This window comes from Lathyrus oleraceus, chromosome 6 (assembly GCF_024323335.1).
Source record: "Lathyrus oleraceus cultivar Zhongwan6 chromosome 6, CAAS_Psat_ZW6_1.0, whole genome shotgun sequence".
In the NCBI taxonomy this organism is placed as follows: Eukaryota; Viridiplantae; Streptophyta; class Magnoliopsida; order Fabales; family Fabaceae; genus Lathyrus; species Lathyrus oleraceus.
Window position 1 is genome coordinate 368,776,103 of NC_066584.1, and position 144,179 is coordinate 368,920,281.

General features: G+C 37.7%; 4 protein-coding genes, 1 long non-coding RNA gene, 1 other non-coding gene and 1 pseudogene across 14 annotated transcripts in view; 3 read left to right on the plus strand and 4 right to left on the minus strand.

Moving 5' to 3' along the window:
* Nucleotides 1-6,826: 6,826 nt before the first annotated feature.
* On the minus strand, nucleotides 6,827-10,764 carry LOC127091120 (tubby-like F-box protein 3). Of its 2 annotated transcripts, none has more exons than XM_051029676.1 (6): nucleotides 10,010-10,764; nucleotides 8,495-8,582; nucleotides 8,180-8,309; nucleotides 7,911-8,090; nucleotides 7,216-7,706; nucleotides 6,827-7,092 (listed from the first exon to the last, which is right to left on the minus strand). In XM_051029676.1, exons 1-5 carry the CDS (start codon nucleotides 10,340-10,342, stop codon nucleotides 7,232-7,234), a joined length of 1,206 nt encoding a protein of 401 aa, XP_050885633.1. In that variant the 5' UTR covers nucleotides 10,343-10,764; the 3' UTR covers nucleotides 6,827-7,092; nucleotides 7,216-7,231. The 2 variants fall into 2 exon arrangements, with proteins under 2 accessions (XP_050885633.1, XP_050885632.1); XM_051029675.1 differs by having other exon boundaries at nucleotides 6,827-7,099; nucleotides 7,223-7,706; nucleotides 10,010-10,763.
* Nucleotides 10,765-38,132: 27,368 nt separating this feature from the next.
* LOC127097241 (uncharacterized) lies at nucleotides 38,133-89,138 on the plus strand. Of its 5 annotated transcripts, XR_007792963.1 has the most exons (5): nucleotides 38,133-38,514; nucleotides 39,342-39,593; nucleotides 39,662-39,826; nucleotides 40,634-40,711; nucleotides 41,115-41,427. It is a non-coding gene; the product is annotated as an uncharacterized LOC127097241 (long non-coding RNA). The 5 variants fall into 5 exon arrangements; XR_007792965.1 differs by lacking the exon at nucleotides 41,115-41,427 and adding an exon at nucleotides 88,837-89,138 and having other exon boundaries at nucleotides 39,342-39,826; XR_007792964.1 differs by lacking the exons at nucleotides 40,634-40,711; nucleotides 41,115-41,427 and adding exons at nucleotides 88,356-88,433; nucleotides 88,837-89,138 and having other exon boundaries at nucleotides 39,342-39,826.
* LOC127099082 (uncharacterized) lies at nucleotides 58,767-58,866 on the minus strand (annotated as a pseudogene).
* Nucleotides 89,139-99,659: 10,521 nt separating the features above from the next.
* LOC127093222 (protein NETWORKED 3A) lies at nucleotides 99,660-102,288 on the plus strand. The gene is made up of 3 exons (XM_051032127.1): nucleotides 99,660-99,947; nucleotides 100,452-100,587; nucleotides 101,012-102,288. Exons 2-3 carry the CDS (start codon nucleotides 100,482-100,484, stop codon nucleotides 102,211-102,213), a joined length of 1,308 nt encoding a protein of 435 aa, XP_050888084.1. The 5' UTR covers nucleotides 99,660-99,947; nucleotides 100,452-100,481; the 3' UTR covers nucleotides 102,214-102,288.
* Nucleotides 102,289-102,604: 316 nt separating this feature from the next.
* On the minus strand, nucleotides 102,605-103,411 carry LOC127093223 (classical arabinogalactan protein 26). The gene has a single exon (XM_051032128.1). It carries the CDS (start codon nucleotides 103,156-103,158, stop codon nucleotides 102,757-102,759), a length of 402 nt encoding a protein of 133 aa, XP_050888085.1. The 5' UTR covers nucleotides 103,159-103,411; the 3' UTR covers nucleotides 102,605-102,756.
* A 682-nt stretch (nucleotides 103,412-104,093) lies between these two features.
* On the plus strand, nucleotides 104,094-104,174 carry TRNAL-AAG (transfer RNA leucine (anticodon AAG)). Its single transcript has one exon. It is a non-coding gene; the product is annotated as a tRNA-Leu (tRNA).
* Nucleotides 104,175-136,893: 32,719 nt separating this feature from the next.
* The window catches only part of LOC127091947 (protease Do-like 2, chloroplastic), an 8,395-nt gene continuing 1,109 nt past the window's right edge, over nucleotides 136,894-144,179 (minus strand). For 2 of the 4 annotated variants that reach the window (XM_051030696.1, XM_051030694.1), the window contains exons 3-21: nucleotides 143,598-143,648; nucleotides 143,032-143,105; nucleotides 142,887-142,950; nucleotides 142,397-142,441; nucleotides 141,412-141,519; nucleotides 140,693-140,770; nucleotides 140,520-140,586; nucleotides 140,272-140,330; nucleotides 139,920-140,019; nucleotides 139,386-139,465; nucleotides 139,027-139,083; nucleotides 138,837-138,940; nucleotides 138,385-138,472; nucleotides 138,205-138,290; nucleotides 138,075-138,099; nucleotides 137,905-137,976; nucleotides 137,767-137,817; nucleotides 137,619-137,679; nucleotides 136,894-137,531 (exon numbers count right to left, since the gene is read on the minus strand). In XM_051030696.1, the coding sequence (XP_050886653.1) occupies nucleotides 137,281-137,531; nucleotides 137,619-137,679; nucleotides 137,767-137,817; nucleotides 137,905-137,976; nucleotides 138,075-138,099; nucleotides 138,205-138,290; nucleotides 138,385-138,472; nucleotides 138,837-138,940; nucleotides 139,027-139,083; nucleotides 139,386-139,465; nucleotides 139,920-140,019; nucleotides 140,272-140,330; nucleotides 140,520-140,586; nucleotides 140,693-140,770; nucleotides 141,412-141,519; nucleotides 142,397-142,441; nucleotides 142,887-142,950; nucleotides 143,032-143,105; nucleotides 143,598-143,648 (1,521 nt within the window). In that variant the 3' untranslated portion in view covers nucleotides 136,894-137,280. Of the gene's footprint in view, nucleotides 137,532-137,618; nucleotides 137,680-137,766; nucleotides 137,818-137,904; nucleotides 137,977-138,074; nucleotides 138,100-138,204; nucleotides 138,291-138,384; nucleotides 138,473-138,836; nucleotides 138,941-139,026; nucleotides 139,084-139,385; nucleotides 139,466-139,919; nucleotides 140,020-140,271; nucleotides 140,331-140,519; nucleotides 140,587-140,692; nucleotides 140,771-141,411; nucleotides 141,520-142,396; nucleotides 142,442-142,886; nucleotides 142,951-143,031; nucleotides 143,106-143,597; nucleotides 143,655-144,179 lie in introns of all 4 variants that reach the window. The other 2 variants (XM_051030695.1, XM_051030693.1) reach the window with 1 other exon arrangement.

A 144,179-nucleotide genomic window follows, 5' to 3' on the forward strand; every position in this document is an offset into this window, starting at 1 on the left:
CTCAAGTTAGGCTTGATACCAGACCAACATTCTTCTGGTGTGATTCCTTCTAGCTTCTTCATCAGACATTTGTTCAGGATATATGTCGCAGTCGACACAGCTTCTCCCCATAATTCTTTGGGTAAATGCTTTCCTTTCAACATACATCTAACCATATTCATAATGGTTCTATTCTTCCTTTCTGCGACTCCATTCTGCTGTGGAGTGTAGGGTGGCACCACCTCATGCACAATCCCTTATTTCACACATAATGCATTGAAGTCTTTCGACACATATTCTCCACCACCATCAGTTCTCAAAATCTTGATCTTTCAACCGCTCTGTCTTTCGACCATAGATTTAAACTTGGAAAATACCTCGATCACTTCACTTTTCTTCTAGATCAGGTAAGACCACAGTTTTCGACTGAAATCATCTATGAATGTAACAAAGTATTTGTTACTTCCAATCGAATCCACCTGGAGAGGACCACATACATCAGAGTATATGACTTCAAGAATTGCCTTCGACCTACTTCCTGCATCCTTACTGAAGTTGTTCTTATGTTGCTTTGCCTGCACACATTCTTCACACACTTCGTTTGGAATGTCGATTTCTGGTAATCCTGAAAGCATATTTCTTCTCTTCAAATCTCTGATGTCTTTGAAATTGAGATGTCCAAGTCTGTAATGCCATATCCATTCATCTTTGTTGGTTACTGTTGCAAGGCACTTATGCTCCATCACATTTAGTTCAATCTTGAAGGTTCTATAATGAGACATTGGAGCCTTCAAGATCAACCTTCCATTTGAGTCGAGAACTCTCATCATCTTGTCTTCGATCGACACCTTGTAGTTCTTTTCGACTAACTGCCCTATGTTGAGCAAATTACTCTTCATGCTTGGTATGTACAACACATTTGAAATTACTGACCTCTTGCCATCTTTCCTCATAATCAGAACATCACCAACACCTTCAGCTGCTAGAGTGTTGTCATTTGGAAATTTCACCATGTTCTTCATTGAGGGCTTTATGTTGATAAACCAATCTTTTCTTCCAGACATGTGTGATGAGCATCCTGAGACCAAGTACCATTGATCCTTGAATCTCTCTTCTTCTCTTGTTGTAACCATCAGCAACGTCTCTTCTTCTTCGTGTTTCTCCAGCTTTGCATAAGTTTCTTGATTCTTCTGCTTTTCTGGACAATAACTAGAATAGTGACCATACCTTTGACAATTGTAACACTGAATGTGACTCTTGTCTGGCTTTTGACCACAACCTCTTCCTCTACCTGCAACACCACCTCTTTGGTTTCCTTGGTTCCGAGGTTTTCTCTTATTCGACCAGTTTCCTTTTTGCTGATTTCGACCAGTCGAATTGTTGTAACCTCCTCTACCTTTGTTGTCACTCCAGATTCCTTTACCTTTTCTTTCTTTCGTTGATTGAGCCTGCAAAGCCATATCACTCTTCGACTTTCCTACAGCTCTTTCATCCATTCTTTGTTCATGAGATTCAAACGTCCCTTGAAGCTCTTCCTTTGTCAGTTTTTACAAATCTTTCGACTCTTCTATGGCTACTACCACGTGGTCAAACTTTGGAGCCAACGACCTCAAGATCTTTCCAACAACAAATCTTTATGTCAACACTTATCCACATACCTTGATTTGATTCACCAGTTTCGTAACCTTGGTGAAGAAATCAGTTATGCTTTCGTTGTCTTCCATCTGAAGCAATTCATACGTTCTTTTGTGAGTTTGTAACCTCGCCTCTTTCACCTTCTCCGCGCCTCCAAACGATTTCTCCAAAATTTCTCATACTTCTTTCGCTGACTCTGCATCACTAACCTTTTCAAAGTTACCTGCATCAACACATTGATGGATTATAAAGAGAGCTTTATAATCTTTCTTCTTCAATTCTTTATGTGCAACCTTTTCTTGACTTGTCGCGGCTTCTGCAAGCGTTGTTACTCCTTCCTTCACAAGATCCCAAAGATCTTGATAACAGAACACAACCTTTATCTGTTTGCACCAATTCTCATAATTGTTGTTCTTGAGAATCGGAAGATTTGCTGGAAAATGCTCGCTTGGATGATTCGTTGTCATGGTGATTTTCTTCCCACAAATCGATTAAACCGGAGCTCTTGATAACCAGATGTTGGAAATCCTCCAAAACCTATGGAGAATTTCAATCAATCTTGATGAACAAGATTGTAACTACCCACACAATAATAACAAAAAGAGAAGAACAATGGAGAAAGAAAGAGTGTATAGAACGATGAAGGAGAAGAGTAATATAATTCTGTAGAGTTTCTCTCTGCCCACAAACTGTGGAAAACTTGTTGTTCACTTTGCAACTGCAAAATATTGTGAATACAATGTGTTATGAATACTTTATTCACCTCTGTTACAAAATAAGGGTTACTCCCTCTATTTATAGATTTAGGTTAAATTGGACCTCAAGCCAAAACCCAAAACTATAAAAGCCCAAAATTATAAAAGCCGAAAATAACTAACACTACTCAACACACTAGGTGGTTCGACACTTCCTTGCTCTGTCGAGCAACCTGATTCGACACAAGGAATTACAATTCAGCAGCTCTTACTGTAATCATGAAGAATGTGCCAAAAAATGGTGTCATACACAAACATTAGTATGGCATGTAACTTTAATCTCAGAAAAGAAAATCCAAACATTGACATTGTTTTCGATTTTGTTGTAAATGAGAAAGGACATGATTGGGGGATTTCTTTGAAAACTATGAGTGCGAAGCATTTCACATTAGATTTGTTTTCGGAAAATGTTCAAAGACGTGAAGTTGTCAGTGGATAGAGTATAATGACTTTTGAGTTGCTGCTACAATGAATCGAATGTGCTATAGGCACGCTCTTTGACGGCTTTGGCCTTCACGACATTTCTTTCCTCGTTTTTAGGGTTAACAGTGAACCGAATCAATTCGAAAATAATTTGGAATTCGATTCGACAATGATATTGTTGAATTAGATTCATGAACTAAATTAGCTGAATATGAGCGAAAAACTAAGTTCGTTAACTAAATGAGTTGAACTTGAACTATACATAGTTCAATTCGTTAAATTCATGAATAAACACAATTCTATATGAGAATTATTATATTATCTTTAAGAGTAGACTTAAAGTTTTACTTCAAATCTTAATCTTATATTGTCCCTTCAGTAATAGTTATGACAGTAAAGCTAACAATTACATTTATAGTCATCCTTGTTAGAGGTATTATAGCATTTGCTAAAATAACATGTGTAATGAATGTTATAAATGGTGTAATCATTATGTGATGGAAATGTGTCAATTTCTAGTAATTTTATGTCTATTATTTCATTAAATTTGTAAGGTTCATAAGTATTTAGATGAAGTTGTGGATTTTTTAGACTAATTTAGACTCCAATTGAGTAGTTTTTGAATTAGACTTTCAAATATATTTCTTAAAAGTTGTGTAATTTTTAAATTAGTCGATTTTTGAAAAAAAAAAAATTTCAATATAATAAATTTTATTTTATTTCAGTATTTTTTTAAACAAATATTAAATTAAAATGTCAAATATATAAAAAAAAATAGACTTAGAAAATGACTTTTAAGTCCGTGAAGCAAGTAAGTTGAACCTAACGAGTTGAACCAAAATATTCGCAAACTTATAACGAGTCAAGTTTAAGCTTAAAATAAAGCTCATGTCGAACTCGAACCGAGATTTGAGTTGAACCAATTCTTAACGAGTCAAACCGAGCTGAGGCGGGTTCGACTCGACTCGACTCATTTTCAGCCCTACTCGCCTTTGATGTAACATTCAACATGTGCCATGATTTCGTTCATGAAGGAAGCGAGCTATTGGGCAAGTGATTCGTTGAAATGCCCCTTTCTCAAATTGTTCTTGAATGCTCCCACAAACATGTCCTTGTTTTGTTGAATTACCTTGATGGTCGCCTCATTAAAACATACTAGGTATTCTCCCTCAATGACTCTGAATGCCCTGGTGGACATTGAACGTGTTAGTGGTGGACACCTTCCAATGTTTGCTTGCTGAGAATTAGTGGATCAGTTTTCTTGAGAGATCCTAGTAATTACTCACTAAGAGGTGGAAGAGGTTCATGAACCACCTCATGGTCGCCTTCTTGAAAGTGTTGGACATGAACTTACACTTTAAAGATTTGAATGCGCCAATGATCTTCATTTGAGTGTTGATGACAGCGGTGTGTTCTTAAGGGTCGCTCTTCTCATCAAACTTCACCAACGATGGCGTCTTTAAGTTCTCTAATACTGTAGTGTCCCATATCTCATCTGAGAGAGACTAAGGTTCCAGGAAACTGGTACATGGAGTCCTACATAAGGGTATCTTCCAGTACCTCTCATTCGGCAATGACACCCTTAAGTATGGGAATGATATGCACGCATTTATGTAACACATCAACTACACGGTCTGCCTCAATTTATGCCTCATCAAGCACCTCCTGATGAGTTGGCCTTTAGGGTTATCCCTCTGGCACAGACATCAAGTACAATTGTGACACTCTTATCAACAATAATAATTGTCAACGAAGTATATGAAAAAAGTCTTGATGGCACAAATTCGATGATATTCTTTGCGCTTAATATCGTCGTGATAAAAAATAGAGAATGTTAAATTACGGGGTGTACAATTCCTTCTGCCATTTAAACATTTCATGACATCCTCATGTTTGATGAATTTTTTCCCAACCTCCTTGGGGTCAACTCCCAACTCATCAACTAACAAGTATACTACCTCAAACCTATGGATCAGAGTATAGTCCAATAGTCACCGTCTACTAAGAAAATGGAATGGACATGACATGTCGTCAAGGTGAGGGTTATCTCACCAGTAAGTAGATGAAATGAAATGACGATGTCTCGGAGTGAGATCCCTCGACAAACGATGACAACAATATGTGGTCTATATAAGTATATATAATGGCAACATAGGAAACATGTTTCCGACCAATCATGCTTGTGTATCCTAAATTCATGCCTCATCAAGTTGCATCAATGCAGATATCTTTCGGTCATATTTATCACACTATAGTGTGTCATGGAACTGCAAAGAAGAAGTTACATAATAATCAAATCAAATGTTATTTATAATCATATAATTGATACATAAAATTTTAAATTAAATATTATGGGAGTCAGTACATGAGGTTCAATTTAAGGTTAAAACCAAAAACGGATCTACCCTAAAACTAAGAATTATGCATGCGATTGAGATTGATCTGAGTTTGTAATGGAAAAGGCAACATATCTACATGAGTATGAGACAATTGCCCCGAGTCATATTAAGAACCCTGAGACTAAGACGAATAGTTTGGGTCAATCTAAGATACATGTGACTTCTCTCTACAAATATTGGTATGGTGAGTTATCCTACATGTCATAGAAGTTATTACCTATCCCCCATTTTAAAATAATTTTGAATGAAAAATGAGAAACCAAAAAAATACGAGTTATCCTACATGTCATAGAAATTATAACCTATCCCCCATTTTTAAGTAATTTTGAATGAAAAATGAGAAACCAAAAGCATACGAGTTATCCTACGTGTCATAGAAGTTATTACCTATCCCCCATTTTTAAGTAATTTTGAATGAAAAATGAGAAACCCCAAGCAGACGAGTTATCCTACATGTCATAGAAGTTATTACCTATCCCCCATTTTTAAGTAATTTTGAATGAAAAATGAGAAACCCCAATTTTTAAGTAATTTTGAATGAAAAATGAGAAACCCCAAGCAGACGAGTTATCCTATATGTCATAGAAGTTATTACCTATCCCCCATTTTTAAGTAATTTTGAATGAAAAATGAGAAACCCCAAACAAACGAGTTATCCTACATGTCATAGAAATTATTAACTATCCCCCATTTTTAAGTAATTTTGAATGAAAAATGAGAAACCAAAAGCATACGAGTTATCCTACGTGTCATAGAAGTTATTACCTATCCCCCATTTCCCATTTTTAAGTAATTTTGAATGAAAAATGAGAAACCATAAATAGACGAAAGTTTTCCTAAACACATTTAAAACATAGCTAAATTGTGTAATGTCATTCTGGAATGATCCTAATGGAGAGCCTTGATCATGGATCCAAAAGCATCATTACAATGGTAATGAAAATATATTTCAAGATGACCCTTCAGAAATCACTCCAATTGACATAAATCCATGACAATGAACCTAAAACTACGAAAATGGCATAGATGATTATAAATAAATTGCAGTAAAATCTAAAATTAATATCAAGCCGTTCGAAAGGATTATTCCGAGAGAAAAAAAACATCTCAGTAAGGGGTTCCTTCTTCATTCAAGAAAAGAGCAATATTGACATTTCGGAGGGTCTCTAACCCATAATTAAAAGGAATAGTAAATAAGGCTATAAATTTTGGGTCTAGTTGACAGCTCTAGTAAGGAGTTTCCTTCATTCTGTACTTCGAATTCAAATCATATGATTAAGCTATCCAGTAGTAAGAAAATACTATACCTCTTTTGATTCCTTATAGAATGACTTAAGGACCCTTGTTAGTATTTTAACTTTTAAAATTGATGATAGAATTGAATAGCATTTGGTGATGATGACAGTATTATTGTCATGAGAGGGGACAACATTTTATGTCCACCATGTTGTACACGACAGGCAGTGTTGTTGCCGTGTCCGTGAAGTTGTTACTTTGATCTCAGAAAAGAAAATCCAAACATTGAAATTGTTTTGGATTTTGTTGTAAATGAGAAAGGACAGGATTATGAGACTTCTCTGAAAACTATGTAGCAACAAAAGCAGGCAGGTAAGTACATTCTCAAAACCAAAGCCATCAAACAGAAACAACTCGATAGTTGCGTCTAAAAGATCCTCGTCTACAAACTCATGGCCAAAAAAGATAAGTCAGTTTACAAACTAACACAAAAAATACAACATAAATTACATGTTTGTTAAATACAACGCATACAAGTCACAACAACAAACAACCATATATACAATACAAGAGAGAAGGGGGAGAGAGACTTTATAGCAGAGAAGAGAATATATTGCTTATATCAGACCTGCAATATTGTGTAGCCAATTCCAACCAGCTAACACCTGCCAAGTAAAATCAGCAACTTCGTAAGCCTTCGATAACCAATGTTATTGAACTTTCTTTAAAAAAATAATATTTATTCAGATGCTAAGTGATATTATTCTATCAGCAGTAAGAATATGTGCCTGTTAGTTGCAGCAATCATTCGCAAGCAATCTTGGTGTCGAAGCTGCTAAGGCATATTGCAAATGCTTCAAATGCAGAGATTGGATACTGGTAATCCATGGTAAATACATCCTTTCCAACTTTTCCAAACTGTAGAATAACATTTTCTTGGGCCTGCTCAGAAACTCCGTTTTTAGGAGAAGCAACCAACTGGAAATTTTTAACTGAAGCAACTGTCACACGTCCGTTGAAGTTCAAACACCAGCATTGGAGTTGTTCATGCCACCTAGGAGCCTTGTTTCTTAACACCAGCATTCCCTCATCTTGACTAGTCAAAGGTACAATGGATTGGAGATTCTCTGCGCGGGTTGATTTTGATCGGAAGAATGGAATCGATGGAGAAGTATCATTTCTGCTGTGAAGAAATCGAGTCTGTGTCGGGGCCTCGCCTCCAGGTTCAACAGCGGCGGCAGGGATGGCATCCATAACACATTGCATTATCCTAGGTCCCCTGTTAACATTTTTTTAACTAACTTGTAGTTATTCTACAAAAATATCATAAGTGATAGTAACAGAAAAATAGGGCCAACTCTTGAAAGCAAACTGGGAAACAATCGATAACATAGAAAAAGCCAACAACAATTTTTATCTGATGATTTTGTAAGCACGGTATACTCTTTACCTAAAGAGAGAGACATGATAGTAAAAATATTACCTAGAGCCCAAAACATTCAGATCATATGAGACATGCACGATGGGATAGTTGCCTGCAGGAACTCTTGGAGACACTTGTTTGAGACTAACTAGCTTGGTGGAACGAGACTTCGCAACTTTGGCTCCATAAATTGGAGGGTGTGCATCATACACAGTAAATTTGGTGCCCAGAAAGTTTGATCTGTTACCATTTAACAAAAAAAATATTTTAGACCTAGAAGATGATAAATTCACAATTAACAAGTCATGTTATAATGTCAACTAAAATACCTCAATTTCCCAACATAGGTGCTACTCCCTCTTGATACATCATCGAGGTTTAGAGAAATGATATAATCAGTGTGGGTTGCACGCCGACACTTGCGTGCAGCAAGAAGGAACTTGCCGTCATCAGTTGAGGCTGCAAAATGAAATCAACATTACAAATGCATGAAAGACCGCATAGAAAAAGAGATTGGGAATATTTTCTTAATATTGTACTAAGCTGAAAGCTAAAATATATGACTTCTAGTCCAACCCATGTGTCACAAAGTTTAGAAAGCATTATATCAAGCATATTAAATTTGAATCTCTGGTAGCACTCACCTTGGTTTAAACAGAGAAAAAGATAATATGTTTGACAGTTACGATTTCGTTTGATATAGCACTGAATGAGAGAGTCCCTTGGACCAGGCTGCATGATGACAATAATAAGTCAATTATGGCTTGGGAATGAAAAGAGGACAGTTAATACAATTAATGGCCATAGCAATAAATTAAGAACTTTGTAGCATCACACACCGATAAAAAAATTCAGAAATAGTGGATGAGAAGAATAGTTTTAGTCAAGTACAAGCAAAGCAACTTCCACACCTTCAACAACTACAGTGGTATGTTGTACAAAGTTGTTCTACTAATATTACAGAATATAGCCAATCCTTATAAAGTTTGACGATTTGATGTAGATACAATTGTGTTTCCTTTGTGTGATAAGAAAGAAACTAAAATTAGTTGCATGCTTAAACTCAAAAGTTATATTGGAGAATGTTTCCCCAGTTCAACAAAAGTTGATAAAGATGAAATACAAGTATAGACAGCACTACACACATTAGATAAATAATTGCATCTTGGTAGAAAAAATTCTATCGAAATTCAACGCTTACTTTAAGTTACAAGCTATACATGTCATCTTGTTTAGTACTAAACATGGTTTCAATTGCGGCTTGAGAAAAATACCAATTTGTTCAAATTCTCTTAAGCTACACTGCTATGGCTACTATTTGACAACACATTGTCCTAAATAGTGTATCGCAGAACAAACGGTTTGTTCAAATCCTGCTACGCTATAGCACCAATAGAGCCAGACTTTGACAACACTGATGTCAAAAGTTTATTTATAGTCACCATGAACATACTAGACCATGTTCACACATGAGCAATGTTATTTGCATGCCACTTTTGCATGTTACTTTATCACCAACATCACATTCAGTATTGTTGACATATCTCACTTAGAAGATAACATGAAGAGTCATTAAACAAGCAACACAGCGACGGTGTAGATACTACCAATGCCACTAATCACAAGGAAGAAAATTGAAGAAAGCAGCTTCCATTTTTCATAAATTTATAACTTTAATATTGAACAATTTCATTTACAAAAGTACTCCAAAGCCAACAATCATTCTCGTTCTCTCACAAACTCAGTGTCTTCGAGTAAGGGGTATCCACTCCCCACCCACCACCAGACATACACAACCCATAGTAAACAACCCATCTCTCAACCATATACCGGATCAACAAATATGGGTTTTATGGGTTGTAATTTCATCAATGTAAGAGCAGCATCATACAGTAAACTAACAACATTTGTAAAACATCAAAACTAATCAACCTTTCTCAGGTAAAGTATAGTCATCAAAATCACGCATACCATTGAAGAATATAATGATACTTCTGTCAAGAAAACAAAACCACTTCAGCTCAAAAGGATGTCTATTGTCTAGTCAATCACAAAGCACTCTGAGCTTAATTCAAGAGACAATAAATCCCAACAAAAGAACAATAGCAAGTTTGCAGCTGAAAATAAAAAAGACACATCGAGATGATAACAAATGCTACCTGCTTCAAGGATATAGGGAATGTCAACTTGCTGGATGCTTGAGGAGGTTTAACAATTTCCCTCATGAGTTCTCTCCAACTCCGACAAACACCGGCGCATGCAACAACATTTTTCCGGGCAGGCCAAGCATCATCCGAGGTTTCGATTCTCATTAGCACATCCCTCAAAAGCTCAGGAGGCATATTAGCCCAACAACTCTGCTTCAATCCATCAACCACCAAAGAACTATCGGTAACATTAACATCACAGTGTGACTGTGACTTTGATCTCATACTATACCCAAATTTCATCTCAAATCCCTTCCTATCCATAATCATACTCCTAAACGACATCGTTAACCTCAACCCAACCCAAATTATAAACTCTACTAAATTACCCAATTCATCTAAACCATGATCTGATACCTAAAGATTAATTTTTCAGCAGAAAATTCTCCTTTTGTCCGAGAACTAGGAGTAACCAGAATTGCATGTTGAAAATATAAGTTACATCAGTGAGAATTTAGCAAATTAAAAGTAAGCAATATAAATAAAAAATCAAGTAATCAAACCGAGGAATTGGAAGAAAAACGAATGGATTTGTTTGGCTTCTTCCATGAGAGTGATGTGTAGATGAAGAATTGATTTGGGAGTTGAAGCAGAGAGATGGCAAAGTAAAGTGAGTATGTGACGAGGGAAATGAAGGTGTGTGGGCTTGTTGGGTCGAAACTTATCCAATGGGTTTGGTTTGGTGCCAATCAAATCTCTAGAGAATTTTATGTGTCACCCCTTAGTTATGCGGAACAATGTCCAAATTTTCCTAATATCTAAAATATCTCTCATTTTTTTTAATAAAGTATTGGAAAAATTTCTCTCTTAATAGATTAATCAATTCCCTTTTCTTTTTTCCTTCAGAGAGATACCCCTCTTTTATTCATTATGAGACAAAAAGAAAAGTAAAAAAAAACCTACAACAGTTGGCCACGCGTGTCCTTTACTATTTGCTGGCATCCCTCCTTTTAACTTTCATCACTATTAAACACTTGATGAGTAATACTAGGGTTTTTTTAAAATAATTTTTACACATACCAATAATATCATTTGTAGATATTTTTAGTGAGAAATGACATAAAACTAATTACAACTAATAAAATTCACACAATTTAAAATAATTAGAATAAAATCAAAATGAGATTACAACTAATCCTATTTAATTAATTCAAACATTCTAACGAAAAAACAATAATAAAAGACTCAAAATTGAATAAAAATATAGTGCAAAAGTACTCGAAAAATTAAATAGAATGCACCAAAATGATCAGCGCAAAATAAACTTCTCAAAAACATACAGCTTTTGATCAAATTTTGAAATAAAAAAATGATCGGTTAAAAGGCTCAAGTTGATTAAAATGTGACAAAAAATGAGCTAAAAATAAAACGAGTACGTCATCATAAACTACGTGAACCGTAGATTAATAAAACTAACGTTTACAAAGTCGATCTTTAGATTTTATTTGCATGCTAATTTTACATACACTAAAAATCAGTTTGACCGGTCTGTTTGTAGATCCAAAAAATTATTCGGGTTGACATTTTAGGTATTATGTAAGATAAAATGCATGTTATACTATGTAAATGATGCATAAGTCATTATGGATGCATTGATTTATTGAATGACAGGCAAAATTGGGGTATGAAAGTAGAAAATAAAGTTCGTCTAAGTTGGAAGTTCATCTAAGTTTTAGGTTTGTCGCATCGCGCGAAAAACCGGCGGGAAAACAAGAACAACAGAGCCGCCACCGTGCGTTATTTATCCCAAAAGAGGGAAAGGAAACGCTCAGAGTAAACCTGGGAAAGAACATGGTCTCGCGACCAAAGAGAATGGGTTCGGGAGTCGGTTATGCGAAGGGAAGGTATTAGCACCCCTACGCATCCGTAGTACTCTACGGGATCCACGCACAAAAGGAAGGAAAATTGGTTGCTATAACACTGCTCAAATACTCACACACACTGGCTGAAAGAAACGCAAGAGACTGACTGAAACTGACTCGGCAGGATGTCGCATCCTGGGCCTACTTAGTCTATCAAGCATAGACATCAGAGTCGAAGTAGTTCGGACTGGGGAAACGACACATGCTCGCTAGGATATCGCATCCTATGCATACGTATCTTCTCGGACGAGAGAAGAATCAGAGCATTCGTAGCTCGGCTGACACGCACACAAACAAACACAGGCAAAGGCAAACGTGGAGCCTGAATGCCAATCACTGGACTTGCATCAGCATCCGAACCAAACACACGCACACTGGAACCTAACTGCCACTCGATGGACTTACATCAGCTTCCAAGCACACAACAACACAACAAGTTAATAGGGAGTCGGGGACTCGAGCCTATAACTGTCAAGCACACACTCAAACAAACAAACAACAAATTGCTAAGGAGTCAGGCACTCGAGCCTAGCAACGGTCAAACAACTCACACAAAAAGAAAAAGGGCGCCCGGAGAGATCAGCTCAATCTCCTGCCTACATACTTCATCTGGTATGAAGATCAGGGCGATGTAGTTCCCCTACAGAGGGATAAAGGACTAGCCTAACCAGATAACAGAGGGAGACACAACTCTAGGGAGACTACGACTCGAGCCTAGATGTTGTCATGCAAAATCAACCCTAAGTTATGGTTTCTAGCTAATTGGCACAAGGGCCAACCTATCCTAAGCATGGCTCACACAGGAAGCAAGCCACACACACTTAACTTGCACAGGAAGCAAGCCAAGCAAAACCTAACTTGCACAGGAAGCAAGTCTAAACTAATCCTAACTTGCACAGGAAGCAAGTCAAACAATCCTAACTTGCACAGGAAGCAAGTCAAACAAACCTAACTTGCACAGGAAGCAAGTCAAAAAATCCTAACTTGCACAGGAAGCAAGTCAAACAATCCTACAAGCACAGGTAGCACACACTATACACAAACAAGTGGCTCAAACAAGGGTTAGGTTTTAGTCTAGGGGTCATATCAACCTCAACAAACAAACCTCTGGAACGGGGTGAATGTGCTCTTAACCTTGCCATTGAGGGGCTAAGGTGAAGCAGATGAAAGGTGAGTGAAGATAAGACTTCACAGCTCTTATCCCTGGCCTGGGAGAGCTCAAGACAAGAATGTGTGGGTTCAGAAAGTGGGAACCCTTCTACACATTTGATACTGACTCAACTGTACAATTGTACAAGATCTTGGGCTTGTATCTGCAATGCATCAACACAGTGGTGTGAGCAAAGCAGATGACACACTGAATAGTGGGGGATAGATTGCATATCCCTACCTTCCACCAATTGCCTCTTCACTTAGGAGGACTTTGACTCTATGCAAGGACAAAATTAAACATCCACAAACATTGCCTCTTAAGGAGGACTTCAGACAGTTGCCTGGCCAAGTAACAGGCCAGGTCTTCCAGACTACATGAAGACAAAGAGACATACCTCAATGCAAATTGCTTATACAAGCAAAGAAAAGCAAAAAGTTCACAAGGAACTAAGCAACTAAAGCACCTGAAACAGTCAAGCAGATGTTAGTATGCAACTTCAAACAAAGCAAAAAGAAACAGACACCAACAGTTAATTGGAGGCACATGGATGTGCAAGGCACAAGGCTTAGGGCATGTGAGCCAAGCCACCTACAAAACACAAGTTAGTCATGGTATTTGAGGCAAGCTCAATCAAAAGAATTGGTCTCAATTGGCCATTTGATGGTCAACCTGAAAACACAAGCTCAAAGGTGAGTAACAGGACCACTAGGGCAAGCCTAGGGTCAAAAATGAATGAGAAAGTCAAAACAGCAAGGGGCAAGCATCCAAAATCATGTTCCAACAATTAGGAAACACAACCAGCTGGGTTCACATCCATATCAATCACTATCATCATTTCATGAACCATTTAGGTCAAAACATGGCAAACAGAAGCTCATAGAAGTCATCAGCAAGACTTGCATCAAAAGCAAACTTAGACATTTTCAAAAATCACCAAATAAATCATGATCAAACCTAACACATAGCATGGTAAGCATGTCAAATTTCATCCCATTTGGACTAGTGGAAGGCAGTCAATGAAAATCAGAAAGTCAAAGCCAATTTGAACATGCTCAATGAAGTCAACCAAACATGCATCAACTTAGAAAAATCATAAGTCAAGAATGGTGTATGATAAATGAATGGGATCAAAACCATGGTAAAGATGAGGATGTCTAGTTATCTCATGTAAAATTTCATGTCCATTTAATGAAGTATGAGAATTTCACAAATGAAATGGGAACAAGTGTCACACAAGGTCAACATTTGACTAGGCAGGGAAGAAAAATCTCAAACAAATGGAAAATAGTTCAATTAAATCCAAGAAAATTCACAAGTCAACTAGACATACAAGAGTAGGTTCATGCAAAATTTGGGGTCATTTGGATGTAAGGAAGCATGGTAATGAAAATCATGAATTTGGTCATCAATGGTGTGACACAAATTGTCACACCCTAATTCAAAAAATCATAACTCACAAACCACAAATGATAAATTCACAAACTCTACACCAAAATCACCATGAATGTGTCTAGTTTAAGCACAAAAAATTTGGGAGCCACTGGATGCATTCTCATCATTTCACAATTGATTTGGCAAAGTGTACAAAATTTGGTCACATGTCACAAACCCTAGCACCATTTAAAAACCACTCATCCAAAAATTCTGGAAAAATAATGATAAAAAAGTAGAGATCATGGTGAATACAACACAAAAATCCCATTGAATTTGGATCAAAAATGAGCAAGTTATGATTTTTGGAAGATTGGTTATAAAATGTGAAATTAAAATGAAATAAATGGAGCAAGAATGGCAAAGTTGTAATATCATGATTCACTTAACCAAACACAGTCGTTTTGGGCTTTAAAGGAAATGTTTTGATTGGACGAGGGAGTCAAGCCATGTATGCACGAAAATGGGGAAAGTCTGGGCAAATTGGGATTAGGGTTTTACTGTTCATCCCTCTCAAAAATCATGATTTCACAAACTTGCCCAAAAATCAAAATTGAATATATGGAAATGATCAGCATGGCAAGGTCAACATGAATCCACCATTGATTTCCATTAAAACCACACACAAGTCAAGAATCGAGCAAAAAACATTTTAACACCAAACTTGTTTTCCAAATAACTTCATGCCCACACAGCCATTTTTAAAAATAAGAGCATCATGGTACTCAGCATAGAAAGACCTTTTAAAAACATGTACCAATTTGACAAAAGAGGGAGGTCGAATCCATACCTATTTTTGAAGGACAGTTGTGTTCTTGATGTTGTTTGATGTTATTGAAGTGAAACAGTTGTCCTAGAGCTTTGCCTTGATGTATGATGCAGATGCCTTGGCTTGTGGATGCTTGGAATGACTTCAAATGAACTCTGCCATGGCTAATGCTTCTTTGAAACCAGTGTTAGGAAGGGAGTTTACAGGTGGGAAAATGTGATGAAATCAAGCTCACAAGGTTGCTTGGACATTGTTTTAGGCCAGGCAAAGTTTGTTCTTTGGAAGTGTCTTGACTGTTTTGGTGAAAAAGGCAAAAATGTGTTTTTTGAGAGAGAGGGCACCAAGGCTTTTTTGTTATGTGGCTGTTAGCAGGATTTGGCAATGATGAATGAATGGTCAAAATGCAAGGCTAGGTTCTTTTGGTATTTTGGACAGGGTTTTAGAAATGGCCAAAAGTGGTCTTTTGAGAGAATGAAAAGCAAAGGTTTCTTGTTGTGTGTTTTGTGGCTGCTGCTTATTCATTTTGATGAGTGGATGAAGCCAAAGCCAAGGCCATTTTGAGTATCATAGTGAAAATAGCAATGCAAGGTTCAGTCTTTTGTGTTTGGACTGTTTAGAACAAATGCAAGTGAGAGGGATTTTTAGAGAGTGAGGGAACCAATGCTTCTTCTGCTGTCTTGTGGCTGCAATTAGCAACTGCTACTGGTTTCTCATCATGACATCTGCTGTTGCAAGGCCAGGCTTGGTAACTTTGGAAGTTCTTGACAGAAGATGATCTTGGCCAAGAATGAAGTGTTTGAGAGAATGGGAAGTTGGTTGGTCTTTTTGCTGCAGTTGGAGGTGGTTAGTTGTTGCTATTGGTTTTTAACATGACAGACAGACAGAAAAAAAATGATCCAAAACCCTGCTGTTTTGTGGTGCTGGTGGCTTTTGTACAGCACTTGCAATCTTGACAAAATGCCAAGCAAATCAGTCTTCTGCATCAGTTGAAATTGGTTGGTCTGTTGCTAGCAGCTTTTTCATGACAGAAAAATGATTATATCATCTACTGTTTCTTTGTATTGTTTGCAATGGCCAAAGTGGTTTTTTGAGCATGAGTGAATTTGGTTTGTGTGATGGCTGTAAGTAGTGACTGCTCATGACAGAAAATGATGCCTTTACCCTGCTGTCTTGTGGTGCTGAATCAAAGCCAAGAAAATGTGGATGTAATTGGTGAAAATTGTACTTGCATTTCCTCATTTCAAGCCACTAGGGCATGGCCTCTTTTTTGTTGGTTAGGCTGCTAATCAGGCTTCAAAATGACAGAAAATGATGGTTTAGATTTCTGTTTTTAAAAGTACAAGGCAAGGCATGGTGGATGGTATGGACAAGTATGGTGAAATTGTACTTTTCTTACAATTCAAGCAATCAAGCCATGGCCTCATGTACTGCATAAAATGAGCTTGCAAACACATTTAAAATGATATTTCTGAGCTGTTCCAATTGGCCAAATGTTAGAAAAGTGTTTATATCAAAAAGTCAACTCTTGGTCAAACTTGCATTTAAATGAGAAAAGTCAAAATATGCCATTTTGATTGGTGAAGTTTTGGCTCATGAAATTTATATTTTTGGAAAGAGGGGATCAAATGTGACTTGTAGGAAAAAACCCCACCAAAATTGGCCAAATGGTTTGAGAGATATGGCCCTTTGAAGTTCAAGAATTTCTGAAATCGATTCGATCATAACTTGCCAACCACACATGGGAATTGAGAGTTCTAGGACTTTTTGGAAATGGGAGAACAAGATCTTCAACTTTCATGTTGGGCAAAAATTCATTTGAGGCTTGTATCATGATGTAAGTTTGAGGATCAAGACTTTCCATTTTTGGTAAGTTTCAGTTACAGGCCCAGTTTCCATTTTTGGAAATTTTTGATCTGGCTTCAAATTCCTCCATGATGGTGTTTGGCATGATATATGATGACTATTTGACCATGAATGAGCTCTCACAAACCAATTCCAATCATCAAATCACTGATTAAATGGACAGTTGACCAACAGTTGACTTTTAGGGTTTCTGACTGATTGTGCACTGACTGATGACTTCCAAACCCTAATTCCTTGAGACCTTGACTTCAAATGATGTCCCAAGACATATGAACTCTTGATTAATGAGCATGGTGCCCAAATTCCACAAGAATGGCCACCATCCACTGCTTTGACTGACTGTTGACTTTCTTTGACTTTTGACTGTCTGTGTATGAACTGATGACCTCTGAGCCTTCAACCCTTGACTTGAACACTTCAAATGGACCTCCAAGTCATGTGAACTTGTTGGACAAACCCTAGGGCCTTGGCTCCTTGGGAAATGCACTTGCTTGCTTGGTTGACTGATCTCCTGATCAGTTTGACCTAATTCCTTGATTGGCTTGCACTTGAGGCAAAAGAGGCAATGCAATGCTATGCAATGGACCATGATATGCTATGACCTAATATGAAAATGTATGTACAATGATAGGTGCAAATTTGAGGTGCTACAGCTGCCCCTATTCAATCAGCTGGGAACCCGAATGGATGAGAGCAACGGCTGTCAGACTTTCAGGGTAAACAGGGATTGAATACCAAGAACCGTAGAATTTGCACAATACAGGGATCCACCAATGGAAACGTCCACTGGGATTTGATATTTATTACTGGGTATATATTTTTTTGTTTTGTTTTCAAAGGGTACGGCCACATCCAGACATCGCAACGACGATGAATGGGAAAAGAAAATCACAACTAGATGCCAACGGACAACTAGGAAAAACTCAACGTTTACCAAGACCAACGGAGAGGTAACCGGACATTAATGAATGACCGGAAGGGATACAACCATACGTCAACGGACGAAATGGGAAAAACTCAACGTTTACCAAGACCAACGGAGAGGTAACCAAACATTAATGAATGAATGGAAGGGATACAACCATACGTCAACGGACGAAATGGGAAAAACTCAACGTTTACCAAGACCAACGGAGAGGTAAATCCACGTGGGGACAGGTACAACTAGACGTCATAGGACGAATAGGAAAAACTCGACGTTTATCGACACCAACGGAGAGGAGGAATACTTCACTAGGGAAGAAGGACACAACCAAATCATCAACGGATGATCGGGAAAAACTCGACGTTTATCGACACCAACGGAGAGGAGGATACTTCACTTGGGAAGGAGGACACAACCAAATCATCAACGGATGATCGGGAAAAACTCGACGTTTATCGACACCAACGGAGAGGAGAATACTTCACTTGGGAAGGAGGACACAACCAAATCATCAACGGATGATCGGGAAAAACTCGACGTTTATCGACACCAACGGAGAGGAGGAATACTTCACTTGGGAAGGAGGACACAACCAAATCATCAATGGATGATCGGGAAAAACTCGACGTTTATCGACACCAACGGAGAGGAGAATACTTCTCTTGGGAAGGAGGACACAATCAAATCATCAACGGATGATCGGGAAAAACTCGACGTTTATCGACACCAACGGAGAGGAGAATACTTCTTCGGTCTGAATACCGGAAAATTGGCCTTGTGCCATGAGTACATCGACCTGATCGTCGGAAACTCCTTCGGTCTGAATACCGGAAAATTGGCCTTGTGCCATGAGTACATCGACCTGATCGTCGGAAACTCCTTCGGTCTGAATACCGGAAAATTGGCCTTGTGCCATGAGTACATCGACCTGATCGTCGGAAACTCCTTCGGTCTGAATACCGGAAAATTGGCCTTGTGCCATGAGTACATCGACCTGATCGTCGGAAACTCCTTCGGTCTGAATACCGGAAAATTGGCCTTGTGCCATGAGTACATCGACCTGATCGTCGGAAACTCCTTCGGTCTGAATACCGGGAAATCATAAGTACATATTATCTATAGCCGTCAAAACGTAGATAATACGCTCGCATGGAAGACTATCCATAACCGGGTTGTAGGTTGTGAGATGGATAAACGACCGAACAGAAAGGCATCGGGGGACCAGACTAGGTATGCAAAAGATGACCAATCAAAAGAGGATAAAGTTGCTAACTTGGAGCAAGTATCCAAAAAGAAAGTGAAGACCCAATGGGGACAATACTGCTTGATCAAAGCAAGTATCCAAAGGGGACAAGACCATTAATACCACAAAGAGGGGATTACATCTATCGGTTTGTAGGCAGAAAACCACGGAAAAGTAACCAGTCATCATCGGGACGAGCACAAAGGGTTAATTCCAACAAGGGGAGGAAAGTGGGATTTTACAACTACCAGCTAGTGGGTAGAAAACCACAAAGATAGGACTTACAGCTACCGGTTTGGTGGTAGAGGCCAATGGAAAAGTAACCGGTCATCATCGGGATGAGCACAAAGGGTTAACTCCACCAAGGGGAGAATGTGGGATTTTACAACTACCAGCTAGTGGGTAGAAAACCACAAAGATAGGACTTACAACTACCGGCTTGTAGGTAGATGCCCACAAATTCCGCTGAGGATGAAATGAATGAGTGCCGGTTAGTGAGCGACTATTCATTTATGCCCCAGGGCAGCACAAGAGATAGTCAACAAGAAGCTAATTTAGGATCGATCCAAAAAGGCAGACTGAATCAAGACTCATCCTAATGAGGAAAGAACTCAATAGGGAAAACCCATCCCATTAGGGAGGGAACGAAAGCAACCGTCATCCACGAGGATGTATCTCAGTGGGGAAATGGCAGGAAAAGATTGACACTTTCTGCTTAAGGGGTAGACTCTACATGGAGAGATCAGACACACCCATATCTTCTTAAGGAAAAAGACCCAAGCTGGCAAGACGCTAACAATTGGGGAGTAACACTGCTGGGGATACCCGCTCGACTGAGGAATCACTTGTTAGGAAAACACCAACCTCTCGACCATGTTGATGAACCCAATTCTGAAGCCGATCCAATGGCGCGATGCTAAACTCTTTCCAACAACCCAATCTCGGCTGGCCGCCACGGCCTAGGGCTAATGGATATGCTTGCAATGTTGATGCATGAGTTTTTTTCTTGCTTTACACAATGCCCCATGATTATGGAAATGCTATGCACTAATGATGCGATATGCTATGCTTATCTAAATGATGAATGCATAAACACACGTCTTCTTCAGAGACAACACCGGGGAACTCCAGGAACTGTGTTGGGGATCCTATAACCATGTCAACTTCCATTCTGCTGGGGAAAGACAAACCTTGCTGGGGAAAAACCATCAACACAACTTCTGCTGGGAAGACAGCTTCAGACTTGGAAAACAGTCACAACTCCGCTGGGGATACAGATATCAGTCTACTACAGAAACCCGTCCAATCCACTGGTAGGATGAACTCTGCTGGAGAAATAAATACTACTCCACTAGGGACGACCCAACCAATCCATATGTAGGAGAATCACTGCTGGAGATGTATTTCATGAGACCCGCTCCACTCGGGGATCTATCTGAGGGAATGTCGGATTACGGGGATGTCGATCCACCAGGTACTGAATCTTCAAAGAAAAACACCCACGTTGGGGGAGAGCGGAAGACTACTCTGCTGGAGAGGCGAAAGTTGCAGTCTTCAATAAACACTCTGCTAGGGGAGCTGCCCCACAATAATGTCCGAAACAGCAAACTTGCTGGGGATGCCCCACGATAGGGCTCAAACAACACTCTACTGGGGATGCCCCACAATAAGTGCTAACGGGGAGTTGGAGGAAGAATCTGTACTGCCGGGAACATGAAGATGAACAACTTCAAACAACACTGCGTCGTGCAAATTCACTGAGGAGAGACCATACGAGGTTCTGCAGGACAAAGATACAGTCATGCTCGAGGTACGAACAATTGTCTTACCTGTTGGTAATCATACCACCCCCGGGAGAGCACTGTGGGTCTCCTAAGTATCCTTCCATCATTGTGAACGTTCACTTTGTTTAAGAACAATTTTTTTTTGAAAAATTTGTTTACTTTGAAAACAATGATACTTTATCAATTAAAAACATGCAAAACATTTGTTGAGTTGAAACAAATAAGAATGCAAATAATTGGATAAAAGCTCAAATTGATGTGATGGAATGGTAGTCTGCAAAGGGCGAGACTCCATGGATCTGTACAAGTTTGAAATCGGTGATATATATTGGAGAGGGCTACATTGAACATAATGACCTTTCCTCTACCATTCTGAATTTTCGATGTATTCAGAGCTTCAGTCGACGACGAATCGAGAATTCCTGACGGATGACAGATATAGAGCACAGTCTTGTCAAGGTGCAGTTACTTGCCAAATCCCTAATTTTTGCCTAGATTGCCCCAGTGTGAGGTGTTCAATCTAGCGGGATGCAAATTCTTTTTTTTTTTCAATGTCTCTAACTTTTTGCCTGGATCGCCCTTTCGGGTTTTTCAATCCACCGAGACGCTCCTTTTTGCCTAAGTCGCCCTTTGGGGTGTTCAACTTAGCGAGCTGTTTGATTTTTTTTCTTTTTGTTTAGGCGAAGTATTTCTTGACTGCACCAGGATTCACAGGACGAGTGAACTTCTTCATCCATTGTAGTAAGTGTCAGAACACTGCCTGAAGAGGCTCTCTTGACAACGTTCGGACGTTTGTAGCTTGTGAAGTCCACTTGCCCCTGGAATCGGGTGCGAAAGACAAGACTTTCCTGAGCACGAGGTCACCTTCTCGGAACACACGAGGCTTGACCTTCTTGTCGAATGCTTTTTCACTCTCTGCTGATATGACTGACCATGACACATGGCAGTTGATCTCTTCTTTTCGATCGAATTCAGCATCAGCCAACTTGGGACTTTGAGGGTGCTATTTTTTGTTTCTTTCTTTCTTTTTCTTTCTTTTGATCTGGATTTCTTTTGATTTTTTTTTTTTTTGATTTTGCACCCTCCTCTTTCTTTTTCTTTTTTTCTTTTTCTCTCTTTTTTTTTGATGCCCCAGTTGGCTGTTCTGCTGATTCTCGAGATGCAGCTGAGTGATCTTCTTTTCTTGCTCAAGAAGTCGGGAAATCTCGTCAGGAATCCCTTCAACATCATCTTCTTCTGCTTCGAATACAGGGAATTCAAAATTGGGAGATGACGTCCGATCACTATGTTCAATGGGTTTGAGAAACAACCTGCATAATGATTTGATACGAAAAGCTCTTTGAAAATCAAACAAGACAATCGTTATGCAGATGAAAAGACTGCTTTTATTCTTGTTTTTAGGGTTTTTTGTGATCACCAATTTCATGCAAAAAGCAAAAAGGGAAAATAAATGGAAAAACAAATGTTTAACATGAATTATTTGAATGAAAATATCATTGCACAAAATGTTGCCAACAATGCCATCACTTCTCCTTTTGGCATGGGAGAAGGGTTTTTAAACAAAGTGATTGTTACTCTGACTTAATGAACAACTGTAGGAAAGCCCACAGTGACCCAATTGTGATAGATCCCACCGAGGATGACAACTGTCAGTATCCTTTGCATTAGCAGCTTCTGTTTTCTGAACAACCCTTCTGAAGAAAAAGTCAGCGCCAGCCCAGGACTTGTTATCTTCAAGCTTGATTATCACGGGGACCCAAGTCTCCACAGTTCGGAATACCTGACTTCACGAGGTCTTGAACCTTCATCTTCAGCTGGAAACAACTATCCACATCATGACCAAGAGCACCCGAATGATACACACAATGTCGTTCAGGCCTATACCAACACCGAGGGTTGACGGGTATGGGTGGCGGGTCTCTGGGAGTAATCAAGTTCTGCTCTATCAACGAGGGACAGAGCTCGGCGTAGGACATGGGGATTGGATCAAAATGATCTTCTTCCTCTCATTACTCGTACTGGCTTGATTACCATTGTGAGGCTGGGAAGCCTGCTGCTGAGGACGATGTTGTTGATGCCGATATTGCTGAGTTGACCTTCTCTGCTGTTGTTGAGGTTGAGTTGCTGGAATAGTCACACCAACAGCCTGACGATACTGTCCTCTGTTCACACTCCTCCGTCGGTGCACAACATTTGTTTCAATCTCTCCCCTTTTGGGTGCCCCAGAGTATGTCTTCTTAGAACCGGAAGAACTTGAAGAGCCAGGATGGCGAACCGGAGCACGGGTTGCTCTGACATTAACAGTCTCTGCAGCAAGAGGCTGTTCACTGATTCTGATCCCCCTCAATTCATCACCCACGACATGATCATTGACGAGAATAGTGACAACAGCATTCTCATGAACGGGTACATCCACTGGTGAAGCACGATGGACTAGTGGAATCACGGCTTCCAGTCTCTGGGCTAAGGCACGCAACTCCTCTTGCCCCTGAACAACTCCTTGCATCTTTGTCATGAACTGGGCCATGTTTGCCCTCATCTCAGCCAACTCTGTCTGAACCTGATCCATAATCTTCTGATGATTGAGTCTGGTTGAGTAGCGGTGCGGACGACGGTCGGCAATCCTGTCTCAGTCAGGAACCAGGGTGAGAAGTCTCTCCCAAACATGTCTGCAATGCAAGGATGATATGTGCATGATATGCATGATGCGGATGCTATTTTAATATGAATGATCCTGATAAAGGATATGCGTATGCGAGTTAACTTTTTTTCTTTTTTTTCATGCATTATTATTTTTTTTGAAAATAAACATGCTATGATGCAAATGATGCAACATGACTGGTCAAGCTGTGCGTCTCAAGGCACAGGGTCAAAGCTTCGGCTTGAACTCGGAGTCACAATTCATCTGAAACCCAAAGTCAATCTGATCAACTGGCATCTGAAACCAATCTGAGGAACCAAGTCACCATAAATCCGACTTGGGGAGTTCCGAAATAAACGAAACTGGAGATTACATCACTATCATCACAGGAACATCCACTGAACGGATGACAGCCAGCTCCTCTGAACAGGTACTCTCAAATTCAACCCGGGGATCCGAAATAAACGGAACCCGCTGATAAACCACGGACAGAACTCCGGCGTCCCAGAAATAAATATCCATAATTCACAGTCACCATCTGTACCTGGAGTCACCAACTGTACCTGTAATAATGATCAACCCTTCCCCACTCACAGGTGTAGTCTAGGCCAGAGTAAGGTCGAGAGAAACGCAGCATAAATAACCTTTCGCAGAATATCATCCTGTGCACACCCGATGTATGCACCGATAATATCCCACCAGGGTCTGAACTGCTCGTGATATCAATGTTCCGCTAAGTGGCGCCATACCACCCGCTTCCCATAAATCACTCTATTCCTAGGTTTCCTAGATTTCACTCATAGCCTGGGTATTGGGCCTTTTACCTCGAGTAACTCCCACCCCCAAACAGAGAAACACAGCCAGATGAACAGACGAATATGAATGAATGCAAACATTAATGCAAATAATAAATGCAAACAGTAAATGCAAATATATACAAAGAATGCAATAAAGCAGTGCAAAGCAACCAAAGCCCTAACCTAGAGAGCGCTATGAGAGACTCGCTCAGGGAAGATGGACCAGCATAGGTCAACTTCTCTATATCCCCAGCAGAGTCGCCAGCTGTCGCATCGCGCGAAAAACCGGCGGGAAAACAAGAACAACAGAGCCGCCACCGTGCGTTATTTATCCCAAAAGAGGGAAAGGAAACGCTCAGAGTAAACCTGGGAAAGAACATGGTCTCGCGACCAAAGAGAATGGGTTCGGGAGTCGGTTATGCGAAGGGAAGGTATTAGCACCCCTACGCATCCGTAGTACTCTACGGGATCCACGCACAAAAGGAAGGAAAATTGGTTGCTATAACACTGCTCAAATACTCACACACACTGGCTGAAAGAAACGCAAGAGACTGACTGAAACTGACTCGGCAGGATGTCGCATCCTGGGCCTACTTAGTCTATCAAGCATAGACATCAGAGTCGAAGTAGTTCGGACTGGGGAAACGACACATGCTCGCTAGGATATCGCATCCTATGCATACGTATCTTCTCGGACGAGAGAAGAATCAGAGCATTCGTAGCTCGGCTGACACGCACACAAACAAACACAGGCAAAGGCAAACGTGGAGCCTGAATGCCAATCACTGGACTTGCATCAGCATCCGAACCAAACACACGCACACTGGAACCTAACTGCCACTCGATGGACTTACATCAGCTTCCAAGCACACAACAACACAACAAGTTAATAGGGAGTCGGGGACTCGAGCCTATAACTGTCAAGCACACACTCAAACAAACAAACAACAAATTGCTAAGGAGTCAGGCACTCGAGCCTAGCAACGGTCAAACAACTCACACAAAAAGAAAAGGGCGCCCGGAGAGATCAGCTCAATCTCCTGCCTACATACTTCATCTGGTATGAAGATCAGGGCGATGTAGTTCCCCTACAGAGGGATAAAGGACTAGCCTAACCAGATAACAGAGGGAGACACAACTCTAGGGAGACTACGACTCGAGCCTAGATGTTGTCATGCAAAATCAACCCTAAGTTATGGTTTCTAGCTAATTGGCACAAGGGCCAACCTATCCTAAGCATGGCTCACACAGGAAGCAAGCCACACACACTTAACTTGCACAGGAAGCAAGCCAAGCAAAACCTAACTTGCACAGGAAGCAAGTCTAAACTAATCCTAACTTGCACAGGAAGCAAGTCAAACAATCCTAACTTGCACAGGAAGCAAGTCAAACAAACCTAACTTGCACAGGAAGCAAGTCAAAAAATCCTAACTTGCACAGGAAGCAAGTCAAACAATCCTACAAGCACAGGTAGCACACACTATACACAAACAAGTGGCTCAAACAAGGGTTAGGTTTTAGTCGAGGGGTCATATCAACCTCAACAAACAAACCTCTGGAACGGGGTGAATGTGCTCTTAACCTTGCCATTGAGGGGCTAAGGTGAAGCAGATGAAAGGTGAGTGAAGATAAGACTTCACAGCTCTTATCCCTGGCCTGGGAGAGCTCAAGACAAGAATGTGTGGGTTCAGAAAGTGGGAACCCTTCTACACATTTGATACTGACTCAACTGTACAATTGTACAAGATCTTGGGCTTGTATCTGCAATGCATCAACACAGTGGTGTGAGCAAAGCAGATGACACACTGAATAGTGGGGGATAGATTGCATATCCCTACCTTCCACCAATTGCCTCTTCACTTAGGAGGACTTTGACTCTATGCAAGGACAAATTAAACATCCACAAACATTGCCTCTTAAGGAGGACTTCAGACAGTTGCCTGGCCAAGTAACAGGCCAGGTCTTCCAGACTACATGAAGACAAAGAGACATACCTCAATGCAAATTGCTTATACAAGCAAAGAAAAGCAAAAAGTTCACAAGGAACTAAGCAACTAAAGCACCTGAAACAGTCAAGCAGATGTTAGTATGCAACTTCAAACAAAGCAAAAAGAAACAGACACCAACAGTTAATTGGAGGCACATGGATGTGCAAGGCACAAGGCTTAGGGCATGTGAGCCAAGCCACCTACAAAACACAAGTTAGTCATGGTATTTGAGGCAAGCTCAATCAAAAGAATTGGTCTCAATTGGCCATTTGATGGTCAACCTGAAAACACAAGCTCAAAGGTGAGTAACAGGACCACTAGGGCAAGCCTAGGGTCAAAAATGAATGAGAAAGTCAAAACAGCAAGGGGCAAGCATCCAAAATCATGTTCCAACAATTAGGAAACACAACCAGCTGGGTTCACATCCATATCAATCACTATCATCATTTCATGAACCATTTAGGTCAAAACATGGCAAACAGAAGCTCATAGAAGTCATCAGCAAGACTTGCATCAAAAGCAAACTTAGACATTTTCAAAAATCACCAAATAAATCATGATCAAACCTAACACATAGCATGGTAAGCATGTCAAATTTCATCCCATTTGGACTAGTGGAAGGCAGTCAATGAAAATCAGAAAGTCAAAGCCAATTTGAACATGCTCAATGAAGTCAACCAAACATGCATCAACTTAGAAAAATCATAAGTCAAGAATGGTGTATGATAAATGAATGGGATCAAAACCATGGTAAAGATGAGGATGTCTAGTTATCTCATGTAAATTTCATGTCCATTTAATGAAGTATGAGAATTTCACAAATGAAATGGGAACAAGTGTCACACAAGGTCAACATTTGACTAGGCAGGGAAGAAAAATCTCAAACAAATGGAAAATAGTTCAATTAAATCCAAGAAAATTCACAAGTCAACTAGACATACAAGAGTAGGTTCATGCAAAATTTGGGGTCATTTGGATGTAAGGAAGCATGGTAATGAAAATCATGAATTTGGTCATCAATGGTGTGACACAAATTGTCACACCCTAATTCAAAAAATCATAACTCACAAACCACAAATGATAAATTCACAAACTCTACACCAAAATCACCATGAATGTGTCTAGTTTAAGCACAAAAAATTTGGGAGCCACTGGATGCATTCTCATCATTTCACAATTGATTTGGCAAAGTGTACAAAATTTGGTCACATGTCACAAACCCTAGCACCATTTAAAAACCACTCATCCAAAAATTCTGGAAAAATAATGATAAAAAAGTAGAGATCATGGTGAATACAACACAAAAAATCCCATTGAATTTGGATCAAAAATGAGCAAGTTATGATTTTTGGAAGATTGGTTATAAAATGTGAAATTAAAATGAAATAAATGGAGCAAGAATGGCAAAGTTGTAATATCATGATTCACTTAACCAAACACAGTCGTTTTGGGCTTTAAAGGAAATGTTTTGATTGGACGAGGGAGTCAAGCCATGTATGCACGAAAATGGGGAAAGTCTGGGCAAATTGGGATTAGGGTTTTACTGTTCATCCCTCTCAAAAATCATGATTTCACAAACTTGCCCAAAAATCAAAATTGAATATATGGAAATGATCAGCATGGCAAGGTCAACATGAATCCACCATTGATTTCCATTAAAACCACACACAAGTCAAGAATCGAGCAAAAACACATTTTAACACCAAACTTGTTTTCCAAATAACTTCATGCCCACACAGCCATTTTTTAAAAATAAGAGCATCATGGTACTCAGCATAGAAAGACCTTTTAAAAACATGTACCAATTTGACAAAAGAGGGAGGTCGAATCCATACCTATTTTTGAAGGACAGTTGTGTTCTTGATGTTGTTTGATGTTATTGAAGTGAAACAGTTGTCCTAGAGCTTTGCCTTGATGTATGATGCAGATGCCTTGGCTTGTGGATGCTTGGAATGACTTCAAATGAACTCTGCCATGGCTAATGCTTCTTTGAAACCAGTGTTAGGAAGGGAGTTTACAGGTGGGAAAATGTGATGAAATCAAGCTCACAAGGTTGCTTGGACATTGTTTTAGGCCAGGCAAAGTTTGTTCTTTGGAAGTGTCTTGACTGTTTTGGTGAAAAAGGCAAAAATGTGTTTTTGAGAGAGAGGGCACCAAGGCTTTTTTGTTATGTGGCTGTTAGCAGGATTTGGCAATGATGAATGAATGGTCAAAATGCAAGGCTAGGTTCTTTTGGTATTTTGGACAGGGTTTTAGAAATGGCCAAAAGTGGTCTTTTGAGAGAATGAAAAGCAAAGGTTTCTTGTTGTGTGTTTTGTGGCTGCTGCTTATTCATTTTGATGAGTGGATGAAGCCAAAGCCAAGGCCATTTTGAGTATCATAGTGAAAATAGCAATGCAAGGTTCAGTCTTTTGTGTTTGGACTGTTTAGAACAAATGCAAGTGAGAGGGATTTTTAGAGAGTGAGGGAACCAATGCTTCTTCTGCTGTCTTGTGGCTGCAATTAGCAACTGCTACTGGTTTCTCATCATGACATCTGCTGTTGCAAGGCCAGGCTTGGTAACTTTGGAAGTTCTTGACAGAAGATGATCTTGGCCAAGAATGAAGTGTTTGAGAGAATGGGAAGTTGGTTGGTCTTTTTGCTGCAGTTGGAGGTGGTTAGTTGTTGCTATTGGTTTTTAACATGACAGACAGACAGAAAAAAAATGATCCAAAACCCTGCTGTTTTGTGGTGCTGGTGGCTTTTGTACAGCACTTGCAATCTTGACAAAATGCCAAGCAAATCAGTCTTCTGCATCAGTTGAAATTGGTTGGTCTGTTGCTAGCAGCTTTTTCATGACAGAAAAATGATTATATCATCTACTGTTTCTTTGTATTGTTTGCAATGGCCAAAGTGGTTTTTTGAGCATGAGTGAATTTGGTTTGTGTGATGGCTGTAAGTAGTGACTGCTCATGACAGAAAATGATGCCTTTACCCTGCTGTCTTGTGGTGCTGAATCAAAGCCAAGAAAATGTGGATGTAATTGGTGAAAATTGTACTTGCATTTCCTCATTTCAAGCCACTAGGGCATGGCCTCTTTTTTGTTGGTTAGGCTGCTAATCAGGCTTCAAAATGACAGAAAATGATGGTTTAGATTTCTGTTTTTAAAAGTACAAGGCAAGGCATGGTGGATGGTATGGACAAGTATGGTGAAATTGTACTTTTCTTACAATTCAAGCAATCAAGCCATGGCCTCATGTACTGCATAAAATGAGCTTGCAAACACATTTAAAATGATATTTCTGAGCTGTTCCAATTGGCCAAATGTTAGAAAAGTGTTTATATCAAAAAGTCAACTCTTGGTCAAACTTGCATTTAAATGAGAAAAGTCAAAATATGCCATTTTGATTGGTGAAGTTTTGGCTCATGAAATTTATATTTTTGGAAAGAGGGGATCAAATGTGACTTGTAGGAAAAAACCCACCAAAATTGGCCAAATGGTTTGAGAGATATGGCCCTTTGAAGTTCAAGAATTTCTGAAATCGATTCGATCATAACTTGCCAACCACACATGGGAATTGAGAGTTCTAGGACTTTTTGGAAATGGGAGAACAAGATCTTCAACTTTCATGTTGGGCAAAAATTCATTTGAGGCTTGTATCATGATGTAAGTTTGAGGATCAAGACTTTCCATTTTTGGTAAGTTTCAGTTACAGGCCCAGTTTCCATTTTTGGAAATTTTTGATCTGGCTTCAAATTCCTCCATGATGGTGTTTGGCATGATATATGATGACTATTTGACCATGAATGAGCTCTCACAAACCAATTCCAATCATCAAATCACTGATTAAATGGACAGTTGACCAACAGTTGACTTTTAGGGTTTCTGACTGATTGTGCACTGACTGATGACTTCCAAACCCTAATTCCTTGAGACCTTGACTTCAAATGATGTCCCAAGACATATGAACTCTTGATTAATGAGCATGGTGCCCAAATTCCACAAGAATGGCCACCATCCACTGCTTTGACTGACTGTTGACTTTCTTTGACTTTTGACTGTCTGTGTATGAACTGATGACCTCTGAGCCTTCAACCCTTGACTTGAACACTTCAAATGGACCTCCAAGTCATGTGAACTTGTTGGACAAACCCTAGGGCCTTGGCTCCTTGGGAAATGCACTTGCTTGCTTGGTTGACTGATCTCCTGATCAGTTTGACCTAATTCCTTGATTGGCTTGCACTTGAGGCAAAAGAGGCAATGCAATGCTATGCAATGGACCATGATATGCTATGACCTAATATGAAAATGTATGTACAATGATAGGTGCAAATTTGAGGTGCTACAAGGTTTAACGCGGATCACTAATGGCAGTGTCTTGATCGTTGATAGTCACTAAATGGATAACAAAGATTTGTTTAAGGCCGGTGAATAAACTCAATAAATACGCGTATATTTTCCCATGATCCTGGGTGACTTTTCACCGTGGTTTGAAGTTCCTACCATGATAAAAAAAAATGGCTTAAAAATAAATATAAATAAAAATGTAGGTGCTAAGATTCAAACTTATGACCATACGTCACTTTTCACCATAATTGGAAGTTTCACCCATGGTAAAAATTGGCTTAAAATAAAATAAAAAGATAAAATTGTAGGTTATAGTATTTGAGCTCATGACCATGCACTACTTTTTACCACAGTTATAAGTTCCAACCGTGGTAAAAATGGCTTAAAATAAATAAACAAATAAAATTCTAGGTGTTAAGATTCGAACTCATGATCAGACGTCACTTTTCACCATGGTTGGAAGTTCCAACTGTGGTGAAAAGTGGCTTAAAAATGAGAATAAAAGGAAGGGGCCAAAGTGAATTGATTCTACCACATTGGATATTTTGGCCGAGATGAAATGGCGTTACGAAAGGTACTTTTTATAGTGGTGTAACCTCATAGTTCTTAGTGACAGTTCTGAGTTCATGGATGCTTCTATTGAAAGTGGTAGTGGACCCGTGAATCTCCATTTTAGTGGACTTTCAGATAACTCTATAAAAGCAGTTAGATGGTTAAAATTGGATCTTCCCATTATCGAAGAAGTCGGTCATGTTCCCTTTCTTATATGTTGTTTGTAGTAGATCTTGGGCCTCTTGAAGCGTATTGGGGTAAGTTGAAGACTCGCTCTTACATTAGGGATTTTAGCTCTTTTCATGGTCATGAACCCATTGATAAGGAAGTTAGGGAGCATCTTAATTTCTGAGGTCATTCCAAAACTTATGCCAAACATTTTATGTGTGTTAATAGTGGAGCAAAGATGGTTCAAAAGGACCAACAAGGCTTTGACTTTTTTGCCGACGTTGCTCATTATTTTTTGGTGGATGTGGAATCAATGGTTTATGTAAGACCATAAATTTGACCCTAAGATCCCTCATGATATCTCATCATCTGCATTGGTTTTGGGATCACACCTTGGCATCCTCCTTATCCCTCATTCATTGGGTTTGCATTGGGAGAGATCATCAAGCACATTTTATTGTATCATACTTTATTTTCTTTTGTTTACTAACCAAAACACCAAAAATATGTCTATGTATAACTTTGTTTCATTTGTAGGTATTATGTGTATCCACCTATGCCCTATCAAGCTCACAACTAGGGTTTGAGACCCTCATAGCAAGAAATCAACCGGGGAATGGTTCACCTTTGGTTATAAACATCATATATGAATCCCCATATTCTTCATTTATCATTTTGATCACAAGTTCATCAAGCGTTTGAAGCTTGTTTTCCTTGGAAACCCTAATTCATTTAGGTGTCTTATGTGACTTCCTCAGCAAGTTTCTTTAATAATTGGTAAAGTATATCTAGGTATACTTCATTATATATGATCCTCCATGAGCCCCAAAGATCAAGAGAATTTCAAGTTTGCAAGTTGGTTCAAAGAGGTTGATAAGAGAAAGTGAACTGGTCAAAACTGGGGTTCCCTAGACCCTGTCTCCTACAATTTTTGTCATATGAAAATGATTCCAAGATCAAATTTACTCTTTATAACATTACAAACAACTTTCATGTTGGCATAAAGATCTAGTTTTGCTTGGAAAGTTATTTTTTATGGTGAAATATTATAGGTCATTTTATATGTGCCCTAGTTAGGAGGTCAACTTCCAAGGACCATACCTTTCTCAATTTATATGATATGAAGGTCATCTAAGTTTCATGATAAATTTCAAGATGTTTTATCTAACTTTTATTCTTTGAGAAATGTCAAATTCAACTTGCAAGGGCATGTTCCAAGAGGAAACATTATAGGTCACTTTGGGCCATCACCATTGAACAAGTAATTTTCCTCAACTTTAAAATGCATAACTCCCTCATGCCAAATCCAAATGATGTCAAATTTGTGACCAAATTTAATAGGAATGAAAGATATATAACTTTTGTGAAGAAACCATTTTTATTGGAGCTCATAGAAAAAAGTTATTCAAGGTGGAAGAAGTGGTCATTTGACTTTGTACTTAGAAAATTTTCAACTATGTTTGATTCCTCCAACTTCCACCTTAAAATTCATCATGATACAAGCTCCAGATGGAAAAGTGTTCAACATAAAAGTTGTTCCTCTTGATGTCACCTTTCCAAAAAAATCCAAGACCATGGCATTTGGAGCATTTTACAAGGACTTGCGCATGGTTACTATTCATGGTTCCATTTGGATGATTTTCATGACCAATCTTCAATTATAATTGCATGGCCTCATGTTAAGCTTTCAGAATCATTCATGCACAATTGTGGACTTTTTTCAATCATTTCATGGGCCTATCACACACAAATGCAAGCATGCACTAACATTTCTATTTTTAACCAATTTTGGAAAGTGTGTGAAAAGCAATGCAAAACCCTATAAATACATTGCCCTTGTGATCAGAATGGAGACCCTTGGCCCAAGCTTTGAACTGCAATCACCCTGATCGGTCACCATTTTCACTATCTTTTCGTTGCTTATCCGATAAGAAACCAAGGAATTTGAGACACTGTGTACGCATTAGGGTACCTTTAAAGTTAATTTTCATTCCCATAAGTTATTTAAGAAATTTTATTAATTGCCAGTTTTATTTTGTGTTTTCGTGATTTTACGCTTTGGTTGTGAATATATGTTGTGGAATGCAAATATAGAAATGTGAATTGTTGCACGTGCTTGCTAATGAATTAATGAGATGAGTAGTTCGGAGTGAGAACTATTGGTGATGCATTGAATGCATGATTGTTTACAACCAGTAGTAAGGTTGTATTCATTGTTATGTTGTTGTTATTACATGTTTGTTTGTAGTCAGATGTGGAGTTGTATTCATTATTATGTTTTTGTCATTGCATTGTCATATATCATGCATCATATGTTATTGTTGTGAAAGAGGTGAGTCATGAGTTCAAATGTTGGGACTAGTGACTTGTCCAAAGCTTAGATGTTAGGGCTTAGAGCTCAATGTTGGGGCTTGTGGTTCAGATGTTGGGACCTGGTTCATATGAAGAACCATTTATTGAGTCAGTACTACATACATGAGTTGAGTCGATGTTGCATTACATTACATAAATGTTGTGTATATGAGATGCTTGAGCATTATTAAATAATCTTGTATGGATTTATGTGATTTTGAATGTGATGAATAACATTGTGATTGACGATTGATTATGATGTGGATGAAATATGAGTATATGATATTGTGGTACATGTTTGATATGTATATAATTGTGACGTGTGAATCTACCTTGATTGTTTCATGCACCGATTACTATTTGAATATATTCTTACCCTCTTTTGTGTTATTGTGGTTGTGCTTCTCTAGAGTACATACAATCAGGTACCTCGTTAGGAGTTTGATGTTGAGGATGGTATTGTGCCTATTTAGTTGCTTGTCGATCGAGTCTTATAGTTGGAGTCACTCTGATATATAACTAGAGGAGAACAAAATGTTCTTTGATTCTGATCATGTTGCATATATTTTCATTTATTTTGATGTTGAACCACTTTTTAAACTAATAATATTGATTTAGGCTTTTAATGCCAAGTAATTTATAATTTTGCTGCTTATCAAATGATTTAATTTTTAATTATGTGGTTCATGTATGTTTTGTTGATGATTGAGTAGAATCCTACTTGTTGGATTTATTTATTATACATGTTTTATTTAATTATTTGTCGAGTCAGGAAGTAGGGTGTTACATAGTAGTATTAGAGCAGGTCGGTCTTGAAGCTAGCGGAAATATACCCGAATGTATCTCATGCTCGAACATATAACAGAGTCGCCATCAAACTTTATTTATTCCCAAAGGAAAGGGAAAACATCTATAAAACCTGGGGAAAGAAATATGTTGGATAAGGAAGTCGGTTATGCAAGGAGAAGGTATTAGCACCCCAAACATCCATGGTACACCACGAGAACCGTTTTGATTGTTCTCGCTCGAATGGGTGTGATATCTAAAGATTACTCACAAAAGAATGGGGGAAGGAAAGGAAATAGATAAAGTGCTCGGTGAGGATTAGGGCCCTCATGCCTACGTATCCTCATAGTGCAATGAGGAATTCAAAGCTCCGTAGTTCAAAGAACTAAAGGTGATAGGTGAAAATAAGTTGTGATCAAAGTATGGTTTAAACCAAAGGATTATGTTTTGAGCTCCAACAAGGGTGAAAACATGAACCCAAGAGTAAGGTGGCTCTTACCAGTATGTGGGCTAGCATGGCTGCCACTATAGGGTAATGTCGAAAAGACGAAGAAATAGGTGTTTGGGCACAATCCCAAACATATCTTGGTTCACAGGGGGACGCAAGAAGGAGTACCAAAAGGTAGTGTATTTGGCTTAAAAATAAATGGTATATCACATGGAGTGAATGAAGGTAGAATATGGATAGTGAAAGATATGAATGGTGCCCTAAGGCGGGAGGAGGAATAAATTAGAAGTATGCTCGTTAAGGATTTGCATCCTCGTGGCTACATATTCTCATTATGCGATGAGAAAATTAGAGCAATCATAGTTCGTGGAACCCCGAGAATAGAGATAGAGATAAGAGCGATGAAAAGTATAACTTGTACCAATATAATGGTATTAAAAGGTATTTGTCCAAGCAAAGGGGACTCACAAGACAAAACCAATTTCAGAGGTTAACTGCCATGAAACAAGGGGAGAGATATTTGTCGAAGCAACAAGGACTCATAAGGCAAACACCACTTCAAGGAATGATTGCAGTATTGTATAGTAAAAGGAATAATGTATCACTTATTGGGGAACAAACAATTCAAGATCAAAGAAGGACAATATCTTGGATCCAAGAAGAGTTAGACTTTGAATCTAAGAGTAAGGTATGCGTTTACCAGTATGTGGGCTAGCATGGCTTCCGCTATAGGGTAAAGCCGAAAACAAAGACCGAATTAAATATTTGGGTGCCAACAAAACAACACTCGATTGATGAGGTGGATTGCCGCTAAATTGTCCTAAAAGGATGTACGAGGAGTCCAAGGAGAAATATAGTTGATCTCAAAAAGATGGTATGATTGAATGAATGGGGAATGATTGATTGATAAATAGGTTAGCTCGCGAAGAAACTGCGTTCTCCTGCCTATGTATCCTTATAGTGCAATAAGGAAATCAAAGTTTTCGTAGTTCAGCCTACTAAGGCTGAAAACAAGATGATGGAGGTAAAATAAGTAGAATTGATTGGTTGAAAGAGGGAATGGAATAAGCTTGATATTTACTTAATAAGAATCACACTAAAGTCTATGAGTAAATAAGGATACGATAAGCAATGGGCTAAACGTCCCGCACCCAAAGATATCTAGAATGATTGTAAGAAAGCTCCAGTCTCATTCCTTATTCACTACTTAAGGCTCGTGACATGTAATTCTCATATTAACTTTCAAGTTGAGAGAAGAGTCCTTGTTGTTGTTTATGATGATGATGAAGACCTTATCAATCGTTTGGTTCAAACTATACTAAAGTCTATGAATGAAGGTGAATGCAATGAGCAACTAGGTCATTTGTCTTGTACCCAAGGATATTCATAATGGGGGTAGGAATTCTCCAGTCCCATTCCTTCTCCATTGCTTAAGGGTTATGTCGTATAACTTGAATCATGATTGATAAGTTGTTGATGTAGTCCTTGCTTATTGCTCTGCTTTATTGAGAGAGAAACTCGTCAATCGTATGCTTAGAATTGTGCTAAAGTCTATGAATAGAGGTGAATACAATGAGCGTTGGGTCATTCGTAACATACCCAAAGATATTCAGAATGGGGGTAGGAATTCTCTAGTCTCATTCCTTCTCAATTACTTAAGGCTCATGTCGTGCAATTTGCATCATAATCGATGAATGTTGAAGTTGGATTTCCTTGCAGCTTCCCATGATGAAGGTTGCCTCTGAATGATGAAGAGGCTTGTCAATCAAGTTAAATCAAGTTATGTTAAAGCCTATGAATAGAGATGAATACATTGGGCAATTGGGTCATTCATCCTGTACCCAAAGATATTCAGAATGAAGGTAGGAATTCTCTAGCCCCATTCCTTCTCTATTACTTAAGAGTCATGACACACAACTTGCCTCATGATCAACAAATGTTGAATTTGACGTTTGTAGTGCTTGAATAATAATCATGTCTTGTACTGATTTGAATAGCTTGAACTCTTGATCTTGATACTTGAATCTTGATTGAAGTTGGAGATCCAGTATCCAGCACAACTTGATCACAAAGACTTGCTTTATCAAGTGATCAAGGGTCTTTTGATCACTTGACTAAGCTTGGGGAAATAAGCATAATCAAAGGATTTAATCGATCAAAGCGTACTTTGATCAACTTAATCAGTGGGAAATTTTAATTGAAAGAGAATACAACTACCTAAAGGGTTAATATTTATTTGAAATTATTTTCACAATGCCTAAAACTATGAAAACATGCAAAGTTGAACTATTTCTAAGCCTATGGGCAAAACAGTCATTTCATAATCATGAATATTATTAATTAAATTTCTACTCATGCAAATCCTAATTTCTCAATTAAATTCTAAACTAGATCTATTCATTCTAGAATCTTAATTTGGTTAATTCTAATATCCCTAATTAATCCTAATTAACTAATCTAGTCTTAATATTTCTAAAAATCTATTTAAAGTAATCAAAACATTATTCTAAATTTAATTCTAATGTTTTCTAACTATCTATTTTCTAATCAAATTTTTAAGAAAGAACATGAGAGAACTAATCAATTCCAAATTTATAATTTCCTAATTAAATCTAATTGAGAATTAAGAACCTAATAAACCTAATCAACTTCTAATAATCCTAATTGAATTCCAATTTAACTAACTAAAAACTAGCAGAACAATTTTAAAAAACTGCAAATGGGCCTGATCAATAGGGGTGTAGGCCCGGTTAATGTGTGATGGATAGAAGTTGGGGGTGCAGGCCCGAATTCGGAGGGCACAGAGAGGAATCCACTTGGGCCTTAGAAAAGGCCCAACACTGGTCTAAGCCACGGAGCCAGGGGTGTGGATTTCCAGGTAGTGTGCATGAAGTAAGAAGCTTGGGCCAAAGGCCCAAATCCCAACAAACTGGAAATGAGGATGTGAGTCACCCAAGGTCACGTGCGCAAGAATGGTGAACACGTTAATCACGTTAGTAAAACATTTCAGATCAATTCAAATTTCCCTCCCTGAACTCAAGCCTCCACCGTCGCCCCGGAATCCGTTGCCGGCGGTGGCGGAGCCTGAACTACCAAATCCAGATACCAAACTTCTCATACGTACGCCCTGAATTCGAATCCTTGCTCAAATTCCCCATACTCATCATTAATTAATCGAATCAGAGCAACTTCTCCATGAACCATAGGCAGTAAGACTTAAATTAAAGTCTCCTTACCTAGAATCGAAGCCCTAGGGATTGGGGCTCTGATTCCAATCACCTCCAGCTATGTTACAGTAACCAGTTCAATATGAAACAATGAATAAACCAACCTACTCGCCGGAGACGACGAAGAGAGAAGCAATCCCGGTGAGTTCTTGCTCTGACTCTTTTCTTTCTTATGGATGCAAATAATTCTTCTTCTTCTCCTTCTGTAGTCTGTAGGTCGCGCTGAGGTGGTTTGTATGAGCAAAGAGTGAGGTGATGGAGGTTGAAGCTCAACTGATTAGAGCTTCTGATGCTGAAGCTCTAATAGTTATGGTGATGAGCGTGTGGTGATGTTGGAGAGGACACTGTAAAGGCTCAGTGTGAATCGGGTAGCCAAAAAATCAATCCCTCTGGATGAGGGTGAGGGGTAAATTATATAGAGACTAGGTTTGGAGTAGAGAGAGCTTAGAGATCAACTTTGGAGTTGGTTATTCTGGTTAGGAGTTAGGCTAGGGTGGGATGACTAGGATCAGAGTTAGTTAGTTTCCACTCACTGAGTTGAATCCCTAACTCAGTTAGTTAGTAACAACTGAACCAGTTAGTTGAACCATGATGAAATCCAATGGTTGTGAAGTGTAAGTTAGGTTACTCAACTTTGTGAAAGTTTGTTTTATTTTCTATATTATTGAAAGGATTAGTTAAAGGGAATTGTTAGTTATTGCTTGATTTGGCCAGGGTAAAGTTATTAGTTGTTAAATGATGAGTTGGAATGAGAAAAGAAATTCGAGTGAAAATGTGATTGAGATGGAAATGTGAACTATTGCCATTCAATTATTAGTTTGGTTAGGGTGGTTTTTCACTTGGAGGTTTTTGGAACTCAGTTCTTATGCCTGTTATGAGAGCTTGGTTTCGTTGTGAATTCATGTTATTCCCATTAAGTTCTAAGTTTATTGGTGATGTTAGGTGTGTTGTTGGACTTTCCTTTATAGATCCATTATCAATTTCATGAGCTGAAGATGGATTCACTGACGGCTTCGACGGTGAAGTGTGCTTCTGCAATATTGAAGACAAAACAGCTGGACTTCTTGGTGGTGATGATGCAAGGCAAAATGGTAACAGTGCCACTACTTGCAAGTCTGTCATGGTGCATGGTCTATCCATGATGCTGCCGTGTATTTTGAGGCCTACAGGGCAATGATGTGTAGTTTTTTGTACTGAAGAAAATGCTATCCATAATGAAGGTATATGTTGCTGCTACATGATGATGAACTGAGCACATACCAACCATTTCCCTGTTGCTGTTTTGTAGGTCTGCTGCAGAATTTTGGACAGACATGTGGCATTGTATCATGATGATATGTTGCAGACAGTATCATGGATGGTACAATGTTGTATGTAGACTGATGTAACCTTCAATTGGCATTATGAGATGTTGTTGCAAGGCAAGGTTGGAGTAGAGATTACTCATATTATGGTGAGTTCAAAGCCAAAGTTTAGGTGCATTGTTTTTGTCGAGTTGGCTATGCATTATTTGTGGAATGTAATGTCTAGCTAGCTTGTTGGGGTATTGTGTTCGTGTCATGAATGTTGTGTGATTTATTGGTTTATTATTTGCCTTGATCATGTTTGGATGGCCTGCTTGATGACTTGTTATGATTAGTGTCGTGATACCCTGAATAGAGCAGCATTGCATTGCTCACTTGTTGCTTGGATTACTGTTATGGTTTATGGAGTGCATCTTGTTTGCAAGGTTAATGTTAGCTTTAGATTCCAACAGGTAATGAATTGATTATTAGCATTAGTGGCCAATGTCTCGTGCACTTAGCAGGTTATAATTTTAATGATATGTGCATAACAATGCAATTGTTATGCTAATGTGAAGGTTCATCTGGAGTAGTGGATGTTGCAGACTGTGGTAGATGAAAGGCTTTGGATTGATTAGCAAGTTCAGGTCTACAGATTCTGTTTGGAAATTATAGGTAGCTTGCCAGACCGGTTTTGGTTAGTAAATGGCTTGTTGAGCATGGCCATGGTTAGGATTAGTAACTCTGAGTTTGGTAGGCTTGAATTGGTGATTGTTATGGGAGATGTTCAATTCAGTTTAGTTACTCAATTTTTGTTAGATTGGAAAGTTAATTAGTTAAATGATGAGGTTAACTATGGTGAATTGTTAAAATGGGTGTTGCTATGCTAGTTAATGCTTTGCTTGATCTCATACTTGAATGAACCATGGCTTGATTTTGGTATGCTAAGTCTTCTGATTTGGTTGGTGTTATGATAGATGGTACAAGGGGTGTTGATGCAGAGATGTATTGGATGTGATGCAGAATCTTGAATGACCTGCTACACCAGGCCTGAGGTATGCATTGGTCTATGATTTCTTCCATGATTGCTTGCATGTTATCATGGATTGTTGTTCTGATGCATTGTGTTATGATATGTCCATGCTTGATTTATTAATCGATGCATATTGGTGCTACTGTTATGAACATGGTTGTTTATGAATGCTACATTTGGCGTGGATGTGATGAATGATGTCGCTGTAATAAGCACTAGACCACAAGCTGCTGGAATTGTATTGGGTGATTTTTGATGTTATGGTTGTCTTGGAATAACTTGTATGGTTTTGGCAATGGTAAATGTGTTTGATGTCATGCTTTAAATGTGGCCATTTGAATGCTTGAAATTGTTTTGAAATGCTATGAATGGTCATGTGGTCATGTATGATTCATGTTAATATGTTGTAATGGTTACTTATGAAGCCAAGGCAACGCAAGGCATGGCAAAGTTTTAAAGCATAACCGTAAAACCGACTTTGGCACAAAATGAAGTTTCTTACATATGAAGCAAGTTAATGATGGAACCACATGTAATAATGGAGATGCAATGTACATTAGGGTTTTAGGGGATAAAAAGTAGGCTAGTTGACTTTGGTCAACTGGTTGACCAAAAAGTCAACACTTGGCCAAAAGTCAACTTATGCAAATATGTAATTTTCTTTGTAATTTTTCCAATGGAAACATGTATGGACAATGTAATCAATGAATTTTATGAATGAAATGCCTCGGTGAAAAACGTTCTGAATGAAACAATGAATTTTATTTGAATTTAAATGGTCATTTTTTTCCAAGTTCAATGTGAAATCAACTTGAAACAAATGCTTTCAATGCACTCTAGAACATGTTTGAATGAATGAATGAAATGGAATTAATGGGTCATGGAATGATTTGATCAAATGGACAATTAACTTGTATCAATGAGACTATAAATCAAAGCATGAACGAATCTTGACATTTTAATAGAACCTCGAAAGTAATGGATGAAGTGGGAATGAAATAAGACTCTGATCAAATGGATCATGAGACCATGAGGTCAATGAAACATGAATGCAAACATGACTTGAATCAATCACATAACACCATGCATTAGGATTTACTAGGTCAAAGTTCAAAGTTATGTATTAACCAAGAATCTTGAGCCAGGTGAAAAGCCAACTCAATTGGTGTATTAATGCTATGAACTAGGGTTTCCACTACCTCAATGTAAACCATATGGTTCATAAACCTTAAAGCCAGGGACTAGGGTTTTGATGAATCGTATATTAGAAAGCCAAACCAGCAAATCACCTGAATACCAACTATCCCTGATTTGAGTGTCAAACAAAGCCCAAAGCTCCACAGGCAACACCTCAAACCATGGACCCACAATTAGGGTTCAGAAGTCAGGTTAATTACACAGAAGGTCAAACACAAGGTTCCATAGGAGCAAAGTCAAGAATTAGGGTTGGGATGTACAAATGAATATCAAGATGTAGGCCACTAGAGTCAAGGTCCCAAAGAATCCAGAAATTAGGGTTTCTCTCCACATGATGAGCAATACTATAATCCTCAAGCCAAAATCCTGATTTTCATTAGCCATAAGCCCTGAATCTATGATGCATGTTAGAAAGTGTTAATCATGAATGAACGATGCACATGAATGAAATATGAATGAGTCTCAAGCCATAAGTCATATGAAAAGCAAAAAGGGAGGGAAAATTTTGGGGTACAACAAGTCCATCTGGCCAGGTTTGTCATGTCGTTTGTTCCCTTGTATGTGACATATGTATGAACAATGTATATGCATGTTCCTTATAATAGTTGTAGGGTCAAAAAAATCAGGCAGAGTAATGGTAGGAAGAAATGATCGTGCAATTTCTGATGCTTTGGAGGCGATGACTCAGGCGCTGTAGGGTCAGCAGAATCAGGAAGGCGATGCATTTTATGGATTGAGAAGTTTCATGAAACAACCTGCCGACCTTCAAGGGTATATATGATCCAGAGGGTGCTCAGGCATGGCTCAGAGAAATTGAGAAGATTTTTTGAATGATGGCTTGCCCTGAAGTTTATAAAGTGCAACTCAATACTCATATGTTGTCAGAGGAAGCCAAAGAATGGTGGGGTAATGCGCGACAAAGTCTGGAGGTTGTAGGTAATGATATTAATTGGGTTGTTTTCAGAGTTCATTTTCTACAAAAGTAATTTCCTGAGGATGTGTGCATCAACAAAGAGATCGAGTTCTTTGAGCTGAAACAAGGAAATTCGACAATTGCAGAGTATGCTGCTAAGTTTGAAGAACTAGTGAAGTTTTGTCCATATTATAATAGTGCAACTGCTGAGGAATCAAAGTGTATCAGCTCGAGAGAGAATTGCATCCCGAGATCAAGCAAGGTATTGGTTATCAAGAGATATGCCAGTTTTCTGTGCTGATAAATAAGTGAAAATATATAATAAGGACAACAGGGCCCGATTGCTCACTATAAGAGTCCTAGTGGGAAGAAATGGAAGGATCAAAGTCACGGGAAACCATATAATGCTCCAGCTGACAAAGGGATATATGAGGTTGATCATAAGGCTATAGGTGGGAAAAAGTGAAGTGGGGGAGGGACTCCTACTTCGATAAGATGTTTCGAATGTGGTGAGTTTGGACATTGTATTTCTGAGTGTAAGAGCACGATTGTGAATTGCTTCAAGTGTGGGAAACCAGGTCATCGAGTTGCTGAATGTAGGAGTAAGGTCACATTAGTACTCAGTGTGAGAAACCAAAGAAGGCTCAGTCTGGAGGGAAAGTTTTTGCGTTGTCTAAAGCATAGACTATTGCATATGATAACTTGATTCAAGGTGCATGCTTTATTAATGGTATTCCTTTGATTACTATTATTGATACAAGTGCAATGTATTCGTTTATATATGTTGAGTGTGTGTCAAGATTGAATCTGGAAGTGTTTGCTATGAGTTGTAGCATGGTCATTAATACCCTAGCTAATAATCAGTGACTACTTTGTTGGTGTGTTTTAATTGTTCGTTGACAATTTTTGGTAGAGATTTTGGGATTGACTTGATTTGTTTGCCTTTAAGCCAACTTGACGTTATTTTGGGAATGAATTGGTTGGAGTTCAACCATGTGTTTATCAATTGTTTTGATAAATTAGTGAAGTTTCTTAAATCCGAAGAGAGTATGGAGTAGAGTTTCATGATCGCGAGACAAGTAAGGATGTCCTTGAGAGAGAGAGAGAGAGAGTGCTTAAGTGTTTATTGTGTTCGTGTCCTCGAGAGGGGGAAGTGAGAGAATGAATATGGATCTACCCATTGTATGTGAGTTTCCTGAAGTGTTCCCAGATGACATTAGTGATTTACCGTCGAAGCGTGAAGTTGAGTTTGTTATAGACTTAGTACCTGATACTAGTCTTGTGTCGATGACTCGATATAAGATGTATGCTTCAGAGCTGAGTGAGATGAAGAAATAATTAGAGGATTTGTGATGACTTCTCAGCAAGTGTGTCGATAATGTCGCAATAATAAAATAAGACCGAATCCACAAGGATTTCTATTTAACAAGACAAATTTATGCAATATGTGTAAAATAGTATATTGGGGGAGTTTCGAGTTTGAATTCAAAAAGAAAATAAAGTTGTTTGAAAATAAGAAGAAAACATTCAGGTTGTGTGTCATACGGTGAACTGACTTTGTGTGTTTTTGCTTTGGAAAGCAAATGTCGCGGATAGCAAGAGTCGCCACCGACTTTTCTTTTATCCAAGAAGGAAAGGTGGAAAAGAACAGGAAAGACCTTAATTAGATTTTGGGTTCGGGAGGTACATTATACAAAGGGAAGGTGTTAGCACCCTTTGTATCCATGGTTATCCATGGGCTCTTAATTTCTTGATCACTTATGTTATTTTTCTTGTCCGAAAAAGTGTTTGTGAACTGTTTAGAAAATGTTTTAAAAAAAAAGAGTTTAACTTTGTAATGATTCTTGTACGAATGTATACAAAGTGTTTATCTCGTTTAATTTTGAAAGCGGTTTAGAAAAATATAACTTGGCAATGATTCTAGTACGAATGTATACCAAGTGGTGATTTTCTAATAGATGTTTTGAAAAGTGTGAGGTGTGAAAAGTATTTTAAAATTGTGAGTCAGCATTTAAGAGTTATACCTACCCAACGTCTTTATGGGATTTTCCTATCCTTATGAGGGTAAAACTGTCCTTACTATTGAGAAGCAAGTAGTTTTATCCTTTGGATGTAAAAGGGACATCGTAGGCTCATCGATTGGTCATTGAAGGCAACATTTGTAAGGATACCTTAGCATTCGAAGGGACGATCATCATTTAACCGTAGACTACAACGAAGGGTCATCGAGGGACAAAATCGTATATTCGCAGGCAACAGCTGAGGGACTATGATTTATCTTATAGGGACATGATGATTTAACCGAAGGGTCTTTGCTAAGTGTATCCCCACATTCGCGGGACATGACCGTAATACCGTAATACCGTAATACTGTAAGGCAACAAAGAGAGGTCCAAGATCACATATTCAAAGGCAATATGTTACAATCAATTAGGTAATTAGGATGAATCTCCACATTATAATCAATTAGATAATTAGGATGAATCTCCACATTAAAATCAATTAAGTAATTAGGATGAATCTCCACAAGGGTATCCCACAAATAAAGTGGAATACCTAGCAAGCTACCTTTTCCGGGAGTATGTGAACCCTTACAAAATTCAGCAAACAGGTCAGAATACCAAATCAGGGTGCAATCGAGAATCGCACCAAACAAAAGGAATCACAACAGTAATAATGTCAGGTAAACAATGCATGGTGATAATAAAACATGTCAGATGAGCAAAGATCGGAACAGGAAAATCAGCGACTGTCATGTTCGCTGCTGCCTCGCCTAGCAAAGGCCTAGCGAACGCTCGCTACATGTTCGCTTAGCGATGTGCTAGCGAACGGCTGCGGGTTTTGAATTTTAGAACAGTACGATTTCAGCAAGCTCCAAACCCTATGGCATCCGTTACAGAAATTACATGGTTAAACGTTCAAGATATCCAGGCATACTTAAGTCCACATGCAAAACCTCAAATATATTTATGAATTCAATTATGATATCACATGTGAATTAGGAACATAAAGCAGTAATAGTAATGCAAACCGGTTTGCAATTGAATTGCAACCTTGAATTGGCAGATCGCTCTTAGGGTTGATGTCAGATTGAGTTGGGCGGAGGTAACCTTTGTGCAAATGAGTTTCCTTCAGGGTTTCCTTTAGGGTTGCTCTGAATTCTCTGGGTTAGCCTCCAGGGTTTGCTGTCTGTGGGTGTTTTTGTTTCTCCCCTTTCCTCCTTCGTCCCCTCTTTCTGACTGAAGTTCTGGTATTTATAATGCTTTTTGTGTGACCTAATGGGCTCAGAATGAAGCCCAAAATTTCTGGTATCCGCAAGCTTCGCTAGGCGAGTGGTGTAGCGAAGGGTTCGCTAGGCGAAGGATTTTGCTCGCCTAGCGAACAAGCCATTTTAAGCCATTTTCTGGATTTGGGCCACCTGTGTGCTGGGTCTTTGTTCCTGTAAGACCAATGTCTTGAAAAATGAATTGGAGTGCCTTGAAAAATGTCTTGCAAGATTAACGGGAAAATTTTGGGGTATGACAGCTGCCCCTGTTCAATGTTCTTGAACCGAGAGAGTTAGAATGGTATGTACGCCATTCGTGGTCTGGAGGTGGAAGATTATTGAACACTTAGAATGCCCCAAAAATTTGCACTTGTTAATTAGTCTTGACGGAGATGGGCTTAAAGATGCCATCCAGGAAGTTTGATGATGAGAGCTTCAGAGGGCGTCGTACATCATACCTATTCGAAGACATGGGTGCCACACCAGGTCGTACGCTAGACCGTATGGTGAGCCATACATTAGGTGATATTAGGGTAAGCTGAACCTGATGAGATAAGGATCCGAATGGATCATACCCTGCTGGAGATAAAGGATCAGAATGGACCATTCGCTAGCTCGTATCTGAATAGCAGAATGAGTTGTCCATTAGGCGGGTGACTTCACTGGGGATGAAAGATCAGAATGGATCATACGCTAGATCGTATCTGAGTTGCAGAATAAGCCGTCCGTTAGGCCGTATCTGACGAAATAAGAATCGGACTGGATCGTACGCTAGACCGTATCCGAGTTGCAGAATTAGCCGTACGTTAGGCTGTATCTGACGAAGTAAGAATCAGAATGGATCGTACGCTAGATCGTATCTGAGTTGCAGAATGAGCCGTACGTTAGGCTGTATCTGACGAAGAAAGTAGTCGTGCGCTAGACTACACCTCGGAATGTACCGTACGCTAGGTAGTATTTGAGGATTTGAAGATCAGAATGGATCGTATGTTAGATCGTATCTGAGTTGCAGAATGAGCCGTACGTTAGGCTGTATCTGAAAAAGAAAGTAGTTGTACGCTAGACTACACCTCGGAATGTACCGTACGCTAGGTAGTATCTGAGGATTTGAAGATCCAAATGGGTCGTACGCTAGACCGTATTGGAGTTGCAGAATGAGCCGTACGTTAGGCTGTATCTGAAGAAGAAAGTAGTCGTACGCTAGACTACACCTCGGAATGTACCGTACGCTAGGTAGTATTTGAGGATTTGAAGATCCAACTGGGTCGTACGCTAGACCGTATTGGAATAATTGAAGGAATCATATGTTGAGCTGAATCAGAATGAACCGTACGTTAGGCTATATCTGATAACATTTGTATATGTTGTATTTGCAATAAATGTCTGGGATGGGCTTAAAGATGCCATCATTAGGAGGATATCAGAATGCTTGCCAGAATGAATATTCACATGGATTATATCTGAAAGATGTATCTGAATCTCGAATGTAACCGCTGAGGGTGTCTGTCTGAATGAACCTTTATTAACCTGAAAAATAAAGTTAGCTTTATGCCATGTCATGATGCATGAGATGTTTTATGCTTTCGAAAATAACTGCGAACATTGTATGCATGCATATGATGTGAAATGATGTAATGAATGAATTATGCGTCTGAAAATTTTGCCAGGGGAAAATAAACCCCAATATTCTGGTTGGAGATATTTGTATTGATGGCCCTTTCTTAGCTGGGGATACTTGATTTCGGTCTGATGATAGAAATATTCAACAGAGCCTGGCTCGGGATAGAAGAGATGACCAGTCTGTCTAGTGATGCCCATTTCTTCTGGGGAATAACTGGTTTTTGCTGGGGAGAGGATTTGTAACCGGACTCGTTGGAAAGCATGGTTAGACCTTATCCTCGACCCTAAATTCTTTTAGTGATTGTTGTTGCTATTTTATGCATGTATTTTCGGTAAACATCAATCATGTTCAAATGCATATATTAATTCAAACTAAATCAATGGACGTTTACGCAAACAAAACAGAGGAAGTAAAACAAAAGCATTTCTTTGGAAGTAAAATTGTATCGATTTTGAAATAGGGCCTATAAACAGGCAATTTGTGTACAGGGAGGCAGAAATCCTAGTAAGAGGAAATTGTCAAGAAAACAAAGAGAAAGCTATGCAGAAAAAGTCCCATCGATTTTAATTCCACTACTGTCATTATGTCTTCAAGCCTCTCATCTCCTGCTGTCGGATAGAAGTGATTGGCTTGTTCAGTCCCTTGAACTTGGGTGAAGCTGACTGCGAACGGGACATAGTCGTACGCTTTAATCCCTATTTTTTGCCTGGACCGCCTTTTCAGGTTTTCAGTCCACCAGGATACCCTTTTTTGCCCAAGCCGCCTTTTCAGGTTTTCGACTTGCCGGGTGTACATTTTTATATGTTTATCCCTAATTTTTGCCCGAACCCTTTTGGTTCGCCGGGATGCCCTTACTTTTTCCTAGATACGTCGACCTAGCGGGTCTCTTTTATGCGTAGTATTTTTTAACTACGTCCGCGTTCACGGGATGTGGGAAGTCTTCGCCATCCATTGTAGCAAGTATCATGGCTCCACCAGAGAATACCTTCTTAACTACAAATGGCCCTTCGTATGTGGGAGTCTATTTGCCTCTGGGATCACCTTGTGGTAGAATGATACGCTTGATCACCAAGTCGCCAATTTGATACACCTGTCTCTTGACCTTTTTGTTAAATGCCTGGGTCATGCGCTTCTGATATATCTGCCCATGACAGACAGCCGCAAGTCTCTTTTCATCAATCAAATTTATCTGATCGAGTCGAGTCTGAATCCATTCATCCTCGTCTAAATCTGCCTCTTTCATGATTCTTAGAGAGGGAATCTAAACTTCCACTGGTAAGACGGCTTCCATTCCGTAGACTAAAGAGAAAGGCGTTGCCCCTGTCGAAGTGCGCACTGAAGTGCGATAACCGTGAAGAGCAAATGGTAACATCTCATGCCAGTTTTTGTACGTTATTGTCATCTTTTGTATGATCTTTTTGATATTCTTATTAGCAGCCTCCACGGCGTCGTTCATCTTTGGCCGGTACGGAGAAGAGTTATGGTGTTTTATTTTGAACTGCGTGCAGAGTCCAGTAATCATCTTGTTGTTCAAATTGGTGCCATTGTCCGCGATAACTCTTTCAGGGATGCCATATCGACAAATAAGACTATTCTTGATGAACCGTGCCACCACATTCTTGGTGACAGAAGCAAATGAGGCTGCCTCTACCCACTTTGTAAAATAATCAATAGCAACAAGGATGAAACGATGTCCATTAGAAGCAGTAGGTTTAATCTCTCCGATCATATCAATGCCCCACATTGCAAAGGGCCAAGGAGCTGTCAACACGTTTAATGGAGCAGGAGGCACATGTACTTTATCCGCATAGATCTGGCACTTGTGACAAGTTCTGGAATGATGGTGGCAATCAGCTTCCATGGTAGACCAATAATACCCTGATCTCAGAATCTTCTTGGCCATTGTATGTCCACTAGAATGAGTCCCAAAAATACCGTCATGCATGTCTTCTATAATCTTTTCTGCTTCCTTTTTATCCATACAGCGAAGCAAAGTCGAATCATGATTACGTTTGTATAATACCTCATTACTCAAAAAGAATTTAGCGGAGAACTTCCTCAGAAATTTTCTGTCGTTGATGGATGCTCCTTCAGGGTATTCCTGAGTTTCTAAATATCTTTTTACTTCGTGAAACCAAGGTTTCTCTTCTACTTCATCAGCATTAAGTTCATAACAATATGCTGGTTCATCTAATCGTTCAATGGTGATCATGGGAGCTTCATCGTCCCATCTGACTCTGAACATAGATGACATGGTAGCCAATGCGTCTGCCAACTGATTCTCTTCTCGTGGAATATGTTCGAACGTAATCTCTTCAAAGTATGGGATTAATGTCATCATCCGCTCTCGATAAGGGATGAGATTCGGATGTTTAGTGTCCCATTCTCCTTTGATCTGACTGATTACTAATGCTGAGTCTCCGTACACACTCAAAAACTTGATTCTCAGGTCTATAGCAGCCTTGAGTCCCAAAATACATGCTTCATACTCAGCCATATTATTGGTACAATCAAAACATAGTCTAGAAGTGAAAGGCGTATGGCAACCCTTGGGGGAAATGATTACAACACCAACACCATTGCCCAATGCATTAGAAGATCCATCAAAAACCATAGTCCATCGGGATCCCAGTTCGGGTCCTTCATCCGGTCCAGGTTCTTCATAATCAGTAACAAGCATGACATACTCATCTGGGAACTCAAAATTCATAGATTGGTAATCATCAACTGCTTGATGAGCCAAATGATCGGCTAACACGCTTCCTTTGATTGCTTTCTGAGTAGTGTATTGGATATCATACTCTGTTAAAATCATCTGCCATCTTGCTATTCTTCCGGAGAGGGCAGGTTTCTCAAATATATATTTGATAGGATCCATCTTAGAAATCAATAAAATGGTATGATTCAACATATACTGTCTTAGTCGGCGAGCAGCCCAAGCCAAAGCACAGCAAGTTTTCTCGAGCAATGAGTATCTTGTTTCACAGTCAGTAAACTTTTTGCTAAGGTAGTATATGGCATGCTCTTTTCGACCAGACTCGTCATGTTGCCCCAACACGCACCCCATTGAATTTTCCAACACGGTCAAATACATGATTAGAGGTCTTCCTTCAACTGGTGGTATCAGAATTGGAGGTTCCTGGAGATACTTCTTGATTTTGTCAAAAGCTTCTTGACATTCATCATTCCATATCCTCTCTTGATTTTTCCTCAGTAATTTGAAGATGGGTTTGCAGGTAGCAGTCAAATGGGAGATAAATCGGGCAATATAATTCAGGCGTCCCAAGAAACCTCTGACTTCTTTATCTGTACGGGGAACTGACATTTCTTGAATAACTCTCACCTTAGCCGGGTCAACCTCAATTCCTTTACTACTGACAATAAAGCCCAAGAGTTTACCGGATCTTACTCCAAAGGTGCATTTGTTCGGGTTCAATCTTAGCTTGTATTTCTTCAACCTCTCAAACAGTTTGTATAAATGATCGAGATGTTCTTCTTCAATATGAGATCTGGCTATCATGTCATCCACATATACTTCTATTTCATGATGAATCATATCATGGAACAAAACCACCATAGCACGCTGGTATGTTGCCCCGACGTTCTTTAAACCGAATGACATTACTTTGTAACAGAAAGTGCCCCATTGCGTCACAAACGTAGTTTTCTCCATGTCTTCAGGTGCCATCTTAATCTGGTTATAACCCGAGAATCCATCCATGAAGGAGAATACCTTGTGTTGAGCGGTGTTGTCTACCAGAACATCAATGTGCGGGAGTGGAAAGTCATCTTTGGGACTCGCTTTATTCAGATCTCTGTAATCGACGCACATTCGCACTTTACCATCCTTCTTCGGTACCGGTACCACATTAGCAACCCATTGAGGATAAGAAGTAACGGCTAGGAAACCGGCGTTAAATTGTTTCATAACTTCGGCTTTGATTTTCTCGGACATTTCAGGACGCATGCGACGAACCTTTTGCTTAACAGGACGACAATCTTCCTTCATCGGCAAACGATGCACTACTATATCAGTATCCAGTCCTGGCATGTCTTCATAAGACCAAGCAAAAATCTCTACATAGTCATGTAACATCTGAATCAATCTTTCTTTGACACTGTTTTCCAAGCCTGCTCCTATTTTAACTTCTTTCTTGTCCACTTCGGTACCCAGATTTACAGTTTCAACTGACTCCTCGTGCGGCTGTATAGTCCTTTCTTCTTGCAGTAACAGTCTGGCAAGTTCTCCAGGTACTTCACAATCTTCCTCACTTCCATCCTTGGCTTGGTAGATCGGATTTTCAAAGTCATAATGAACAGTAGTGGAACTATTATCAACAAGATCCAGAGTGGGTATAGATCTGCAATTTGTTACGTGAGTGTGTGTAAGAAACATAGCTTGTTTGGAAGATGACAGGAAAGATAAAGAGCGCAATATTTGAATGCAAAAAGTCCATTGATTTATTGAATGTGAATATGCTTATGAAAATGACAAAACCCTTAACAAATTAGCTATTGTGCCCCGGGCATAGACACAACGCTTTAAGAAGTTCAATTGTAAAAATTAAAAAAATTGCAACCCTAAAATAGACAATAACAATTACTCCTGACTAAAGGAAATCGGGATAGTGTCTTCAGCCTTCCAATTATTGAGTCCGTCACCAATTGTTGGGAAAATCCAGCTATCCAAGTCACAATCGCTATCAGCATCTTCTACAACATTAATTTGATCTTTGACTATCTTCTCAGAGTTAAACCCCAGGCCAGACCTATCAGACTTGTACGGTACATCGATCAGGTGACCCCAGCCAGTACTACCACCATCTTCAACCACGGCTTGAGCATCTTTCAGAGAAATCATAGCAGGAGGAGCACGAATAACCTTGGGCACACGGGAAGTTGGCTTAAGGACATGACTAGTCGGAGGAACCACTTCAAATGACTGAGAAGGAGTCTCAACGAATTCACCATCCATCTCGACGTATCTGAAGGTATGCACACTACTGACCATATACTCTTCTTCTCCACACACAGTGACAATCTTGCCCTCTATTCGATACCTCAGCTTTTGATGGAGAGACGAAGCTACAGCACTTGCCCCATGAATCCAAGGGCGTCCCAGCAAGCAGGAATAGGCAGGACGAATGTTCATTACGTGAAAGGTAGTGTTGAAGACTTGAGGTCCTATCTTGATAGGGAGGACTACTTCACCATGGACAACACTCTTCGCACCATCGTAAGCATGCACCACAGCGTCAATAGTGTCGCATTACGCGAAAAACCGGCGGGAAAAGAAGAAACAACAGAGCCGCCACCGTGCGTTATTTATCCCAAAAGAGGGAAAGGAAACGCTCAGAGTAAACCTGGGAAAGACATGGTCTCGCGACCAAAGAGGATGGGTTCGGGAGTCGGTTATGCGAAGGGAAGGTATTAGCACCCCTACGCATCCGTAGTACTCTACGGGATCCACGCACAATAGGAAGGAAAAATGGTTGCTAAACACTGCTCAAACTCACACACACTGGCTGAAAAGAGACAAAAGAAACTGACTGAAACTGACTCGGCAGGATATCGTATCCTGGGCCTACTTAGTCTATCAGGCATAGACATCAGAGTCGAAGTAGTTCGGACTGGGGAAACGACACATGCTCGCTAGGATATCGCATCCTATGCATACGTATCTCCTTGGACGAAGGAGAATCAGAGCATTCGTAGCTCGGCTGACACGCACGCAAACAAACACAGGCAAAGGCAAACATGGAGCCTGAATGCCAATTGCTGGACTTACATCAGCATCCGAACCAAACAAACCCATACTGGAACCCGAATGCCACTCGATGGTCTTACATCATCTTCCAAGCACACAACAACACAACAAGTTAATAGGGAGTCGGGGACTCGAGCCTATAACTGTCAAGCACACACTCAAACAAACAGACAACAAATTGCTAAGGAGTCAGGCACTCGAGCCTAGCAACTGTCAAACAACACACACAAAAGAGAAAAAGGGCGCCCGGAGAGATCAGCTCAATCTCCTGCCTACATACTTCATCTGGTATGAAGATCAGGGCGATGTAGTTCCTCTACGCAGGGAAAAAGGACTAGCCTAACCAGATAACAGAGGGAGACACAACACTAGGGAGACTACGACTCGAGCCTAGATGTTGTCATGCAAAGTCAACCCTAAGTTAAGGTTTCTAGCTAACTGGCACAAGGGCCAACCTATCCTAGACATGACTTGCACAGGAAGCAAGCCACACACACACCTAACTTGCACAGGAAGCAAGGAGGGTCTCGATTGCAACTAGGGCAAGAGAAAGGGGAGATCTCAATCACAACGAGGGTGAGAGAAAAGAATTAGTGTTAGTTGTTAGTCAAACTCGACAAGACATCGCATCTCGTGCCTACGTATCTCATCTGGACATGAGAATCAGAGTTGCCGTAGTTCGGCTAAACTATCCTTGTTGGTTTGTGTTTTTTAAGTGGACAACGTCACTGCACAATCTACCTGATGCTCGACCTTTGGAGACTTACTCACCTGAAGTAGAAGGAGTTGACGTATCCTTAAGAGGGGGTGGTGTTTGTTTGTGTTTTATGAAAGCTCAAGCAAAAAAGGAAGTCCTATACGAAGGAACCGTGCTACCTTAATTGACATGCAAACGAGACTACGCGGAGTCTAACAAACCTAGGGGATACAATCACACCACACAAACACATACAGCATGAAATAAACACACCAACAAGGGGGCTCAAACATGGGTTAGGTTTTAGTCGAGGGGTCACATCAACCTCAACAAACAAACCTCTGGAATTGGGTAGATGTTGCTCTTAACCTTGCCATTGAGGGGCTAAGGTGAAGCAGATGAAAGGAGATGAGGGGTGTGCCTCATTGCTCTTATCCCTGGCCAGGGAGAGCATTTGACAAGAATGTGTGGGTTCAGAAAGTGGGAACCCTTCTACACATTTGATACTGACTCAACTGTACAATTGTACAAGATCTTGGGTTTGTATCTGCAATGCATCAACACAGTGGTGTGAGCAAAGCAGAAGACACACAGAATAGCAGGGGATAGGTTGCTTATCCCTTGGTTCTGCCAATTGCCTCTTCACTTAGGAGGTCTTTGACTATGTACAAGGACAAATTAAACATACACAAACATTGCCTCTTAAGGAGGACTTCAGACAGTTGCCTGGCCAAGTAACAGGCCAGGTCTTCCAGACTACATGAAGATAGAAAGGTATACCTCAATGCAAATTGCTTAATAAGCAAAGCAAAGCAAAAGTTCACAAGGAACTGAGCAACTAAAAGCACCTGAAATAGTCAAGCAGACATTAGTATACAACTTCAAACAAAGCAAAAAGAAACAGACATCAATCAGTTAATCAGAAGCAAATGGATGTGCAAAGCACAAGGCTCAAAGCATGTGAGCCAAGCCACCTACAAAACAAACAAGTTAACAATGATATTCAAGCAAGCTCAATCAAAAAGAATTGGTCTCATTGGTCATTTGTTGGTCAACCTGAAAACATGAACTCAAAGGTGAGTAACAGGACCACTAGGGCAAGCCTAGGGTCAAAAAGGAATGAAAAAGTCAAAACAGCAAAGGGCAAGCATCCAAAATCATGTTCAAACAATCAAGAATCAATGCCAATTGGGTTCACATTCATATCAATCACTATCATCATTTCATGAACAATTCATGCCAAAGAATAGCAAACAGAAGCTCATAGGAGTCAACAGCAAGACTTGCATCAAAAGCAAACTAAAACATTTCCAAAAATCACCAAATAAATTATGATCAATCACAACACAAAGCATGGTAAGCATGTCAAATTTCATCTCATTTGGACAAGTGGAAGGCAGTCAATGAAAATCAGAAAGGGAAAGCAATTTTGAACATGCTCAAAGAAGTCAACCAAACATGCATCAACTTGAAAAAATCATAAATCATAGATGGCATATGATAAATGAATGGGACTAAAACCATGGCAAAGCTTAGGATGTCTAGTTATCTCATGTAAAATTATGTGTCCATATAATAAAGTATGAGCATTTCACAAAACAAATGGGCACATGCATCACATAAGGTCAACATTTTGGTCAAACAGGGGAGAAAATCTCAAACAAATGGAAAATGGCACAAATAATTCCAAGAAAAATCACAAGTAAACTAGACATATAAGAGTAGGTTCATGAAAAAATTCAGCTCAATTGGAGGTCAGGAAGCATGGCATCAAAAATCAGCAATTTGCACATCCATGGTGTGACACAAGTTGTCACACCCTACTTCAAAAATTCACAACTCTCAAACCACATAAGATAAATTCATGATCTTTACATAAAAATAAACATGAGTGAGTCTAGTTTGAGCACAAAACATTTCAGGGCCATTGAATAATGCATCGCAATTTCACAAAGGATTTGGCAAAGGGTACAAAATAATGACACATGAACAAAACCCTAATACCATTCAAAATTCGACCATGCAAAAATTCTGGAAAAATCATGATAAAATACTAGACATCAAGCAGAGCACAATGGAAAAATTTTCATGAATTTTGGATTTAATATGAAGATGTTATGATTTTTGTAAGATTGTGAATCAAAATGAAACAAATAATGAACAAATAATATGATTTAATGGATTTAATATGAACCGATGGCATTGATAACACAAAATTATATCATATTTTAGGACTTAATTCCATTAAATTCTATGACTATTTATTTCGGTTTACTGCATTTTATGAGATATTACGTGGTATTTTCTTCCTATTTGTCTCAGGTAGTCTATTTTGAAGAACAAGTGAAAATGGAAGAAAAGGAGGTGCAAAAAGGAGAGAAAAGGAACCAAATGCCAAAGCCCAGCCCAAAGCGCACAAGTCACCAATGCTGTGCCTGTGACGGACGTCACAGGGTGCGTGACGAGCGTCATGCAAAGCAGCCTTGTGACGGACGTCACACATGGTGTGACGAGCGTCACACCGTTCCACTATTTTTTTGGCGCAAGTAACGCCCTCAGAAGACTTGAAGAAGAGACGTTGAGGAGTTTGTGTCCTACATCCACGCCGTGCATTTAGCCACGTTGAAGAACTTGAGAAACGGAAAGCAGTTACCAGCACCAATATAAATAGCTATCTCTAAAACCTAAAAGGGGTTCCTCGGTTTTTCCACGCTCGTTTGCCGAAGCTTTGCCAATTTTCTTTTCACGCTTTTGCTTAATTTTTCTTTTCCAGCAACTTAACATTGTTTTTTATTTATTTCTTTTGCAAGTTCTACATTCTTTTTCCCTTGCAATTTACCTTTCCCTTTTTAGCATTTAGATATTTTTCGCATAATAGTTTCTACACCGGAAACTATTGTGCAACTTTTTACCGGATCTAACCTTACGTTAGATTCCAGTTTTATTTCCTTGGTTTAATTTATTGTTTAATTGAAGAATCGAAGAACAAATCCTACCGGCTTGTGGTGGAGTGTTCAAGACTATTGTATTACGCATTCAGGTTCTTTAATCATTATTTAATATTTTGTTTATTATTTATCTACATTATCTGCCTGGAATGAGTCTGTTTATGCATGATATGTATTCTTGTTTATTTAGCATGTCTGGCTAATTCGCCTAGATATCGGTATGTAAAATAAGCAGAATAAGGGATCAAGACTGAGTCGGTCTATTTAAACTTAAAATTGAAATCAATCTTTTTACGGTCTCAACTTACAGGTTTAATAACAAGATTTTTTACAAAAGTAAAGGACATAAAGAAGTTAAAATCAATAGAGCGAGAGTTTGAGGTTTTAACTGGACAGTGTAAGTTAGGCATTAATTCTAGATCAGGGCGAGAGCAAGTTTTAGAGTTAATTAAATTCTGACCTTTTCCAAAAAGTATTTTTAAAGATTGAATGTGAGGACGAGAGTTAAGCATTTGGATTTAATTGTATAACCTAAGTCAACAGAGCGAGAGTTTGAGATAAGGGTGTTTAAAACGGTCAGTGTTTTCTTAAAAAGAGTTTCTGCAACTTTATTGCTTTCAAAATATGGTTTTTGACTTAATTATAAGTGACAGCTACATTAATATAAAATCATGGTTTATTCAACAGAGCGAGAGTTTGAGATAAAACCTTTAACCAATAAAGTTAACTGAAACGATTTACTTTAAAACCAAGAAACCGACAAAGACTTGATTCCCTAGTACTGACGAACTACATACCGATATCCGTTTTATTACTATTTAATCTAGATCTTAGTTTAGCCTTTAGTTTTTCCCCAAACAATCAAACATTTTCACCTTAGATTTACGTAGTAACCTTAGATAACGGTACATCGATTCATAAGTCCCTGTGGGATCGATATCTTTTAAAACTACGCGATAGAACCGTGCACTTGCAGTTTGTATCCCATTCTCGACTCACACAGTCGAGCGATCAAGTTTTTGGCGCCGTTGCCGGGGACTTTTATTTAATCGATATCGTAACTCTTCCGTTACGCTGTAGAGACTAAGGTTTCTTTTTCTTCTATTCTTTCTTTCGTTGATTTGTATGCCACGCACTCGCTCACAAGGCGAACCGCTCTATCTACGAATCAACGATATCGAACTATATCTCCGAGTCTTACGACGAATTCGGGAATATCGTGCTGAAAACAATCTCCCTCCTATAGACTTTCCTGATCTCAAAGATCTTCCTTCTTTAACCGAGATGGCAGAACCAGCTCGTGCTCTTAGAGATTACGCCGCTCCATCGCAAGATGAACCGCATTCAAGTATTGCTCCGCCCGCAATCGAAGCAAACAACTTCGAACTCAAACCTTCGCTATTGCAGGCTGTGCAACAAAACCAATTCTCTGGAAATCTTACCGAAGATCCAAACCTTCATTTATCCGTATTTGTTCAATACGCTGATACTGTTAAAGCTAATGGTGTCACTTCAGAGGCAATTCGACTTCGTCTTTTTCCTTTCTCCTTAAGAGATAGCGCTAGAAGATGGCTTCAATCTCTTCCTTCCAACTCAATCACCACATGGAACGAGTTGAAGAAAGTTTTTCTTGCCCGATATTTTCCGCCAAGCAAAACAGCTATGTTAAGAGCCCAGATAAACGGATTTAAACAGAAAGACAACGAGTCTCTTTTCGAAGCATGGGAAAGATACAAAGACATGATGAGACTTTGCCCACACCATGGTTTGGAAGACTGGTTAGTAATTCACACATTTTATAATGGTCTCTTATACAACACAAGGTTAACAATAGACGCCGCTGCAGGTGGTGCACTAATGAACAAACCTTATGCTGATGCTTACCAGCTTATCGAGAGCATGGCCCAAAACCACTATCAGTGGGGAACCGAACGAACAACGGTGGAAAAACCTCAACCAAAAACTGGCATGTACGAGATAAGTAACCTTGATCACGTCAATGCAAAAGTGGATGCTTTGGTCCAGAAAATTGAAAGTTTAAACGTATCACCTCCAGCCGCCGTGGTTGCTATAACTCAGAATTGCGAGGTCTGTGGAATCCAAGGCCACACTCCTGCGGAATGTCAACTCTTGACTGGAATCCAAGCAGAGCAAGTAAACTATGCTCAAGGAAGCCCCTATTCGAATACCTATAACCCAAATTGGAAGAACCATCCAAACTTTTCATATAAGAGTAATAATGCTTTATACGCACCTGGACAGTCTCCAAATCAAGCCCCATCTATACCACCGGGATATCAGAAACCGAATCCATCCATGCCTAACAATAATACCCCTAGAAAATCCAACTTGGAAATCATGATGGAAAACTTTATAGCTTCCCAACAACAAACCAATAAAGATTTCTTAAACCAGAACATACATACTGGCGAACAACTTAAACAACTAGCAAGCAAAGTAGATGCCTTGGCTACCCATAACAAAATGCTGGAAACACAAATATCTCAAGTAGCTCAACAACAAGCACCTACTGCTGCACCAACTGGTACATTCCCTGGACAGCCCCAACCTAATCCGAGAAGCCAAGCTCATGCAATTATATTAAGAAGCGGAACGGAAGTGGAAGGACCGTCTGATCCAAGGATAGAAAACCAAAACCCTAAGAAATCAACTGAGGAAAGTGAACCTAAGGAAAAGGAAGAGAGTAATAAGGAAACCCTAGAAAAGAAGGAACCTTATGTACCTCCACCACCTTACAAACCACCTATACCTTACCCTCAAAGGCTTGTTAAAACCAAAGATGCGGGCCAATTTAGAAAATTTGTTGATCTCCTTAAACAATTAAACGTTACAATTCCGTTTACCGAAGCTATTACGCAGATGCCCTCATATGCTAAATTCTTAAAAGAAATTCTTTCTAATAAGAGGAAACTTGAGGATAGCGAAACCGTTACACTCCCTGCCGAATGTAGCGCTATAATCCAAAACATGCCTCCTAAACTCAAGGATCCGGGTAGTTTCTCTATACCCTGTCACATAGGAAAATTTGTCATCGACAAAGCCTTATGCGATTTAGGAGCCGGAATTAGCGTTATGCCTTTATCCATATGTAAGAAACTGGAAATGGGAGAATTAAGACCAACCAAAATGTCCGTGCAACTAGCAGATCATTCCATCAAATATCCTGTAGGAATCCTTGAAAACGTTCCCGTACGCATAGGTCAGTTTTACATTCCCACTGACTTCACAATTATGGACATTAGAGAAGATGATACTACACCTATTATACTAGGAAGACCGTTCTTAGCAACTGCCGGTGCAATCATAGACGTAAAACGAGGACGACTCACCTTCGAAGTAGGTGAAGAGAAAATTGAATTCATTCTTTCCCAATTCTTGAAAGCACCTGCAATAGAAGATACATGTTACTTCATGGATATCATCGATGAATGCATAAAAGAAGCAGAGTTAGGAGAAGACAAATCATCAGACTATCTTTTAGAGGACAAATCTAACCAATGCTTAGCAATAACACCGGACCCTACGCAATGTCTTAACAAACCAACCCCTGATTTGAAAACACTTCCCAAAAATCTGAGATATGAATTCCTAGACTTAGAACTTGAACGACCTGTGATAGTTAATGCAGATCTAGGAAGACTCGAAACAGAAAAACTCTTACATATCTTAAGGAAATATCCAACCGCACTAGGATACCACATCACCGATCTTAAAGGAATAAGCCCTTCTATTTGTATGCACCGCATCATGTTAGAAGAAGACTGTAAAACCTCTAGGGAACACCAGAGAAGACTAAATCCGATCCTAAGTGAGGTAGTAAAGAAAGAAATAACCAAGTTATTGGAAGCAGGTATCATATATCCTATATCTGATAGCAAATGGGTTAGCCCCGTACACGTTGTACCAAAGAAAGGAGGCATAACCGTTATTGAAAACGAAAAAGGAGAAACTATAACTAAACGAATCGAATCGGGATGGAGAATGTGCATTGATTATAGGAAACTAAACAAAGCAACCCGAAAAGATCATTTCCCTTTACCATTCATTGACCAAATGTTAGAACGATTAGCAAAACATTCACATTTCTGTTATTTAGACGGTTATTCAGGCTTCTTTCAAATACCAATTCACCCTGATGACCAAGAAAAGACAACGTTCACATGCCCTTTTGGTACCTTCGCTTATAGACGAATGCCGTTTGGTTTGTGTAATGCCCCTGCGACCTTTCAAAGATGCATGATGGCAATTTTCGCCGACTTTCTCGAAAACATCATGGAAGTATTTATGGATGACTTTTCTGTATACGGACAAAGTTTCGAAGAATGCCTTGAAAACCTGGAAAGAGTTCTTGAGCGATGTGTAAAAGTAAACTTAGTACTTAATTGGGAAAAGTGCCACTTTATGGTACAAGAAGGAATTGTTTTAGGACACATCATCTCGAACAGAGGAATTGAAGTAGACAAAGCCAAAATAGAGGTAATCGAAAATCTTCAACCCCCAAGAACCGTGAGAGAAGTACGAAGCTTTTTAGGACACGCCGGTTTTTACCGACGATTCATCAAAGACTTCTCTAAGATAACTAAACCTCTAACCAGACTATTGATGAAAGATGCCGAATTCATATTCGACGATAACTGTTTAAAAGCATTTCAAACTCTTAAACAAGCATTGATCTCAGCACCCATAATGCAGACACCAGACTGGAATGAACCATTCGAAATAATGTGCGATGCCAGTGATTATGCTGTAGGTGCTGTTTTAGGACAAAGAAAGGATAAAAAGCTTCACGTTATATATTACGCTAGCAGAACCCTGGATGAAGCGCAAATGAATTACGCCACTACCGAGAAAGAACTCCTAGCAGTGGTATTTGCGCTAGATAAATTTCGTTCTTACTTGGTAGGAGCCAAAATAATAGTCTACACTGATCACGCTGCTATCAGGTACCTTCTAACAAAAAAAGACGCAAAACCTAGACTCCTAAGATGGATCTTGTTGCTACAAGAATTCGACTTAGAAATCAAGGACAAGAAAGGAACTGAAAACGTAGTAGCAGACCACCTCTCTAGACTTGAGAACCTTGAACCGGAAAGAACATCAATTAATGATGATTTCTCGTATGACAAACTTATAGCTACTTTGGAAGAGAACAACTCCGACATGCAAGTAGAAACCACCTTAGCTATAGCTGTCACACCATGGTACGCTGATCTAGTCAATTATTTAGCTGCCGGAATAGTTCCACCTACTTTATCTTACCAGCAGAAGAAACGATTCTTCCACGACATAAAACACTATTACTGGGATGATCCCTTACTTTTCAAAAGAGGCCCCGATGGTATTTTCCGTCGATGTATACCCGAAGAAGAGGTAGAAAATATAATCCAACACTGTCACTCCGCTCCTTATGGTGGACACACAAGTACATCCAAGACTTGCTCTAAAATCCTACAAGCTGGCTTTTATTGGCCAACTATATGGAAGGACGTACATGCGACTATTAAGGAGTGTGACAGATGTCAACGCACGGGAAACATATCTAGACGTGACGAGATGCCGCAAAAAGGTATTTTGGAAGTGGAGATTTTTGACGTGTGGGGGATAGACTTCATGGGACCTTTCCCATCCTCTTTCGGTAACAAATATATACTCGTGGCAGTCGACTACGTATCAAAGTGGATCGAAGCTGTAGCTTCCCCAACAAACGACACCCGAGTAGTAACTAGACTCTTTAAGAATATAATATTTCCGAGATTTGGCATCCCAAGAATAGTAGTCAGTGATGGTGGATCGCACTTTATATCCAAGGTACTCGAAAAACTACTACTTAAATATGGAGTGAGACATAGGATAGCGACACCTTACCACCCTCAAACCAGTGGACAAGTGGAAGTATCTAACAGAGAAATCAAGCAAATACTAGAAAAAACGGTAGCCACTTCAAGGAAAGATTGGTCATTGAAATTACCAGAAGCTTTGTGGGCATACCGAACTGCTTATAAAACCCCCATAGGGACGACCCCATTTAAGCTCATTTATGGAAAATCCTGTCACCTCCCGGTAGAATTAGAACATAAAGCCTATTGGGCTATTAGAAATCTAAATTTGAATTATAAAGCCGCCGGTGAAAAGAGAATATCCTTGACATAAACGAATTAGAGGAACTCAGAAGAGACGCCTATGAAAATGCCAGAATCTATAAAGAAAGAACAAAACAATGGCATGACAAGCGTATATCAAGGAAAATCTTCAAGCAAGGCGACGCAGTACTTTTATTTAACTCTAGACTAAAGTTATTCCCGGGAAAACTACGATCCAGATGGTCAGGGCCTTTTCATATCACTAAAGTCTTTCCCAGTGGAGCGGTAGAAATAAAAGGAAAATCTACAGAACCGTTCACCGTAAACGGGCAACGTCTGAAACACTATCACTACGCGGAAACCAACGAGGATTCGCAAATCCTACACTTAGACGAAACGCCCCCAGGATCTATAGATTTTATTTAACAGTTTCTTTGTCGAGCTTGCGACATTTAAACAAAGCGCTTAGTGGGAGACAACCCACAAATTAATTTGTTATTTTATTATTTTATTATTATCATTCCCCTATTTCTTTCTTAATTATTCTTTTAATTTCTGTTTAGTATTCATTCTTGATTTATTCAAAAAGAAAAAAAATAAATAATAATAATAATTTTTCCTTCTTTCGGCATTTGGCCAAATCCTGACTTAAACTCATGTTTTCTTTTCTCTAGCTAACACTAACCAGATGGGACATATTGATCGTATGGGTATCAAGTTCAGAGGAATGACTCAGAAACAAAAGTTTGAAGAACTAGCCGCTAGAGAGATGCTACCTAGTTTATATGCTGATGATTGGGCTATGACTGCCCTTGGACTGAGACAGAGTGTCCTGTTTTTGCTGAATCAGATAGGATGGGAGACATCCCCTATCCTGAGACATTTCACCACCTACCGGAGACTCACACTAGAATTCCTTAGCTCATTAATCTATCTACCCAGCCATGGAAAAGGAATTAGCAGAGGATTTATCCAGTTCAGAATGTTCAACATGGAGTACCAATTTAATATTAGAGACTTCACCAACCTTTTGGGTCTCCCTACCTCCTTTGATACATTCACTGTAAGCCAGGAAGAACTTTTTGAATATAGAGAGCTTGAACACTTTTGGGGTAAGCTGACTGGAAATGATGAGCCCGAAGAACATGAGTTTCTCTCTGGAAACATACATAACCCGGCTTTTCGCTATTTCCATAAGATCCTGACCCACACTTTATTTGGGAAGAAGCCAAACAGTACTTCAGTTTCACGTGATGAACTTTTCATCATATTTTGTGCTTCCCAGAACCGTCCAGTAAACGGTGCCACTTTTATGTTAGCTAATTTGGACCACCTTATCCAGGATGAGCGAGCACCCATTAGAATAGGCGGTTTGATAACCATGATAGGTAATGCCATTGGATTACGTCAGCCTATGCTTGACCTTAGCCCTTTTTGTGGCATTACTACTATGAGTATACCTTTCCTCTTCAACACTATGTTTATAGCAAACCTAGGGTCTGATGAGTTTGAGCTTATTATTGATAACCAGGTTCTCTGCCTATTCACCATGCCCAATCCTAGGACTAGTGTTCATAACCAAAGGAACTGGCTCTATAACCTGAATGAAACCCCAACTCCTGCTGGATCCACTGAATCCATCCAGGATTATGAGATTTGTAATGACTATGAGAATTATGTTGACCAGATCTCTCATGCTGAATCTGACCCTCAGACACCATCCGGCTATCATGATATTGACCCTCCTCCTCAGCCTGTTCCGACCGAAGAATCAGCCATACCTGACCTCCGACATCATATGCCCGGAACTGATTACAACACCGCCATTGAAGCTTTGATGTCAGAACAAGACGCCCTCAGAGGAGAATTTACTAACATGAGAGACGAAGTTCTAGGATACATGAGCAGTATGACGAATCCGTTTCACGAGTTGCTACATCATGTTAACTCTTTTGCTCCTCCGGCCAGAGATCGTACAGAGGGATAGAGTTTAGTTATTTTTCTAAGTTATTTAGTTTTAAGTTAGATTATTTATTAATGTTATTTGAATTCATGTTCACATTTATTTTTTCTTTCATTTCATTGTTTTCCTTTCCTGTATTACATTATGATCATTTTTTATTGAAGCTGTTTAGTTAATTTTATTATGCAAAAGCTATTATGCTCTACTGTTGCTTCCTATGAATTATTACTATACAAAGCAGATTAAGCGTGCACAATAAATTAAATTGCAGACTAAACTGATCGTAAGCAAAACAAAACATTAAAATACGCTACCAAAGTAATTCTGTGAAGCGCCACTAAGCCTTTCCAAAAAGGAATGCGTGACGAGCGTCACACTATCCATAACGGACGGCACGCTTAGAGCCTGTTACGAGCGTCACACCCCTGTGACGAGCGTAACACTCCTCAGACTAGTGAACGTTAAGGAGCCGTTGGAGACGAACGTTACACCTTTAACTTTTTACCTTCCCCATTCATTTTTCATTTAACCACACTTAATTACTTTTCAACCACTTTTTCTTTCCACCTTCCAAATTCTTCTCCTATAAATACCCACCAAACCTTCCTTCATTCACCACAAAACAATTCTCTCCTATCAAATACATTTCTTTTTCTTTCCAAATCATCCCTTCAAGATTCATCACAATGGCGGGAAATCAGAATTTCGGAAATATCATCTTCCGATCCGTAGATGACAATTATCAGAGGGAGCAATTCGAGCGTTTCCAACAGCGAGGCGTCGTTTCCACCAGGTACCCCGACTTACCTTGTTTACAACAATTAGGCTTATTCCAAGGTATCGAATGGATGCTCCGTCAGGCCAACCTAACCTTCCTTTGCACTCATAACCAACCCACCTACCCATCCCTAACCTTAGAATTCTTAAGTTCATACGACTACACCACTCCCGCCGGTGAAGACGAATTTTTAACCGGTACCGCAACCTTCCGGATGTTCAACACAGAGTACTCCTTAACCCAAAACCAATTGAGTACCATGCTACAATTTCCCACAGAAGGTCTGCTGCATGCCAGAATCCCTCCAACCTCAAACTGGAACACAGTTGGCGTTTTTGGCCTTTTTAAGAAAATTTCCGGTATAGATACCTACAACTGGGAAGAACTCCTTCTCTCCCATATACATAACCCCACTATCCGGTACTTTATCCGCATCTTGCAAAACACAGTTTTTGGAAGGCCAAACAACAGCAAGGTCAACTCAAAGGAACTATTTTTCCTCCAGTGCGTCTTCGAACCAGATACTCAGGTAAACGCCGCCTCCTTTCTCTTTCATCATATCCGCACCTTATGTGCTAGAGGCAGGCAACCTTTCATAATTGGTGGCTTAATCACCACCATCGCACTTGGCCTAAACCTAGGGGATAAACTCCAAACTTTAGAATCCCTACTTCCCCTATCTATGGATACCAGCTACTGTCGATCCAGCCGCTTGATTAAGAACAGAGTGGGCGGAGGATATTATCTTATGGTGAACAACCAGGCAGTCCCAAGCGTTGTTCTACCAAATACTGCCCTCACTGATGTCACAAACCCCGACCGCCACCTCTATGATCTAAACGCTCCTGAAACCACCGAGCCTTTACAAACAAACCCACAAACAGATGAGTTTGAAGAAATGGAACAAGGTGATCATCCGCCTACACAACAGTCAGTCCCGCTCAACCCTTCCGGCAATACAACTGGCCCATCCTCCCAACGTCGTCGACGAAGAAGGCCTGCAACCAACGACGACATTATGGATGCTATCGATGGAATGCAGGCACAGAATGTCGAGATGCTGCAGATGATGCGTCAAATGCAACAGCAACAGGATGCTAGGAATGCCATAACCGACCAGCGGTTTACTGAGATGTTCAGCAGGTTCGACTACTTAGACTTACGTCCGAGATCACCAGGTCCAAGAACCAGAGGCGGAAGACAACCTTAGTTGTAGTTTCCTTTTCCTTTCCATATCGTATTTCATTTCCTTAAAACATTGAGGACAATGTTTAATTTAAGTATGGGGGGGAAAACTTGTTTCTTCCATTTCCATTTTTCAAGTATGTTACCTTCCCTTTCATTGTTATTTCCCTTTATTATTTATCTAAAAAAAAAAAAAAAAAAAAAAAAAAAAAATTATAATTTTAAGTTAAGTCCCTAGTGTGAAATATTTCTATTATCTATTCCCCTCAATTTTCTTGAGCCATAACAAAACAAATTTTAACACACCCAATAAGTATAAAGGTTGCTTACTTTATAAAACTTGAGTGAAATCAAGACAAAAAAAATCATTACCATAACAACGCTCTGAGAACCTCAACATGTTAGATCAGGATAAGCACCTACTATACCGATTCCTCGAACTTTTAGCTTTAGAGTAACCCCGAGTAGTTTATACAAGAAGTCAGCACCATCTTAATAGCAAACTACGTGGAGAGCCGATGAATATAAGTGAATGATCCCCAAAGTAACATAAAATATATGAATATATCAGGAAATGCACTGATTAAATTAGGTGATCCTTACCAGATCATTTAATCTAAAGGTTGCAGATCATGCAAAAACACAATATGAAAAATCCATTATGAGTTGGTTCAGTAGGTATCTGGTACTGAACTCGGTAGGGCGGACTACGGTTCGATCCCCCACGATTTGCAATGGACTGAATAACGAAGTTATCCGACTTATGTACCAGAACTTCTAGCTAAAAGCGGATCATAATCACTAACCGGTTACTCCACTATGTGCGCGAAAAGACAAAGGGCTTAATGTGATTTCGCTAGAATGAAAGCGGGTGAAATAAAAGTAAAGGAACTAGGATAGCTATAATGGCATTACTTGAACTGATTTGCATAAGGTGGGGTTATCTAAGTTGTAACGGTAGTTGTTGATGTCAAGATTAAACTCAAATTGCTTCTAAACAAAATCCATTTGCAACCTATTACGAATTGATGTGTGTTTTGAAAATTCGCCTGGCTAAATTTTTGAAAACGATTTCTATACTGAATTTTGCTTGAGGACAAGCAAAGATTTAAGTATGGGGGAGTTTGATAACACGAAATTATATCATATTTTAGGACTTAATTCCATTAAATTCTATGACTATTTATTTCGGTTTACTGCATTTTATGAGATATTACGTGGTATTTTCTTCCTATTTGTCTCAGGTAGTCTATTTTGAAGAACAAGTGAAAATGGAAGAAAAGGAGGTGCAAAAAGGAGAGAAAAGGAACCAAATGCCAAAGCCCAGCCCAAAGCGCACAAGTCACCAATGCTGTGCCTGTGACGGACGTCACAGGGTGCGTGACGAGCGTCACGCAAAGCAGCCTTGTGACGGACGTCACACATGGTGTGACGAGCGTCACACCGTTCCACTATTTTTTTGGCGCAAGTAACGCCCTCAGAAGACTTGAAGAAGAGACGTTGAGGAGTTTGTGTCCTACATCCACGCCGTGCATTTAGCCACGTTGAAGAACTTGAGAAACGGAAAGCAGTTACCAGCACCAATATAAATAGCTATCTCTAAAACCTAAAAGGGGTTCCTCGGTTTTTCCACGCTCGTTTGCCGAAGCTTTGCCAATTTTCTTTTCACGCTTTTGCTTAATTTTTCTTTTCCAGCAACTTAACATTGTTTATTTTATTTATTTCTTTTGCAAGTTCTACATTCTTTTTCCCTTGCAATTTACCTTTCCCTTTTTAGCATTTAGATATTTTTTGCATAATAGTTTCTACACCGGAAACTATTGTGCAACTTTTTACCGGATCTAACCTTACGTTAGATTCCAGTTTTATTTCCTTGGTTTAATTTATTGTTTAATTGAAGAATCGAAGAACAAATCCTACCGGCTTGTGGTGGAGTGTTCAAGACTATTGTATTACGCATTCAGGTTCTTTAATCATTATTTAATATTTTGTTTTATTATTTATCTACATTATCTGCCTGGAATGAGTCTGTTTATGCATGATATGTATTCTTGTTTATTTAGCATGTCTGGCTAATTCGCCTAGATATCGGTATGTAAAGTAAGCAGAATAAGGGATCAAGACTGAGTCGGTCTATTTAAACTTAAAATTGAAATCAATCTTTTTACGGTCTCAACTTACAGGTTTAATAACAAGATTTTTTACAAAAGTAAAGGACATAAAGAAGTTAAAATCAATAGAGCGAGAGTTTGAGGTTTTAACTGGACAGTGTAAGTTAGGCATTAATTCTAGATCAGGGCGAGAGCAAGTTTTAGAGTTAATTAAATTCTGACCTTTTCCAAAAGTATTTTTAAAGATTGAATGTGAGGACGAGAGTTAAGCATTTGGATTTAATTGTATAACCTAAGTCAACAGAGCGAGAGTTTGAGATAAGGGTGTTTTAAAACGGTCAGTGTTTTCTTAAAAAGAGTTTCTGCAACTTTATTGCTTTCAAAATATGGTTTTTGACTTAATTATAAGTGACAGCTACATTAATATAAAATCATGGTTTATTCAACAGAGCGAGAGTTTGAGATAAAACCTTTAACCAATAAAGTTAACTGAAACGATTTACTTTAAAACCAAGAAACCGACAAAGACTTGATTCCCTAGTACTGACGAACTACATACCGATATCCGTTTTATTACTATTTAATCTAGATCTTAGTTTAGCCTTTAGTTTTTCCCCAAACAATCAAACATTTTCACCTTAGATTTACGTAGTAACCTTAGATAACGGTACATCGATTCATAAGTCCCTGTGGGATCGATATCTTTTAAAACTACGCGATAGAACTGTGCACTTGCAGTTTGTATCCCATTCTCGACTCACACAGTCGAGCGATCAGGCATATCCGTAAATAAATGGGACTTTAAGTGAAACGGTGTGCATCGTTTAGATGCGTGGCAAGTGGTGATAGGCAGCATGGCAATGAAACAGTAGGGACATGCAACAAGCACAAACGACAAAGGCCAAACGCGATGCAGCATATCAAATGGCTTCTGGGTTTGGAAATTTCTAGGGTTTTAAAACAGTAGCTTCATCTTCATCAAATCATGAAAAACAAATTCGCCCAGAAATCAACAGCAAGCATACCATTCAACTCATCTCACTAAACACAAACCAAATCTAACCTTAATTTCCATGGAAACAAACTAACAAGAAAGATCAAAGCATAAGCATATTCACATGCCAAACTTTAAGACACCATAACTTTTGAAATACTCGATCATTTTTCATGGTTTAAAGCTCAAAACAATCAGCACATTAAGATCTACAATAAGCATAGCATGGTTTAGAAAAACAAGTGAATCGAAAACTGACCAACTTGGAAGCACAGTGATGAAATGGATGTTGTTTGGTCGTTTTGTGATGAAACAGTGGGAGCTTCAGCTTTGCTTTGATGAATGGCCAAAAGATTTCGACCCAAAAAGGCTCAAGATAGCTTTAAACAACACTTGCCATGGAAGAGTTCTTTGAAAACAGTCCGTGTTCTATGCTTCCAGTTGGGAAATGGTGCTTCAAATAGGCTCAAGAGTGATGGTAAATGATAAAGCAAACAAGTTAGCTCGTGGTCCTTTGCAATTTTCAACCAGAATTCAAGGTGAAGAAATCCTGTTTTTGAGAGAGAAGAGAATTTTTCTGTGTTCAAAATGATGGCTGCTGCTAGCTCTAGGGTTTGTAAATGACAGGAAATATGTTTAAATACTTCTGTTTAATGTTGGTTAATGAGGTGCTAAACAAGATTAGCTCAAATGAAGCATTTTGCCCTTTTGCTAATTTTCAACCACATGGCAAGGAGGGTGTGTGTTCTGTCCGAGTTTGGGCCTTGGGCAAGCTTCAAATAACATTTCAAACAAGTTCCAATTGGCCAAAATGAGTAAAATTGGTTATTTGAAAAGGTCAAAATTCCAACTCACTTGAAATTAATTAAGGTAAGTTCAAAAAGGCCATTTTGCATGGTGATATTTTGGTGCATGAGGATGACATTTTTGGAAAGAGGGGATTAAATTTGGTTTGTTGGAAAAAACCTCACCAATTTTGGCCAAATGGTTTGAGAGATATGGCCTTTTGAAGCTCAAGATTTTGTGAAAATGATTTGATCATATCTTGACAACCATACATGGGAATTGAGAGTTCTTGGACTTTTTGGAAATGGGAGAACAAGATCTTCAACTTTCATGTTGGGCACAAATTCATTTGAAGCTTGTATCATGATGTAAGTTTGGGATCAAGAAGTTTCCATTTTTGGCAGTTAAAATTACAGGTCCAGTTTCTATTTTTGGAAATTTTCTGATTGGCTCCAAATTCTTCAATGATGTTGTTTGCCATGATACATGAGGCCTATTGGGACATGAATAAACTCTCTCAAACCAAATCCATCCATCAAAACCATAAAATCAACCACAGTTGACCAAGTTTGACTTTCTAGGGTTTCTGACTGATTGTGCATGGACTGATGACCTCTGAGCATCCAATCCTTGACCTAAACACTTCAAATGGATCCCCAAGTCATGTGAACATGTTGGACCAACCCTAGGGCCTTGGCTCCTTGAGAAACACACTTGCTTGCTTGGTTGACTGATCTCCTGATCAGTTTGACCTAATTTCTCTTGATTGGCTTGCACTTGGGCAAAAGGGACAATGCAATGCTATGCAGTGGACCATGTTATGTTATGACCTAATATGAGAATGTATGTAAAATGATAGGTGCAAATTTGAGGTGCTACAGCTGCCCCTATTCAATCAGCTGGGAACCCGAACGGATGATAGCAGCGGCTGTCATACTTTCAGGGTAAACAGGGATTGAATACTAAGAACCGTAGAAATTTGCACCGACTGGATATAATACAAGAAAAACCACGTCATTTACCAATGACAACTGCATGACAACTTCAGAAAAGCAAAACCATTTACCGATGGTTAAAAACTGGAAACTTGATATTTACCGATATCAACTTCAGCGAGACCATTTACCGATGGCTGCTGGGAAAACAAACTTCTGAAAAAGTGAAACCATTTACCGATGGTTAAAAACTGGGAATTTGATATTTACCGATATCAACTTCAGCCAGACCATTTACCGATGGCTGCTGGGAAATAATTTGATGTAGAAAGGAAGCAAGACCATTTACCGATGGTGGCTTCAAAGCAACTTGATATTTATCGATATCAAGGCCATTTACCGATGGCTGCTGCAACTGGGAGTTCGATATTTACCGATATCGAAGAAAAGTGGGCCATTTACCGATGGCATCTCTGCTTGGGGAGGAACAAAATCTTTGTGGTGGAACCAGACAAGACGTTTACCGACGACTTCTGGGGATTTTGATTTTATTAACAAGAGAAGATAACACAGCATGACCAGACATTGACTGATGACTGGGATGAGACTCGATGTTTACCGACATCGAAAGATGATGTTTACCGAAATCACAAAAATGACCAGACATTTACCGATGACTGGGAATGGGAAATTTATTGGGGAGAGACAAACAAATATTCGCCACTGAAAACCAGGTAGGACATTTACAGATGACTCTACTGGGGATTTCTGGCTGGGGAATTATCAGACATTTACCGATGACTGAGGGAAAGACTCGATGTTTACCGACATCGAAAGATGGTGTTTACCGACACCAAAAATGACCAGACATTTACCGATGACTGGGGTGAGACTCGATGTTTACCGACACCGAAGCAATGGTGTTTACCGACACCAAAAAATGACCAGACATTTACCGATGACTGGATGAGACTCGATGTTTACCGACACCGAAACAATGGTGTTTACCGACACCAAAAATGAGAAATACATGCGGGTATTGACATGACACTTACCGGTATCACAAAAACGGACATCTGAGATATGTCCAAGCAAGGTTGATCACTTGCTGGGGGTCTCACTGGGGAGAAACAAACTTTCTATCACCATCGGGTGAGGAAATAAACCTCTGTGGGGATATCAATTCTGAATGCTGTCGAAGCAACTGTAGCAGACGTGCTATGCTGATGTTGAATAAAGATGATCCGCCTCTGCCGGGGATACGGTCTGATGGGGTTAACACATGAATGCATATGTTTGAATTTTTCTATGGTGTAATGCTTCATATGGAATGGAAATGCTACGCAGTTTTGAGGATGCGATGATTACTATATGCAAGATGCAAAATGATGAAAACTCCGCTGGGGAATACACAGGACGACTGTGCTGAGAAAACTCCAATACAATCCACTGGGGGGAACAAAGCAACTGTTGGGGAACCATCCATACAAATCCACTAGGGGAAGACAAGGTAACTCGCTGGGGAGTAAGCAAACCACTTGCTACAGACAAAAGTAAATTGCTGGAGATATCCCAATCAATTCACAAAGATTCCGCTTGGGGAAATAACTGCTCCGCTGGGGAAGATAAACCAGGCAACTCTCTGGGGGATAAGGCTCATACAACGATAAACTCTGCTTTGGGGGAATAATTGTTACTCCGCCGGGGACGACCCACATAATTCACAAGTAGAAACAACTCAGCTGGGGATGCAGGTATCGACCTGCTACGGGAATTCGTCCAATCCATTGGTAGGATGAACTCTGCTGGAGAAAAACAATCGAAAGATTGACCAAAGAGTGCATGAGATATATTATCTATAGCCGTCAAAAACGTAGATAATACACTCGCATGGAAGATTATCCATAACCGGGTTGCAGGTTGTTAAATGGATAAACGACCGAAAAGAAAGGCATCAGGGTACCAGGCTAGGTATGCAAAAGATGACCAATCAAAAGAGGATAAAGTTGCTAACTCGAAGCAAATATCCAAAAAGAAGGGGAAGACCCAATGGGGACAATACTTCTTGATCAAGGCAAGTATCCAAAGGGGAAAAGAGTATCAATACCACAAAGAGGGGATTACATCTACCGGTTTGTAGGCAGAAAACCACGGAAAAGTAACCAGTCATCGATAGGATGAGCACACAGGGTTAACTCCACCAAGGGGATGAAAGTGGGATTTTACAACTACCAGCTTGTAGGTAGAAAACCACAAAGATAGGACTTACAACTACCGGTTTGTAGGTAGAGGCCACAAACAGCATGAACCACAAAGGTTACCTCTGCTAGGGGGTGAAAGTGGGATTTTACAACTACCAGCTAGTAGGTAGAAAACCACAAAGATAGGACTTACAACTACCGGGTTGTAGGTAGAAGCCAACAAATTCCGCTGAGGATAAGATGAATGAGTGCCGGTTAGTGAGCGACTATTCATTTATGCCCCAGGGAAGCACAGGAGACAGCCAACAGGAAGCCAATTTAGGATCGATCCAAAAAGGCAGACTGAAACAAGACTCATCCTAATGAGGAAAGAACTCAATAGGGAAAACCCATCCCGTTAGGGAGGGAACGGAAACAACCGTCATCCACGAGGATGTATCTCAGTGGGGAAATGGCAGGAAAGGATAGACACTTTCTGCTTAAGGGGTTGGCTCTACATGGAGAGATCAGACACACCCAACTCTGCTAGGGAGGATCTACTGGAGAGATCTGTATCAACAAATAGCAGGAGACAACCATCAACAGATACACGGCAACAGCTGCATCATGAGTATCCAAATGCTATGATTATGCATGTATGCATTCTACCTAAAATGTATGATGAATGCTGACAAACAGACATGTAAACACAGGGCCAGGGATCAACCACCCGACACTTCTCTTCTTCCATAGGGAAGGCCACAAACACCAGAGAGAAAACGTGATCTGCTGGAAACCGGGACATCAGGGAACAGCACCATCCTGTGGGGAGAGGAGAAGACTGCTCTGCTGGAGAGAGGAAAGTTAAAGTCTTCAGTAAACACTCTGCTAGGGAAGCTGCCCCACAAAAGTATTTCAACAGCAGCCTTGCTGGGAATGCCCCACGGTAGGGCTCAAACAAACCTATATTGGAGATGCCCCACAATAGGGCTAACAGGGACCTGGAGGAAGAATGTTGTACTGCCGGGTAACTTCAACCAACACTGCACTGAGCAACCTTGCTGAGGAGAAACGAAAAGAGGTTTGACAGGAGAGAGATAAAGTTATGCTCGAGATACGAACAAATGTCTTACCTGTTGGTAATCATACCACCCTCGGGAGAGCACTGCGGATCTCCTAAGTATCCTTCCATCATCGTGAATGTTCACTTTGTTTAAGAACAATTTTTTTGAAAAATTTGTTTATTTTGAAAACAATGATACTTTATCAATTAAAACATGCAAAACATTTGTTGAGTTGAAACAAATAGGAGTGCAAATAATTGGATAAAAGCTCAAATTGATGTGATAGAATGGTAGTCTGCAAAGGACAAGACTCCATAGATCTGTACAAGTTTGAAACCGGTGATATATATTGGAGAGGGCTACATTGAACATAATGACCTTTCCTCTACCATTCCGAATTTTCGATGTATTCGGAGCTTCAGTCGACGACGAATCGAGAATCCCTGACGGATGACAGATATACAGCACAGTCTTGTCAAGATGCAGTTACTTGCCAAATCCCTAATTTTGCCTAGATTGCCCCAGTGTGAGGTGCTCAATCTAGCGGGATGCAAATTCTTTTTTCAATGTCTCTAACTTTTGCCTGGATCGCCCTTTCGGGTTTTCAATCCACCGAGACGCTCCTTTTTGCCTAAGTCGCCCTTTGGGGTGTTCGACTTAGCGAGCTGTTTTGCTTTTTTTTTTTAGGCGAAGTATTTCTTGACTGCATCAGAATTCACAGGACGAGTGAACTTCTCCACCCATTGTTGTAAGTGTCAAAACATTGCCTGAAAAGGCTCTCTTGACAACAAATGGACGTTCATAGCTTGGAGTCCACTTGCCCCTGGACTCGGGCACGAAAGACAAGACTTTCTTGAGCACAAGGTCCCTCGGAACACACGAGGCTTGACCCTCTTATCGCGTGCTTTCGTCACTCTCTGCTGATGTAACTGACCATGCTACATGGCAGTTGATCTCTTCTTTTCGATTGGATTCACCTGGTCATAGTGACTCTGAATCCATTCAGCATCAGTCAACTTGGGACTTTGAGGGTGCTATTTCTCTTTTTTTTTTCTTCTTTCTTTTTTTTTCTTTCTTCTGATTTGATTTCTTTTGATTTCTTTTGATTTTGATTGATTTCTTTTTTTTTGATTTTGCACCCTCCTCTTTTTTTTCTTTTTCTCTTGTTTTGATAAATGCCCCAGTTGGCTGTTCTGCTGATTCTCGAGATGCAGCTGAGTGTGATCTTCTTTTCTTGCTTAAGAAGTCGGGAAATCTCGTCAGGAATCCCTTCAATCATCATCTTCTTCCGCTTCGAATACAGGGAATTCAAAATTGGGAGATGACGTCCGATCATTATGTTCAATGGGTTTGAGAAACAACCTGCATAAAGATTTTGAGTATAAAAAACACTTTGAAAATCAAACAAAACAATCGTTATGCAGATGAAAAGATTGCTTTTATTCTTGTTTTTTAAGGTTTTTTGTGATCACCAATTTCATGCAAAAAGCGAAAAGGGAAAACAAATGGAAAAACAAATGTTTAACATGAATTTATTTGAATGAAAATATCATTGCACAAAATAATGCCAACAATGTCATCACTTCTCCTTTTGGCATGGGAGAAGGGTTTTTTAACAAAGTGATTACTACTCTGACTTATGAACAACTGTAGGAAAGCCCACAGTGACCCAATTGTGATAGATCCCACCGAGGATGACAACTGTCAGTATCTCTTGCATCAGTGTCATGAACCGGACCATGTTTGCCCTCATTTCGGCCAATTCTGCTTGAACCTGATCCATACTCCTCTGTTGATTCAATCTGGTTGAGTAGCGGTGCGGACGATGATCAGCAATCCTCTCTCAGTCAAAACCCAAAGTGAGAAGTCTCTCCCAAGCATGTCTGTAATGCAAGGATGATATGTACATGATATGCATGATGCGGATGCGGATGCTATTTTATCATGGATGATCCCGATAAAGGATATGCGTATGCGAGTTAACTTTTTCGGTTTTTTCATGCATTATTATTTTTTTGAAAATAAACATGCTATGATGCAAATGATGTGAACATGACTGGTCAGGCTGTGCGTCTCAAGGCACAGGGTCAAAGCTTCGGCTTGAACTCTGATCACAAACATCTGAAACCCAAAGTCAATCTGATCAACTGGCATCTGAAACCAATCTGAGGAACCAAGTCACCATAAATCCGACTTGGGGAGTTCCGAAATAAACGAAACTGGAGATTACATCACTATCATCATAGGAACATCCACTGAACAGATGACAATCAGATCCTCTGAACCGGTACTCTCAATTCAACCCGGGGATCTGAAATAAACGGAACCCGCTGATAAACCACGGACAGAACTCCGGCGTCCCAGAAATAAATGTCCATAAATTCGGCTGAACCAAAGTCACCAATACAGCACCACTGGCAGAAACCGTATCTGTAGAGATCAAAACCCTCCCCTCACAGGTGAATTCTAACAAGGTCATCCTAAGGCGGACAAGGGTGTCAACAATCGGGCAAAGATACTCAACGGGTTTGCCCTCTCGGGTGTGTCGTTGTAGCTCTCTTAAGATCGTCTAAACCAAAGATCCGGGAAAGAACGGTCACCGAAGTCAACAGCTCATAAGAGATAATCCGACCTAAGCGGAATAACTCCACCCGGAAGGACTCTCTCAAATGAACCTCGTCCGGCTGTGGTGACATGTCTCCTCATCATGTCGTACAACATGTGAAGATACATGAGACCACGATAATCCTAGGTGTATACTCAGGCCTGGGTATTGGGCCTCACTCAGAACACCCACCCCAAAACAGAGGAACCACCTGCACAGGAGACAGCTCAATGACAGTATGATGCATGCAAACATAAATGCAAACAATAAATAACATGAATGCAATAAGTCAAACAGCAAACAGCAACCAAAACCCTATCCTAGAGAGCGCTAGGAGAGACTCGCTTAGGGAAGATGGACCAGCAAGAGGTCAACTTCTCTATGTCCCCAGCAGAGTCGCCAGCTGTCGCATTACGCGAAAAACCGGCGGGAAAAGAAGAAACAACAGAGCCGCCACCGTGCGTTATTTATCCCAAAAGAGGGAAAGGAAACGCTCAGAGTAAACCTGGGAAAGACATGGTCTCGCGACCAAAGAGGATGGGTTCGGGAGTCGGTTATGCGAAGGGAAGGTATTAGCACCCCTACGCATCCGTAGTACTCTACGGGATCCACGCACAATAGGAAGGAAAAATGGTTGCTAAACACTGCTCAAACTCACACACACTGGCTGAAAAGAGACAAAAGAAACTGACTGAAACTGACTCGGCAGGATATCGTATCCTGGGCCTACTTATCAGGCATAGACATCAGAGTCGAAGTAGTTCGGACTGGGGAAACGACACATGCTCGCTAGGATATCGCATCCTATGCATACGTATCTCCTTGGACGAAGGAGAATCAGAGCATTCGTAGCTCGGCTGACACGCACGCAAACAAACACAGGCAAAGGCAAACATGGAGCCTGAATGCCAATTGCTGGACTTACATCAGCATCCGAACCAAACAAACCCACACTGGAACCCGAATGCCACTCGATGGTCTTACATCAGCTTCCAAGCACACAACAACACAACAAGTTAATAGGGAGTCGGGGACTCGAGCCTATAACTGTCAAGCACACACTCAAACAAACAGACAACAAATTGCTAAGGAGTCAGGCACTCGAGCCTAGCAACTGTCAAACAACACACACAAAAGAGAAAAAGGGCGCCCGGAGAGATCAGCTCAATCTCCTGCCTACATACTTCATCTGGTATGAAGATCAGGGCGATGTAGTTCCCCTACGCAGGGAAAAAGGACTAGCCTAACCAGATAACAGAGGGAGACACAACACTAGGGAGACTACGACTCGAGCCTAGATGTTGTCATGCAAAGTCAACCCTAAGTTAAGGTTTCTAGCTAACTCGCACAAGGGCCAACCTATCCTAGACATGACTTGCACAGGAAGCAAGCCACACACACACCTAACTTGCACAGGAAGCAAGGAGGGTCTCGATTGCAACTAGGGCAAGAGAAAGGGGAGATCTCAATCACAACGAGGGTGAGAGAAAAGAATTAGTGTTAGTTGTTAGTCAAACTCGACAAGACATCGCATCTCGTGCCTACGTATCTCATCTGGACATGAGAATCAGAGTTGCCGTAGTTCGGCTAAACTATCCTTGTTGGTTTGTGTTTTTTAAGTGGACAACGTCACTGCACAATCTACCTGATGCTCGACCTTTGGAGACTTACTCACCTGTAGTAGAAGGAGTTGACGTATCCTTAAGAGGGGGTGGTGTTTGTTTGTGTTTTATGAAAGCTCAAGCAAAAAAGGAAGTCCTATACGAAGGAACTGTGCTACCTTAATTGACATGCAAACGAGACTACGCGGAGTCTAACAAACCTAGGGGATACAATCACACCACACAAACACATACAGCATGAAATAAACACACCAACAAGGGGGCTCAAACATGGGTTAGGTTTTAGTCGAGGGGTCACATCAACCTCAACAAACAAACCTCTGGAATTGGGTAGATGTTGCTCTTAACCTTGCCATTGAGGAGCTAAGGTGAAGCAGATGAAAGGAGATGAGGGGTGTGCCTCATTGCTCTTATCCCTGGCCAGGGAGAGCATTTGACAAGAATGTGTGGGTTCAGAAAGTGGGAACCCTTCTACACATTTGATACTGACTCAACTGTACAATTGTACAAGATCTTGGGTTTGTATCTGCAATGCATCAACACAGTGGTGTGAGCAAAGCAGAAGACACACAGAATAGCAGGGGATAGGTTGCTTATCCCTTGGTTCTGCCAATTGCCTCTTCACTTAGGAGGTCTTTGACTATGTACAAGGACAAATTAAACATACACAAACATTGCCTCTTAAGGAGGACTTCAGACAGTTGCCTGGCCAAGTAACAGGCCAGGTCTTCCAGACTACATGAAGATAGAAAGGTATACCTCAATGCAAATTGCTTAATAAGCAAAGCAAAGCAAAAGTTCACAAGGAACTGAGAAACTAAAAGCACCTGAAATAGTCAAGCAGACATTAGTATACAACTTCAAACAAAGCAAAAAGAAACAGACATCAATCAGTTAATCAGAAGCAAATGGATGTGCAAAGCACAAGGCTCAAAGCATGTGAGCCAAGCCACCTACAAAACAAACAAGTTAACAATGATATTCAAGCAAGCTCAATCAAAAAGAATTGGTCTCATTGGTCATTTGTTGGTCAACCTGAAAACATGAACTCAAAGGTGAGTAACAGGACCACTAGGGCAAGCCTAGGGTCAAAAAGGAATGAAAAAGTCAAAACAGCAAAGGGCAAGCATCCAAAATCATGTTCAAACAATCAAGAATCAATGCCAATTGGTTTCACATTCATATCAATCACTATCATCATTTCATGAACAATTCATGCCAAAGAATAGCAAACAGAAGCTCATAGGAGTCAACAGCAAGACTTGCATCAAAAGCAAACTAAAACATTTCCAAAAATCACCAAATAAATCATGATCAATCACAACACAAATCATGGTAAGCATGTCAAATTTCATCTCATTTGGACAAGTGGAAGGCAGTCAATGAAAATCAGAAAGGGAAAGCAATTTTGAACATGCTCAAAGAAGTCAACCAAACATGCATCAACTTGAAAAATTCATAAATCAGAGATGGCATATGATAAATGAATGGGACTAAAACCATGGCAAATCTTAGGATGTCTAGTTATCTCATGTAAAATTATGTGTCCATCTAATAAAGTATGAGCATTTCACAAAACAAATGGGCACATGCATCACATAAGGTCAACATTTTGGTCAAACAGGGGAGAAAATCTCAAACAAATGGAAAATGGCACAAATAATTCCAAGAAAAATCACAAGTAAACTAGACATATAAGAGTAGGTTCATGCAAAAATTCAGCTCAATTGGAGGTCAGGAAGCATGGCATCAAAAATCAGCAATTTGCACATCCATGGTGTGACACAAGTTGTCATACCCTACTTCAAAAATTCACAACTCTCAAACCACATAAGATAAATTCATGATCTTTACATAAAAATAAACATGAGTGAGTCTAGTTTGAGCACAAAAAATTTCAGGGCCATTGGATAATGCATCGCAATTTCACAAAGGATTTGGCAAAGGGTACAAAATAATGACACATGAACAAAACCCTAATACCATTCAAAATTCGACCATGCAAAAATTCTGGAAAAACCATGATAAAATACTAGACATCAAGCAGAGCACAATGGAAAATTTTTCATGAATTTTGGATTTAATATGAAGATGTTATGATTTTTGTAAGATTGTGAATCAAAATGAAACAAATAATGAACAAATAATATGATTTAATGGATTTAATATGAACCGATGGCATATCCGTAAATAAATGGGACTTTAAGTGAAACGGTGTGCATCGCTTAGATGCGTGGCAAGCGGTGATAGGCAGTATGGCAATGAAACAATAGGGACATGCAACAAGCACAAACGACAAAGGCCAAACGCGATGCAGCATATCAAATGGCTTCTGGGTTTGGAAATTTCTAGGGTTTTAAAACAGTAGCTTCATCTTCATCAAATCATGAAAAACAAATTCGCCCAGAAATCAACAGCAAGCATACCATTCAACTCATCTCACTAAACACAAACCAAATCTAACCTTAATTTCCATGGAAACAAACTAACAAGAAAGATCAAAGCATAAGTATATTCACATGCCAAACTTTAAGACACCATAACTTTTGAAATACTCGATCATTTTTCATGGTTTAAAGCTCAAAACAATCAGCACATTAAGATCTACAATAAGCATAGCATGGTTTAGAAAAACAAGTGAATCGAAAACTGACCAACTTGGAAGCACAGTGATGAAATGGATGTTGTTTGGTCGTTTTGTGATGAAACAGTGGGAGCTTCAGCTTTGCTTTGATGAATGGCCAAAAGATTTCGACCCAAAAGGCTCAAGATAGCTTTAAACAACACTTGCCATGGAAGAGTTCTTTGAAAACAGTCCGTGTTCTATGCTTCCAGTTGGGAAATGGTGCTTCAAATAGGCTCAAGAGTGATGGTAAATGATAAAGCAAACAAGTTAGCTCGTGGTCCTTTGCAATTTTCAACCAGAATTCAAGGTGAAGAAATCCTGTTTTTGAGAGAGAAGAGAATTTTTCTGTGTTCAAAATGATGGCTGCTGCTAGCTCTAGGGTTTGTAAATGACAGGAAATATGTTTAAATACTTCTGTTTAATGTTGGTTAATGAGGTGCTAAACAAGATTAGCTCAAATGAAGCATTTTGCCCTTTTGCTAATTTTCAACCACATGGCAAGGAGGGTGTGTGTTCCGTCCGAGTTTGGGCCTTGGGCAAGCTTCAAATAACATTTCAAACAAGTTCCAATTGGCCAAAATGAGTAAAATTGGTTATTTGAAAAGGTCAAAATTCCAACTCACTTGAAATTAATTAAGGTAAGTTCAAAAAGGCCATTTTGCATGGTGATATTTTGGTGCATGAGGATGACATTTTTGGAAAGAGGGGATTAAATGTGGTTTGTTGGAAAAAACCTCACCAATTTTGGCCAAATGGTTTGAGAGATATGGCCTTTTGAAGCTCAAGATTTTGTGAAAATGATTTGATCATATCTTGACAACCATACATGGGAATTGAGAGTTCTTGGACTTTTTGGAAATGGGAGAACAAGATCTTCAACTTTCATGTTGGGCAAAAATTCATTTGAAGCTTGTATCATGATGTAAGTTTGGGATCAAGAAGTTTCCATTTTTGGCAGTTAAAATTACAGGTCCAGTTTCTATTTTTAGAAATTTTCTGATTGGCTCCAAATTCTTCAATGATGTTGTTTGCCATGATACATGAGGCCTATTGGGACATGAATAAACTCTCTCAAACCAAATCCATCCATCAAAACCATAAAATCAACCACAGTTGACCAAGTTTGACTTTCTAGGGTTTCTGACTGATTGTGCATGGACTGATGACCTATGAGCATCCAATCCTTGACCTAAACACTTCAAATGGATCCCCAAGTCATGTGAACATGTTGGACCAACCCTAGGGCCTTGGCTCCTTGAGAAACACACTTGCTTGCTTGGTTGACTGATCTCCTGATCAGTTTGACCTAATTTCTCTTGATTGGCTTGCACTTGGGCAAAAGGGACAATGCAATGCTATGCAGTGGACCATGTTATGTTATGACCTAATATGAGAATGTATGTAAAATGATAGGTGCAAATTTGAGGTGCTACAACTAGGTTTCAGTTCAATGCTTTTACAGTCAAGCTTATCGAGCACAGCTTTCGGTAGCACATTCAAAGAAGAGCCATTATCGATCAACACATGAGACAAAGTGATCCCCTTACACTCAATGGAGATATGCAGAGCTTTATTGTGGTTCTTTCCTGCTAGTGTAAGGTCAGCATCGGAAAAGCCTAGGCCATTGTCAACAGCCAAGTGAGCAACATAATTTTCGAACTGATCGACAGATGTCTCCTGAGGTACATGAGCGGTCTTCAAGAATTTTATCAATGCATTGGCATGAGATTCAGAAGATAACAACAAGGATAACATCGAGATCTTAGACGGGGTATGCCCCAACTGTTCTACCACATCAAAATCACTCTTGCGGATGATTTTCAGCACTTCTTCCATTTCTTGTTTGGCAACATCTTCGGTAGTAACTTCGACCGGTGTCTCTGACTGAGAAAGGTTGACTGGTTCCTTTCCTCGAGTTTCAAGGGCAGGAGGTGAGATTTCTGGAGAGAAGATCCTTCCACTTCGAGTAATTTTACTAGTCCCAATAATGCCATTAGGATTAGCAGAATTATCAACTTGCTTTACGCCATGGATGTAAACATCACCTCCATAATTCCACGGAATAACTTTGCTTGAGGAATACGGTACTGGACCAGGTGCAGTAATGATTAGGGGAGCTACCTTGGGCTCAGCAGTAATCTTCACAGGCGCCCTAGTAGCGGTAATCTTCACTGGAACTTTGGACCTAGCAATCACAGATATTTCTTCAATAGGGTTTTCCAGCTTAGGAATCTTTTCGTAGAGGATTGTGCGATCGTCCATCATCCGTTGAATACCATTTCTCAACTTCAAGCAATCATTGGGTCGGAGTATACAGAGATCGCAATTTTCAGCACAACCTGGAAATAAACCAGCTTGCAATAAATTCTTCTTGAGGGTCAGGAGAGGAGATGCTAAGTGAGCTACATTAGAAATGTGAGAATTGTCATCCACACCATTAACAGCCTTGTCATGGTTAGGCATAGGTGCAGTGATGACATTAGGAGTCTCTGGAGGATCAAATTCAATTTCTCCAGCGTCGATCATATCCTGAATCTTATTCTTTAACAACCAGCAATCGTTTGTATCATGCCCGGGGCTATCAGAGTGATATGCACACCTGGCATTGGGATTATAACGAGGAGAAGTAGTGTTGACATTTGCAGGAGGGCCCCTGAGGGTAATTAGATTTGCCTTTAGCATACCCTGCAGTGCTTGTGCTAAAGTCATATTGATCTTCGTAAACTGTCTTCTTGGCCTGTCTTGTCTGTGTTGGAAGTTTTGAGATGGCGGTGCTGCAATCGTAACTGCTCCAATGGTATGGTCACGATTTTTCTTGTTATGACCCCTTTGACCATACACAGCATTTGATTCGTTCCTTCCCTGATGGGGCTTTTTGGTGCTTGCAGAGGTAGCCGCCTGTATCTTTCCACTTCGAATGCCGCTTTCAACACGTTCACCTGTCATTATAAGTTCAGTGAAACCCGATGAAGAACTTCCCAGTAGATGGCTGTAGAACGGACCAGTCAGTGTACCCATGAACATGTCCACTAATTCTCGATCAGTCATAGGGGGTTTGACTCAGCCAGCCAAATCTCTCCATTTTTGAGCATATTCTTTGAAGCTTTCTTTAGATCCCATAGTCATATTCTGCAACTGTAGCCGAGTAGGTGCCAATTCAGAATTATACTGGTAGTGCTTGTAGAAAGTTGTCGCTAAATCAGTCCAGGTGCGGACGTTAGAGCTCTCGAGCTGATAGTACCATTCCAACTGTGTGCCAGACAGACTCTCTTGGAAGAAATGGATCCATAGCTTCCTATCAGTGGTATACGGCTGAATCTTTCTCACATAAGCTCTCAGATGCATCTGAGGGCAAGACGCACCATCATACTTAGTGAAAGCGGGGACCTTGAATTTGCGGGGGATGACCACATCAGAGACCAGTCCTAAGCCTTCGAAATCCAGACCGGGCGCTTTCTGACCCTCCATAGCTAGCATGCGTTCTTCCAACAACTTATACTTATCATCTTTTGGAGAGTATTGTTCATTCTCATAATCTTCATCGTCATCCTCAGGGCTGAAGAGATCGACATTTTCCTCTTCCGAATCATTCTCTGTCTCCTCTTCTTGATCCTTCGGAATTCTAATCTTGGCTCCTGCGGCCTGTCCTTTAAGCCTTCTTCCCGGGTTGATGTAACTCACAGCTTTCTTGTCTTTCTTCTTCTCGAGCAAGAGAGCCTTCAGCTCCTCCTGCCCCTTGGATAAGTTCAAGATCATCTCCTAGAATTGAATATTCTGAGCCTGGAGATCTTTGACAGTTTGTTCGAGAGCCATTTTTCTGTTTAGAAGGAAGACCGTAAGAATATTGACCTTTTAGAATACCTGTTATGCAATGTTATGTTATGCTATGCAATGTATGAAATGTTTTCAAGGACTTTTGGAATTTAACTTTGCGTAAACTACCAAAAAGAGGGAAACTTTTATTACTAATTTCTTTAATCACTGTTCATTACAAAAATGAAATAGTAAAAATACAATGAAAGCTCAAGTCTCCCAGGGACGACTTCTTTTTGGGCGAAGATATGCATTGAGTCTTCGTTCCTCATTAAGCTGGCTGGTGAGCTCTAATACTTTCTTCCTTTCTGCAACGAACTGAGTCTCAAAAGTATGCCTTTCCTCTCTCAACTGGATCCAGGATCTCTTCAGTTCTTCAACATTGGTAGGCATATCTGGATAAGGAATGATCTGAGGAGTACCTCCTTCAACTCCTGGTTCAACAATCAGCGGTCCAACTGCCAGATATGGCATGACAAGTTCACGAGCTCTTGCGCGTACCCATCTGAGATAAGGCTCCATAGGAATAGAGTTTTTCTGTCCTAAAGTGCTTCTTTTCACCATGCCCCAAGCTCGTACAAACCTTTGACGGAGACCTTGAGAATCGTTGTCATAGTCAAACACAGTGCCTTGGATAATTATTTCATGTGGACCATCTCTTCGAGCATAACCAAACTGACGTAGGGCTAAATCTGGGTTATAAGTAATACCTCCCCTCATCCCCAGGAGCGGTACGTTAGGGAATTCTCCATAACGGTCAATGAGGATAACATCTTCTTTGAGATGAGGACACCAACGAATGTCTAAATGGGAGAGCGACATTATCCTTTGAGACCATTTCAGATTTTGCTCATTCTTCAAGACTGATTGAGGAAGGTGCGAAATAAACCACCTAGACAATAAAGGTATGCAGCACATGAGAGTCCCTTGTCTCTTCATAGTACGGGTGTGAAGGGAATGCAAAATGTCTCCAAGCAAGGTAGGTACAGGGTTATGAGTGAGAAATATCTTAATAGCATTCATGTCTATGAATTGGTCTGGATTAGGGAATAACACCAAACCATAGATTAGTAATGCTAGAACATCTTCGAAAGCATGGACATTCATAACTTTGAGGAATTCTCGGGCCTTATTTATCAGAAATTTGGCAAGTAAACCCTTAACTCCACTTCTTGTTACCCAATTGGTTTCAATATCGGACTTTGTCATGTGTAAAGCCGCGACAACTTCTTCAGACTTCGGAATCTTTTCTAAACCACTGAAAGGTGTTTGATCAAGGATAGGTATCCCAAGCAGCCTGGAGAATTCTTCTAACGTGGGCATCAACTGATAATCCGGGAAGGTGAAGCAATGATGTTTAGGATCGAAGAACTGGAATAGAACTCTCATCATATCTTCTTTGAAACCAGTGGTAACCAAATTGAGGAGAGAACCATATTTCTTGATGAACTGAGCCTGATCAAGAAGTTCTGACACTAAACACTTGAGTTGAGGAGAGATTGCTACAAAATTGATCCGGATGGTCTTCCTGGAAGCCATAGCCCTGTTACAGAGCAAAGTTAAATCCCTAAGTCCTTGAAATGGTTAGTATAATGCCATGATGTTATGATGTTATGATGTTATGATGTTATGTAAGTAACAAACACAAGCAAGTCACACAACAACCATTCCTAGGTTTTAAGGCTTGCATGAGTTCCATGGGTAAGTACCCTCCCCACTGAAGTTTGGTTGGTTCAACCTGTCCTAGAACAGTAACCGGGTTCTAGAAGGATCTCCAATCATTGACTTTCCTTTAAGTCCACTTCAGTGCAACACCCAGTGGTTGACCGAAGCTTCCCTAAAGTCCAATCTCATTGATGACTTGTTATGATTAGTGTCGTGATACCCTGAATAGAGCAGCATTGCATTGCTCACTTGTTGCTTGGATTACTGTTATGGTTTATGGAGTGCATCTTGTTTGCAAGGTTAATGTTAGCTTTAGATTCCAACAGGTAATGAATTGATTATTAGCATTAGTGGCCAATGTCTCGTGCACTTAGCAGGTTATAATTTTAATGATATGTGCATAACAATGCAATTGTTATGCTAATGTGAAGGTTCATCTGGAGTAGTGGATGTTGCAGACTGTGGTAGATGAAAGGCTTTGGATTGATTAGCAAGTTCAGGTCTACAGATTCTGTTTGGAAATTATAGGTAGCTTTCCAGACCGGTTTTGGTTAGTAAATGGCTTGTTGAGCATGGCCATGGTTAGGATTAGTAACTCTGAGTTTGGTAGGCTTGAATTGGTGATTGTTATGGGAGATGTTCAATTCAGTTTAGTTACTCAATTTTTGTTAGATTGGAAAGTTAATTAGTTAAATGATGAGGTTAACTATGGTGAATTGTTAAAATGGGTGTTGCTATGCTAGTTAATGCTTTGCTTGATCTCATACTCGAATGAACCATGGCTTGATTTTGGTATGCTAAGTCTTCTGTTTTGGTTGGTGTTATGATAGATGGTACAAGGGGTGTTGATGCAGAGATGTATTGGATGTGATGCAGAATCTTGAATGACCTGCTACACCAGGCCTGAGGTATGCATTGGTCTATGATTTCTTCCATGATTGCTTGCATGTTATCATGGATTGTTGTTCTGATGCATTGTGTTATGATATGTCCATGCTTGATTTATTAATCGATGCATATTGGTGCTACTGTTATGAACATGGTTGTTTATGAATGCTACATTTGGCGTGGATGTGATGAATGATGTCGCTGTAATAAGCACTAGACCACAAGCTACTGGAATTGTATTGGGTGATTTTTGATGTTATGGTTGTCTTGGAATAACTTGTATGGTTTTGGCAATGGTAAATGTGTTTGATGTCATGCTTTAAATGTGGCCATTTGAATGCTTGAAATTTTTTTGAAATGCTATGAATGGTCATGTGGTCATGTATGATTCATGTTAATATGTTGTAATGGTTACTTATGAAGCCAAGGCAACGCAAGGCATGGCAAAGTTTTAAAGCATAACCGTAAAACCGACTTTGGCACAAAATGAAGTTTCTTACATATGAAGCAAGTTAATGATGGAACCACATGTAATAATGGAGATGCAATGTACATTAGGGTTTTAGAGGATAAAAAGTAGGCTAGTTGACTTTGGTCAACTGGTTGACCAAAAAGTCAACACTTGGCCAAAAGTCAACTTATGCAAATATGTAATTTTCTTTGTAATTTTTCCAATGGAAACATGTATGGACAATGTAATCAATGAATTTTATGAATGAAATGCCCCGGTGAAAAATGTTCTGAATGAAACAATGGATTTTTTTTGAATTTAAATGGTCATTTTTTTCCAAGTTCAATGTGAAATCAACTTGAAACAAATGCTTTCAATGCACTCTAGAACATGTTTGAATGAATGAATGAAATGGAATTAATGGGTCATGGAATGACTTGATCAAATGGACAATTAACTTGTATCAACGAGACTATAAATCAAAGCATGAACGAATCTTGACATTTTAATAGAACCTCGAAAGTAATGGATGAAGTGGGAATGAAATAAGACTCTGATCAAATGGATCATGAGACCATGAGGTCAATGAAACATGAATGCAAACATGACTTGAATCAATCATATAACACCATGCATTAGGATTTACTAGGTCAAAGTTCAAAGTTATGTATTAACCAAGAATCTTGAGCCAGGTGAAAAGCCAACTCAATTGGTGTATTAATGCTATGAACTAGGGTTTCCACTACCTCAATGTAAACCATATGGTTCATAAACCTTAAAGCCAGGGACTAGGGTTTTGATGAATCGTATATTAGAAAGCTAAACCAGCAAAGCACCTGAATACCAACTATCCCTGATTTGAGTTTCAAACAAAGCCCAAAGCTCCACAGGCAACACCTCAAACCATGGACCCACAATTAGGGTTCAGAAGTCAGGTTAATTACACAGAAGGTCAAACACAAGGTTCCATAGGAGCAAAGTCAAGAATTAGGGTTGGGATGTACAAATGAATATCAAGATGTAGGCCACGAGAGTCAAGGTCCCAAAGAATCCAGAAATTAGGGTTTCTCTCCACATGATGAGCAATACTATAATCCTCCAGCCAAAATCCTGATTTTCATTAGCCATAAGCCCTGAATCTATGATGCATGTTAGAAAGTGTTAATCATGAATGAACGATGCACATGAATGAAATATGAATGAGTCTCAAGCCATAAGTCATATGAAAAGCAAAAAGGGAGGGAAAATTTTGGGGTACAACAAGTCCATCTGGCCAGGTTTGTCATGTCGTTTGTTCCCTTGTATGTGACATATGTATGAACAATGTATATGCATGTTCCTTATAATAGTTGTAGGGTCAAAAAAATCAGGCAGAGTAATGGTAGGAAGAAATGATCGTGCAATTTCTGATGCTTTGGAGGCGATGACTCAGGCGCTGTAGGGTCAGCAGAATCAGGAAGGCGATGCATTTTATGGATTGAGAAGTTTCATGGAAACAACCTGCCGACCTTCAAGGGTATATATGATCCAGAGGGTGCTCAGGCATGGCTAAGAGAAATTGAGAAGATTTTTTGAATGATGGCTTGCCCTGAAGTTTATAAAGTGCAACTCAATACTCATATGTTGTCAGAGGAAGCCAAAGAATGGTGGGGTAATGCGCGACAAAGTCTGGAGGTTGTAGGTAATGATATTAATTGGGTTGTTTTCAGAGTTCATTTTCTACAAAATTAATTTCCTGAGGATGTGTGCATCAACAAAGAGATCGAGTACTTTGAGCTGAAACAAGGAAATTCGACAATTGCAGAGTATGCTGCTAAGTTTGAAGAACTAGTGAAGTTTTGTCCATATTATAATAGTGCAACTGCTGAGGAATCAAAGTGTATCAGTTCGAGAGAGAATTGCATCCCGAGATCAAGCAAGGTATTGGTTATCAAGAGATATGCCAGTTTTCTGTGCTGATAAATAAGTGAAAATATATAATAAGGACAACAGGGCCCGATTGCTCACTATAAGAGTCCTAGTGGGAAGAAATGGAAGGATCAAAGTCACGGGAAACCATATAATGCTCCAGCTGACAAAGGGATATATGAGGTTGATCATAAGGCTATAGGTGGGAAAAGTGAAGTGGGGGGGGGGACTCCTACTTCGATAAGATGTTTCGAATGTGGTGAGTTTGGACATTGTATTTCTGAGTGTAAGAGCACGACTGTGAATTGCTTCAAGTGTGGGAAACCAGGTCATCGAGTTGCTGAATGTAGGAGTAAGGTCACATTAGTACTCAGTGTGAGAAACCAAAGAAGGCTCAGTCTGGAGGGAAAGTTTTTGCTTTGTCTAAAGCATAGACTATTGCATATGATAACTTGATTCGAGGTGCATGCTTTATTAATGGTATTCCTTTGATTACTATTATTGATACAAGTGCAATGTATTCGTTTATATATGTTGAGTGTGTGTCAAGATTGAATCTGGAAGTGTCTGCTATGAGTTGTAGCATGGTCATTAATACCCTAGCTAATAATCAGTGACTACTTTGTTGGTGTGTTTTAATTGTTCGTTGACAATTTTTGGTAGAGATTTTGGGATTGACTTGATTTGTTTGCCTTTAAGCCAACTTGACGTTATTTTGGGAATGAATTGGTTGGAGTTCAACCATGTGTTTATCAATTGTTTTGATAAATTAGTGAAGTTTCTTAAATCCGAAGAGAGTATGGAGTAAAGTTTCATGATCGCGAGACAAGTAAGGATGTCCTTGAGAGAGAGAGAGAGTGTGCTTAAGTGTTTATGGTGTTCGTGTCCTCGAGATGGGGAAGTGAGAGAATGAATATGGATCTACCCATTGTATGTGAGTTTCCTGAAGTGTTCCCAGATGACATTAGTGATTTACCGTCGAAGCGTGAAGTTGAGTTTGCTATACACTTAGTACCTGATACTAGTCTTATGTCGATGACTCGATATAAGATGTATGCTTCAGAGCTGAGTGAGATGAAGAAATAATTAGAGGATTTGTGATGACTTCTCAGCAAGTGTGTCGATAATGTCGCAATAATAAAATAAGACCGAATCCACAAGGATTTCTATTTAACAAGACAAATTTATGCAATATGTGTAAAATAGTATATTGGGGGAGTTTCGAGTTTGAATGAAAAAAGAAAATAAAGTTGTTTGAAAATAAGAAGAAAACATTCAGGTTGTGTGTCATACGGTGAACTGACTTTGTGTGTTTTTGCTTTGGAAAGCAAATGTCGCGGATAGCAAGAGTCGCCACCGACTTTTCTTTTATCCAAGAAGGAAAGGTGGAAAAGAACAGGAAAGACCTTAATTAGATTTTGGGTTCGGGAGGTACATTATACAAAGGGAAGGTGTTAGCACCCTTTGTATCCATGGTTATCCATGGGCTCTTAATTGCTTGATCACTTATGTTATTTTTCTTGTCCGAAAAAGTGTTTGTGAACTGCTTAGAAAATGTTTTAAAAAAAGAGAGTTTAACTTTGTAATGATTCTTGTACGAATGTATACAAAGTGTTTATCTCGTTTAATTTTGAAAGCGGTTTAGAAAAATATAACTTGACAATGATTCTAGTACGAATGTATACCAAGTGGTGATTTTCTAATAGATGTTTTGAAAAGTGTGAGGTGTGAAAAGTATTTTAAAATTGTGAGTCAGCATTTAAGAGTTATACCTACCCAAGGTCTTTATGGGCATTTCCTATCCTTATGAGGGTAAAACTGTCCTTACTATTGAGAAGCAAGTAGTTTTATCCTTTGGATGTAAAAGGGACATCGTAGGGTCATCGATTGGTCATTGAAGGCAACATTTGTAAGGATACCTTAGCATTCGAAGGGACGATCATCATTTAACCGTAGACTACAACGAAGGGTCATCGAGGGACAAAATCATATATTCGCAAGCAACAGCCGAGGGACTATGATTTATCTTATAGGGACATGATGATTTAACCGAAGGGTCTTTGCTAAGTGTATCCCCACATTCGCGGGACATGACCGTAATACCGTAATACTGTAATACCGTAAGGCAACAAAGAGAGGTCCAAGATCACATATTCAAAGGCAATATTTTACAATCAATTAGGTAATTAGGATGAATCTCCACATTATAATCAATTAGATAATTATGATGAATCTCCACATTAAAATCAATTAAGTAATTAGGATGAATCTCCACAAGGGTATCCCACAAATAAAGTGGAATACCTAGCAAGCTACCTTTTTCGGGAGTATGTGAACCCTTACAAAATTCAGCAAACAGGTCAGAATACCAAATCAGGGTGCAATCGAGAATCGCACCAAACAAAAGGAATCACAACAGTAATAATGTCAGGTAAACAATGCATGGTGATAATAAAACATGTCAGATGAGCAAAGATCGGAACAGGAAAATCAGCGACTGTCATGTTCGCTGCTGCCTCGCCTAGCAAAGGCCTAGCGAACGCTCGCTACATGTTCGCTTAGCGATGTGCTAGCGAACGGCTGCGGGTTTTGAATTTTAGAACAGTACGATTTCAGCAAGCTCCAAACCATATGGCATCCGTTACAGAAATTACATGGTTAAACGTTCAAGATATCCAGGCATACTTAAGTCCACATGCAAAACCTCAAATATATTTATGAATTCAATTATGATATCACATGTGAATTAGAAACATAAAGCGGTAATAGTAATGCAAACTGGTTTGCAATTGAATTGCAACCTTGAATTGGCAGATCGCTCTTAGGGTTGATGCCGGATTGAGTTGGGCGGAGGTAACCTTTGTGCAAATGAGTTTCCTTCAGGGTTTCCTTTAGGGTTGCTCTGAATTCTCTGGGTTAGCCTCCAGGGTTTGCTGTCTGTGGGTGTTTTTGTTTCTCCCCTTTCCTCCTTCGTCCCCTCTTTCTGACTGAAGTTCTGGTATTTATAATGCTTTTTGTGTGACCTAATGGGCTCAGAATGAAGCCCAAAATTTCTGGTATCCGCAAGCTTCGCTAGGCGAGTGGTGTAGCGAAGGGTTCGCTAGGCGAAGGATTTTGCTCGCCTAGCGAGCAAGCCATTTAAAGCCATTTTCTGGATTTGGGCCACCTGTGTGCTGGGTCTTTGTTCCTGTAAGACCAGTGTCTTTAAAAATGAATTGGAGTGCCTTGAAAAATGTCTTGCAAGATTAACGGGCAAATTTTGGGGTATGACATTGTGTATAGAATCCCCTATTTATCTATTGTTGATGTTTGATGCATTACATGAATGATATTGGAACTATAATCCCACGACGAACTAACAAAATTGTTATACCTAATCCCTTGCAGTATAGCTCACTAATCAATACTCAGAGTTTTATATCCCTAGTCCACCGGCGTAAGCAAGATTAGGCAATGCAACAGAGCGTTAATTCCTAAGCCACTACTCGGGGTCTCCTATCCTTATTCAACCAACGTAGGCACAACAATTATCCTAGGTCCAACACATAGACTAATAATCAATATTCTCTATGTGCCCAAAAGTCAGATTAAAAGAGTATCTCACATAAAAAGCATTAAGAACAAGGTGCAATTGAATAAAATTATAGATTAAATTACTCATGCAATATCAAATCAAACATATATCCCAACAATATCAAAATAGATTTATCAAACATAACCTAACCTAGAGAGAATTAGCTACTTATGATTCAAATTACAATACCAAAATAAGAATAACAGGTTTGCATAAGAATTCCCTTGGAGAGTTATCCTCAAATGGCTTCAAATGCTCTCCAAATATGCCTTATAGTGCTGCAAATCGTCCTCTTTGGTGTAGAAATTTGTAGACTCTAAAAAAGTACCAAAAGTCCCCTTAAAAAGCCTTCACAATGGACCGGAACGTGTCATAAAAGCCCATAAAAGGGGTCATCGCGTGTGTGATGACCTGCATGACGCGTGCGATGAAATTTTTACTTCCCTATCACGCGCGTGATGTTGCACGTGATTATTCTAGTAGCTGCACATTTTTGCTCCATTTTCACCTAATTTTCACTAAGTCCCTATTTCTACACACTTAGCTATTTTTTCCACTTTCTTTGGCCTTCATTCTTCATTTTTGCTCCTCTTTAACTTGTTTTGGTCTGTTTCTTTGATCAAATTTGTGCAAAATAAAATACCTGTAATGTTTTAATTTTGTGAGAAAGCATTTCACAACGGTTGCAAGCTTCAACCGTTGTGCAATATGGAACATATAACCACTATTGAACTAAACAACCGTGGTTGTTATACTTTCAATTTTTATAATAATAAATGAAAAGGGACACGTGCTAATTTTAATTGAAAAAGAGGAAAAATGTTTATGCTGAGATTCGAAACTTGTCATCCAAACTTTATGACCATAATTTTTTAAAGGAACTGTGATGAAAAGTTTTTTAATAAAAAAAATATGCATGTACACAATTATTATATAACGACGGTGGGAAAATGGTCAATGTAATATTGTGTCACCAAAGCTATTTTTTCTAGTAGTGATATGTGTTTACTTTAGCAGGAGAACTTATTTGTTGGAAATCATCAATTCAATCCATAGTGGTATGTCAATAACTGAAACAGAGTACACAATGACATGTGAAGCGACCAAAGATGTCTTATGGCTTATAAGATTGGTGAGAGAATTGAGTATTAAGCAAGGTGGAGTTCAATTACATTTGTTAGACGATAGGCCTAGATCTAGAGGGGGGGGGGGGGGATGAAATCCTAAGTTAAAAATTTATTCAAAATTTTGATTTAGAAAAATTTATGGCACGAAAGCAAGTTTCAAAGTTTTCCCGGATCCAAAATCATCTAACCGAACCTACTATTGAAAAGTCAGAATATGTTTAAGAGTACCAATAGTATGATAATAATTCACAAGTTTATTAATCAACACTTCAAGAACTAAATTGAATACTCTACTATAGTAACGATCTATCTCCAATGATAATAACACATGAAAAACTAGTTGAAACAATTTGTCAAACACTTTGCGTGCAATCAACAAAGTTTGTATATTAGTATATTGTTTGTAGTTCTTAGAAATCCAATCACTATCAAATGGTATACGATTACTACAACAATAAAAATTAACAAAGAATTAAAAGGTTATTACCCGAACAATATTGATCAAGAGATCAAAGTAATCAACAATTTGTGAACCGAAAAATAAAAGAGATAGATAGATAGATAGATAGATAGATAAATAGATAGATAGAGAGTATGCAAGGATTTGTTTAGACAATTTCCCAATCGACCTCGCTATGGGTACGTCTGCCCTCAATTCAAATTCAAATTGAGATATCAATATAATAAATATTACTTTACAAATGTATGTATACAAGAGATAAGAAATCAAATCCCATAAACCCTAAGTTTGTTCTTGACTCTAGCACCTCCAAAAACCTTGATAAAAGATTGATCAAATCACCAACAATGTGGCTTCAATTCACCTGTTATTGCTACTTCCTTGCACGACCTCCTTGTCTCAAGGCTTTCACCAGACTGAATTAATCCCAAGCGCACACTTGTTGAACCCAAGATTTGTCAACACAATCAATCGTCTCACGCTTCTCCCTTACCGACACACCTAGTCTCAAGGTTTTCACTCGATCGGATCCGGATTGCACAATCTTGTTTAAAACCTTCAAACCCTAAGATCTTGAAGGAAAACCCCACATCGTTTTTTTTATTTGAACCCCTCAAAGATCTCAACCCAATATTCTCGGTACACTAAACCTAATTGGACGTTATCAATCCTAATCTAGATGGCACCCAATCAAAAAAATGATTATGTGTAGTTTGGTTATGTGTATGCATAGATTGAATTGAAGATGGTGAGATGCTTTGAAATCCTAGATTCGTGTAGATTTTACTCACTCTAGAAACTTTACTAGAGAATCATGCATGTACGCATGACTCATAAGAAGCAAAAGGAATGGAAATAAATGTCAATTTACAAAAAAATTAGTTAATAAGTAAACATATACGAGTCATGTGTCGACCTATTCAAGTCATGTGTCAACCTGTAAGGTTATGTGCTGCCTATAAGTCGACCTGAAGACTCGGCACATGAGATAGAAGTTGCAACGTACGTGTTGACCTGTACCATCTATGTGTCGACCTGAAGTTTAAAAAAGTCATCTATAAGTCGACTTGTAGGCGTATGTGTCGACCTATAATGAGGATTTTTCACTTAAAACCAAGTTTCTCATGCTCAACACAATATTTTGATGCACAAATATTTTTCAGACCATTTCCAACAATGCTAACATGCTTCCTAATGCAATAACGCTAAAAATGCACAGCTAGACTCAGATGATACCGTCCAATGTACATAAACGCTATTTTCTAGTTTTGACATCATGCAAAACATATATAAACGGAAGAACACACTTACAATATTGTGATAGTCAGAGTTCCATTTATTTTGCAAGCAATCAGATGTATCATGCCAGGATCAAACATATTGATGTGAGGTTTTACATGATCAGGGAGTTACTTGCATCAAAAATTACTTGAAAACGTTCATCCTTTAGAGAATGCAGTTGATATGTTGACTAAGCTAGTCATCAATGACAAGTTCAAGCATCGCTTGGACTTATGTTTCTTAGTGTTAAACATGAGATGTACCTTCCCAGTTGGCAGAATGTGATCATCTTATAGAAAATCTTCGTAAGAATTTGATATTCGACAAGGTGAAGATTATTGAATATGACTCCGATTATTATAGATATTGTTAAATATGACTCATATTGTAAAAATTATTATAGATATTATTGAATATGATCCATATTGTGGAGATTATTATAATAAATAATAAAAAATACAAAAACTTTAGGAATATTATTGTAAATTAAGAGTCAATAATATATTTATTGTTTTAATAGTGCAACTCTAATTCATTAAACAAAATAAAAGAAACTACAACTAGTCAACTGCTTTACTATAGCATAGATAAGTACTATTGACTAAGTTGCGTTAATAAATTGTTTCTTTATAATTTTTAAATAGAAAAAGTTACTTCTTAATTTGGAGGATAAAAAAAAAAAGTAAGAATCTCACATCAATCCTTGACGAGACTAAAGTATGAGAGAAAAAAATCCTTGAAGAATCTATATGAATTTAAAGGATGTAAATGATATTTAAACCTTTATAAGAATTGTTCAATGGATCATCGAAATCGCTTTAAAAAAAAAACTGAAAACAAATTATAACAATTAGATTAATCCCATAAATCAGAAAAAACATAATGTAATAAAAAGTCCATTTATTTTGTTTTCCTAAAACGATTTTATAGTACTACATAATTTTATGTAAAATTTTACAAAGAATTTTTTTATAAAATTTTTAAATAAAAATTTATTTAGAATAATTGTTAAAATATTATTTTGGATATCTTATTATTTTGTTGAAATATTTTTGAATATCAAAATTTTAAAAAGTCATTTAATAAAATTTATTATATATATAATATATATATATATAATATATATTAATATATATATATATATAATATATATATATATATATATATATATTTGTAATTTCAACAATATTTTAATCTTTAATAATACGTGTTTATATTATATAATTATTGAATATTAAACTAATTTTTCCATTAAAAAAAATAAAAGAAATAAAATATTTTAATAGGCTATTTATAAAATTTATTTTAAAAAATCCAAAAACATCTATTTTTTTAAGGTAAAACAAAAGACCCAAAATCAAATGACTGAATTAAGTATCTCGCATTGAGGGATTACCCTTAGGTGACTAACATCTATAATAATTATTTTATTAATTGTGTAATTATGAAATTATTTTTGTTTAGAAATTTATCATTTTAAGTATTATTATTATTCCTATATTTAATTTATTTCCTAAAATAATTAATATTTTAAAAATTGAATATAAAAAAATTGAGATCTGTTTTTCAATTTTTAGATTATTTGTTTTTTAAATTGATTATAATGAAGTACTTACATTACATTAAAAAATGGAAAACAGTTATATTAAAAACTAATCATATTTTAATACAAATCAATTAACTATTTATATCTTAATTGATGTAAACAAAATCTTAAATTAACAAATTTAAGAATATAGTTTGTTTTGTAGTAACCCTCTTTTACCACAAAAATCAGCTTGATAATTTGAAGTTTGACTAGAAGATACACAAAATATGATAAAGAATTATTTATGTACATATTCAAATTCATGTTTTAAGGAATAAAGCAGCTTCTATTATTATTATTATTATTATAAAAAGATTTATTATAATGTTTTATTATAAACTTAAAACGTTCTCATTTTTTTGACTTTTGACCATGATAAAATTCCAGTCTCCATTTCAATTTATGTTCTTGTTTTTACTAAATGTCTTTTTTCTTTAATTTTTGATCTTCACCTATTTTTTATAAATTAAATATCATCATTATAATTTAAACTCTAAATCTCAAATATATATATATATATATATATATATATATATATATATATATATATATAATATATATATTATATATATATATATATATATATATATATATATATATATATATATATTTTTTTTTTCGTTTAGTTATTATTTTATCGTTTAAAGTATTAATTTTTTTATCTATAAGAGTAGCTCCAAATCTAAGCATATATTATATAGATGGAATTTATTGAGTAATATATGGAAATTTATAGAGATATTTTGACCATGAGATTCCAACAGATGCATCAAATTTTGTATATAAGTATAATCATATAAGCATATACATTTTCATTTTCTTCTTCTTTCATTACATACTATTACTTCATAATCACAATTTTAATTAACTATAAACCCAATTAATAATACTAATCTCCATCCACTCAAAACACACCTTTCCTACCTCTACAATTTGAAACCCCCTCACACCTCAGTCAAACATTTAATTAAATTTGAATCTTAGTAACTCTTCAGTTACTCATTCACTCAACCTTAACCTTGGTTGTATTTTTATATATCCATTAAAAGACACGTGTCACAATATAATTGGTTCAACCATCTCCTATAAATTAACCAAAATCAAATCCAAACATAACTCTACAACATTTGCTTCAACTTGTTAAGGTGAGTGTTTCTTTGTTTTTCTTCTTCAATTCAAAATGGGCATTGCAAAGTTCGTCTCTTTTTCACTTCTTCCTCATGTTGATACCCTTTCGTCAAGTTTTCATCAACTGGGTTAACGATTAAAATCTTGAAATAAAAAAAGTTCCCATTTTTATTTTTTTGAAGTTTTTTTTTGTTTCCTTTCATGTTTTTTTTGTCTTTGTGTTAACGTTGTAAACAACGAAGAGGCGATATCAGTGGATAAGTCGGTGCATGCATTTGTCTCTTCATCTAAATATTTTTTTTTTGGTGTTTTTCATTCATATTTATTACTCATATCTTCATTTTTTATTTTTAATTTTTAATTTTGACTCACTTTTTATTTATGGAAAAATAAATTTTACGCCTAGGATGTGCTAACTTTTAGTCCTTATTTTAACGGTGATTCCGCAATTTTGTTTCTGGAATTCAATGCTGTTTTTTTGTTGTTTTATGTTATGTTTTTATGTTGTTGGTGATATCTAGGTAAAAGAAACAGTGAGGAAGAAGAAGAAGATGAGTGAAATTACTACGAAGAATCAACCGTCAAAGACACACTGGTGGTGGCTTGATGAGCACACCGCGGTTAGAAGATCACCATGGCTTCAATCTACACTCACTGGTATGGTTTCCATTTCTTTTCTGATTTTCTGTTTAAAATTCAATTTGTTGAAGAATTAGGCAAATGAAATAGAGTAATTACTAGGTTGGTTTTTTGTTTTGAAATGCATGGAAATTTGAACATTGGAAATGAATGATTGATGGTTTGATACTGATGTTTTTGTTGATGGTGTCTAACTAACTCTTGTGATAAGAGCACACCATATGAATGACCAACTTTCACCAATCATTCTTATTAATTTTTGGACCCACATGAGTCTATATCCTAAAACACACATGAAAACTGTCCCATTACTTTGAGTTCTGGTTAGAAGAGGTGTTTGCTGTTATTGTTCGACAGTGTCTCGAATAGGATTAGTTTGAGTTCGACAGTGTCTCGAACATGATGATTATTAAGTGATATGTGTATGTTTGTTTTATGGCAGAGCTGAATGAGAAGACAAAGGCAATGTTAAAGTTAATTGAAGAAGATGCAGATTCCTTTGCTCAACGAGCTGAGATGTTTTACAAGAAGAGACCGGAGCTTGTGAGCATGGTTGAAGATTTCTACAAGATTCACCGCTTGTTAGCTGAGCGGTATGATCAAGTTCGGCCTGAAGCTGGAATTCGCCTACTCCCTCCTTCTGCTCGCTTGATGCATTCTCAATCAGAGAAGTTGATGAGTTTTGATTATCGTGGTTATGATAGCTATTCTGAGAATTGTGACGTGGAGGAATCTGTGGAATCGGAAATTGATGATCCTGAGCATGAAGGGGAAGTTCGGTCTGCGGCTCCAAATGAAGTGACAAAGTTGTTGAAAGACATTGAAAGAGTCGGTGAAGTGAAGAAGACTGATAAGGATCAAATCAAGCAGAAAGATGAGATTCTTGATGAAGTAATGATGTTGAGGGAAGAAATCGAACGACTCAGAAAAGAAAAAGAAGCACATAAAGATGAACTCGCGCAGAAAGATATCATTTTTAATGATGTAGTATTGAATTTGAGGGAAGAAATAGAACAACTCAAAAAGGATAATAAAACAACGAACAATGAAGTTCGTCAAAAAAATATCATCCGCAGCGAAGTAATGAAGTTAAAGGAAGAAATAGAGCGACTGAGAAAAGAGAATGAAGCTCAAAAGGAAGAAATCAAGAAGAAAGATAGCATTTCCAATGAAGTAATGAAATTGAGGACAGAGTTAGAAAGATGCAAGAAAGACAATAAAGCTCAAAACGATGAACTCAAGAAGAAAGATAGCATTTCCAATGAAGTGATGAAATTGAGGAAAGAATTAGAAAGACGCAAGAAAGAGAATAAAGCTCAAAACGATGAACTCAAACATAAAGACACCATTCGCGATGAACTAACGATGTTGAAGGAAGAGAGGGAAAGTTTTAGAGAAGAGAATAAGACACAGAAAATCGATCTCAAGCGGAAAGACCAAGAGAAGATAGAGGTGATAAGACAACTAAGTTCAACAATAGATTTGCTGAAGCAAGAGAATGTAAAGCTGAAAAGCTTCATCGCCAAGGAATCCGCCAAGAAATGGAAGACACCATTCGAGTTCGATAAACTAATCGAAACATTTTCAGGCAAGTTGTTTAAGGGAGGTCCTAGGAGAATTAAGCCAAGTGTTGTAGCTCTCTAGATATGGTTCAAAATTTTAAAATACTATAGTAGTTCTTTAAAACAATAGTATAAAGATAAATCATTTTCACCAATATTCGAATTGTGTTACTTTTCTCTCCTTTTCATGCCTTATATCTTAATGCAAAGTGCACAAAAAGAAGCAGAGTCATTAAAAGCTTCTTTTTTGTCACATAGGAGAGCATTCATTGTTCAATTGATTGCTAAAGACAATGGTCTTTATAAATAAATAAGAGTTGTCCCTTCATTCCTAAAATCTATGGTATATTCCTTAATTTTAAAGAGATATAAAAAGAATACACAATTCATTATACTAAAAAAAGTAACATGCACTGAAAAAGTTAGAGTAAAGTTTTTTACACCTCATGTTTTCTATCACATCTCATGAACAATGACAAAAAATTCTCTCCATTTATTGTTTCTACATTCAAATTACTCATATGACAGATAGATACTTAAAATGTTCACTAGCTAGTCTTAGATTTTTGGAATAGTAATAGTACATGCTTTTGGAACATAAACAGAAACAAACATCAACATGTACTCACATGCCATGAAGCTGAATTATGCTAATTAAGATTACAGCAAGGTGTGAAGTTGAAAATATTGGGAGAGATGCACCCTGAGAAGAAGGAGATAAAGCCGGCGATATAGACTCGGACTCGGAGGGTGGAGAAGCGGAACCAGGCCCTTGATGAGATGAGATATCTGGATTTGGAGGGCTAGGACTTGAAGGAATTGTTGGTAATGAAGAATCGGATGGAGAAAAAGCAGTTCGTCCCGGGGAAGGAAACAGTGGCTCCATATCTGGTGACAGTGTAGGAGAAAAGAGAGGAGCTTCTGAGATCGCAGAAACATGCATGTTTTTCGCAGAATCCAATGAACAACTGCATGATACTATCATTGAAGCCATGAATATTGCTGAGAATGACGAAAAGGAAGCCATAAATGATGATGGCTAAAAATCTTAATTATGGAGAGTTTTTGAAGGTGTTAATGAATGTGTTTTTGGAGAGAGTTATGAGGAGGTTGATGATAGAATAATGAAACATAAAAAGGGTGTATAAGAAGAAGTGGTGGTGGGGTCATAACTTTTAGTATAATTGAAACCTTTTTTATCTCACAGCTTGCATATAAAACTTTGTCATACTACAAGACAAAGTTGATAAGTAGTTTTACCTTGTGGAGCACATGAATGTGAGGTATCTTCAGCATAAAAGTAAACACTAAAACATATTAAGAAAAAAACATTGGAATTGAGGAGAATATGCAAATTTTTACTAAACTTTTCTGTATTTATCTCTTGTCTATTCTCTAGAGGCCTCTAGTTGAGAGACCTTTGATTGAAAATGTAATAATAATGTTATGGAATTGTAGGGAAAGAAAGGGTTGGAAGAATAGAGAAATTCTTAGGGATGAAGTAAGTGAAGTGTGTTTAGTTGAGTATAAGTTAGTCTAATGTTCAAATGATACAAGGCTATTTATTTGCACATAATGAATCATTGTGAATTTAGAATTTAAGATTGACACTTGAATATTAAGTTAGTGGTTAGTTGTAACTTTAGATGGAAAATATTGAATAGCAATGATGCATAGCGTAAAAGGAGTTTAGGGGAATCTTCTTAAGGTACTGTTTTTGGTTGTTGGTGTTGTTCTGTGATGCTGCATGCATTGCTTGATTAAATTGGTGGGTTCATGAATGTGTGATATTAATGAAGGACAACACATCTGAAAGAAACATGTTTTTGATAGTACTATAATAAGTCATAAAAGTGTGAAGGGTAGGGACTAGTGAGTATATGAAGCATCCTATGGAGAAGGTCAAACAATCAAGTTCACTTTAACATTAAAATATAGTTTTTTTCATCAACAAAACAAGATGTTGAGATGGCCGAGTTGGTCTAAGGCGCCAGATTAAGGTTCTGGTCCGAAAGGGCGTGGGTTCAAATCCCACTCTCAACATTAAATTTTATTTTCTTTTCCTTTCACTCTATTTTTGTGTTTTTTTCTTCATAAATAACCATCATAATATCAATTTGAATTGAATCAAGTTGTTGTTCACCGGATTTACTTTGGATTTGTGAAAAAACATTAATTGATTAATATATAATTTTTAAATCAAACAAAACCCATCACATGTTTTTTTTAGCATTTTTTATACTAATTTTAAAAGCTTTTACTTCTAATTATTTTTGTAGCTTTTTAATAAGATTTTGAAAAATTATGAAAAATATCGATGTGTCGAAAATATCGTAACTATACAAACTCTGCGATATTTTTATTTTAAAAGTTACGGGTTGACAAGAATGTAGAAGATTTGAAAATAAGAATTAAAAGAAATAAATAAAGAAATTGGTGAAATTCAATGAAGCTGAAATCGTTAGCAACTCTTTGAAAAAAATGTGTTGCACCCTATAGGACTGTGTGATGCTTTGTATATGTTGGAAATCCACCACAACTTATGGATAATTTCTATCAATCTTGATGAACAAGATTGTTATCAACCACACAATGACAATCAAAAGAAAAGAACTATTGAGAAAGAAAGAAAAGAATGTTGGAGAAAAAGAAGAATATTTTCGGCATAGGTTTCTCTTTGCCCATAATCTGTGGAAAACTTCTTTAATCACTTTGCAACTGCAAAATCCTGTGAATACAATGTTATAAGTTTTTTTGAAGAATAAGGATTACTCACTCTACTTATAGATTTAGATTAGCTTACTCCCTAAGCTAAAGCCCAAAACTATAAAAGCCCAAAATAGTTAACACTACTAAAAATAGGCCTAAGTCGAAATCCTATATGAAGCAACATGCTTCGACACCTTACACACTAATATAACTCGACACACTAGGCTATTTGACACATCCTTGTTCTGTCGAGCAACCTGCTTCGACACAAGAAATTACAATTCAACAAATCACCTAATTTATTGTGTCTAAGCTATCTACATTCATCATAGCTCTTAATCTTCTGAACACTTCGACCTACACTTCCTTCATCATGATGTCTGCAATTTGATTCTCAGTTCTGCAGTATTCCAAATTCATCTTTCCATCTGCTACCAGCTCTCTAAGATAATGAAACCTCATTTCGGTGTGCTTGCTTCGACCATGTGGTATCAGATTCTTTGCTAGATTGATAGCTGACATGCTGTCGATCTTCATGGTAATTTCTCTATGACTCTTCGTTGTTATCTCTTCGACCAGATTCACCATCCACGTTGCTTGACATATACAAAGGGAAGCGATTATGTATTCTGCTTCGCACAATGATAATGCCACTACTGGCACCTTTCTCGAACTCCAAGCAATGGGTGCACCACCTAACATAAACACATAGTCAAATATGGATTTTTGATCTTCATAATCACTACACCAACTTGAGTCGGTGTATCCCACTAGTTTGCATTCTTTTCCTTCATCAGTTGTAGGAAACAAAATGCCATAGTCGAGAGTTCCTTTCAGGTACCTTAGTATCCTCTTCGTCGTTGCTAGATGTGATACCTTTGGCTTCTGCATGAATCTACTTACCATACCTACAATGTATGCTAAGTCAGACCTTGTGTGACAAAGGTATCGAAGTGACCCAATAAGTCTTCTATATTGGGTTGGATCAGCATAATCTCATTTGAATCTTTCGACAATTGTAATTTGGACTCAGCTGGAGTCGAAGTTGGGTTGCAATCTTTCATCTCAAATCTCTTGAGTATTTCGCCTGCATAGCTTCTTTGATACATCATCAAACCTCTACCACTCTTGTAGAATTCGATGCCAAGGAAATATGAAATGTCACCCAGATATGACATTTCAAATTCCTTGTTGAGATCACCTTTGAAATCTTCGATCTCCTTCTTACAACTACCTGCTATCAACACATCATCGACATAGAGACATAGTATAAGCAATTCACTCTTGCTTCTTCTTACAAATACTCCATTTTCAGTTGTGCACTTCACAAATTCCTTCTCCCTTAGAAAGCCATCTATCTTTTTGTTCCAAGCTCTTGGAGCTTGTTTAAGTCCGTACAGGGCTTTATGCATCTTGCACACCTTTCTTTCTTCGCCTTGCTTCACAAACCCAACTGGTTGGGCAACATAAAATTCTTATTCTAAGGGCCATTAAGGAATGCACATTTTACATCCATCTGACACATCTTCCAGTTGTTCATGTTTTCTAGACCAACAACTAACTTGATTGTTTCGATCCTAGCAACAGGTGCAAAAAATTCGTCGAAGTCGATTCCTTCTTTCTGAAGAAATCCTTTCGCCACAAGTCTCGCCTTGTGCCAAGTCACTTCTCCTTTGGGGATTCAACTTCACCATGTATACCCACTTCACATCGATTCCCTTCTTGTCTTGGGGAAATTTGACAAGTGCCAAATGTTGTTGACTTTGATTGACTTCAGTTCTTCGTTCATTGCTTTCATCCACTTCGAATCTTTCAATGCCTCAGCTGTATTAATTGGTTCAACATATGCATAGAAAGCATAGTGTATCAGCTCACCTTCTTCATTGACCACATAATTTGATGTAATCACACATTTTTGAAACGTTGCATGCACATGTCTTATTCTTTGAGGTCTGCTTGGGCCTGCTTCACCTCTGACCAGTGGCGGAACTGAGGGGGGACGTGGGAAGGCCACGGCCACCGCTCAACTCTTTTTTTTAATTCATATATATTAAATTACTAAAACATCCTTATTTTAAATTAAAATTAATTTTTATTTTTTATTTTTCATTCAAAGTTAGGTTAAAATACAGATAAGGTAAAAAGCTCCTACCTTTCTTTTCTTTCTCATATGGGTTTGCTACCGGCACCGGAATCAGAACAAATTAAAGTGATCGGCATCTAACAGGTAAAAAACTTTATTCATTCTTCTTTTATAAAAAGTAACAAATTAAAGTGATTGCTTGATTTGTGTTTTTGAGATTTTTAGGGTTATTCTTTCTTGATGTGTTAAAATAATCTATATGAGGTTTATTAAGCCAATTCATAACACTGTAATTTACGAATACAGTTATACACTGTAATAAGGTTTATTTAATCATTGTTGTTTCTAATTTCTAATAGTGAAGTTACCGGTATTTGAAAACGGATTAAAGTTGATTAATTAAGTTTATTAATTTTTTTCTCTTTTAATTTTTATGTTCTCTAAATTGATTTTTGGATCTGATATGATATTATAGGAAGAGTAAAGATGAATAATAGGAAAATTGATTCTTTTTTCAAAAGGAAAGCATGTGAAATTGAAAGAGAAGAGAGAGATGAAGAAATTATAATCCTGACATCCGAATCTGAAACAGTTCTTGAGAATCCAACAATTGAAGAGCATCATAGTTTTGAAAATTCTTTGGAACGCGATCCTGGAAAGCGTCCTCCGATTTGGCAATATCCACCAAATCAAGTGGATGCAATACGAAGAGCTTATCTAAAATGGGATCCATATCAAATTCATTTAGAAAACTATCCTTTGTCTGGTAACGAGGATCATCCGAGAAGGTTTCAACATACTTGGTTTAGCATATTTCCATCATGGTTAGAATATTCACCATCTGAAGATGCCGCATATTGCTTACCATGTTACCTTTTTAGCAAAAAACTAAGTGGACGTCCCGGATCACTTGTCTTTATTTCTATGGGTTTTAGAAATTGGAAGAAAGTTAGGAATGGAAAACATTGTTCCTTTCTTAAACACATAGGGAAGGATCCTTGCTCACCATACAACAATGCAATGAAATCTTGTCAAGACTTGTTGAATCAAGATGGTCATATTAGAAATGTTATTCAAGTGCAAAGTTCAAGTCAAAGAATGAATAATCGGTTACGACTCAAGACTTCAATTGACACTGTTCGTTGGTTAACACTACAAGCTTGTGCTTTTAGGGGTCACGACGAAAGTAGCAAATCAAGAAATCAAGGTAACTTTCTTGAGTTATTGAAACTTTTAGCATCCTACAATGATGAAGTTGCAAAAGTTGTGTTGGAAAATGCTCCACAAAATTGCAAGTATACTTCACATCAAATTCAAAAAGAGCTCTTGCAAATTCTTTCCAGTAGGGTGAAAAAGAGTATTCATGAGGAAATTGGTGATTCCAAATTTTGTATCGTTGTTGATGAAGCTCGTGATGAGTCAAAAAAGGAACAAATGGCTCTTGTATTAAGATTTGTTGATAAAGTTGGTTTAATACAAGAGAGATTTTTTGATGTGGCACATGTTAAAGACACCACATATTTAACTCTTAAGGAAGCAATATGTGATATACTTTCTCGACATAACCTTGATGTTTCTAACATTCGTGGCCAAGGGTATGATGGTGCTAGCAATATGAGAGGAGAATGGAATGGTTTACAAGCCCTCTTTATGAAGGATTGCCCTTATGCATACTATGTTCATTGTTTTGCTCATCGATTGCAACTTGCATTAGTTACATCATCAAGAGAAGTCAAACCTGTTCATAAATTTTTTGAGAAGCTGATCTTTGTTGTGAATGTTGTTTTTTCTTCTACAAAGCGTCATGATGAGTTACAAGTTGCCCAATTAGAAGAAATTGCTTATTTGTTAGAGATTGATGAGATTGTAACTAGTAAAGGTGAAAATCAAGTTGGTACATTGAAACGAGCTGGAGATACTCGTTGGGGATCACATTACGATTCAATTTCTAGCTTGATAAACATGTATGAAGCAACTTGTTTAGTTTTAAAAAAAATTGCAAAAGATAGAGGGAGTTATGCTACACGTGGGGATGCAGATAGTTGTTACAATTACTTGAAGGCATTTGATTTTATATTTATTTTGCACTTGATGAAAGAAATCATGGGAATAACAGATATGCTTTGTCAAGCCTTACAAAAAAAAATCAAGATGTAGTTAATGCTATGAACTTGGTTCGTTCAACAAAACATCTTATTCAAGGTTTGAGAGAAAATGGTTGGGATATATTGTTTACTAAAGTGGTATCTTTTTGTGAAAAGCATGGTATTGAGATTCCTGATCTTGATGATGTTCATTCAACAACAAGATTTGGACGCTCCCGTCTTGAAGAGAATCAAGTCACAATTCAACATTACTTTAAAGTTGAAATCTTTTTCACTACCATTGACAAACAGTTACAAGAGTTGAATAGCAGGTTCAGTGAGCAGGCAATGGATTTGTTAACTCTTTCTTGTTCTTTATCTCCTAAGGATGGATATAATGCTTTTAGCATTGATACTATTTGTTCTTTAGTTGAAAAATATTATCCTATGGATTTTAGTGATCAAGAGAAGAATAATTTGCAATTTCAACTCCAATATTTTCTATTTGTTGCTCGTCAAGCATCAAACTTGAATAACTTATCAACTATTCAAGAACTATGTTCATGTTTGGTTGCATCTGGACAGGCTGAAACTTACATCTTGATTGATAGACTACTTCGTCTTATCATGACTCTTCCTGTTTCTACGGCCACAACTGAGAGGTCTTTTTCAGCAATGAAAATTATTAAGACTAAGTTGAGAAACAAAATGGATGATGGGTTTCTTGGAGATAGCATGATAGTATATATTGAAAGGGAGATTAGTGCAAGCATTAGTTCGGAGTCAATTATTGACGATTTCAAGTCACTCGGAACGCGTAAAGCATTACTTTAAGGTAGTTTTAAGTCATGTAATTTAAATTTTTAGTAATTAACTTTTTATTTATTTTAACTTTAATGTTTTATTTAAAATACTATTTACATTTTATTTATAATCTTTATTTTACGTTAGGGGTCATCCCAAATTTTTTTATCTGGCTCCGCCACTGCCTCTGACGTCTTGTCGAACTTCTCTTTCGACTTCACTAGCTGGTTCATCACATAATATTTTCACTGATTCCTTCTTAACATTCTCAGTATAATCCCATTCCTTAAGCTCTTATATGATCACGTCCCTGTTGATCACCACTTACTTGTTCATTGGGCCGAATGATAGCCTATTAGGATCATCTGACTCGACTTGTCATCAAGTTTTCTTCTCAACTAATCTCGCACATATCTATGTGTTATAGATCCAAACACCTTCAGATGACTCAAGCTAGGCCTGACACCAGACCAACATTCTTCTGGCTTGGTTCCTTCTAGCCTCTTTGTCGGACATCTGGTCAGGATATATGTTGTAGTTGACATACCTTCTCCCATAATCATTTGGCTAAATGCTTGCCTTTCAACATACTTCTCACCATATTCCTGATGATTCTATTCTTCCTTTATGTGTCTCCATTCTACTGTGGAGTGTAGGGTGGCACCACCTCACGCACAATCCCTTCTTTCACATATAATGCGTCAAAGTTGAAATTCTGGCAAGCAGATCCCTGATGTCGAACACGATGTCACGACCTCAGGTGTTGGTGTAAGCCCTAGAGGCCAATACTTTTGGTACTTGTATCGAATTATTTATTAATAATAAAAGGATTTTTCTTTGCACATAATGAATCATTGTGAATATATAATTTAATATTGAAACTTGAATATTAAGTTAGTGGTTAGTTGTAACTTTATATGGAAAATATTGAATAGCAATGATGCATAGCGTAAAAGGAGTATAAGGGAATCTTCTTAAGGTACTGTTTTTGGTTGTTGTTGTTGTTCTGTGATGTTGCATGCATTGCTTGATTAAATTGGTGGGTTCATGAATGTGTGATATTATAGTTAATGATTAATGAAGGATAACACATCTGAAAGAAACATGTTTTTGATAGTACCATAGAGAGAGTGAATGATAATAAGTCAAAAAAGTGTGAAGGGTATGGACTAGTGAGTATATGAAACATCCTATGGAGAAGGTCAAAAATTGAATTCACTTTAACATCAAAATATTGATTTTTTACCAACAAAACAAGAAGTTGAGATGGCCGAGTTGGTCTAAGGCGCTAGATTAAGGTTCTGGTCCGAAAGGGTTTGGGTTTAAATCCCACTCTCAACAATAAGTTTTTCATTTGTTTCCATAGAGTTCACAAAGTAAGTTATATATATATTTTGCTATTTTTATATCAATTAAATTATTTTTGGATGCTATAATTTACTTATTTTAATTCTTATTTATTTAGTTTTTATTCTAACAATCAAATCAAATTAAGTTGTTGTTGACCGGATTTACTTTGGGTTTTGTGAAAATATATTAATTGATTAATATATATTTTTAAAATCAAACAAAATTAATTATAGTCGTCCATCACATGTTTTCTTAAGCATTTTTATACTAATTTTAAAAGCTTTTACTTCTAATTATTTTTGTAGCTTTTTAATAAGATTTTGAAAAATTATGAAAAATATCAATGTGTCAAAAACATCATAACTATACAAACTCTGCAGTATTTTTTATTTTAAAAGTTACGTTGACAAGAATGTAGAAGATTTGAAAATAAGAATTAAAATAAATAAATAAATCGGTGAAATTCAACGAAGCTGAAACTTTAGCAACTCTTTGAAAAAAATGTGTTAAAAATGTGTTGCACCCTATACGAAGTGTGATGTGATGTATATGTTGGAAATCCACCACAATCTATAGATACTTTCTTGATCAATCTTGATGAACAAGATTGTTATAAACCATACAATGACAATGAAAAGAACGATTGAGAAAGAAAGAAAAGAATGTTGGAGAAGAAGAATATTTTATGCAGAGTTTTCTCTCTATCCACAATCTGTGGAAAACTTCTTTAATCACTTTGCAACTGCAGAATCATGTGAATACAATGTTATAAGTTTTTTTCTTCAAGAATATGAGTTACTCACTCTATTTATAGATTTAGATTAGCTTACTCCCTAAGTTAAAGCCCAAAATTATAAAAACCCAAAATAGTTAACACTACTAAAAATAGGCCTAAGTCGAAATCCTATGTGCAGCAACATGCTTTGACACTTCGACACACTAATACAACTCGACATACTAGGCTATTCGACACATCCTTGTTCTGTCGAGCAACCTGCTTCGACACAATAAATTACAATTCAACACATCACCTAATTTATTGTGTCTAAGCTATCTACATTCATCATAACTATTAATCTTCTGAACACTTCGACATGCACTCCCTTCGTCATTATGTCTGTAATTTGATTCTCAGTTCTGCAGTATTCCAAATTCATCTTCCCATCTGCTACCAGCTCTCAAAGATAATGGAACCTCATTTCGATGTGCTTGCTTCGACCATGTGCTATCGGATTCTTCGTCAGATTGATAGCCGATATGATGTCGATCTTCATGGTAATTGCTCCATGACTCTTCGATGTTATCTCTTCGACCAGATTCACCATCCGCATTGCTTGACATGTACAAAGGGAAGCAACTATGTATTATGCTTCGCACAACGATAATGTCACTACTGGCTCCTTTCTCAAACTCCAAGCAACTGGTTCACCACCTAACATAAATACATAGCCAAATATGGATTATTGATCCTCATAATCACTACACCAACTTGAGTCGGGGTATCCCACTAGTTTGCATTCTTTTCCTTCATCAGTTGTAGGAAACAAAATGCCATAGTCGAGAGTTCATTTCAGGTACCTTAGTATCCTCTTCGTCGTTGCTAGATGTGATGCCTTTGGCTTCTGCATGAATCTACTTACCATACCTATACTGTATGCTAAGTTAGACCTTGTGTGACAAAGGTAACGAAGTGACCCAATAAGTATTCTATATTGGGTTGGGTCAGCATCATCTTCATTTGAGTCTTTCGACAGTTGTAATCTGGGCTCAGCTGGAGTCGAAGTTGGGTTGCAATCTTTCATCTCAAATCTCTTGAGTATTTCGCCTGCATAGCTATTTGATGCATCATCAAACCTCTACCACTCTTGTAGAATTCGATGCCAAGGAAATATGAAATGTCACCCATATATGACATTTTGAATTCCTTGTTGAGATCACCTTTGAAGTCTCTGATCTCCTTCTTGCAGCTACCTGTTATCAACAAGTCATCGACATAGAGATATAATATAAGCAATTCACTCTTGATTCTTCTTACATATACTCCATGTTCAGTTGTGCACTTCATAAATTCATTCTCCCTTAGAAATCCATCTATCTTTTCGTTCCAAGCTCTTGGAGCTTGTTTAAGTCCGTACAGGGCTTTATGCATCTTGTACACCTTTCTTTCTTCGCCTTATTTCACAAACCCAACTGGTTGGGAAATATAAACTTCTTATTTTAAGGGACCATTCAGGAATGCACATTTCACATCCATCTGACACGTCTTCCAGTTGTTCATGTTTGCTAGACCAACAACTAACCTGATTGTTTCGATCCTAGTAACATGTGCAAAAACTCTGTCGAAGTCGATTCCTTCTTTCTGAAGAAATCCTTTTGTCACAAGTCTCGCCTTGTGTCGAGTCACTTCTCCTTTTGGATTCAACTTCACCATGTATACCCATTTCACATTGATTTCCTTCTTGTCTTGGGGAAATTTGACAAGTGCCAAGTGTTGTTGACTTTGATTGACTTCAGTTCTTCGTTCATTGCTTTCATCCACTTTGAATCTTTCAATCCCTCAGTTGTATTAATTGGTTCAACATCTGCATAGAAAGCATAGTGTATCATCTCACCTTCTTCATTGACCATATCATCTGATGTAATCACACATTCTTGAAATCTTACAGGCACATGTCTTGTTCTTTGAGGCCTGCTTCACCTCTGACTTCTTGTCGAACTTCTCTTTCGACTTCACTATCTAGTTCATCACATAATATTTTCACCGAATCCTTCTTAACATTCTCAGTCCAATCACATTCCTTAAGCTCATCTATGATCACGTCCCTGTTGATCACCACTTACTTGTTCATTGGGCCGAATGATATCCTATCAGGATCATCTGACTCGACTTGTCATCAAGTTTTCTTCTCAACTGATCTCGCACATGTCTATGTGTTATAGATCCAAACACCTTTAGATGACTTAAGCTAGGCCTAACACTAGACCAACATTCTTCTGGCTTGGTTCCTTCTAGCTTCTTCGTTAGACATCTGGGCAGAATATATGTTGCAGTTGACACAACTTCTCCCCATAATTATTTGGGTAAATGCTTGCCTTTCAACATACTTCTCACCATATTCATGATGGTTCTTTTCTTCCTTTCTGTGACTCCATTCTGTTGTGGAGTGTAGGGGGCACCACCTCATGCACAATCCCTTCTTTCACACATAATGCGTCGAAGTTGAAATTCTGGCAAGCAGATCCCTAATGTCGAACATGATGTCACGACCTCAGAGTATGCACATTATCACACCACGAAAAATAGCAGGATAAATAAAATAGTATAGCAGTAAATAACACAATAAGTTGTTAACTCAGTTCGGTGCAACGTCACCTACAATTAGGGACTACCAAGCTAGGAAGGAAATCCACTATCACATAATTAGTTTAAAGTCCTGAACAACCTCAGTGTTTACAGACTTATCATATAATCTCTACTTGTGGACGTTTCTATTTAGGGGATACCTAGATATAAGACCCCTCTCACTTCCCTCAATGACACAACAGAAAAACATAATCCACTCTTGCTTAAAAACTTCTGAGGGATTGTTAGTTACAACTCAATACACCAGGTCCAATTCAAGTATCAATGTGATACTCAAATGACTTACACAAAGCACACACATGAAACCTTAATGCTTACAAAATATTACACTGCTTCGATGCCTTCCTAGGTTTAGAACTCCTCTATAAATAGAAGTGAGAGGCATGAGCTTCGGTCTTTGATTTGTAACAGATCCAAGATCTCTACTCAATCTTCTGACGATATGATTTCAATTAAATCAAATGTTTCCTAAAATGTTTTAACATTTTTGCTTCGTAAACAAGTCAAGATACGAAGTTCTTCGGTAACAGGGAAACGTGCAATAATATACTAGATCTAAATCTTTAGATAAAACATTTAAGGAGACTAAATCTCCCAACCAACTTAAGCTTGGTTACGCTGAATGTTGAAACAACATGTCAGGACATCTTGTTCAACATCTGACAAATATACTTGTTTTTCCAAAATGCAGCCGATCATAAAAAGACAAACCTAACAATCTCCCCTTTTGGAAAATTTTGGCTAAAATAATATTTGCAACTGTCAACTGTCAATAGATAGAAGGGATAGAAACAAGGATGTATATCAATAAGAAAGCATACTACATCCTTTCTCACATAGTCACCAGAGGTAGGCACAACGAATCAACGTGCCTTATACTATATAACAAAAACATTAGCATACTAGAAAAAAATTCCTTCTTTCTTAGATGGGATGTTAGAACAGTGTTCCTAACATCATGACCACCAGAATCAGATCAGGCACTCCCCTTGAGTATCATACTCACGGGTTGAGTTACCCCAAGGGTTACTCCCCATACATACCTGAACATTAAGACACACATACTCCCCCTTTTTAGCCATAAAGTTAACAAACAAACCAAATTAACCATACCACCAATGTAAGTCACACAAGATTAAGAGGGTTACAAACCAATGAGAACTTATAGAGTGCACAAAATAGAATCCAGGGTACAACCCACAAAAGAAACAAAAGTAGAAACAACACAAAAAAGATATAGAGAATATTAATCTTCACCACTGTTGGTATTTTCCTCATCACTTGCATCAGTCTTGTCTTTATTCTCTTCTTCCTCATTTGTTCCATCATCTTTCACACCACCTTCTTCTTCAGACAAAGCCTTAATCAACATTTCAAGTTTGCTTAGTACAACTTTTTATAGCTTCATCCAAAGTCTTGTAGGTGTTTTTCAGCTCAGCTATGCTGCTTGTTCTGTCAGTGGACCTTGAAGGAGTTTGCCCATATGTCATGACAATGTGTGGGACATGTTTCCTAGTGAACATCCTATAATGCAATGAGAGAGGATGGTCTCTTTTGCATGTACTGTCTGAATTAATTAACATAATGGGGTGTTGACTCAAGATAACCCCACAGATCAAAGACGGGAAAGCTATTGGCATTTCACAACATAAGATACATCATGCTCCATAGCCTGATCAAAAACATAGGAACCAAAATCAAAATTTAACTAGGTGCCAACAATATATATGAACTTACCTATCCCAATAGCTATATTGGAGGTGTGATTGGTTGGAACCCAATTTTCAGCTCCAATTCTATGGAAAACGACATACTTGACACTCAAGGCACTAGCAGGCAATTTTTTTTTCCTTGGCCATTCCTTCACTGGCTTAGCAGTAATATCTATGCAGATGACATTGTAAGAGACTTCAATTTCAGCTTGTTCTTCTTCATTTCTTCCCAAGAATCTGTTGATTATTTTAGAATAAAAATCCACACATCTTTCTCTGACATACACTTTTCTGAATTCCTTGCTCCTTTTGTTGTCACATTCCTAGGAGATATTCACAATAAACTCTTTGACAAGCATTTCATAGCACTTTCCAAAGCCTGTTACAATTTTCATTAAACCAACTTCTTGAATCAGACTCAACACCTATTTACATTTAAATACATCCTTCCCTAATTCCCTTTCTAGTGTTAACCTTCTTTGATAAACATATTTCCATTTTTCAACATTTTCAACAGAGTGAAAAGGAATGTTGTCAAGTGGAACTTTAGGAATATTGGCTGGTATCTTCTTCCCATATGCTTGCTTTCTGGAAGTAGAGATGATGTCCTGAACATTGTGTTCGACATTATGATCAGATTCACTAGATTCAGAGGGAACTTCCTTCCTTTTCAGGGACTTCTTCTTAGACACAGGAGTAACCACCTTGCTCCATCTTTTAGTGGGACCTACACTAGCATTCTTCCAGACAGATTTGGAAGGAGCGCTAGAGGACCCAACAACTTGGCCTTTTTTGTTCTTCAACCTTTTAGTTATGCCAGGAGCCAATCTTTCCCCAATAGGAACATCATCAGAGTCTAATTCTTCAATATTAACAATGTCAGTGGGTTGATCAACAAGGTTATCTTTGTTACCCAACTCATTAGTTATATCTTCAGACCTTTCTTTGTCTTGAGATTTCTCAAGAGACAAAGTAGGTGCATGCATATCAGGGTTATCTCTGGGGTTCTCAATATGGTTATCCGGTTGTGCCAAGGATGAGGAGACATTTGGCACAACATTTGTCTTAGGGTCAATCCCCAATACTTGAGAGATTAGCACACGAATATTCTTACCAACATCGTCTCTATCAACAACGATCACACTAGATTTACTCATGGTAGTAACAAATCTAGGTTTATTGTTGGTTCTAAAAGCTTAAACATTTTCCATAACATTTGTCGCAGCGGGACAATCTTCAATCACATTAATATTAGGTTCAATGTTGATGGGATCGAGATACAAACTAGTCATAGACATGGGTTTCTTCACACCAGTTGGGGGTTCAGGATCATTCATATTTCTAGCAGTTATGGAGGGGTGGAAGAGGTACTTACTTTAGTAGGCTTGCCTTTTCTTGAAGATGAAGTTCTGGACTTTCTCATGGGAGTTCCATAGACATGAACGATCGAGAGGGGAACAACATCAGTGATGACATCAGAGATATCTATCTCAGTGTCAATATTTTTAGGGTTTGATTACTCATTGGAGGATTTGCTTGGAGTGGAGACAAAAGGTTGTGAACTTTTGGAAGATTTTGGTGGAGAGGAGTTGGAGAGATGAAGATGTCTGAGAACGAGTTTGAGAGAGAGAATGTAGATGTTAACGTGAATATGGCTAGGGTGAAGTGTTGGGAAAATAAGAAAAAGGTGTAATGATGGACTTTGAGTTTTGTGCACAGTTAAGTGGAGGGAAGATAAAATTTGATTTCTTTTTATCCTCTTCAGTAATTGCTATAATTCTTCAAGCATGCAAATGCCTAATTCACCCCTTACTTTTTCAAATTTATTTGCATATAAAACCTTTGTAAAAATGTCTTCCAGTTGCTTCTCAGTAGTTATATGCTCAAGAGTGACAATTTTGTCTTCCACTGGATCCCTAATGAAGTGATGATGGATATCAATGTCATTAGTTCTACTATGTTGAATAGGGTTCTTGGAGATGTTAATAACATTTAGGTTGTCACAATACAATGGCATGATATCTTGCTAGACATTGTAGTATTCTAACATTTATTTCATCCAAATCAATTGAGAGTAACTAATTCCTGCAACAATACATTCAGCCTCAACTATAGATAAGGACACATTATTTTTCTTCTTACTGAACCAAGATATTATATTATTTCTCAAAAAGAAACATCCTCCAGAAGTGTTTTTTCTATCATCATCATTGCCTGCCCAATCCGTATCACAATATCCTGTTAGTAAGGAGTTTGCATTGTGAGAATACAACATTCCATATTCACTGGTTCCATTGATATACTTTAGAATCCTTTTCACTTGAGTAATGTGACTCATTTTGGGTTCAGATTGATATCTAGCACAGACTCCTACATCAAATGTAGTGTCAGGTCTGCTAGCTGTGACATAAAGTAGACTACCAATCATACTCCTTTACAGGCTTTGATCCATATTTGTACCTTTTTCATCTTTGGTTAGTTTCAAATGAGTTGGTGCAGATGTCCTTTTATGGGTAGCATTTTCCATGCCAAACTTTTTCACTATGTTCTTGGCATACTTGCTTTGGGAGATGAAGATAGTGTCATCCATATATCTGACTTGGAGCCCAAGAAAGTATGTCAATTCACCAGCAAGACTCATTTCAAACTCATATTTCATCTGTTTGATAAAATGTTATACCATCTGGTTCGACATCCCTCCAGACACAATATCATCAACATATATTTCAGCTATCACGAGTTTACCATGCTCTTCTTTAACAAACAGAGTTTTGTCTGTTCCTCCTTTCCTGTATCCATTGTTAACAAGGTACTCATTGAGCCTCTCATACCAAGCCCTAGGTGCTTACTTTAGTCCATAGAGAGCTTTCCTGAATTTGTAAACATGATCTGGAAAGTTTGGATCTATGAACCCCTTGGGTTGTTCTACATAGACTTCTTCATTCAAGTACCCATTTAAGAAGACACTTTTTACATCCATTTGAAATAGTTTGAATTTAAGTAGACAACCCACTCCTAACAGTAGTCTGATTGATTCAAGGCGAGCAACAGGGGAAAATGCCTCATCAAAATCGACCCCTTAAATTTGAGTATATCCTTGAGCAACAAGTCTGGCTTTGTTTCTGGTTACCGTCCCTTTTTCATCAGATTTGTTCTTGTAGATCCACTATGTGTCAATAACATTCATTCCTTTAGGTCTAGGAACTAAGTCACATACTTCATTTCTTATAAATTGACATAATTCCTCTTGCATTGCATTGATCCAAAATTCGTCAGTCAAAGATTCCTTCAGATTTTTTGGTTCAAACTTAGAAACAAAACATGTGTTTGAGATCACATCTCTTGATGTAGTTGTGACACCTTCATTAAGGTTTACAATCATGAGATCTGTTGGATGGTCTTTCTGTATTCTGATGCAGGGACCTTTGCTGACTTGGGGTTTATCAGGTTCAGCATCTCCTGACTCACTGTCTGATTCAATCACTTCCTCATTTTCAGTTGGGTTGATCTGCTGAGATGATGTCTCAACATCTTATTCAACATTTATCCCTTTTTCTGAGATATTGTCATCCACTACCACATTGATGGATTCAATTATAACTTTGGTTCTGAAATTAAAGACTCTATAGGCTCTGCTGTTTGTAGAGTATCCCGGAAATATACATTCATCACTCTTGGGATCCATCTTTCTTCTTTGTTCACGGTCAGCTAGGATGTAGCATTTGCTTCCAAATACGTGAAAGTATTTGACTCTGGGCTTCCTTCCTTTCCATAATTCATAGAGAGTGGTTGAGGTACCGGTTATTATAGTGACTCTATTATGAATATAGTAGGCAATATTCATTGCTTCAACCCAGAAATGATAGGGTAGATGCTTGGCATGAAGCGTGACTCTAGTTGACTCTTGGAGAGTTATGTTCTTGCGTTCCACAACCCCGTTTTGATGTGGGGTGATAGGAGAGGAGAACTCATGACCAATACCTTCAGAGGATCAAAACTCAACAAATATGCTATTTTCAAATTCCTTCCCATGGTCACTTCGAATCCTGGTGATTTCACTTTCCTTCTCTCTTTGAATCCTTTAACATAGATCTTTCAACACGTCAAAGACATTAGATTTTTCTTTGATGAAGTTCACCCACTTAAACCTTGAAAAATCATCAACAACTACATATGCGTACATTTTCCCTCCAAGGCTCTCAACCTGCATAAGTCCCATTAGGTCCATATGAAGAAGTTCCAAAACTTTTGAAGTCGTCTGATATTGTAACTTTGGATGTGACATCTTGGTTTTCTTCCCAATTTGACACTCACCACATATTTTAACTTATTCGATTTGGAGTCTTGGAATACCTATGATGGCTTCTTTTGACACAATCTTATTCATCCCCTTCAGATGCAGATGTCCAAGTTTTTGGTGCCATAGATTAACTTCGTCTTCTTTGGATACCAGGCATGTAGGAGTGTGGTTTGTTTCTTTAGAGTACCATAAGTAGTTGTTGTCTTTAGACCTGACTCCCTTCATTAGCACTTAATTTTTATCATTAGTGACAATACACTCTGATTTTGTGAAGTTAACTTTAAGACCCTTATCACACAATTGACTTATACTAATTAAGTTAGTTGTCAAACTTTTTACTAGTAGGGCATCATCGAGACTTGGAAGTCTAGTACATGCTAGTCTTTCAACCCCTTAATTTCACCTTTAGCCCCATCTCTAAACGTGACATACCCAATTGAGTATGGCTTGATGTTTTCAAGGAACTTCTTGACACACGTCATGTGCCTGGAACATCCACTGTCAAAATACCAGTCTTCACGAGCTGAAGCTCTAAGAGAGGTGTATGCTATAAAGCTGGTGTTGATAGTCTTGGGTATCCACTCTTTCTTTTGATTGACTTGGATTGTGTTGGGTACCTTGGATAACCATAAAATTTGAAACAGAAAGGCTTTATATGTCCATATTTTCCACAGTAGTGACATCTCCAGCGAGATGATCTTCCTTTAGTTTGAGAGTTTTAATGACTGCATGATGTTGAGACATAGGTTTTGATATTACGGGTTTAGACTCCCTCCCTGGAAGAACAAAGTTGGTCATAGATGATTCTCCTTGGCTATGCAGAGATTGATTTTTAAAGCCAATCCCTCTTAGATCTCCATTTGCTTTTCCAATTTGCAGAACTTCATCTAACATGTTAGATCCCTTATTTAGCATTCTGACAGTTTTTGTCATGTTGTTGAGTTTGGAAGACAATAATATCACTTCATTTTGGAGATCATAAATGGTAAATTGAAATCCTTCTTTTTCAGCCTGCGGTTGAGATATAGTTTTCTTCTGTTTTTCTCCCAGAAGGCATGCTTCTTCACTTCTGATGCATAGCTCTCTGTAGGAAGAAACCAGTTCCTCATAAGATAACTCTTCATAATAAGAATCTTCATCAGATTCCTATCTTCCCGTTAGAGCAGTAACATGTTTATCAACTTCATCCTCAGGTTCACTTTCAAAATTATCCTCATCAAACCAAGAGATAAACAATCCCTTTTTTGTTTTTTGAGATAGGTAGGACATTCAACTCTAATGTGTCCAAAACCTTCACACCCATGACATTGAATTCCTTTACCTTGATTTGATCTCTCTTCAGTTCTTGTTCTTTTCTAGAAGTCATTAGAATTTATGATGTCAAGAGGGATGTTCTTAGAAGAATTATAGCCTTGTTGAATTGTCTTCCTAGAAGAACTATAGCATTGGTCATTCCTTCATCAGTATCCAAGTCACACTGGTTTTGTTCATCTTCAGTGTTGGATACAAATGATATGCTCTTAGTTTTATTTTCAGTTCTGTCACTAATACCTAACTCAAAGGTTTGGAGAGATCCAATAAGTTCATCTACTCTCATGGAGCTGATGTTTTAAGCTTCCTCAATAGTTGTGACCTTCATGTCAAGTTTTTTAGGTAGAGACCTTAGAATTTTTCTCACCAGTTTTTCTTCTAACATCTTTTCTCCCAAGGCACTAGAAGAACTATCTATTTCAAGAATACTCATGTGAAAGTCATGAATATTCTCATCATCTTTCATCTTTAGATTCTCAAATCTGGTAGTGAGAAGCTGAAGTCTAGACATTTTCACTTTGGATGTTCCTTCATGAGTAGTTCTGAGGATTTCCCAAGCTTTTTTAGCTACAGCACAAGTATTAATCAGCCTGAATATATTTTTGTCCACCCCATTGAATAGGGCATTCAAGGCTTTGGAGTTTCCAAGAGCCAATTCATCTTCTTCCTTGGGTCAATCCTATTCAGGTTTCAGTTCAGCAGTGGCCTTTCCATCCTTGTCATTTACAACAGGATATTCCCATCCGCTAATAACAACTTTCCATGTCCTGTTATCCATGGATTTTAAGAAAGCCACCATCATTGCCTTCCAGTAGTCATAGTTGGATCCATCTAATATGGGGGGTCTATTGATAAATCCTTATTCCTTGTCCATGGAGCCAAAAAGTATCTTCCCTGAATCTCACCCAGAAATAGAGCATGGTGTATGCTCTGATACCAATTGAAATTCTAGCAAGTAGATCCATGATGTCGAACGCAATGTCACGACTTCAGGGTCTGCATATTATCACACCACAAACAATAGCAGGATAAATAAAATAGTATAATAGTAAATAACACAATTAGTTGTTAACCCATTTCGGTGCAATGTCCCCTGCATCTAGGGGCTTCTAATCCAGGAAGGAAATACACTATCACAAAATTTGTTTGAAGTCCTGAACAACCTCAGTGTTTACAGACTTCTCACCTAATCTCTACTTGTAGATTTTTCTATCTAGAGCATACCTAGTTATGAGATCCCTCTCACTTCCTTCAACCACAAGATAACACACAACAGAAAACTTAATCCACTCTTGCTTAAAAGCTTCAGAGGGATTATTAGTTACAACTCAACACACCAGGTCTAAGTCAAGTATCATTGTGATACTCGAATGTCTTACATAAAGCACACACTTGAAACCTTAATGCTTACAAAATTCTACACTGGTTCGATGCCTTCCTAGGTTTAGAACTCCTCTATAAATAGCAATGAGAGGCATGAGCTTCGGTCTTTGATTTGCAACATATCCAAGATCTCTGCTCAATCTTCTGAAGATATGATTTCAATAAAATCAAATGTTTCCTAAAATGTTTTGACATTGTTGCTTCGTAAACAAGTCAAGATACAAAATTCTTCAGTAACAAGAAAACATGCAATAATATACTAGAGCTAAATCTTTTGAGAATATTTAGATAAAACATTTATGGAGACTAAATCTCCCAACCAACTTAAGCTTGGTTACGCTGAATATTGAAACAACATGTCAGAACATCTTGTTCAACATCTGACAAATATACTTGTTTTTTCAAAATGCAGCCAATCACAAAAAGACAAATCTAACAGAAGTCTTTCGACACATATTCTCCACCACCATCATTCCTTATAATCTTGATCAGGTAAGCCCACAGTTTTCGACTGAAATCATCTGTGAATGTAAGAAAGTATTTGTTACCTTGAATTGAATCCTCATGGATATGACCATATACATCAGAGTATATGACTTCAAGAATTTCCTTCGACCTACTTCTTGTATCCTTACTGAAGTTGTTCTTATGTTATTTTGCCTACACACATTCTTCACACACTTCGTTTGGAATATCGATTTCTGGTAATCCTGAAACCATATTTCTTCTCTTCAAATCTATGATGTCTTTGAAGTTGAGATGGCCAAGTCTATAATGCCATATCCATTCATCTCTATTGGCTGCCGTTGCAAGGTACTTATGCTCTGTCACATTAAGCTCAATCTTGAAGGTTCTATTTTGAGACATTTGAGCCTTCAAGATCAACCTTTCATTTGAGTCGAGAACTCTTATCATCTTGTCTTTGATCGACACCTTGTAGTTCTTTTCTACTAACTGCCCTAAGCTGAGAAAATTTCTCTTCATGCCTGGTATGTACAACACATTTGAAATTATTGACCTCTTGACATCTTTCCTCATAATCAGAACATCACCAACACCTTCAGCTGCTAGAGTATTGTCATTTGCAAATTTCACCATGTTCTTCATTGAGGGCTTTGTGTTGACAAATCAGTCTTTCCTTCCAGACATGTGTGATGAGCATCCTGAGTCCAAGTACCACTAGTCCTTGAATCTCTCTTCATCTCTCATTGTAACCATCAACAACATCTCTTCTTCTTCATGTTTCGCCAACTTTACATAAGTTTCTTGATTCTTCTGCTTTTTTTGGACAATCACTAGAATAGTGACCATGCTTCTGATAATTGTAACATTGAATGTGACTTTTGCCTGGCTCCCGACCACCACTTATTCGTCTACCTTCAGCACCACCTCTTTGGTTGCCTTGTTCTAGGGTTTTCTGTAATTCGACCAGTTTCCTTCTTACTGATTTCGACTAGTCAAATTATTGTAACCTCTTTTGCCTTTGTTGCCATTCCAGCTTCCTTTGCTATTCCTTTATTTTGTTGATTGCGCATGCAAAGCCATATCACTCTTTAACTTTCGTGCAGCTTTTTCAGCCATTCTTTGTTCATGAGATTCAAGCGTCCCTTGAAGCTCTTCCTTTATCAATTTTGACAAATATTTCGACTCTTCTATGGCTACTACCACGTGGTCGAACTTTGGAGCCAAAGACCCCAAGATCTTTCCAACAACATATCTTGATGTCAACGCTTCTCCATATACCTTGATATGATTCACCAATTTCGTAACCTTAGTGAAGAAATCAGTTATGCTTTCATATTCCTCATCTAAAGCAATTCATACATCCTTTTGTGAGTTTGTAACCTCACCTCTTTCACCGTCTCTGCGCCTCTAAACGAATTCTCCAAAATTTCCCATGCTTCTTTCACTAACTCTACATCACTAACCTTTTCAAATTTATCTGGATCAACAAATTGATGGATTATAAAGAGAGATTTATAATCTTTCTTCTTCAATTCTTTATGTGTAGCCCTTTCTTGATATGTCGCGTTTTCTGCAAGCGTTGTTACTCCTTCCTTAACAAGATCCCAAAGATCTTAGTAACAGAACACAACCTTTATCTACTTGCACCAATTCTCATGATTATTATTCTTGAGAATCGGAAGATTCGCTGGAAAATGCCTGTTCGGATGATTCATTGCCGTCGTGATTTTATTCCCACGAATCACTCAAACTAGAGCTCTGATACCAGATGTTGGAAATCCACCACAACCTTAGAAGTTTTTTATCAATCTTGATGAACAATATTGGTATCAACCACACAATGATAATAAAAAGAAAACAACGATTAAGAAAGAAAGAAAATAATGTTGTTGAAAAAGAAGAATATTTTCTGCTTAGTTTTCTCTTTGCCTACAATCTGTGGAAAACTTCTTTATTAACTTTGAAATTGTAAAATTTTGTGAATACAATGTTATAAGTTTTTTTCAAGAATATGGGTTACTCCCTCTATTTATAGATTTAGCTTAGCTTACTCCCTAAGCCAAAACGCAAAACTATAAAAGGCCAAAATAGTTAACACTACTAAAAATAGGCCTAAGTCGAAATCATGTGTGAAGCAACATGCTTCGACACTTCTATACACTAATACAACTCGACACACTAGGCTATTCGACACATCCTTTTTCCGTCGAGCAACTTGCTTCGACACAAGGATTTACAATTCAACAGTATAAAACTCATAGTGAGCATGCCAGGTAACTACTTAAACGCGGTGTGTGGTTAGGGCAACACATCTCGTTTACGCAAGATCAAAAAACTTTTATAAATATTAAGACTCTTCCAATTGTTGAGGTTCCTAATTTTATTACAAAGAAGATCACTTTTGAGAACTTTGAGTTAGGAAGTCGAAGATCATTTATCAAGGGAGTCATCCATAGCAATTGAAATGTTATTTTGCTTCCTCTATATTAATTTTGATATGATTTCTCTTAGAATGATTGACTAGTTTCATTATAGTAAGTCCATTTAGAAAAATGTATCCTAGATTTATGTGAGACATGTAATTCAGTGAGTATTGTTCATTGTAATGATGAACTCTTATGTATTAATAGTATTTATGCTTAATTCTTTTTAATCATTGATGGGTGAGTGACAATCATATTTAAGAACTAACTGTATATAATTTTAATGTAACATGTATTATTTTGAGGCTATTTATATTTTCAAACATATAATGTACTTAGTTGTAATAAAAGTATTTTAACGTTCGTTCGAACCTTCGTCAATTGTGACTTGTCCCGAGAGATTGGAAGAATATAATATGACTAAGAGGATTGTGTGGCAAGAGATTATACACAACTATTTTGTTAAAATGGTTGTGATATCTAGGAAGATCATGTTAAGTTCAAATGAGTTCATCACACAAAGATTTGAAGGGGATCTAGTCGCTTTTCTTATTAGATTTTCTTCACTTTTAATTTACTTTTGCAATTGTGTTATAAATACCCCATTCGTCTAACCTCTGCCCATTTATATTATGTCATTTACTTTTTTAAATATAAGTGTGATTTTCTTAGTCTTGTCCAAATTATAATAATCCACGTGGAGATGATAAAATTTTACTCCCTTGTATTTTGTTGCCACAATTTATGTACCACAATTGCAAAGCATTGTACTATTGTTCATTATGGAAAAAATATTGTTCATTATGTGTGCATTGTTCATCTCGAAGGAATTGTTCATTTCACATGTATTGTTCATGTGTCGGTACTGTTCATTTAATTAAAAATAATAATTAAAAAATAAACATAGACTGAAGCTAGCGTGTCTCCTTGCTATTATTTTCTCACCTTTTTTTCCTTGTTCTCCCGAGACACAATTTTGTGATTATTAACCAACATGAGTGAAAATAGATCTATTATGATTTCTACTTTTAATGTGGCCCATAATGAGTTTAAGAGTGTTTGAATCCTTTATTCTAGTATCATTCATCATATGACATTTGATTCTATTAATAATTTTTTAAGAATATTTCTCCTTCCAACATTCCTTATATTATTGTTGTAGATGTTTCTCATGCTTGAGTTGATGGTTGTGGAGACATTGACCTCAAATATTTTAAATAGAAAAGATATGCTTCATGTTCCAAGCCTATCAAACAATTTTAATAAAATAAATAAATAAATTATTTACACCCGCATGATCCAGTTTATCTTTATTTGTAAGCTTACAAATGATAATAATTGTGCAAGTTATATTGTTTATTCTTATTGTAATTTTTAGGATCTTGCAATAGAAAATAAGATTGGACATTGAGGGTTATATTATCCCTCTAATGCACAAATTGGTCATAAAGTGTTATCTTTCGTACATTATGCTCTTAGTGATCATTCTTTCCACCAATGCAATGTATGTTTTCATCCTTGCATTTAAAACAATCTATTGAGTCTTTTAAATGTGACATTTTGTCAATTTTTAAAACATAATTAGACTAATTTTCTGTTAAGTCTTACTAAAAGCGTCAAACCATTTGATCTTACTCATTCTGATGTTTGAGGATCATCCCATGTTACTAATATTTGTGGTGTGAAATGTCTTTGTTTCTTTTATTGACGGTTTCCCTCGGCTAACTTGTATTTTTTTTATGAATAATATATCAAAAGTAATAAGATACAAACACAATTTGAGAAAGGTATTAGAAAGAAAAAAAAAGACGTTTTGACATTGGTAAAGAATATCACAATTTTTTCAACTTTATTAATAAACATGAAACCCTCAATGAATTCACATATGTCGACTTCCCATAATAAAATGATGTTTCTAAAAGAAAAAAAACATCATTTAATTGAAGTTGCTTAAATTCTTCTCTTTAAAATATTTGCTCCAAAATTATATTGGGGTAAATTAATTTTGACAAATATTTATCTAATTAATTATGTGTCATCTTGGGTTATAGATAATGTTAGTCATGTTCAGTTTATGATTTCACATTTTTCTTCTGCTTCTTTCTTACGTATTCTTGAATCTTGAGTATTTGAATGTGTCGCTTTTGTCCATGTTCACAAGCAACACCGAATTAAGTTGAATTTTCGGGCACTTAGACATGTCTTTATGAGCTATCCTCCTAACAAAAGAGGATACATATGTATGTTATCATCCTCTCAGTCGTAAGTATTTTATTTCTAAAGTTATCATATTTCACAAAAATATGTCTTACTTTATTCGTCATCAGCCTTACCGGGAGAGTGTGAATAAATTTGACTATGAATTTGAACTTACGATCCTTGGCCATAGCTTCTCTAAAACATTTGTCTCAGTTTCCATTTTCTGTGAATATACTCTTACTTCTAATCTTAAATCTACTCCTAGTCACGAGTCTGCTTATGAACCTAGTATTTGCCTATTTTGAGTGAACCCTGTAACACCCCAAATTTTCCGTATTTGTATTTTTAATTTAATTAAATTTGGATTTATTTAATTGTTTGTATGTTTGATTATTTTTTAGGGGTTTATAAGGTGTAATGTAAATTAATTAGAATATTGACTAATTTTAATTAATTAAAATAATGAGAAAAATATGAATATTAAGAGTTTGGGTGGAAAATAGAATTAATAGAAATTTAATGTTAAAGGGTGAAAGAATAAGATTAAATTGCACCATATAGTAATAATTAAAAGTATGGATTATGTTAAATTAATAGTAAGAATTAGTGGAGATGAGAGTTTAGCAGTATGTTTCTTTGGAGGCTTTAGAGAGAAAAGAGAAAATTTTGAGAGAAGAGCAATCAAGGGTTTTGACTCAAAATTTTTGAGAGAAGAAGAACACAATTAATTAAAGCTTACGTTGCTGAAAAATTAAGGTAAGGGGGAAGAACTACTCTAATACTGGGTATCAAATTTATGAAGGGTAATGAGTGACCTTACCCTCCTATAGGTTTTCTTCCTTTCTTTCTATTGTTTGATAATTGTATGTCATTGATACTAATTGGTGATGGATATGTGATGATTATTGATATTAACTTGAATTTCGTGTATAGTGATTATGCTAATTGTTGTCCATGATGATTTGCCATGAATATGATTGTTGTTGTTGAAAGTGATGATTTTGATTTCATGAACATAATTTTTAATTTGTGAGTAATTGATGAATTAAGATGTTAATTGGTGCAAAATTAATATGTTCAATATGACATAATTATTGTTGGATCAATTATGTGCATTTGGGTGCATTAGGGGTGAAATTTAGAGCTTTAGGAGTGATCCAATGGCAGAAAAACGAACTTTGTATTTTGCCTAGAGGTGACGAGCAGCCCGTCAGCATGCTTTGTGAAACTGACGCCCGTCAGCAGGATAACAAACATATTATCATGGTCACAAGATGGGTGATGAGGGAGGGGAAGGAATGAAGGGAAGTACATCAACCCAATGATGTTCGTCATGGCCTGGAAGCCGACCGTCAGGGTATAGCTGGACCGATTTTGGGTTGTTGATTCATTTTTTTGTGCTGTTTTTGAATCTGATAATTATTGGATGTTATTTTGTGGTGTTTGACATGTTGGTGAGCAAATTGATATACTCTAAAAGTTATCGAATAATTATATGATTAATATTAGTGAATTATTGTTATGCATAAATATTAATATGTCATGTGAATATGTTTGTTGTTGTCATGCTTGTGTAAATTATGCAATGGTGAGTTATAATGTAAGCGTGAATATGTTGTGTCATGTTGGTAGCTTATTTGGTGTATTTATGCATTTATCATGCATAATTTGTATACGAACTTCGGTTCGGTGGTATGCTCTAGTCTAGTGGTGGGATCGGGAGCGAGTAGCTGATTCTCATATGCTGGGAACATTGAAGCGTTGTTGATTCAATAGTGAGTAATTAGTAATGATTTTGGTGTGCTCTGGTTCATTGGTGGAATCGGGATGAGTAATTGCATTCTGTAAATGGGAATTAGTGAAACGTTGTTGATTTTATGACGACGAATCAATAACGATTTGGTGTACTCTGGTCCAGTGGTTGGATCAGGAGCGATTGTGGACCATATCAGTAACATGCCTCTGATGTCCAAAGAGTAGGTATCGTATTTTCATTTAGAGTCGAGTTAAGGATACAATTGCATATATACATACATTTATGATCGAGTTATCATTATGATTGTTTAATGTTGTAAATGAACATGTGATTGTTGGGTGATGTGGGTGAATGATGAATATGTATGTTATTGTGTGATGATTATGTGTTGGTGATTGTGTTTGTGTGATACTACATGTGCTATGTTTTGAATCGTTAATTTATTTGAGTATATTCTCATCCCTTTCTGTTTGTTGTTACGTTTGTGCTCCCCTAGGACATAGATGATCAGGTGCAAGGGTAGACGCTTGATGCTAGAGGGTGGCGTTGTGCCTCTTTAGTGGAGTCACTATGATATGTAGCTCTGAGGAATATGTTATTCTATGTTTTCTTTTGTTGCATGTCTTACTTCTTTTGAGGATTGTTGAACCACTTTCTCATTTATTATGGTTGAGATTTATATGTTAAACTTATTGGTTTTCCGTTGGTTATTTCTGAAAGTTTTATTTGTGATTCTTTTATGCTATGGTGAAGCATGTGTGACACTCTATTTGTTGAGTTCTGGAAATTGGGTGTTACAAACCGACTATAGTCATAGTCCTGAATTTACTCCTAATCTTATTTTGATTCTTTGATTGTCTCTTGCTTTGCAGGAATCAACACCTTTGGCACCAATTGTAGTGTATCAGGAAAAAAAAGTAAATTTATTGTGCTGCAAAAACAACTTCAATCGCTTGAGCACGAGGTAAGTACTGAAAACGATTCCCCTATTGTTAATTCTCTAATTTCATATGTTGATTCGTGTGATGTATCTATTTATTTGAGAAAGAATAAAAAATATTGTGCCTCTAATTATAAGTATCTTATTTCTCAACATGTCTCATATAAATAGCTTTCTCTATGGTATCTAAGCTTTGTTGTAGTTGTTAACTCAATGAAAATTCCATCATTTATTTAAGATGTATTGAAATATAAAAATTGGATCCAATCTATGAATGAAGAAATGAAAGCATTTGAAAAAAATGGAATTTGAGAGATGTTCGGAAGGCAAGAAAACAAGAAGTCAATCGAATGAACATATATTTATATAGTAAAACACAAATCTGATGACACTCTTGTTTATTACAAGGCCATACTAGTAGCAAATGGATATATTGAAACATATGACATTGATTATGAAGAGACATTTGCTTTAGTGGCAAATATGAACATTGTTTGGATATTACTATATCTTATTGCTCACATCGGTTGGGAACTACATCAATTTGATGTTACAAATGCATTCTTGCATGAAAACTTAGAGGAAGACGAGTAAATGGAAATTCCATCAAGTTATGGTCTTATAGTCAACAAGGTGTGTCGATTGAATATCTTATATGGACTAAATAAAACCCCTCGTACATGGTTTCAAGGATTCACAAAAGCAATGATGTCTTTGTGTTATAAGAAAAGCCAATGAGATTACACTTTATTCTTCAAACATTCACAAGGAGGAAAACTAGTCGTACTTCTTGTTTATGTTGATGATATTATTATTACATAGAATGATTTGATTGAAAATAATTACTCTAGGAGAAATTATCAGCATAGTTTGAGATCAAGGGAATTGGTCAACTCAATGATTTCTTGAGAATTGAGGTAACCTACTCAAAGAAATATATTTGTATCTATCAAAGAATATGTAATTGATCTTTTGCACGAAACAAAAAAGCTTAGATGCAAACTTGTAAGTGTTCCTCTATAACAAAGTCACAAGATGGGTTATGAAGAGGAAAGTGTCAAATTTGACATGATACAATATCAAAGATTGGCTAGAAAATTGATTTACTTGGCACACACTAGGTCATATTTGACTTATGTGGTCATTATGGTGAGTCAACTTATGCATACCCTAGGGAATGACATTTGCAAGCTAGTGGATGAATTCTACAATATCTTAAAGTCATTCTGTAAAGAGGTATTTTGTTCAAAATAGGTGAAAATGGTTGCGGAGATATACACAAATGTTGATTATGTAGGTTCATTAAGAAATCAAATATTTACTTTTGGTTATTGTACTTTCTTATGTAGAAATCTTAATACTTGGAGAAACAAGAAGTAAAATGTAGTGACTCGATCAATTATTGAAGGAAAATTTAGAACTATAATATTAGAAATTTGTGAATTATTGTTAATAAAAAAATGCTAGTAGATTTAAAATATATTGTAAAAGTCCTATGGATTTTTTTATGATAAAAAATCAGTCATTAATATTGCACATAATTATGTTCAATATAACATAACAAACTATATTGAGATTGAACCAAGCACTTGGACTCAAGTGGTAAACGAGCTCCTACTAGAGAACGTAGATTCAGGGAATACTTAGTTTGATTTTTGGTGGGAATAATGTTTGGTCTGGCAAACCAAAAAAAAAGATGAAGAGCCACCTTTATAAAACTGAAAAATATCTTTGGCGCAGTTCGAAAGTTAACTTTCGGACACCCCTATTACACATCAAAACACTTTGTAAGTTAGACATCCCCATTTTCACAAAGGATTAATGAAAGGTGAGTCCAGAATTTAACTTTCGAACTAACCCCTAGACACATTTTAATTCCATGATAGTGTGTTTATTTCATAACTCGGTGAAAAATTTGGATGTTAAGTTTCAAACTAACCCTCAGGATAGTAAGTTTTCCTACTAGACAGTAAGTTTGTTATAAATTTGACATATTTTAATAAACCTTATATTTTAAGTCATTTATATAAAGTATACATAATTGTTAAAGTAGTGAGATGTCTAAGGGGCCTCTTGAAAAAACATCAAGAACAACAATAACAAGTTCAACAGATTAGACTTCTGGAAGTTTTGGGGCCACAACAAAAGACATATGCCTCTGGAAAGACGATGTTGGAGACACGTGAGCTCGGGAAGATGGTGCTTATGCATCAAATGAAGTGGCACCAACATGCATGTTGAGCTACTCTACCATGTCTCAATCTTTTTTGGTTGTCAGACATTTTACCTTAAATTAAACAAGAAAAATCATATCATTATCAAAGAAGTCAAATCCAGGGTACAAAATAGGAAAAGTCAAACAAACTATACATATCAAGAAAACTTGGAAGTTTACTTTCGTACCACACGAAACCAGAAGAACACAAAATTGGTTGCATTTTGGGTGTGTTTGGAGTTTAAGTTCCGAATTTTAGGGACATTATTGGTTTTTCACAATGGTGGGTGAACACCACTAAGGGTTTTAGTTCAAAGAGAATTCCTCCCCAATTATATTATGGGACTGCCTCTATTCAATTATGTTAGATGTAACTTTATCTCCATTCATTTTTCAAGATTTCTCGTTAGTTCTATTGCATTGCATTGAAGCCTATGATATCAAGCTTCCTCCACTCCACTCCATTCAATCGAAAAATCCTAGACTTATCACATTCAATCAGTTTTTCATTTTCTTACCTTTCTTTATAATTTGTATGCATTAGTTTGAAGTTAAACACATAATAGGTTAATGTTGTTACATTATGATGCATAATAGGTTGTTTAGTGAGGCATGTGTGTTGATTTTTTGAAGTTTGATTTTTTTCATATTTGGGCATTTCTTTGTTTCTTCACTTTCTAGTTGCAAGAGGATATTGAAGTTAACTTTTTTTTTTGTTCTGCAATGCAGAAGTTAACTTCTAAATTTTGGTGTTCTGCTTTTGTTTTCTGATTTTGTGTGTTTTATCCCATATGTTTGGCTTCTCTAATGATGATATGATGTTTCTGATGTAATTACAAATAAAATGTATGACAACGTACACAAATTGAGCCATGGTAGAGTGACTCAACATTCTTTTGTTTGAAGGGAAAGAACTAGACCCTCATGTCCAACCATTATTGCCACTTTATTCAACGTTGAAGCATAGTTTTAGAGAGCTCACATGACTCCGACTTCTTCCTCGCGGAGACATGATTGCCCTCCTACATCCCCATAAGTCAACTTGCTATTACCGTTCCTGATGCTTATCTAGGAGGCCCACTAAAATCTTATTGCTTTATTTGTATGCAGACCATGTTGTTAGTCGCATGTGGCATAAAGAGGTAAATAAATATGCATTTATTCTTTTAAACATATGTATAAGATTTGAATATTCTGACGTCGATGTATTTTTTTTCAATACCATGAAGCGTTGAAATGTATCAACATCGGTAGGAAAATTGTGAAGTTGTCGCAACCTGATGAACTATGGTTTATGAATGTCATGCAACTATCGAGGATGCAACATTTATCCAGACTGGGTATATCTTTTATTTACCATAGTTTGTTATCTGCTTTCATAGCGAGATGGCACTCAGAGACATTTTCTTTCAATCTTTTGATTGGTGAGATGTTCAGCACACTTGAAGATGAGTCATATCTTCTACATATTTCGATAAGGGGAGACTTCTAAATTACTCCATACTGACTAGATCTGAGACACTAGATATGATTATGCAATATTTGGGATTTGACCCTGATGATGCCCAGCATGAGAAGGATGACACCATAGGATGCCATGCCAGGTTTGGATTTCTGGAGAGGTTGTACAAATACCACATGGATGTGGAAGTTGAGGTTGATGGTGATGATGCATATAAAATATATCATATAGTATGTGCATTGAGGTCATACCTCTTGTATCTGGTTGGCACGTCCATGTTCGTGGACAAAAGTGCATACTATGTCGATGTCGTCTACTTGAGATACTTCATTGACTTAGGGGGAATTCATGAGTACAACTGGGGAAACTCTTATTTAGTTTACATGTACTCTTAGTTAGGCGATGCTTGTATATGGAAGACTAGACATATGACAACCAACAACAGCCTATTTACAATAATATATTTGCACTTTTACTGTTACTAATATTCTATGACATTTGTGCTTCGTCGTTACTAATCTTTAATTTGTACCATTTTTAGGCATGGATCCTCCAACATTTTTCACGCCTTTCTGGCTAGGCTTATATGGATGGCTACTCTGAGGATTTGTCATGTGTTTGCTCCTTCATCCTGCTTAGAGGGAATCTGACGGCCGAGCTCTTCAGAGTTTATCTTAACTACATCACGACCAATGATATAAACTTCACACCCTACAACGATCACCGTGAAACATGCCCATTCGATGACATATCCTTTTACTCTTGATGGATGACTTATGGGTCACAACTCATGTATCAACATCTACTTGAGCGAGTCACTTTCCAATTCGGGTATTTGCAGGGTATTCCTAGAGCCCCCACAGTTCGCCGCAGGGATATTGATGAGATATTTGCGAAGTACCTTAATTATCTTGTCTCAAAGGATGTACGTGGTGTGCCAACTCCTCATCCGTTGACTTCTGCATTCGGCTACATTCAATAGTTTTCAGAGTGTCACATCCTTACATGACACCGAATGCAGAGAGAGAGAGTCTCCTAGGCTAGCTCATCAGAAAATATTGATAGGAGGAGCAGATTATGGCAAATCATGTCGTTGTTATGTTACCTGCATGTCGGCGTATTGCGGCTATTGGACGAACAAGTATAGAGAAAGAAAGAGAAGAGAGAGTTTCTAGAAGGCACTCCTCAGAGGGCCACTATAGAGGCCATGTTAGTTGAGACACAAAGTACCTTGTTGTACTATAGGCAAAAGAGGAACCGGAGGGTTAGATATATAAAGTAGTTGACATTTTCTTTGATTTTGATCATTATTTTGGTTTGTATTTTGTGAGTAATTTATTATTTGCATTTTGACTTAATATAATTGTTTTTTTTTTGTATTTTGTGAGCAATTTATGGTTCAGTTGAATTATATAAAGTTTATTAAACTATACCAAATTTATAACAAAAATACTATCCAGGAAAGAAAATTATTGTCTCGAGGGTTAATATGGAAGTTAACTTCCATAAATCTACTTGGTTGTGAAATAAACACAATATCATGAGTTCAAAATACATTTTATAGGTCAGCTCAAAATTTAACTTACTGACTCACCCTTCCATTAATATGGAGGTTAACTTCCGTATTATTTTTTAACAAAATGGAGAGTGACTCACTTATAAAATATTTTGGTGTATTTTAAAAGACATTTGAATGTTAACTTCTATATTATGGTAAAGGTATTTTCGGATTTTCTAAGGGTGACTCTTCATCACTAAGGGTGACTCTTCACCACTAAGGGTGGAAAGAGCAATCCCGTTATTCAATATAAATTTTTTATATGAGAAACCTTGATAATACTGACATTTTGAAAACAAAAGTGTTTCAGTGTCAGTGTCAATATTGCGATTATGTTTAATTTATTTATTTTTTAAATTTATTATAGACGTCGGTATAACTTCTGGTGGTCATTTGAAACAAATAGGGTTGCTCAAATACTAGCAAGGATGGGCATATTATCTGGTTGCTATGATTTGAACTATATTCCAGATTGTATTATGGATGTTTTCTTTAAGGAAATGCAACAAGTCTTTTACTGTTAAACAAAAATTCTTGACTCAACAAAAAGGTCTCGAGTATGATGTTTTTTCCTTGTTAGATCACATTAAAAATTTCCAGACATGAGCGTCATTCAAACTGAGCAATAATAAACTCACGAAATATACTGCAAAATGTAACTCCTATGTGCATTATTATTTCACCATAAATACAGAATGTTTAATTGAAATTCCAGAGACCAAATCCGAAGAGATCTTCTCGGCTTATCGAATCAAGGAACATGCACGAAAAGAATAAAAATATATAGAAGAAAAAGCCATAAGCTCTTGCCTATAGTCCTATCCCTTCTCTAAAACAATCTAATGAATGAGAGAATAAATTTCCGCCTCTAGAATTTCCACATTGTAGCACAAAACCATTCATGTGGTCACATCAAGGTTGCTCCTCGTAATGTTCCCGCACTTTTTGCTGCCCAAAATTGTGACCATATGCTTCAAATATGGCCTCGAGAGAAATTTCGCATTAACATGACATCTATGGATAAAAATTGACTATGCCCAGAACAATCCATCATGGCCAACTTCAAAATTTGAAACCGGGCTATCACCAAAATCTTGCTCTGCTGTTTGGTCGCCTTCTACTTCAGGTAAATCAACATATGGTTTCAAGAGATCAGAAGATCTTTCTGATTGGATACCGTAGTCTCTCAGCAAGGATGATGAAGCAGCAATAACAGCTTCTCTCTCCAAAACAGCAGCATAGCTATCTTCAAATTCAAAACACAGATATTTGTCCTTGCAGGCTGAGAAGGAGCAAAGCAATGGAACAATCATGAGTCATCTTGCAAATGAAAATGAATGCGAAATAGCTTATTAAAGCAATAACTTACAATCAATGAGATGTGCAAGATGGTGAATGTTTTTGATTCGAACTCCGTTAAATTTTATAACCTGCAAAAATATCATTTAAGAGAGAAACATACATGAAGTAGGGAGCCGGTGGGAGGGAGTTGATCTCAAACAACGAAAATGACGTACCTGCTGATTGTTCATATCTTCATAACCTATGTTGAGTTCATTTGCCAAGACCTATCAATAATTTCATCAATTATATTAATTTTTTAAACATTAAAAGAGATAAAATATTAACAAAGATGAATGGTTACATAAGTTAACCTGTGAAAGAATTACAATCTGTTCCCCTTCAAACCTGGCAAATGAATAGCGTGCTTTCGCCAATAACTTTAGCTGACCAAGGAAAAAAAATAAGAAAAATGAAATTTAATCACAAACTCGTTGTTTTCCAGCTTTGTGCTTTAAGGCTAATCCACAAATTTTGAACTTACCCCTATACAATCTTCACGTTCCTCCCTGTCAAAAGTTTAAAAAATTATGAAATTAATACTAATTCATAAAAATCCCCCCACCTCCAAAAGAAAACCAAACCGTCGTGTATAAAGGATAAATACAACGTACTCAATCAATGGCTCTGAAAGGGGTGTGAACACTAAGCCGGCAATTATTAAGTAGGAAGGCTGGCCTTCATCAATATGAAAGGGAACCTTGAAGAGAGAAAAAACATTGCAAAACAAAGAGCATCAGATTGACAGAATCATGGAATTGATTGATGCCAAGTTTCTATGAAAAATCACATACCAAGTGAATTCGTGGATTTAAAATAACTTTAGCTTTTATTGATTTTCCAGCTCTGATGATACCAAGTTCAGCAGTATCGCCTGCAAATCTGTATAACATTGTTAAGCATATCAACAGTACAAAAAAGTGAATGTCAAATGCTCTGATCCTTACTTCATGACATTCTCAAATAAGACATCATAAATCATAATAAGCCACAAAGTAAACACATATATGTGTATCTGCAATATAAAATGCATTATGTTACTAAATAAAGCAAAAGCATGGGATTAGCAAGAAAGTAACACCGTTAATATTACAAAGTTGAAATCTCAGTTATAGCTTTCATTTGAAGAAGCTATGAATCAAATGCAGAATTTAGTGTGACAGCAATTCTGTACTGAATTAAGCCATAAACTGTAAATAAAGTGCAGATTTTGATATTTTAATTTCAAAGAGAAAGAAGCTCTTACTTTTGACTAATGAGGTAGTGGAAGGCAATTCTCTCATTTGAGCGGAATGGAACTGTTCCTTCACATCCAACACGTATATCATCAAAGCTGACAATCACATCGCCCTGTTATGGCAAGGTTTATCTAAAATGTTAATGCATGATCTAACGCGTACAAGTTCCTCAGAATTCATATTCAACGATCACTATACCTCTTTTAATACATTATTTGCATCAGAAGTTGGTTCAACTCTGCGTACAAATACACCCTGCACAAGACAGAAAGGATGCAATATCAAAATACATGCTATAAAATTAACTATAGTTCAAGTCGTAAGGTTAAAGACAGGAAAATCATGATGAGTCAAGAGAAAAAATATACAAAATAATAAAACATCATAGATATAGCGTATCATGATGAGACAGGGAAATCAATCATTGGCAATATGAGCCATGGTGAGAAGAGAAATCACCATATGACGATTAAAGATGCCATCTTTAAGAAGTAGGTATTGGAAAAATAATAGTTGTACCACATTAGTTTTAGACATAATCTACATGCATAACATACCTCATTAGACGGTAGTTTCAAACATGCACGCAGAGCAGGATTCTCCAACTTTTGTATAAGTACACCGAGGCAAGGGAAACCTAGGAGTGAAAACATAGTTTTAGACAACAAGCATAGTTTCCATAATAAGCTTTTTAGGAGGTTTGATTCCTAATGGGTACAACACATGATATGCTTTATGAATACAATAGTGAACTAGTGATGCTCTATTTTCCAGATACATGCTAGAATTAAAAGAGCATCAGATCACAAAACAGAAAAACACTCGTGAAGAACATATTTAGGTGGTTAAGAAATTGGCATGTAAAAGGCAGTGAACACAGGATTCTAAACCTCAAATGACTTTTGTTGGTATAAATGTTATTGCCAAAGTTTAATTTCAAGTTAAATATAGCTTTTGACATTTTTCTGCTACTGACAGCCATATAAGATGATATTTAGAGTTTCAGACAAAGCAGTAAATTCCCTCAAGCAGTATGATGCAATGCCTCTAGTTAACAAAGTGATTCACCAAAATATTTAAGAACTTCTTACCTGTATACTTGCCATTATTTTCATAGTCGGTCAAAAAATGAGATACAACTGTTGTTGGAATCACGTATCCAATATTCTCAGCATCTTCAGATCTGTAGACCTAGAAGCATTGTCCCTTAAGTAAATGATCCAGAATACAAAACAATGTAATGAATTTTATATCAGTTATCACAAGACTATCTGACAAGAACCAATTCCCCGAAAAGTTTAAATTGTAAGGTGAAAGCTTGTGAAAGGGTTTAAAGTATACTTAACAGTTAACACGCGTGTTCACAAGATGGACCTTTGATACAAAAATATACACGCCAAGTAAGCATCAATATATCAACCAACAGAGAGCCATAAAATCTACCTGAAAAGCCACTCCAATGCACTCTCCTTTGCCATTAAACGCTGGGCCACCACTATTACCTAAATTTCAACTAGTGTGAATAATTTCTATTACACTATCACATCAATATAAAATTTCATAAAGAAGGAAGAAGTATTTCAATGCTGGGTGGCAGTAATACTATTTAAAGTAAGGAAAGAGAGACAAGAGAAAATCATTTGCCATAGAGGAGATGAGACGAAAATTAAACCACTTTTAGATATACTTACCAGGATTTATCGCTGCGTCAATTTGAATTCCTAACAACTCAGACGATCCATGAGCATATGATGTAACCTAGTCACATTTTTTATTCAACACCTGAGAACTGGAATCTAAAAGAAAATAATTGTTTGATTTCTCAAGAGATTAAAAGTAAAAATTCACATGCTATATATCAAACCTCAACACGAGATACAACTCCCTTTGTCACTGAAATTGTGTCTCCTCCAAGAGGATATCCCACAACCGTTACAGAATCCTTCAAGTTAGAGAAAAATAAATATAAGCCGAAACCATCCGAACATGAGTTTTAAGAGCACTAATATATGCATGGAAACAAAACTGGAATCCTTTAAGATTGAGCAAGAGCAATAATAGCTAAACTATCTTACAGAACCGTATATTATGGTGTCATTTGCATATTTGATAACAGATATTAATCAAGTGATATTAATCAGCAGTTTTTTAAACTCGTGTGTTAGATATTACTTTTTCACCTAATGTATATGGGATTTTAATCGATTTTAAATGCATAATAGCCAAAAACAAAGTATGGCTATCATCATGTATCTAACAATAACACTGGAGACAAAAACATCATTTCACCACCCTAGTTATCTATACACTCTTCAAGACCCTTTGAGAGTGTTCATACATCAGTATTCAGTTCACTTAGATTCAATAGAAACCCAGCTACTCATTTTTTATAGAAGATTTTCAATCGGAGAATGCAAAAGATAACGGTTTGTTCAAATTCTGTTACGCAACAGTGCTAAAGCACCACTATAGTGACTATTTAACAACAATTTGTACTAAATAGCGCATTGTATTTAGCAACATTGTAGGAAGCAAGCATATTCACACAAGAAAAACAAAGCACTAATAGACATAGTTTTAAACCTGAAGATGTGGCAAATGTCCAAATCTAAGAGGTTCAACATCTCTCCAAAACTCCTCACTTTCTACGGAAAGCAAAGCTAAATCACAACCAACAGCTCTGGCTAAAACCTGTACATTCCATCAGTGAGAATAAGTAAATAGGTAAATATATTGACATGTGCTAAATAATAATATCAATGTCTAAGTGTCGTCTCCTGAGGATTTGAAAACTTGTTTGGAAAAGAAAAAAACTCACTGGAATTCTTAATACATTATTTATATTTTGTCATTGTTAGAATATAAAAAATATTTCAGAATAACTTTGATATTTTGTCAGAATGTCTTATTTTTTTCTCCTAAGTTCAACTTCCAAGCTTTAGAGTATCTTAGATTAGCTCCTAGGATTAATGTCCGTATTACTTTAGCCATATATTTATAGCAAAAGTTGTATCTACAAGTACTTCTTTTTTCCATATAGTATTAAATTAAAATCAGTCAAATGAACCAACAAAACATTCCCAGCAGAACTAAGTTCTTTGAATTATTAAAAGTAACAAAACCATTTTATATTAATATAATACTGTTCTTGAAAACATCACTGCTGCAGGTTACCTGAATTACAATATTCGCCCATAAACTTATACCAGAAGTCCCCAACCTTTTCAAGTTGCAATCGAGTGATATCCAAGCTTTCTTGATATTCTACCATTTATAACCTATTTTTACCCATTCATGGGTAACATGCACTCTACAATTGAGAATTTAAAACAAGCTATAACTGCCAATTTACCATATAGAAATGAACTTTCTCTTCTGCAATTCTTTTTACAAACTATTTTTATGATTTTTATCACCATAACATTCTGGTCTCCATATACTACTGAGGACAAATGAGTTACTCCTACCCAGTTAAATATGTTAGGCAAACTGTTCTTGACACCTAAAGTTTGACAACATAATAGTATAGCGAGAGAAAACAGCCGCAGCTCCTTCCTGAGAGACATACCTTAGCCACATATTTTGAATCATCCCCTCTTTTCTTGACTTTTACCTGCAATTATCCCCAAAAAAAAAACTATAGAAAATGAATCTCCTTACATTTCTTTACACATCAGACCTTAAAATTAAATGAATAGAGTATAAACCTCAAAGGAATATCGATATAAAGTATAAAGTCTTATCGGGCATGTGACTTATAAATTATAGCTTATCTGCACTAATTTGCAATAAGACAACACTTAATAACACAATAAAGCCCTTTAGCAAGTACCCACTTTCTGTTATCAATTATATTTATATAACAAAAACAACTCTATGAACTGTTTCTATGGTTTTGATTTTCTTCAATCTGGACAATCATGAAATTTCTCCTAATTTTGTGCCTTCGGCTGGCAATTTGATGTATAAGATTCATTTGGAAGCCAACTGTAAGAACTTTAATAATATTATATTACAAAATCTACAACATACTGAAGAAATGACAATTCAGAAATTACCTGGGTATCATGCTCCACACAATGTGCGTTGGTTAATAGTTTCCTGCCTCCAATCATAAACGCACTGCATAAAATGTGGCCTGTTAGTTTAATTTAAGAGATATTTATTTATATTATTTTGCAGTTAAGGTATTCAAAGTCTTGCCTTCCGGTGCTTGTAAATTGTCTCTGTTTTTGCCAGGGAAGTGAATAATCTGGGGCAGTATGCGTGCAGTATACCTAAAGATGTAATACGTGTAAGGACATTGAAAATGCATATAAGATCAATTCAAATATGTAACGCAAAAATACTATATGAAGTTAATGACAATGTAATTGCTCAATATTGAGAAAAAGAAGAGATGCCAGTTTTAAGGTATTGTAAAAAGTAAAACCATATGCATTATATAGACAAGAGTATTTAACAAAAGGTTAGGTGTCAAATTCTAGCATTGTGAAGTAAATGATGATCAGAAATGGGACAAAACGACAAAGACAATCAATCATTTTGAACATTGAAATCAGTATACAACCTAGAGAGATGCCATGAAAGAAGCTCCATGAAGGAAAAGATCCAACAAGAACAGAAGCACAGATGTCAGACAGAATTGAGGCATGACATAAACAACATGTTTGTGTTTGGTCTTTGAAATTTGAGGTTCAAACCTTACAGGCCTCTAAGACAAAATAAACTATAGTTTGTAAAGAGGAATATATAGAGCTAAACCTCACCTTCACAACAGCATTGAGGAAATCTGAGTCTTGTAAGTTACTTGATTCAACCTGAAACTAAATATAATCATTTGAAGAGATAATAAGAAGTATGCTAAGACAAACAATCATTTTGGCTCATGGGAGTTTTTCAACTGAAATATGCATTTAATTCCTACTATGAAAAATAAGTTCTTGTAAGTTTAATGCGGCTTATAGAGAGACTAGAGGGGGACTTCTAAACAACCTGAGGTACATAAGTTGATTTCAACTTATAAAAGTTCATTTGTTATAATATCATAGTTAAGACATTTTCTATAAGTGCTGCTCGGAAAAATTAGCGAGGGTTAGAAGACTAGAGGATGTTGCTCAACTACAACGTCAGAAGGCAAACCCAAGACATATTTGTCAACAGTGTTCAGTCCTACCGGTTGAGCTAAATCCTCGTTGGCTAGCACAACCATATTTTTAATTCAACTATCATGTATGCAGAACAAAAAGAATTATGCTTTAAGATTTCACAATTCAAATTTTTTATAAAAAAAAAACTCGGTATCCGAAGGACCAAGCCTATTGTCCACTAGTGGGAGGCTGAGTTGAAAC

Coding starts and splice junctions, on each gene's coding strand:
- LOC127093223 (XM_051032128.1), bottom strand. CDS start 103,158: ATGGCTTCCTTTTCGTCATTCTCAGCAATATTCATGGCTTCAATGATA.
- LOC127093222 (XM_051032127.1), top strand. CDS start 100,482: ATGAGTGAAATTACTACGAAGAATCAACCGTCAAAGACACACTGGTGG. Junction 100,588..101,011: donor GCTTCAATCTACACTCACTG/GTATGGTTTCCA, acceptor GTTTTATGGCAG/AGCTGAATGAGAAGACAAAG.
- LOC127091120 (XM_051029676.1), bottom strand. CDS start 10,342: ATGTCGTTTAGGAGTATGATTATGGATAGGAAGGGATTTGAGATGAAA. Junction 8,310..8,494: donor TTTTCTCTGTTTAAACCAAG/GTGAGTGCTACC, acceptor TTCATTTTGCAG/CCTCAACTGATGACGGCAAG. Junction 7,707..7,910: donor CTGAATGTTTTGGGCTCTAG/GTAATATTTTTA, acceptor AAATGTTAACAG/GGGACCTAGGATAATGCAAT.